The following is a 144,179-nucleotide window of genomic DNA, read 5'->3' as shown; positions in this document are numbered from 1 at the left end:
CTAAGAAGCAGCCCAGGAATGTGATTTGGACTGACACCTGTCAGAAGGCTTTTGACACCCTGAAGACTGCCATGTGCACGGCACCCGTGCTCCTGGCTCCTGATTTCTCCAAGGAATTCATAGTGCAAACAGACGCTTCAGAGCATGGTGTAGGGGCTGTTCTCTCACAGATGACTGAGGAGGGCTGGGACCAACCCGTAGCCTTCATCAGTAGGAGGTTACTTCCACGGGAAAGTAGGTGGAGTGCAATAGAGCGAGAAGCATTTGCTGTGGTCTGGGCGCTGAAGAAGCTAAGACCCTACTTGTTTGGGTCTCACTTCCGAGTTCAGACAGACCACAGGCCCCTCAGATGGTTGATGCAAATGAGGGGTGAGAACCAAAAACTGTTGAGGTGGTCCATCTCCCTACAGGGTATGGACTTCACGGTGGAACACCGCCCTGGCACAGATCACGCCAATGCTGATGGTCTGTCCAGATTTTTCCGCCTTAGTGATGTGGAACTCCCTGGGGAAGGGTAGTTCCCCCCACATTTCAGCTGGAGGGGACACGTGTTAGACCTGGCACCTTGGCATGAGTTTCCCTTCCACTTTTTGCTGTTGTGCCTCAAATGTTTTGCTGGTGTCTGCTACTCAGGGCACTGCGCCACGGCCAACCCGTGCCGCAGTGCAAGTGCTCCCTACTGTAAAGTGTACCTGTGATTGATGTCCATGATTGGTTCATTGGATTTACTGTTAGTCCCTAGTAAAGTGCACCAGGAGTGCCAGGGCTTGTGAATGCCAACACTGCTAGTGGGTCTGCAGCGCTGGTTGCGCCACCCACAGAAGCAGCCTTAAAATGTGTCTAGGGTCTGCCACTGCAGAACCTGCGTGCAGTCTGGTACTGTCACCCTGGCTGGGCAAGTGCACACACTTGCCAGCCCCTAAAACCTTCCCTTAACTTCATATTAGTCACCCCTATGGTAGGCCTGAGGGCAGGGTGCATTGTAAGTGTAAGGTAGAACATGCCCTGATGTGTGTGGCATATTCTAATAGTGAATTACTGCCAAATTCGTTTTTCACTATTGTAAGGCTACCTGTTCCCTTCTAGGCCAGATGGGCTGCTGGAATTATTACACTCTATAATCCCAGCAGGCTCAGGGAACATGGTAGAAATTCATGTTTAGTATGCCTGAACTCAGAATAATAAAATACTTCTTTTAGTAAAGTTTATTTTAATATCCTGTGTTTGCAAATGCTACTTTTAGAAAGTTAGCATTTGCTTGCCTAACCATTTCAGCCCGCCTCTGCTTGGATGTGGATCTGACTGTCTGGTGTGTGTGAGTGACAGGGCTGGGAGTTGACAGGTAGTGAATAGCCAGATGACACCTTAGTGGGTGGTGGGAGTTTCCCCTGAATGATGCATCAGGCTGTGCTCTGCCCCCACAAAGCTGGCTCCGCCCTCCTGGGGAGCGACTGATGACTCAGCCTGCACCTGGCCCAGGAAGGACCGAAGCTTGTCAACAAAGTGCTCAGGCTACTCCTGTCCTCACAATGCCTGCTCCGCCCCCCTGGGGAGCGGCTGATGTGCCTGCCCTCACACTGCATGCAGAAGCCAGAAGTACCCACAACAAGTGCTCAGAGACTGGAGCAGTTATGCAGAGGCCCCCCTGGCTTGCTAGAACAAAAGAAACTGGGTATAAAAGAAGGAGCCCTGCTCCTTGTAAATTAGATCCTGTTTGTGCTACAGAAGAAACTCTGCCCGAAGAGAAGGACCTGGAAGGACTACAAGGAGGAGTGCTGTCTCTGGCCTGTGTCTGGTGCCTTGCTGCCAAAGGAGAGGAAAGAAAAGACTACAAGAGACTTTTGCTTTATTGAAACTTTGTGCCAAACTCTGCTGAAAGATCTCCAAGGGCTTGCCTGTGAACTTGCCCCCTGACCAGCGCCCCAGGAACAGTGGGCGCTACCCCTCTGAAGAAAAGCTGCTACTGACGGGTGCTGTGTGTCTCTACAGCGCCAAGGGAAAGAGAATTGAGAGCGCTGTGCCTTCCGCCACGCTCTCTGACAATTTGGGCAGCTGTGCCCCTCCCCCGACCACCGTGACTGTGGCCTGTTCGTGTGCCAGCCGCAAAGTAAGGACCAGCCCCGCGCTGGTTTGAGCGCCGTGACTGTCCGCGCCGAGCCGCCCTTGCAAAGGAAAGGGAGGACCTGTCCGGTCCGAGCATCGCCGCCTGTGTGACCCCCGAGGTACAGGCTGCTCCGCAAAGACCGGCACTGCCAAGATTGTGCCCCTCGTGACTTGGGCGCTGAGACCCCCTGGCCCCCGCAGCTGGAAGTGACTCGCTGCTGAGCCGTGCCTGAATTGTGCCCCGCGCTCCGTGGAGTGCACCCCCCTCAGCCCCGCCTGCCTGCAGCTTCCCCCTTCAGTGTGAGCGAACCGGACCCCGGAGAATCCTGCCCCGCATCTGCACCGTCATCCCGGGTGCCCTGTGACCTGAGCTGAGACTCGCAGGCCGCCGCACCCTCCAGGAAGACAACGCGACGTGGGACAGCTCCACGGACAGCCGTCCGCTCCAAGATCTGCGAGAAATCCAAGGTACTGTGTTCTTTGTCCTCACGGTGCGAGCGTCCTACGACCTGAGCTCGCACCGCGCTGCCTGCTTCACAGCGCGAGCCGCCTCTGAAACCGAGGCTCGCACGGCTCCTGGTCCGCGAGGCCCACGCGGGAAGCGTGAGCTTTGGCCGGCCGGGCCCGTTCTCCTCTCTGAAGCGAGCGGAGACAGCGGAGCGCGCATTGAGGCGCTACAAGACCCTGAACCTTGCTGAAACCTGGGCAGAAAGCCCAAAAGATTGCTTATTACTAAGAAAGAACTGTGGCAACGTGAAACTAAGTAGACTGGAACCGCTATTGAAAGTTTGAAGACTGTATTTACAAGCCTGCTTGAAATTTATATAAAGAACATATATTTTTACAAATACAGTTTGGTGTCATTGTGTGGTGGGTTGGTTGTGATGGTGTAATATTGCAGATGTTTAACCCTAGATGCCCCAGAGATTAGCCTAAGACTGCTTAAGCCACACTACCTAGAGGGTAAGCAGAGGTTGTCTTGAAGGTAACCCTCAGCCCTGACGGGGAAGAGAGAGTCCCTGCTTGTCGCCAGTGCTGCACTGCCCGAACTAGAGACTCCCCCTTCCTACATTGGACGCAGCGGTGAGGATTCGCGAATTTACATTTGCAGTGTTTTACCTTAGCTACTGACCATTGCATAGTGATTACAGTCCAGTAACCTAGCCACCGACTTTTTTTTGGTTCTCAATTTTGCTACAAGAAGAAGATCCCTAGTGTTGAAATCATGCCTGGCACAAACAGCATTGATGGAGGAGAATCCATAGCCTCTGGTGCGCAGGAGCTAGAATGGGATGCATCAAAGCTGGATGACTACACAAAGAAGCAGTTGAGTTATTTTTGCAGGAAACTCAAGGTTCCACACGCAGGATGCAGAAACAAACCTGAGTTCTACAAGGCCATGAGAGCCTGGTTGAATCTAGGAAGGCACCTGAGGATCAGGGTGCACCTGTGGATCCTGTGAGTCTGGAAAAACCAGACAGCGTTCTTAGCTTTGGCAGAGGCCTGTCGCCAGAGGAGCTGGCAGACAGACAGGCAACCAGGGATCATGAGATAAAACTGGCAGAATTGAATTTAAAGGGCCAAATGGAGCTTGAAAGCAAAAGAATGGCTCTAGAAGAGCGAAAACTCCAATTGGAGTATGATGTGAAAATGAGGGAGATGAGTCTAAAAGAGAAAACCTTGGATCATCCTCCCTCTGGTGGCAGCGCAGCGCCGGTGCAGGTAGAGTCAAGAGTGCACATCCCCAAAGATGTAGTTAAAGAGTTCTTTAAGGGGGATGACATAGGACAGTGGTTTAGGGCATATGAGGTAGCCATGTTTTCCCACCGGGTCCCTGAGAAGGATTGGGGAGCGGGGTTATGGGGAAGGTTCCTTAGCGAAGGGCGGGACACCCTGCTAGATTTGCCCACTGAAGACCAGAGATCCTATCCCCATATGAAAGAAGCTTTAATGACCAGGTATGGGCTTACCCCTGAAATGTATAGACAGAAGTTTAGGGGGTGTAATAAGCGGCCTGGGAATACATATGTGGAGTTTGTGACTTTTTTTTGCAGAGCACTGGATGGTTGGGTGAAGGGTAACAAAGTGAATGATTTTCAAGGTCTCTTTGATTTAATTGCATGGGAGCACTTGTCTGAACAATGTTTTCCTGAGTTACGCCAGCACCTGATTGATAGCAAGCTGTCCAACCCGAGCAAGCTTGCTGAGGAGTCGGACCGCTGGCTCAGCACCAGGGTCCACAAGGGTCCAATGGGAGACTCCGCCAAGGGTGGGCAGGGTCCCCAGCAGAAGAGTGGGGGGGACAAGGGAAAACAGAAAGGGTTCCAAAAAGGCCCCCAAAGTAATCCCCAAGGGGACCAGCAGAAAGGTTCTCAGCCTCCCCCACCCCCAAAGCAGAATGGGGCCCCGACAGGTAGACCTGTTCCAAAGGGGCCCTTCAATTGTTTCAAATGTGGTGACCCGGGGCACATAGCCAGTGACCCCAAGTGTCGCCTGTTTGGAAAACCAGCACCCACTGGTGCTCCGCCCCGACAAGTGACCAGTGTTCACTTAGGAGAAGAAGTGATGGTCCCGGGGGGTGGAGATCCTGTTCAGATGACCCTAGTCTCACTAGGAGACAGTGAGATGCTCCCTACAAACTACCTGCCCTCTAACACTAAAAAATATGGGCAGGTGGTTACCATCAATGGTAGGAAAGCTGAGGCTCTTAGAGACACAGGAGCCAGTGTGACTGCAGTGAGGCATCACCTGGTGTCTCAAGAGCAGGTTGTACCCCATGCCTATTGTAGGGTTGTCAATGCTGACAACTCTGAGAGCCAATGTCCAATGGCTCAAGTTCCCTTCGAGTGGGGGGGGGTCTCTGGTACTCTGCAGGTCTGTGTGAGGAAAGCCATGCCTGTTGACTGTTTGCTAGGGAACGACTTGGAGGACTCCCCTTGGGAAAAGGTGGAGAAGACGACTCACCTGAAGATGGTGGGTCTACCTGACTGGGCGTGCGTGACCACCCGGTCAATGGCAGCCAGTAGGGGTGATCAAGAGGTCCTGGGGCCTGAAGGAGAGGCCCAGGAACCGGCCTTAGGGAGAAGGCGCAGGGTGCGCGGGAAACCGGCCCCTGAAGTTCCCACGGTCCAGGAGGAAGCAGACCTTGAGGGGGATGCCCTGGAGCCTACTGGGGAACAGATTGCCGAACTGGGGGACCTGCCTGAGCTGACCCATTGGCAGCAAGAAGGAGGCCCCTCCAGGGAGGAATTCTGCAGGGAGCAGAAAGAATGCCCTTCTCTCGTGGGTATGCGGCAGCAGGCTGCAGACCAGGCCAATGGTGTTCAGGCCAAAACGCATTATGTGTACTGGGAGAATGACCTCCTGTATTCAGAGCCTAAGGCTGCTGAACCTGGGTCAGCCCATGTGCTGGTGGTACCCCAGAAGTTCAGAGCCTTCCTACTGGGACTGGCTCATGATGTGCCTTTAGCAGGACATTTGGGGATGGACAAGACCTATGACAGGCTTGTCGCCCACTTTTACTGGCCCCAAATGCACAAGAGCTCAGATGCTCATTGTAGGACCTGTCCAACTTGCCAGGCAAGTGGGAAGAGCGGAGGGAAGATCAAGGCTCCCCTCCAACCCTTCCCTGTGGTCAGTACCCCATTCCAACGAGTGGGTATTGACATTGTTGGGCCTCTGGACCCCAAGACAGCCATGGGCAACAGGTTCATCCTGGTCTTGGTGGATCATGCCACCCGGTACCCTGAAGCCATCCCTCTGAGGACAGTGACGGCCCCCGTGGTGGGGCGTGCACTGATGGGAATTTTCTCCAGAGTGGGGTTCCCTCTAGAGGTGGTGAGCGACAGGGGGACCAACTTTATATCCAAGTATATGAAGTCCCTTTGGCAAGAGGGTGGGGTAACCTACAAGTTCACCACACCTTACCATCCCCAAGGAAATGGGTTGGTTGAAAGATTCAACCGAACCCTGAAGGGCATGATCATGGGCCTAGAAGGTCCAATGAGGCGTAAGTGGGACGTCCTCTTACCATGCCTGCTCTTTGCATACCGCGAGGTGCCACAGAAGTCTCTAGGGTTCAGCCCCTTTGAGCTGCTGTATGGTCACCCCGTGAGAGGACCACTGAGTTTGGTAAAGGAAGGCTGGGAGCAATCTCCCAGGAAACCTCCCCAGAATGTATATAGCTACATGCTGGCCTTCAGAAACCAAACCAGGCGCTTCAGACAACTTGCTGAGGCAAATCTGGAAGCTAGCCAGGAGGAGATGAAGCGGTGGTACGACCAGAATGCCACTCTGGTAGAGCTTCAGCCTGGACAAGAGGTGTATGTCTTGGCCCCAGTGGAACCCTGTGCACTTCAGGATAAGTGGACAGGCCCATTTGAGGTTGTGGAGCGCAAGAGCTCAGTGACATACTTGGTGGACATGAAGACGCCCAGGAATCCTTTACGGGTCCTACATGTCAACCGCCTCAAGCCCCACTTGAAACGGTCCGAAGTGGGCATGCTGTTGGCCACTGATGATGGAATGGAAGAGGAGTCTGAGCCTCTTCCTGACCTCTTAGTGGCCTGTGAGAAAGATGGGTCAGTGGATGGAGTTAACCTCTCACCCACCCTGACCCCTGGGCAACAGGAAGACTGCCGCCAATTGCTGGGGCAGTTTCCAGATCTGTTCTCCCTGGTTCCTAGTGTCACAGATTGGTGCGTCCATGATGTGGACACAGGAGACAGCTTACCTGTGAAGCATAAAGCTTACAGAGTGACTGACAGGGTCAGGGCCTGCATCAAGGAGGAGGTCTCCAAGATGCTTGCTCTTAGGGTGGTTGAGTCTTCCAGCAGTCCTTGGTCCAGCCCCGTGGTCTTGGTCCCAAAGGCTGCTGCGCCGGGACCCACACCTGAACTCCGGTTCTGTGTGGACTACAGAGGACTCAATTCAGTCACCAAGACTGACGCGCACCCTATCCCCAGAGCTGATGAGCTCATTGATCGGCTAGGGGCTGCCCGGTTCCTCAGCACGTTTGATTTAACGTCTGGGTACTGGCAGATCGCCTTGACCGATGGGGCAAAGGAGAGGTCCGCATTCTCCACACCAGATGGGCATTTCCAGTTCCGGGTGATGCCATTTGGGATGAAGAATGCCCCTGCCACCTTTCAGAGGTTGGTCAACCAGGTGTTGGTTGGGCTGGATGAGTTCAGTGCCGCCTACCTGGATGACATCGCAGTGTTCAGTGGCACCTGGCCAGAACACCTGCGGCACCTCTGGGAAGTGTTGATGGCGCTGCGCAAGGCAGGCCTCACAATCAAGGCAAGCAAGTGCCAGATTGGGCAGGGTTCAGTGGTGTACTTGGGACACCAAGTGGGGAGTGGCAAGGTGGCACCCTTGCAACCCAAAATTGAAACCATCCTGGCTTGGGAACCCCCCAAGACCCAGACTGCAGTGAGAGCCTTCCTGGGGCTCACTGGGTATTACAGGAGGTTTGTCAAGGGCTATGGCACTATTGTGACCCCCTTGACAGAGCTGACTTCTAAGAAGCAGCCCAGGAATGTGATTTGGACTGACACCTGTCAGAAGGCTTTTGACACCCTGAAGACTGCCATGTGCACGGCACCCGTGCTCCTGGCTCCTGATTTCTCCAAGGAATTCATAGTGCAAACAGACGCTTCAGAGCATGGTGTAGGGGCTGTTCTCTCACAGATGACTGAGGAGGGCTGGGACCAACCCGTAGCCTTCATCAGTAGGAGGTTACTTCCACGGGAAAGTAGGTGGAGTGCAATAGAGCGAGAAGCATTTGCTGTGGTCTGGGCGCTGAAGAAGCTAAGACCCTACTTGTTTGGGTCTCACTTCCGAGTTCAGACAGACCACAGGCCCCTCAGATGGTTGATGCAAATGAGGGGTGAGAACCAAAAACTGTTGAGGTGGTCCATCTCCCTACAGGGTATGGACTTCACGGTGGAACACCGCCCTGGCACAGATCACGCCAATGCTGATGGTCTGTCCAGATTTTTCCGCCTTAGTGATGTGGAACTCCCTGGGGAAGGGTAGTTCCCCCCACATTTCAGCTGGAGGGGACACGTGTTAGACCTGGCACCTTGGCATGAGTTTCCCTTCCACTTTTTGCTGTTGTGCCTCAAATGTTTTGCTGGTGTCTGCTACTCAGGGCACTGCGCCACGGCCAACCCGTGCCGCAGTGCAAGTGCTCCCTACTGTAAAGTGTACCTGTGATTGATGTCCATGATTGGTTCATTGGATTTACTGTTAGTCCCTAGTAAAGTGCACCAGGAGTGCCAGGGCTTGTGAATGCCAACACTGCTAGTGGGTCTGCAGCGCTGGTTGCGCCACCCACAGAAGCAGCCTTAAAATGTGTCTAGGGTCTGCCACTGCAGAACCTGCGTGCAGTCTGGTACTGTCACCCTGGCTGGGCAAGTGCACACACTTGCCAGCCCCTAAAACCTTCCCTTAACTTCATATTAGTCACCCCTATGGTAGGCCTGAGGGCAGGGTGCATTGTAAGTGTAAGGTAGAACATGCCCTGATGTGTGTGGCATATTCTAATAGTGAATTACTGCCAAATTCGTTTTTCACTATTGTAAGGCTACCTGTTCCCTTCTAGGCCAGATGGGCTGCTGGAATTATTACACTCTATAATCCCAGCAGGCTCAGGGAACATGGTAGAAATTCATGTTTAGTATGCCTGAACTCAGAATAATAAAATACTTCTTTTAGTAAAGTTTATTTTAATATCCTGTGTTTGCAAATGCTACTTTTAGAAAGTTAGCATTTGCTTGCCTAACCATTTCAGCCCGCCTCTGCTTGGATGTGGATCTGACTGTCTGGTGTGTGTGAGTGACAGGGCTGGGAGTTGACAGGTAGTGAATAGCCAGATGACACCTTAGTGGGTGGTGGGAGTTTCCCCTGAATGATGCATCAGGCTGTGCTCTGCCCCCACAAAGCTGGCTCCGCCCTCCTGGGGAGCGACTGATGACTCAGCCTGCACCTGGCCCAGGAAGGACCGAAGCTTGTCAACAAAGTGCTCAGGCTACTCCTGTCCTCACAATGCCGGCTCCGCCCCCCTGGGGAGCGGCTGATGTGCCTGCCCTCACACTGCATGCAGAAGCCAGAAGTACCCACAACAAGTGCTCAGAGACTGGAGCAGTTATGCAGAGGCCCCCCTGGCTTGCTAGAACAAAAGAAACTGGGTATAAAAGAAGGAGCCCTGCTCCTTGTAAATTAGATCCTGTTTGTGCTACAGAAGAAACTCTGCCCGAAGAGAAGGACCTGGAAGGACTACAAGGAGGAGTGCTGTCTCTGGCCTGTGTCTGGTGCCTTGCTGCCAAAGGAGAGGAAAGAAAAGACTACAAGAGACTTTTGCTTTATTGAAACTTTGTGCCAAACTCTGCTGAAAGATCTCCAAGGGCTTGCCTGTGAACTTGCCCCCTGACCAGCGCCCCAGGAACAGTGGGCGCTACCCCTCTGAAGAAAAGCTGCTGCTGACGGGTGCTGTGTGTCTCTACAGCGCCAAGGGAAAGAGAATTGAGAGCGCTGTGCCTTCCGCCACGCTCTCTGACAATTTGGGCAGCTGTGCCCCTCCCCCGACCACCGTGACTGTGGCCTGTTCGTGTGCCAGCCGCAAAGTAAGGACCAGCCCCGCGCTGGTTTGAGCGCCGTGACTGTCCGCGCCGAGCCGCCCTTGCAAAGGAAAGGGAGGACCTGTCCGGTCCGAGCATCGCCGCCTGTGTGACCCCCGAGGTACAGGCTGCTCCGCAAAGACCGGCACTGCCAAGATTGTGCCCCTCGTGACTTGGGCGCTGAGACCCCCTGGCCCCCGCAGCTGGAAGTGACTCGCTGCTGAGCCGTGCCTGAATTGTGCCCCGCACTCCGTGGAGTGCACCCCCCTCAGCCCCGCCTGCCTGCAGCTTCCCCCTTCAGTGTGAGCGAACCGGACCCCGGAGAATCCTGCCCCGCATCTGCACCGTCATCCCGGGTGCCCTGTGACCTGCGCTGAGACTCGCAGGCCGCCGCACCCTCCAGGAAGACAACGCGACGTGGGACAGCTCCACGGACAGCCGTCCGCTCCAAGATCTGCGAGAAATCCAAGGTACTGTGTTCTTTGTCCTCACGGTGCGAGCGTCCTACGACCTGAGCTCGCACCGCGCTGCCTGCTTCACAGCGCGAGCCGCCTTTGAAACCGAGGCTCGCACGGCTCCTGGTCCGCGAGGCCCACGCGGGAAGCGTGAGCTTTGGCCGGCCGGGCCCGTTCTCCTCTCTGAAGCGAGCGGAGACAGCGGAGCGCGCATTGAGGCGCTACAAGACCCTGAACCTTGCTGAAACCTGGGCAGAAGGCCCAAAAGATTGCTTATTACTAAGAAAGAACTGTGGCAACGTGAAACTAAGTAGACTGGAACCGCTATTGAAAGTTTGAAGACTGTATTTACAAGCCTGCTTGAAATTTATATAAAGAACATATATTTTTACAAATACAGTTTGGTGTCATTGTGTGGTGGGTTGGTTGTGATGGTGTAATATTGCAGATGTTTAACCCTAGATGCCCCAGAGATTAGCCTAAGACTGCTTAAGCCACACTACCTAGAGGGTAAGCAGAGGTTGTCTTGAAGGTAACCCTCAGCCCTGACGGGGAAGAGAGAGTCCCTGCTTGTCGCCAGTGCTGCACTGCCCGAACTAGAGACTCCCCCTTCCTACATGTAGTGCATGGGTGAGGGTGATGTTGATGAGGGGAGTTCATCTGTGGGAATGTTGTTAAAGAAGTGTACTGCAATTATGAGTGTGTTCTTGAAAAGGGGTATTGCACTTATGAGTATGACATTGACCAGGGATAGTGCACCTATGATAGTACATCTGTGAGTGTGATCCTGAAGAGGGGCATTGCACTTGTGAATGTGATGTTGACCTGGGTATGGCAAGTGTAAATAAGCAGTAATGCTCTTGTAACTGTGATGTTGAAGACGAGTGTGAGCTTCAAAGGGGATAGTACACTTATGAGTGTTGAATTGATAAGGGGTCATGCACCGGTGAATGTGATGTTGAAATGACGTGTACATAAGAGCGTGCACTTGAAGAGGGAAAGACACTAATGACTGACGTTGACAAGGGGTAGTGCACCGGCGACTGTGATGTTGAAATGGAGTGCACTTGTGAGTGTGATCTTGAGAAGAAGGGTGGTGAACATATATGGTTGATGTTAAATTGTAGTAGTACATCTATATGTGTGATATGGAGGGTAGCAGTCCACTTGTATGCTTGATATTTGTTTAATTTAGATGCATTCACATCGCAACAACTGTGCTACTGCTTTTCAACATCACTCTTACAGGTGCACGTCTGCTCTTCAGTATCACGCTTACAGGTGCACGTCTGCTCTTCAGTATCACGCTTACGGGTGCACGTCTGCTCTTCAGTATCACGCTTACAGGTGCACGTCTGCTCTTCAGTATCACACTTACAGGTGCACTACTGCTCTTCAACATCACTGTGACGGGGGGCGGCGCCCACCGCCCCTCTTACCTCAAACTCCTCTTTGTCATCCTTACAGCAGCCTATCTCCGGGGCCGGACTAACACCCTGGCAGGCAGTCGACTCCAGAGACGAGGGTGAGAGCTGTTACTTTTATTGGGCGGAGTTGGAGAGAGACCACGCCCCCAGGTCAGCGGAGAAACCGGAAACAAAAGACGACGACACAGAACAGTCGGTGTGTTCATCACCCGGAGGAGTCAAGGCGTTGAGAGGTCGAGAAAGCGGAATCGAGGACGAGAAAGAGCCGGAGGACGGAGAGACGGAGGAAGAGAGCCCAGCGGGTACAGAGCCAGGAGGCCAACGACAAGGCGCTTCGCCCAGCCACACTTCAAGGGAAGTGTGGCTAAGCCAGGTACGGGATCGTATCGTGGGCTGGGCGGGGAGGAGAGGTCTTAAACCTCCTTAGAGCACCCGCTATCGTTTCCCTTCACGAATCCCTCCCCTTTTCACTCTCGACACGGCGTTGTAATCTGTATGCACGTGTGTAGCTCCCTTCCCTTGAACACGCAGAGAAAGCAGAACACCCTGCTGAGACCGTTTTCTTTTCATTACATGCATCCCTCGACCGGCGGACACCACGGACGCGCCTACATCTCCCAGAAGCCAGCTGGAGGGAGGAAAAGCGGGAGGAGATCATCGGAAAGATCGGAGCTCCCCGGCACGACGAGGAGCAGAACCGCCCCTTCCATATTACAGAAATCCACCTCAAAGAAAGCGTGTATTGAGAAAAACAATAAAACCTGCTTTACCCAGACCGTCTGAGTTTGCGTTTCCGTTGATCCCGCCACAATCACGCTTACAGGTTGTTAGAAAGGCTACCCCTGGGGAGGCAGAAGATGTCTGACTGACCACCCCTAGGTCCACCTCTCCGTCGAGACGCAGCCGAGCGTTACCGAGAGGCCTCCTGGATGAGGGCCCTCCCCTAGGATCGTACAGCAGAGTAATCACAACACTACAAACGGACACCACACAGGAGGTCAAGTTCTCAAGCTTTTATAAGTAATAAAGGTTGCGGATTCTTGGCAGTATATACAGGTGGATCGAGGGATCCGTAAAGTCTCGAAAAGGAGGGCGAGGTAGCGGGACAGTCTAGCTTCTGGGTGGCAGAAGGGATACCCTGCGCACAGCTCTCAATCCTCGAGCTGGGGGGTTCCGAGAGGTTCGAGTCGCGGCCGTGCCAGCAGGCTTACAGGGTGGTTCAGCAAGGTAGGCCGCGGCAGCGCCAGCAGGCTCTCAGATGGTTCAGCAAGGTAGGCCGCGGCAGCGCCAGCAGGCTCTCGGATGGTTCAGCAAGGTAGGCCGCGGCAGCGCCAGCAGGCTCTCGGATGGTTCAGCAAGGTAGGCCGCGGCAGCGCCAGCAGGCTCTCGGATGGTTCAGCAAGGTAGGCCGCGGCAGCGCCAGCAGGCTCTCGGATGGTTCAGCAAGGTAGGCCGCGGCAGCGCCAGCAGGCTCTCGGATGGTTCAGCAAGGTAGGCCGCGGCAGCGCCAGCAGGCTCTCAGAAGGACGTCGGGTTACAGGACGGGTGAGTTCGTCTGGTGTCAGCCGTGACAGCGTCAGTAGGGCTTCCAGTCCAGGATACAACTGACGTCCTACTCCGGGGCTGGCCCAGATATAGGACGGAGGTCCTTTGATGTCCGGACCCTCTCGCCTGGGGGTTTAGAGGGGCCGGGATGATGGTGTCCAGACACCCAGCAGGGGGGTGGAGCCAGCGCCCAGGGAGGCCGGAGGGCGATCGATACCAGGCGTCCGGGGATGGCTGGAGGGCCATCGAAACTCCCCTCCCTCCGGGATCTGTCGAGTGGCCACTCGACCACCTGGGAGGATCTTGGTGCCTCGATGTCGGGGCTTCGCTGGGGCCTGGGCCTGGGCCGAGGCCACGTGGTCGTGACGTGGGGGACCCAAGATGGAGTCGGGCACGGCCTCGTGCTTAGGTCGTGATAGGCCTACGCAGGAGCCCGGCTGGTGATGGGGAGCCGGGATGGCAGCTGGATCGGTGGTGTTGGGGCATGTGGGGTCGGGCCGAAGGGGCCGCCCGAGGCCCGGAGGAGGGCTGGTGTCGTCCGGGGCCCGCCAAGCGGGAGGGGTAGGACCACGCCATGAGGCCGGGTCCAACACGCGTCCCCCACAGCTGAAGGCAGGGGAGAGTCACCCATCTTCTTGGGGAGTCTCCTCGCCGAGGCGGAAGAATCTGGACAGGCCGTCAGCATTGGCGTGGTCGTTGCCGGGGCGATGCTCCACAGTGAAGTCCATCCCCTGCAGAGAAATGGACCAGCGCAGCAGTTTCGGGTTCTCTCCCCGCATCTGCATTAACCACCGCAGGGGCTGGTGGTCGGTCTGGACTCGGAAGTGGGTGCCGAAGAGGTAGGGCCGGAGCTTCTTGAGTGCCCACACCACGGCAAAGGCTTCCCTCTCGATGGTGCTCCATCGCTGTTCTCTTGCCAGTAGGCGTCGGCTGATGAAGGCCACAGGCCGGTCGATTCCTTCGGGGTTAACTTGGGACAGGACCGCCCCGATGCCATGCTCCGAGGCGTCGGTTTGGACTACAAACTATCTGCTGTAGTCGGGGGCCTGGAGCACAGGGGCGGTGCACATGGCAGTCTTTAAAGTCTCAAAGGCTGTTTGGCACGCAGGGGTCCAATGCACCTTCTGGGGTAATTTCTTGGAGGTCAGTTCTGTAAGGGGCCCCACAAGGCTCCCGTAGTCTTTTATAAATCGCCAATAGTATCCGGCGAGCCCCAGGAAGGCTCGGACGGCGGTTTGGGTGACCGGGGGCTCCCAGGCCCGGATGGCGTCTATCTTTGGTTGGAGGGGAGCTACTTGGCCGCTCCTCACTTGGTGTCCCAGATAGGTGACGGACCCTTGGCCTATCTGGCATTTGCTGGCTTTGATGGTTAGTCCGGCCCGCCGGAGGGCCGTCAGGACCTTCCAGAGGTGGGTCAGATGCTCATCCCACTGAAGGCTGTACACCGCAATGTCATCTAGATAAGCGGCGCTGTATTCCTCTAGTCCGGCCAGCACCTGGTTCACTAGTCTCTGGAAGGTGGGCGGCGCATTTTTCATGCCGAAGGGCATCACTTTGAAGTGATAGTGGCCATCAGGGGTCGAGAAGGCCGATCGCTCTTGGGCACCAGGAGTAAGGCCGATCTGCCAATACCCCGCCGTGAGATCGAAGGTGCTGAGGTATTTGGCGGCCCCTAGGCGATCGATCAGTTCATCCGCCCTGGGGATGGGATGGGCGTCGGTCCTGGTGACTGCATTCAGTCCCCGGTAGTCAACACAGAACCGGAGCTCTGGAGCTGTTCCGGGGAGGCGGCTTTAGGGACCAGGACAACGGGGCTGGCCCAGGGACTGTTGGAGGGTTCGACTACCCCCAGGGCCAACATCTTGGCCACTTCTGATTGGATGCAGGCCCGAACCCGGTCGGGCACTCGAAAAGCTCGGTGTTTTACAGGTGGGCTGTCTCCGGTGTCCACATCGTGGACACACCACCGGGTGACCCCCGGCGTGAGGGAAAACAGATCCGCAAACTGCCCCAGCATCTTCCGGCAGTCTTGTTGCTGCTCTGGGGTCAGGTTAGAGGAGAGCCGGACCCCTTCGAAGGAGCCGTCTTTCTCGGTGGTGCTGAGGAGATCCGGTAGTGGCTCGGAGTCGTCTTCAGCTCCGTCATCGGTCGCCAGCAGCAGACTCAGTTCAGTGCGGGCAAAGTGCGGCTTGAGCCGGTTAGCGTGTAGAACCCGGAGGGGGTTCCTGGGAGACTCCATGTCCACCAGATAGGTGACGGGGCTCTTGCGCTCCACCACTTTGAAGGGCCCCGTCCATTTGTCCTGGAGGGCACACGGTTCAACCGGGGACATGACCCAGACTTGCTGGCCCGGCTCGAACTCGATGGAGGAGGCGTTCTGGTCATACCAGCGTTTCATCTCCTCCTGGCTGGCCTCTAGGTTGGCCTCAGCAAGTTCCCGGAACTTCCGAGTCTGATTGCAGAGGGTCAGGAGGTACCGGTAGACATCCGGCGGGGCATCTCGAACTGCTGTCTCCCAGCCTTCCTTGACCAGGCTGAGGGGGCCTCGAACCGGGTGTCCGTACAAGAGTTCAAAAGGGCTGAACCCCAGAGATTTCTGGGGTACCTCTCGGTAGGCGAACAGGAGGCAGGGCAGCAGGACATCGCATTTGCTCCGGAGGGGCTCTTCGAGGCCCTTGATCATCCCCTTCAGTGTTCTGTTAAATCGTTCCACTAGTCCATTTCCTTGGGGATGATACGGGGTGGTGAACTTATAGGCGACCCCGCACTGTTGCCATAGGGATCGCATATGCTTCGAGATAAAGTTGGAGCCCCGATCACTCACGACTTCTCGGGGGAAGCCGACTCGGGAGAAGATGCTCATGAGGGCTCGGCCCACCACGGGGGCCGTGATGGTTCGGAGGGGGATGGCCTCAGGATAGCGGGTGGCATGGTCCACCAGGACTAGGATGAAGCGGTGTCCCTGCGAGGTGCGAGGGTCCAGGGGCCCTACGATGTCTATTCCTACTCGCTCGAACGGGGTGGTCACCACGGGGAACGGCTGGAGCGGGGCTTTGACTTTCCCCCCGCTCTTCCCGCTGGCTTGACAGGTCGGGCAGGTTCGGCAGTGGTTATGCACATCGGTGCGCATCCTTGGCCAGTAGAAATGGGTCACCAGGCGGCTGTAGGTTTTGTCCTGCCCCAGGTGCCCGGCGAGGGGCACATCATGTGCTAAGTTCAGGAGGAAGTCTCTGAATCGGAGGGGTACGACCAGCACCCGGCCGGCCCCTAGCTCAGCAATCTTCTGCTCACTGTAGAGGAGGTCGTTGTCCCAATAGACCCAGTGGGACCCCGCGGGGTCTCCAGCGGCTTGAGTAGCGGCTTGCTGTCGAATCCCCTCGAGGGAGGGGCAGGTTTTCTGTTCCTGCCGGAACTGTTCGCGGGTGGGGCCACCTTCTTTGCGCCATTGAGCGAGTTCTGGGAGGTGGTCGAGCTCGGTGAGGTCTTCTTGGTCGGGCCCTTGGGGGCCGTGTTCGGGGTCGGCGTCCTCGGGGACGATGGGTGGTGGAGGTGCGGGCCACTCTGGTTCCTCGGTCGGAGCTCCCCCCGCGGGGGTGGAGGCTCAGGCGGACATGGAGCGGGTGGTCGCACAGACCCACTCGGGAAGGCCTAGCATCCCCAGGTGCTCTCTTCGTTCGACGGCAGCCCATGGGGAACTTTCCAGGTCGTTCCCAAGGAGGCAGTCCACGGGGGCATCGTCGCGGACAGTCACTTTCAGCATGCCCGACACTCCTCCCCACTCGAAGGGGATGCGGGCCATCTGGCACAAAGTCTCTGAGTTATCTGCAGACCGGACTGGGCACAGGACGTTAGGAAGGATCTGTTCTGGGGTCACCAGATGGCAGCGGACCGCTGTCACGCTGGCTCCGGTGTCACGGAGGGCTTCGGTCCGGCGACCATTGATGGTGACCCACTGGCGGTATTTCTGGGTATTGCCGGGGATCGGACCTCGAGGGATCAGGTCGTGGGTACCCAGGCATGCCAAGGTCATGGCGGCGGGCTCCCACTCGTCCTGTTCGTGGTCGTCGTCCTCTTCCTCACTTCTTTCTGCACCCAGGGCAGCCGCCGCGATCTGGCGGGCTGGGGGCCCGGTGGTGCCGGGTCGCTGGTTCATCGGGCAGAGGGGGTCATTCGCATAATGACCTTGTCGCTGGCACCTATGACACGTAACGTTTGGGCGGGGCCCTGGTCTGGCTGGGGGGGCCCCTCTCCGGCCCAGGGAGGGTGACGTGGAGGTAGGGGAGGACCCCTGGGGGACGTCTCGACCCCGGCTCTGGCCTACTCCACCGCCTCGTGGTCGGTGGTTCCCCGGGGATCCCCGGCCGTAGTCTCCCATCGTGCTCCGGGGCACTCGGGTGCTCGCCCATCGATCTGCCTCGACAGCGAGTTTTCGTGGCTCCGTCAATTTGCTGTCGAGGAGGTGCTGCCGAAGTTCAACGAAACAGTTATTGGACAGATGTTCCCATAGAATGAGGTCGACCAACTGCTGGTAGGTGGTGACCTGGCAGCCCCGAGTCCACCCCTCGAAGGCTCTACTGTAATAGTTCACGTATTCCACCCACGTGGTACCGGGGATTTTTTTGCAGTCTCGGAATCGCTGCCAGTACATCTCGGGGGTGAGTCCGTAGCGAGTGAGGAGGGCGGTCTTCATGTGCTCGTACGAGGTCCTCTCGGTATCAGGGAGCTCCAGCAAGGCGTCTCTCCCTTCGTTGATAAACTTCCCCCACAGGCCGGCGCCCCAGTCCTTGAGGGGTACTCGATGGGCGGCCATGGCGACCTCGTAGGCTTTGAACCACTGTTGGATGTCGTCGTTCTTATAGTACTCTTTGACGACATCCTTGGGTATGTGCACCTTCGTGTCCCCCGGCGGGGGTGAGGTCTTACTCCCGGCGAGGGCAGACTCGTTTGCCTTGGCTTTGAGTTCTATTTCTTTGAGGACGCGCTCGTGCTCGAGCATGAGTTTTTTTTCCTCGAGGGCTAGCTTCCTTTCTGCCAGTTGGATTTCTCCTTCTTGTCGGAGTCGAGCCAGATCCAACTCGTGGAGCCGGTTCCTCTCTCGTTCTCGGGCGTCTTCGGGGGAGAGGCCCGTTTTTGTGGTTGCGGGTCCCCCTCCCGCTGGGTTCACCTCAGCCTCCGGGCGTCCGTTCGGGCCCGGGTTATCTTCACTCGGAGGTGGCGCCTCGCCGGCGTCCACCCAGGCCTGTAGGGCCGATTTAAAGTCTTCTTTGGTGCTTAAGCCAGAGGTAGCGATGCCTAGGTCTTTGCAGAATTGCTTTAGCTCCTTGTGACTGTAGTCTTCCATTTTCTCTTTCTGGAATTCTGTGCTCATGGTCGCAGTGGGTTTCTCTTGGTAGCGAGTGAATCACTCTCTGTACGATCTGCGTGGGCTCGGATCCCGGCGCTTGCCACCAATGTTAGAAAGGGGACCCCTGGGGAGGCAGAAGATGTCTGACTGACCACCCCTAGGTCCACCTCTCCGTCGAGACGTAGCCGAGCGTTACGGAGAGGCCTCCCTGATGAGGGCCCTCTCCTAGGATCGTACAGCAGAGTAATCACAACACTACAAACGGACACCACACAGGAGGTCAAGTTCTCAAGCTTTTATAAGTAATAAAGGTTGCGGATTCTTGGCAGTATATACAGGCGGATCGAGGGATCCGTAAAGTCTCGAAAAGGGGGGCGAGGTAGCAGGACAGTCTAGCTTCTGGGTGGCAGAAGGGATACCCTGCGCACAGCTCTCAATCCTCGAGCTGGGGGGTTCCGAGAGGTTCGAGCCGCGGCCGTGCCAGCAGGCTTACAGGATGGTTCAGCAAGGTAGGCCGCGGCAGCGCCAGCAGGCTCTCAGATGGTTCAGCAAGGTAGGCCGCGGCAGCGCCAGCAGGCTCTCGGATGGTTCAGCAAGGTAGGCCGCGGCAGCGCCAGCAGGCTCTCGGATGGTTCAGCAAGGTAGGCCGCGGCAGCGCCAGCAGGCTCTCGGATGGTTCAGCAAGGTAGGCCGCGGCAGCGCCAGCAGGCTCTCGGATGGTTCAGCAAGGTAGGCCGCGGCAGCGCCAGCAGGCTCTCAGAAGGACGTCGGGTTACAGGACGGGTGAGTTCGTCTGGTGTCGGCCGTGACAGCGTCAGTAGGGCTTCCAGTCCAGGATACAACTGACGTCCTACTCCGGGGCTGGCCCAGATATAGGACGGAGGTCCTTTGATGTCCGGACCCTCTCGCCTGGGGGTTTAGAGGGGCCGGGATGATGGTGTCCAGACACCTAGCAGGGGGGTGGAGCCAGCACCCAGGGAGGCCGGAGGGCGGTCGATACCAGGCGTCCGGGGACGGCTGGAGGGCCATCGAAACTCCTCTCCCTCCGGGATCTGTCGAGTGGCCACTCGACCACCTGGGAGGATCTTGGTGCCTCGATGTCGGGGCTTCGCTGGGGCCTGGGCCTGGGCCGAGGCCACGTGGTCGTGACGTGGGGGACCCAAGATGGAGTCGGGCACGGCCTCGTGCTTAGGTCGTGATAGGCCTACGCAGGAGCCCGGCTGGTGATGGGGAGCCGGGATGGCAGCCGGATCGGTGGTGTTGGGGCGTGTGGGGTCGGGCCGAAGGGGCCGCCCGAGGCCCGGAGGAGGGCTGGTGTCGTCCGGGGCCCGCCAAGCGGGAGGGGTAGGACCACGCCATGAGGCCGGGTCCAACACAGGTGCACATCTGCTCTTCAGTATCACACTTACAGGTGCACGTCTGCTCTTCAGTATCACACTTACAGGTGCACTACTGCTCTTCAACATCACTCTTACAGGTGCACGTCTGCTCTTCAGTATCACACTTACAGGTGCACGTCTGCTCTTCAGTATCACACTTACATGTGCACTACTGCTCTTCAACATCACTCTTACAGGTGCACGTCTGCTCTTCAGTATCACACTTACAGGTGCACGTCTGCTCTTCAGTATCACGCTTACAGGTGCACGTCTTCTCCTCAGTATCACGCTTACAGATGCACTACTGCTCTTCAACATCACTCTTACAGGTGCATGTCTGCTCTTCAGTATCACACTTACAGGTGCACTACTGCTCTTCAACATCACTCTTACAGGTGCACGTCGGCTCTTCAGTATCACACTTACAGGTGCACGTCTGCTCTTCAGTATCACGCTTACAGGTGCACGTCTTCTCTTCAGTATCACGCTTACAGATGCACTACTGCTCTTCAACATCACTCTTACAGGTGCATGTCTGCTCTTCAGTATCACACTTACAGGTGCACGTCTGCTCTTCAGTATCACACTTACAGGTGCACGTCTGCTCTTCAGTATCACACTTACAGGTGCACGTCTGCTCTTCAGTATCACGCTTACAGGTGCACGTCTGCTTTTCAGCATCACTGTTACAGGTGCACGTCTGCTCTTCAGTATCACGCTTACAGGTGCACGTCTGCTCTTCAGTATCACACTTACAGGTGCACTACTGCTCTTCAACATCACTCTTACAGGTGCACGTCTGCTCTTCAGTATCACACTTACAGGTGCACGTCTGCTCTTCAGTATCACACTTAGAGGTGCACGTCTGCTCTTCAGTATCACACTTACAGGTGCACTACTGCTCTTCAGTATCACTTACAGGTGCACAACTGCTCTTCAACATCACTCTTACAGGTGCACTTCTGCTCTTCAGTATCACGCTTACAGGTGCACGTCTGCTCTTCAGTATCACGCTTACAGGTGCACGTCTGCTCTTCAGTATCACACTTACAGGTGCACTACTGCTCTTCAACATCACTCTTACAGGTGCACGTCTGCTCTTCAGTATCACACTTACAGGTGCACGTCTGCTCCTCAGTATCACGCTTACAGGTGCACGTCTGCTTTTCAACATCACTCTTACAGGTGCACGTCTGCTCTTCAGTATCACGCTTACAGGTGCACGTCTGCTCTTCAGTATCACACTTACAGGTGCACGTCTGCTCCTCAGTATCACACTTACAGGTGCACTACTGCTCTTCAGTATCACACTTACAGGTGCACAACTGCTTTTCAACATCACTCTTACAGGTGCACGTCTGCTCTTCAGTATCACGCTTACAGGTGATGTCTGCTCTTCAGTATCACGCTTACAGGTGCACTACTGCTCTTCAACATCACTCTTACAGGTGCACATCTGCTCTTCAGTATGACGCTTACAGGTGCATGTCTGCTCTTCAGTATCACGCTTACAGGTGCACTACTGCTCTTCAACATTACCCTTACAGGTGCACGTCTGCTCTTCAGTATCATGCTTACAGGTGCATGTCTGCTCTTCAACATCACGCTTACAGGTGCACGTCTGCTCTTCAACATCACTCTTACAGGTGCACGTCTGCTCTTCAGTATCACGCTTACAGGTGCACGTCTGCTCTTCAGTATTACACTTACAGGTGCACGTCTGCTCTTCAGTATCACACTTACAGGTGCACGTCTGCTCTTCAGTATCACATTCACAGGTGCACGTCTGCTCTTCAGTATCACACTTACAGGTGCACGTCTGCTCTTCAGTATCACACTTCATCTGTGGGAATGTTGTTAAAGAAGTGTACTGCAATTATGAGTGTGTTCTTGAAAAGGGGTATTGCACTTATGAGTATGACATTGACCAGGGATAGTGCACCTATGATAGTACATCTGTGAGTGTGATCCTGAAGAGGGGCATTGCACTTGTGAATGTGATGTTGACCTGGGTATGGCAAGTGTAAATAAGCAGTACTGCTCTTGTAACTGTGATGTTGAAGACGAGTGTGAGCTTCAAAGGGGATAGTACACTTATGAGTGTTGAATTGATAAGGGGTCATGCACCGGTGAATGTGATGTTGAAATGACGTGTACATAAGAGCGTGCACTTGAAGAGGGAAAGACACTAATGACTGACGTTGACAAGGGGTAGTGCACCGGCGACTGTGATGTTGAAATGGAGTGCACTTGTGAGTGTGATCTTGAGAAGAAGGGTGGTGAACATATATGGTTGATGTTAAATTGTAGTAGTACATTTATATGTTGTGATATGGAGGGTAGCAGTCCACTTGTATGCTTGATATTTGTTTAATTTAGATGCATTCACATCGCAACAACTGTGCTACTGCTTTCAACATCACTCTTACAGGTGCACGTCTGCTCTTCAGTATCACGCTTACAGGTGCACGTCTGCTCTTCAGTATCACGCTTACAGGTGCACGTCTGCTCTTCAGTATCACACTTACAGGTGCACTACTGCTCAACATCACGCTTACAGGTGCACATCTGCTCTTCAGTATCACACTTACAGGTGCACGTCTGCTCTTCAGTATCACACTTACAGGTGCACTACTGCTCTTCAACATCACTCTTACAGGTTCACGTCTGCTCTTCAGTATCACACTTACAGGTGCACGTCTGCTCTTCAGTATCACACTTACAGGTGCACTACTGCTCTTCAACATCACTCTTACAGGTGCACGTCTGCTCTTCAGTATCACACTTACAGGTGCACGTCTGCTCTTCAGTATCACGCTTACAGGTGCACGTCTTCTCCTCAGTATCACGCTTACAGATGCACTACTGCTCTTCAACATCACTCTTACAGGTGCATGTCTGCTCTTCAGTATCACACTTACAGGTGCACGTCTGCTCTTCAGTATCACACTTACAGGTGCACGTCTGCTCTTCAGTATCACACTTACAGGTGCACGTCTGCTCTTCAGTATCACGCTTACAGGTGCACGTCTGCTTTTCAGCATCACTCTTACAGGTGCACGTCTGCTCTTCAGTATCACGCTTACAGGTGCACGTCTGCTCTTCAGTATCACACTTAGAGGTGCACGTCTGCTCTTCAGTATCACACTTACAGGTGCACTACTGCTCTTCAGTATCACTTACAGGTGCACAACTGCTCTTCAACATCACTCTTACAGGTGCACTTCTGCTCTTCAGTATCACGCTTACAGGTGCTCGTCTGCTCTTCAGTATCACGCTTACAGGTGCACGTCTGCTCTTCAGTATCACACTTACAGATGCACTACTGCTCTTCAACATCACTCTTACAGGTGCATGTCTGCTCTTCAGTATCACACTTACAGGTGCACGTCTGCTCCTCAGTATCACGCTTACAGGTGCACGTCTGCTTTTCAACATCACTCTTACAGGTGCACGTCTGCTCTTCAGTATCACGCTTACAGGTGCACGTCTGCTCTTCAGTATCACACTTACAGGTGCACGTCTGCTCCTCAGTATCACACTTACAGGTGCACTACTGCTCTTCAGTATCACACTTACAGGTGCACAACTGCTTTTCAACATCACTCTTACAGGTGCACGTCTGCTCTTCAGTATCACGCTTACAGGTGATGTCTGCTCTTCAGTATCACGCTTACAGGTGCACTACTGCTCTTCAACATCACTCTTACAGGTGCACATCTGCTCTTCAGTATGACGCTTACAGGTGCATGTCTGCTCTTCAGTATCACGCTTACAGGTGCACTACTGCTCTTCAACATTACCCTTACAGGTGCACGTCTGCTCTTCAGTATCATGCTTACAGGTGCATGTCTGCTCTTCAACATCACGCTTACAGGTGCACGTCTGCTCTTCAACATCACTCTTACAGGTGCACGTCTGCTCTTCAGTATCACGCTTACAGGTGCACGTCTGCTCTTCAGTATCACACTTGCAGGTGCACGTCTGCTCTTCAGTATCACACTTACAGGTGCACGTCTGCTCTTCAGTATCACACTTACAGGTGCACTACTGCTCTTCAGTATCACACTTACAGGTGCACGTCTGCTCTTCAGTATCACACTTACAGGTGCACGTCTGCTCTTCAGTATCACACTTACAGGTGCACGTCTGCTCTTCAGTATCACACTTACAGGTGCACTACTGCTCTTCAGTATTACACTTACAGGTGCACAACTGCTCTTCAGTATCACGCTTACAGGTGCACTACTGCTCTTCAACACCACTCTTACAGGTGCACGTCTGCTCTTCAGTATCACACTTACAGGTGCATGTCTGCTCTTCAGTATCACGCTTACAAGTGCACTACTGCTCTTCAACATTACTCTTACAGGTGCACGTCTGCTCTTCAGTATCATGCTTACAGGTACATGTCTGCTCTTCAGTATCACGCTTACAGGTGCACTACTGCTCTTCAACATCACTCTTACAGGTGCACGTCTGCTCTTCAGTATCACACTTACAGGTGCACGTCTGCTCTTCAGTATCACACTTACAGGTGCACGTCTGCTCTTCAGTATCACACTTACAGGTGCACTACTGCTCTTCAGTATCACACTTACAGGTGCACAACTGCTCTTCAGCATCACACTTACAGGTGCACTACTGTTCTTCAACATCACGGTTACAGGTACACTACTGCTCTTCAGCATCACGCGTACAGGTGCACTACTGCTCTTCAGCATCATGCATACATGTGCACTACTGATCTTCAACATCACGCTTACAGGTGCACTACTGCTCTTCAACATCACGTTTACAGGTGCACTACTGCTCTTCAACATCACGCTTACAGGTGCACTACAGCTCTTCAGTATCACGCTTACAGGTGTACAACTGCTCTTAAACCTCACGCTTACAGGTGCACTACTGCTCTTCAGTATCACACTTACAGGTGCACTTACCACTCTTCACACACTCCTAAGAGCACTACCCAAGTGAATATCATACTCACAGGTGCACTTCCCACTCATCACACACTCTCAAGGTCACCACCCCATTGATTAACACGCTCACAAGTGCACTATCACTACGTCAAATTAAATTCTGAAACGAGGTTTGCTGTAACTAAGTACTTAAACCTTCCAGAGTGCCCCTCTTTCTCTCAGTTTCCTTCCTTCCTCCACCCTCCTCTTTCCTCCCTTCCTATGGTACACTTCATGAGTAGAATCTTGGAGTGAAGCTCACCTTAGCTTCACTCCTCAGCTGGTGCTGGAGTATCCAGTCAAAAAACGCCTTCTCTCCTTTCATCTTCGTGTTGGCGTCACCTTTAACATTTTGGCGACGATTGCTGTGCTGGGGACAACATCGGATCCTTTCCCCAGTTTCCTCCACCAGCTGTCGGTGTATCTCCCAGCTCGAGTCCGGTCTCCTAGTGGACCTCGGGGTGTGGAGAGCACTGTTGCTGTGCTGCACTGCCTGCTCCATCGGCTGTGCGTCTATTCTGCGCTCTGGGGTGCATGCGTTGCGCTTTCTGAGCAGGCCCCAGCCTGCCAGCATTGCCCATCACTGACCCTGCCTTGCGCCCTGTTTCTCACACTGCATTGCGGTCTGCTGTGCGTTGTTTCCTCATCACCAGAGGGTGTGGCGCCTTTGATGGGGGAGGCCTTCCCTGCGGTGTCCTGCCAGTGTCCTCCTCGGTTTTCCAGTCTACATTTTCAGAGGTTGTCCACGCCAAGAACACTTTCCGATATATGGCTGATATTATCCCAGGTCAGACTTTACCCAAAATTTAGAGCCACGGTAATACTTCTATAGACCTGGAACCTTCTTCCCCGACATAAAGCATGAAAGCTACTTCTCATTGGGACACGTCATGGGGAGAGTATGGCAGGAGGGCGACAATGTTTATTTTGCCTGCTGACGGTCATTCCCCCATCATGTGATTAAGGTTCCCCACCCAGTAAAGTGTATCAAAATGTTAGAGGGAGCCAGTTCACTTTCAGCAGAGTCAATAGAGAGTTAGACAAACTAATGTCCAAGGAACAATCAAGTGTTTAACTCGGTTGAACGGTAGTGAGGTCCGAAAGCTGTCTAGCTGTAGCTCAAGAACAGTCATTTTGAGAATTTAAGATTTTTCTCCTTACATTTTAAAACCTGGGATGCATCGATAACGCTTTAGGTAATTGTTAGATCTGGGGGTCTCTAGTTGGCAATGGTATTCACCTTTGTCCAAATAGGGACCCTTACTTCTAAGTCAGGATAAGGGGATTATACTCCCTAATAACCCCTGCTCACCCCCTTGGTAGCTTGGCACGAGCAGACAGGCTTATCTCAGAGGCAGTGCGTTAAGCATTTGTGAATATACACAGTAACACAGTGATAACACTACAGATGGACACAATACAGATTTTTATAAAAATAAGTATTCTTTATATAGACTGAAACACAAGACAGCAAACAACAAAAATCCACAATACTACACTTAAGATTACTTAAAAGATGATTAAAGTCTCTTAGTTCAAGTTGTTGGTAAATGCGACAAAGGTCTCAACAAAGTACCTGGATGCGTAACACAAAGTAAATGTAAATGTATGTATACTTGTAAAGCGCACTATCACATTTCAGGCTTCCTGGCGCTGTATACCGCTGTGGAACCCTTCCTGGCTTTCCCTGTGAGATGCCCACTACTGGGCACCCCCAAGGTGAAGCCAGGCATACTAGCGCTTTTGGGGCCGTTGTGGAGATTAAGCACGCTATTGCCCAGAGTTGCAGAGTGGGACCCATGATTAGAGTAGGCACCGAGGTGAGAATTATCGAGTCCGTGGACATTGAGCCCAACACCCTGCCGTGTCGGGAATTGAACCCTGGTCCCGGGCCAGACCTCAGCCTCAGGGTCTGCCGCTCTAATCGGTGAGCCACACTTCTCCACAAAATGAACAAAAGGCTCACAAAAGGGGAGATGCGTTGGTTCCGTGACCCGGAGGAACGGTTGCGTCCTTCCTCAATGCTTGCGCAGAGTAGGGGACTCGTCGTGAGCCTTACCGGTGCGGAGGTGATGCGTAGATTCTCGGCTTGCGTGCCCGTTGCGGTGTGCAAGATGGCGCCTGAATGCGATGCGACGATCCGGTTGCGATGTGAGAAGATGACGCCCTTGATGCGGTGATGACGATGCGATGACGCCCTGGCAGCCTTGCGACGACTTTGTACTTTGGAGCCGCGACAGGCCCTGCGACACGCTTCTCCAGTGATGCGATGGCACAGTGGCAAATATCTTTCCCAAGCAACTTTATGAACACAATTGCAAAGGTGACTGTAAACAAAGTGAATGAGTTCAAAGAGATTAAAATATGTAACAATCTTTAATAAAATTCATTATAATAAACACAAACATTTCATTAATACAAACATTTCATTTGTTAAAAATACATAGGTGGCAAGGATTAATTCTTCTCGATGGCGTCACGCTTCTCCGATGATGCGACAGCAGACAGCTTCGATGAACACACGCTTCCAGGGAGATGCTACGAAGACTCGCTTCTCTGGCGTTGCGATGATTTCAGCTGTGGCGGCGACACGCTTCTTCTCGATGCGTCGCGCTTACTCCTCCCAGCGGCACGCAAGTGTCTGGAGTCAGAATTCCCAGCAAGGAAATTCAGGAGGGAGCTGGAGGTGAAGACTTTTGTCCCTGAGACTTCAGGAGGAGGCAAGCACAGATCAAGCCCTTGGAGAATATTCTGTTGATGAAAGTCCTTTACAAAGTTCCTTCTCCTTTCCCTTGGCAATGAAGCAACCACTGCAAGCCAACCTAGCAAACAGCACACTGGCAGAGGGGCAGTCCAAACTCCTGCAGCTTCCTTGGTTCTTCTCCTTGGCAGAAAGGTTTCTTGTTCCAGAAGTGATCTAATTTCTTGGGATCAGGTTCCCAATATTTATACCCCAGAATCCTTTGTTCTCTGGAGGCAGAGAGGCCTCTGCCTAGTCCAAACTAGTTCCTGAGCACTTTGTTTACATGACTCTCTTCTTCCTTTCACTGTGCAGGGCAGAGACATCAGCCGCCCCACAGGAGGTGGAGCCAGCACAGGGGAGGGAAATTACAGATCTGGAGCACTCTGTTGACATGATTCCCCCTCTCCTTTCACAGTGCAGGGCAGAGACATCAGACAAGCCACAGGGGGTGGAGCCTGCATTGTAGAGGGAAGGCCAAGCCGTATTCAGGTCCCAGGTGCGACTCCTCCCTCCCATCTAGATGCAGATCTCTCTATTCACCACTGGGCTGTCCCAGCCTGTCTCCTGGAATCCCCCAGCCCTGTCACTCACAAACCTAGACAAGGAATACACAACTCAGCAGAGGCAGGCTCAATGGTTAGGCAAGCAAATGCCTGCTTTCTAAAAGTGGTATTTGCAAACACAGAATATTAAAATGACCTTTACTAAAAGATGTATTTTATTATTCTGAGTTCAGGCATACTAAACTGGAATCTCTACCATCTTCTCTGAGTCAGTTAGGATTATAAGAATGTAATAATCTAACTGCCCATTCTGGCCTATGAAAACAGGTAGCCTTCAATAGTAAATGGCTGTCATTCACTATTAGAACATGCTACACACATTAGAGCATGTCCTACCTTATACTTACAATGCACCCTGCCCTTGGGCCTACCATAGGGGTGTCTAATATGAAGCAAAGGGAAGGTTTAGGGACTGGCAAGTGGGTGCACCTGGCCAAGTTGACATGGCAGTGCTAGACTACACATAGGCCTTGCAATGGCAGACCGTAGACACACTTTACAAGCTGCTTCTGTGGGTGGCACAACCATTGCTGCAAGCCCACCAGCAGCATTTGGATTACCAGCCCTGGGCACTCCTGGTGCTAGGGTGTGACAAGTAAATCAAATAGCCAATCATGGAGTCACTAATTAGTACATCAATTTAACATAGGGAACACTTGCACTGTGGCACTGATTAGCAGTGACACAGTGCCCAAAGCATAAAACCAGCAAAAACATATCAAAACAGAGGAGGCAATCCGTCAAAAATTGAAGGGAGACTCACGGCAATGATGCCAGGTCTAACAGTAATCAAATAGGCACATTCAAGAAAATACAATAGTTGGTCCGAGTCAACAGCATTCAACTGTGAACTGGCTAGTATTATGTTGTATGTTGCCCTAAGGCTCGACCTACAAAGTGTCACTGTAAGTGCTGGGATCAGTTTCTAATGACTTTTTCTCTCAAAAGTGTAACCTTAGTGGATTCTGACCCGGGGCATATTTACTAATAGTCGATGCAACACAGCGCAGCGAGGGAAGTTGCTGGGCAGCTTTGCATGGATGGACGAGAGCTGAACAGCGCCATATTTACTAAGATATAACAGCATTAAATATATTGTAGAAATTCAACAATATTTCCCTGACCATCAGGTTATGAGTTTTGGAAATACACACATTTCAACCAAGCAGAAGCTTCTAGTAGGCTGGAGAGCTACTTAGAGGCGGCTGTGAGCTGAGACCCACTCGCAGCTCGCGAGATGCTCGCTGTGAGGCCGCTGTACGCACTGGTGTCCAACTGAGCAGTAGATAAGAGACCTTTCCACAGCACAAACAGATATGTAATGAACACATTAGTACAATAATAGAAGAAACACAGAATGAAATGAATAATTTCACATCTGCTGCCCCTCATGGGCTGCCCAGGTATGAGTCAGACTCCTCCCTCTGTCGATAGAGTCACCACCCCCCGCGGGCCCTCATGTGTCTCATGGGTCTGCACAGGTCACTAGGTTGGGGGTCTCCCAATGAAGAGACTTTGACACGTGATGCACAGTACGGGTCGCTGGGGTCTGGTTTCTAGCACATATGTAGAGACTCCGCACAGTTATATTTTGTTGTTGTGCACCTACCCAAGCAGGGATGGCGCTGCACAGACCGCCCTCCACATGGCCATCCCTTCCTCAATCTTCCCACTCGCGTCATAACGCGGTGGAGGTCTCTGCTTTGAGGGTCTGTGGCAGGGGTGGAACAGAGAGTCCATCTAGGGTTCCCTCGGGGCTGCCATGAGGCTGGTGGAGCTCAGTGGGATGTAACTGAAGGGGCTGCCTGTCCCATCCCAGGGGCGGCTTCACCTGAGGGACTGCGCTCAGCCGCGGCCACTAACGCCTTCCACCATCGCCTGGGGACATTAGCAGAGTGAACACTTCTCTGACTGAAGCAGCTATGATCACTCTCCTTCTCAGAAAAACCCAGGAGAAAAAGAAAAGACCTTTCAAATGATCCAGCTCTATCTAACCTCCATTTCCCAGGAGTATCACAGCTAGGGAAGGGACCACGCAACTCACACCGTCCATGGAAGATATTCACCCCGCCCTGACCACTGATCACAGATCAGATGCAACAGATGAAGAGAATCATCTATACTCATCATCATCATCATGAGAGGTGTGTGCCAAGCACTTCCGAGAGGCCCTTCAGCCTTCAGCCGCACTTGAACCGGTGCCTTGCATCACCCGCTGCCGCACAAGAACCCAGAACTCTAGGGAGATATTTGCTGAATATTATTTTCATAATTTACCAGACTCCCTGGGACCTTGGAGCTGGTGTAGAAAACGTGTATGAGTCGCAAACAATTATTTGTGACTGAAATTAGTCAGGTTTGAAATTAAAGGTTTCAAAAATAAGATTTGAAAACTTCGCACAGTGCAGTCAACATTAGGGATTCTTAATTTGCAACTCATATTAGCAATTTAGATTCAGATTACCAATTTGAAGATGACTTGTACTAAACATACACAAGTTGGTAATAAGTGCAAAAAAGGTAATGACATGTGTCAATCACCATCAAGTGGAGGCTGGTGATAACCAGGTGCACAGCATAGATGCTCAACCCTCTCAGAATTTATTTTTTATTTAATGCGATTTTCTATAGCGCGAACTTTACCCGAAGGTGTCAGAGCGCTTTACATAAGAACCAGTTGCAAAACATAAGGACCAAGGATTACATGCGTTACATAAAAGATACAAACAGAAAAAAAATTGCAAATGTACAAGATGTAAAGTCACACACGGAAGAGATACGAATGGATATACTCTACGAGTCACATAGGAATGGTAGAGAGTACAAAGGTCTACTGCATATACTAGTGATTAGAGTTATCTCTATATAAATATATATACACATAGTAGATTTTCCCAGGTCAAGACCCAAAAAAACCCCCATAAAATAGAAAATCGGAGGTCCATTAAGTGGGGTCGGAGGGGTGACGCAGTCACAGCACCAAGGGAGGGTGGGAGGGATACCAGGGTCTGGAGAAAAAAAAGGCAAATCAGAAAGGGGAAGAAACATTTGCGGATCGTCAAGGGGGAAATGAGGGAAAAGGGTAAAGAAAGAGGGAACGGACAAGATGAGCCCCTGATGCTGCCGCGAGGGGCTGTGGACTTCAGGAGCAGTAGAAGAGGGAGGGGAGAGAGGAGAGAGGGGAGAGAGAGGGAGGGGAGAGAGGGTGAGAGAGAGGGGGAGAGAGAGAGATGGAGAGAGAGAGAGATGGAGAGGGGGAGAGAGGGAGGAGAGAGAGAGAGAGAGAGGGAGGATGCTCAGGGAGAGCAGGATCCTTCATGAACATCTGTGGAGGTTTGTTCAGATGTAGTAGGGGAGTGATTTGAGCTCAGACAGAGCTGCAGCCTGTTCTTGGCAGCACACTGAAGGCAGGCAGGCAACCCCCACAAACATCCATGTTTTGTGTGTCTGACACCTCCTGGCGTCTGGTAGTTATCAGCCCACGGTTGCATCTGTGGGGGCAGGAGACAGGGGGCCCTGTCGAGGGTTTTCAGGAACTGCCTTGATGCTAGGGTGGAAATCTTAACCTCACATGGGAGAGGAGTTGGCCTAACGGCTAGGGCGGTCAACCTCATATCTGGGGAACCGGGATCGAGTTTCGGCAATGACGCTGAACATCCTGTGATTCTGGGCGAATCACTTAATGAAAATAACTGTGCTTAACAAAAATGAACGTGTCCTCATGTAATGCAACTGGTGCTCATGTAAAGCGCTCTGATACCTGATTCGGGTCAAGTTCGCGCTATATAAAACTGTAAAAAAAAAAAATATATATATATCCAAGCACCCCTGCTGAATTCCAGGCTACTGAGGTCATTTCATCATACTGCACAATGACCACACGTCATTGGATGTGTGGATGGAACCCACCTCCTCCTAAGCCCTTCTCAAGGACCTTCTTTATGGGCGGTGCAGAATGTCCCCAGACTCACCACTGACCGCGCTGCACAACAACACGACTCCGACATCTGTCATCACAGCAGAGGCATCCCCCACATGGTCGCACCACCCGTATCCCAATAACTTCAGACCACACAAGTTTCTGTTTTATGGAAGAATTGAGGCCGCAGTTTATTAGGCATTTCCAACTTACAAGCGATCCTTTACACACCATTATTTTTGTCTGACGAGCCTGTGTCCTTACCCCATCAAGTCTGCACTGTGCCCTACATCCAGTGAAGCTATATTCGCTACGGTAAACCCATCACCGTCCTTAACACCGTCAGCTCTGCACTGTGCCCTATATTCAGTGAAGCTATCTTCGCCAAGGTGACCTATCACCGTCCTTACCCCATCCGCTCTGCACTGTGCCCTACATCCAGTGAAGCTATCTTCGCCAAGGTGACCTATGACCGTCCTCAACCCCATTTTCTCTGCACTGTGCCCTACATCCGTGCAGCGATCTTCACCAAGGTGACCTATCACTGTCCTTAACCCCCATTTGCTCTGCACTGTGCCCTACATTCAGTGCAGCTATCTTTGCCCAGGTAACCCATCATCTGTGGACGCACCCTTTCCTTTCACTCCGGGCAAGCTTCTGCTTCCAGCCCGACCGGGTAATCTTTTACCTCGGGTTGCCACGCACTACTTGGGTAAGCGTCTGCTTCAACCCAACCGGATGGCCCTTTTGCTTCCGGTGCCCACTCACTCCCGGGTAACCGTCGGGTTCCTACCCGGCCGGGTGACCTTTCACTTTCGGTGTCCACACATTTCCTTCTGGGTAAGCGTTTGTTCCCACCCCCGCCCGGTTCCTCTTCACTTTCGGTGTGTACCCTCTTTGTTACCTGGGCAAGCCAATGTGCTTCCCGCCCGCCAAACTTGATTTCCTGTTCCCCCACCCATCTCTGCGAAGTGACCCGGTAACCGGTATCCCAACTTCCTCCATGCCACAGGCTCTGCCCTCTGTTGCGTAATTAATTGTTTACTTCTAGTTCACCTGAACACAGAGGGCTCGGGGAGCTTGCCAGGGAACCCCTGGGTCCTGACTGCCCCGTTTGCGGTCGGTGCCCGCTTCACAACCTGCTTTTGTATTCCTCTTGAATCCCTTTGTTATACGTACCGCCTGCTGTTCCTTCCTCCGACCAAAGGACCTCTTGCAAGACCACTATGCCTCGGCGACAAATCTAACCACCTTGCCCAGCCCCCCCCCCCACACCCCTGAAATCTTGTTCCTCCGCGGGTGGGTGGGCGGGTCTTCTCCTGACACAATTCCCCGGAGAAAGAGGGCCTTGTGCCCGGTGCCCACCTTTAAATACCTGGGGAGTGGGGGGCTGAACAAAGGGGCAGTGTGCGCTGGACGCTAGAGCTGCAAGAAAAGCATCCGGAGTCCGGTGGCGGCTGGTAACACACTGTTCTGATCGGGCCAAGAGGCGGGCAGACCAGCTTACTTACTGGCTCTTGAGCTATCACTGGTGTGACTTAAAATCATGTGCACTGTCCCGGCTGCTCATAATAACAAACACAGAATCCAAAAAGGCTCATTCAAGTAGAGACTTAGAAATGACTTCGTCGGAGTATCCCATCTCTATGGTCGTTGCATGTCCTCGGGTGCAGAAAAGGGCCAAATATCTGAAAAGCACTAGTCACAAAAAATGGTTGCAGATCAATATTAAATGTTAGCAACCCGCTTTTAGTTCTTTGCACCCCATGCACCAATAGGTTGCAAATCAAAACGTCGTCATAGGCCGGTGGGGTTGCGGAGCGACCACAATAAATGATATGAAATAGGCCCGTCGCTGTGTGTTCTGTACAGAAACCAGAGCAGCTTTAATAAACAATCCCACCTGGTAACACCTCAGCGGGATGGTGCAAGGGTTCTCCAGATCCCTGGCGGCTCCCCCACAGGGAACCCACACGGTTCCCAGGGAGAGGTTTCCATTGGAACGGCGTTCCCTCTGCAAGTCTGTTAGCAGCCCTTAGAACCATCAGTGCCTTTCCAATGGTTGCATCGCACACACCTGATCCATGCATGTCATACTGCAGTCAGGAAGAGGGGCGTCCTGTCCATTCCCCTTCCTAAGTGTGCTTCACAAAGGGGCGGGAAACACAGTGTGAGTTAGAAATGCTTTTCAACTAACTTACAAAACGACTTTAGTACATGCAAAGAGACATCTCGCTGTTGGAAGCCCTGCGATTTATGCCCCGCAGCGCTGCAGATTGCAGAGTTTGCGGCTGCACTTGGCCTAAAGTCTCAAGACTTATCAATACCAGAGCTGTTGTTAAATGGAACCTCAGACACCTTCATTTCCAAAATGACTTATTTCATAAGCTGTGCCAAAGGTTCCAAATGTACATTAGAGTCCAAGTTATTATAAATCTATTTCTTAGATTTTATTAGCTAATCTGATCCTTTCAAATTGTGAGGTTACTAATTGACGAGAGCTGGTCATAAATACCACATATACAGACAAAATCCGAAACATTCCCCCCATCATTGTCTTTATTTTCTGCACAGATGAACTTTACATCAACATGATCTCAACTCCAACCTCCATCAACAAGGACACAACGACAATGAACCCTCCCTCTGCCCCTCCGCGGAGGTTCCTCCTTTTCTGCTCTGCATGGCTCGCTGTTGGTGTGATAGATGTGACGTGGATTCAATCTTCAGATGGGATTAATGACGTATATATTTAAAGTATATCAACTGTTAGGGGATTTATACCATGAAACATGTAGGAAATTAAAAATGGAAAAGGTAACTGGCATAGTGTACACATAAAGAAATTGCTGGGCTACTTTCAATATAAAATTATGAACAAAGTAAGTAGTTTTATGATTCGATAAATAGATTTATTGTTTTATGCTATTACTCTCCTGATAAACTAAATATGTATAATTGTGAAAAACATATTGGCGGATTGTCGGTATGTGCAACTTTTGTTTTGCAATGAAATTAAAATACAAATAAAATAATATACAAATACAAATAAATGATATAATAAAATAATGTAAAATGATACTGAGCAGGCGTTCTCAACCAGGGATGCCCACGCCCCCAGGGGTGCGAGATGGCATTTTAGGTTGTGCGACAAAGAGGAAAAGTATACACTATATGCATAATAGGAATCTGTAGAGAATGATGTAGGGTGTGCGAACATTATTCAGACATTTCCTAGGGGTGCGGGCATAGAAAAGGTTGGGAATCACCAATATAGAGCTTGTTGGTTGTATATAATTAAGATTATATAAAGAAAATGGCCTCGCGTGTGAAATTCATGCTTTTCATAGACTTAAAGGACTGAGAGATGCCTTTGAAGGCTGATGCAGGTCAGAGTCAACATTAAGGGGCTTAATATGCGTTTGGCGGTCTGAATGACCACCAAATTCACAATGGCAGTGTGCCTACCGCCGCACCGATGGGTCAGACCACCATGGGACGGGTGTTGCCACCAGGAATCCTGGTGGTCTTGCAGCGGCCTTCAGGCAGCAATATTCTCGGTGGGCCACTGTGGCTCAGCCAAGCATATTGCGGGTTTCTCATCACCTCACTTTTCACAGCAGTGAGCCTGCCGTGAAAGGTTTCGTTGTGAGGTAATAAAGAGGGCCCTACAGGGCCCCCTTGTGCCTCTGGATCCATGCAGGGGGAACATAGTGTGCTTGCACCCCTAGTTCCTGTAGGGCATGGACTTGACAGTATGATGTTAAACTGTGTAGTGCATCTGTGAGCATCACGTCATGGAGGGGTAAAGCACATGTAAGTGTGATGTTTAAGAGCAAAAGTGTGGGCACAATTTTGACAAGATGTGGTGCACTTGCACTAAATGTACTGTACTGTTGTGGAAGGAGGTAGAGCATATGTGAGTGTGTGAAGTGAAGTAGTGATTCTGTTGTAAGTATAATGTTGAAGAGTTGAGTGAAGACGGGGTTGTGCACCTCTGAGTGTGATGTTGAAGAGGGGGGGGGTAATGCACCTGTGAGCATTCAAAGAGGTATCAGGGCACTTAACATGCGAACCAGTTGCGTTATAGACGGACACATTCATTTGTTTTAGGTACGGTGAAATTAAGTGATCTGCCCAGAGTCACAGGATGTTTGAGCCTCCAGCCAGAGTCGAACCTGGTTCCCCTGCTTTAAAGTCAGCCGCATAAGCCGTTAAACCACATTAAACAGAGCACTGGCCCGGGCCTTGTTAGCAGTGCCTAGGGCATAATCAGCGTCAGTAACCACCAGTATCAGTCAAACATGGGGTGATCAGGGCAAAAAGGATGAGTTTCTCACTAGGAGGACTATATTGAGCGATTGTGGATACAATACAATTTCTCGGGTATTTAGTCGACCAAGGAAGGTGCAATTTTAGGATTTCGGGTATTAGCCGGATAACAGTTTTATTTGTGGTGCTCATGATTCAAGTGGCTATCGGTCACAAAGATTTACAATTGAGATATCAACTGATGGTATAGTTTTAATTTCTCTGGTGCGTATAGTCCTAGAGCCCTCACGGTACTGTCTGATTATGTTTATTCAGCACAGAGTGCACAAGCGCAACAGTAACTTTTACTGTCACCATCTCAACCACTCATGAGATAGTAAAAGTGAAAAACGTACTTCAAAATTACTTACAAATGATTAGCATGTCAACTGTGAGTGTCAACAGCACCGTAGTGCATCTCTCGTTATGCATTACTTTTGCCCTGAGGTGTAGGATGTGTATAGGAGTGTGCAAGTGGGGCCAGGCGAGGAGTTTAATGGTTTTAAAATATGTCTCAAAAGAATTGAGGAACACATACATACAGTAGTACTTTGAAGGCACTATTTTAGAATGTGGAAACAAGGGAGTGTAGAAACTGTAGATAATTACATTACAACCCTCAGAAAATGAGTGGAAGGCAATGGAAAAAAGAGAGACAGGAAGTAATGCTTTATTGAGAAGGTACTTAAAACTATACAGTAAAATTTGTACCAATGGATTGCACTGGTCTAAAAATTACAGAAGCAATAAAGGTTAATTAATCACAGCTACAAAACCATATTGAAAAATGTATTATCAGTTAAAAGTTCATACAAAGTTTAAAAAACGTGTAACAGTTTCTGAACAGAGTTGATTCCTTGGAGCTTCTAGATGCAGTCAAGCTGCCCTTTAACATGATCCCATGGCATACTCTATAAAACAAGAAACATTCCCTTCTGATGTGGTTGGACCCAGACACAGACAAAAAGATGGCGAAGATCTTTATCTCTTCATCAGCGTGGTCTACCACACAGACACATTGAGACAAGCAAATTCCAGTAATATCAAAATTCCACATTGTGAATTTCAAGAAATGTAAATCATATAAAATGAAATTTCACTTTTTGAATCAGTGGGGAGATCAGCTCGGAGTCCTGAGATCGACATGGGAGGATATCATAAGAAGTGTTGTTTTTATGATTCTAATGCAACGCTGTCTCCAACGACAGAAGTTACATTCCAGACAGTTTTCTGCACAAGCCGAGTCCAGGGGAACCGAAGTTCAGATAGATCCAGGTCCATGAAAGAATCCGCTAGAGAGGATCTGCAATCATTGGGCGGGGGGTGATATTTCTGCCCAAATCAAGGAGCCCAATAGTTTTGATTTTATGTGGTGAAGCTTAAATCCTTTATTTGTTTTTTCATAACCATAATGCGCAATAAATAAAATATGCTTTTTGTCACTTTATAAAATGCTCAATATATAAAAGTTAAAAGTAATAATATTTGCCATAAAATTGTTTGCGCTTGTATCTACAATATTTAACTTAAATATTAACATACATTTCTGGTAAATACATTTCATTAACATTTTTAAAACTGTCCCTTTGTGAGGCACTTTGACTGTTATGGGTCCACTTTTCAGAGGAGGTTACTTATATGTATGAGAAATTTTACCTCTCGGCAAGTCAATATGTGGGATATGCCTCCATCCAACCATATCTCTACTGTAGCGCCACAAGGAAGCAAAGGGACATTGTCACTAACAACTTGAACAATGGCTGAGCAGAGGGGCGACACAACTTGGATTATAGTTTCATTTCACCATAACTTGCAGAAATGTCTCTTTAGCTAAGCAGTTCTTTTGTTTACACAATGGTAGGGAATCTAAAATGTGTAGGCCAACACCATCATAGTGGTCAACCACAAGCAGAAGACCCCACTTATGTTTTCAGTCGTTCGATCCAAAAGCAATGATCTTATGGTTATATGTAATAACTTTCATGTAGGAGTTCGCCTGCTTGTGGAGTGGTGTGGCTCACTGGTTAGAGGCGGCAGACCCGGAAGCAGGAGTCGGCCCGGGACCAGGGTTCAATTCCCGACATGGCAGGGTCGTGGACCAGGGTCAGCGGACTCGATAATTCTCGCCTCGGTGCCTACTCTAATCAGGGGTCCCACTCGGCAACTCTGGGCATTAGCTTGCCTAATCTCCACAACGGCCCCATCAACACCAGGGAATGCCTGGCTTCACCTTGGGGACTCCCAGTAGGGACCATCCCACAGGGAAAGCCAGGACGGGTTCCCCAGCGGTATACCGCGCCAGGATACTCCGGTAGTAATTGAGCGCGTAACAAAACAGCTTATAACAAGGCGGATTTGCACTTTAGGCCATTTTTGTGTTTAGTAAACAGACTCTATATGATACAATGTGCTACTTGATTTCAGTGGAAAACTTTAATAAATACACCTTTTCCTCTTCCAAATATTGATTAGTATGCTGCATTACATGTTATAGGTTTCAACTACATTACAAAGTGGCTTCAGCAAGCCAGTGTGGTTCTTATCCAGGAGTGTAGAGCCACCAGCAGCCACAAGCTAAGAAAGGCTGACTCCTCCCAGGGTTTGTGGGTTGGCATTTACTGCTCTCAAAACCTGCCCAGGGCACCAATAGGAATGGAAAATAACAATGTTGGGGGTAATAAAGGAGAGGGGAGCTCCAGGAGGTGTTACTGTGTGGTGGTATTTTTTACACCAAGTTTAAAGGATGTTGTGCGATCAAAGTCCTTTGTAATAAGTCAGATAAAATGCAACGAGACGTTATATTGTAGTATTCAAACATATTACTATATCTTTGGGATGCAAATACTACTATGCACATTCTTGCACCATATTTGTTTGAAGTTTGGGGTAGCTTTTCACCTGTTTATCCACAAATGCTCAGTTCCATCTCTTCAATTTTAGGTAGTTTTTATGTTGTTACATCAGGCACACATATGCCCTGGGTGGCATCCCAGCACTGTCGTTTCCTGGACCGATCTGAAGCTCAAGCCTGCTCACAAGGTTGGAACACTCTGTAGATGGACGCTGTCTGTTTGGAAGAATTGGGAGCAGCTTGTGAGGACCACAGATGTTCTCCAGCTGACCTGTGGTGGAGCTGTCTGTGGGGCTGTCTCTGAAGCTAGGTGTGATTGTGCTGTTTTGTTGCACACTCACTTGTAGCCTCCCTGCAGCTGCCATGACTGTGTGTTATGGATGATAACCATTACCTAGGAGCACCGTCTTTCGATGCTGAGACCTTGCGTCTTCTCATGTTATAGGTCTTTATTTTTTTCTCGTTCTATTACATCTGTGCCATTGTCTGGAGGATCCTATGTTCTCAAATGTTGCTTCGCCATTCATAGTTATCATTGTGCATTGTCAAAATAATATATTTCTTTTAAAATATTTCACAGAAACAGAGTCTGCAGTTTTGTGACGTAGCATGCTTAAGACGGTTTGTCTTCATAAGAACCAAAGAAAGATACTCATGCACGTCTTCTTTTTCCCTGTTTGTTTAGTGTGATACTTTTTTTTTTTTGCAGAGTTTTATATAGCGTGAACTTGACTTGAATCGGGTATCAGAGCGCTTTACATAGCACCAGTTACGTTACATGAGTGCACACATTCATTTTTGTTAGGCCCGGGGAGATTAAGTGTCAAAGTCAAAGGTTTTATTTGCATAATTAGTTAAAATTGTTACAAAATTCACATGATAAAATAACAGTGCAAAATGTATTAAAAAATACTAAAGATTATGTGATTTACCCAGAACCACTGGATGTTCAGCGTCATTGCCAAAACTCGAACCCCTTTCCCCTGATTCGAGGTCGACCGCCCTAGCAGTTAGACCAACTTCTCTTCCTTTACTTACCTTTACTATTCACTGTTTCTTCCTGAATATTTGTACTGCCCTCTGCTGCTCTTTTGTGATTGAGACGACTGTACCACATATTGCTTACACATTGGCACCGTGCTCCTCGTGGTCCCACTCCAAACCTCATCTATTGGGGGTCGACTGGGCTAGAATGAAACTAAATTATGCCCCCTGGCTCCCAGCTCTACAGAATGTATTCCCCTCCTTACCCACAAAATAAGCCACAATTTAACATTGATCATCTATAGAGGGATCTGTTTTCTGAACTTACTTTTTGGGAAGGTGCTAAATGAACCACAGTGTTTCTATTGGTACTTTTCCTTTAATATGTATGGTTTTAGCATATTGGCAACCAGGCGCAAATTTCCAAGCTGAAAATACGTGTATGCTTCACCCCACACTCCCAAACACACCACAACTCCAACCAATGAGCCATCCACCAGTGCCTGCCTGATGGAGAAACTGGGGATGCTGAAACCTTTTGGCAAATTCAGCACTGCCCCAAAACCTGCATATATGTAGCACCATGAAGACAACACCTTAAGTGCCCTCAGTCTGGGCTCAGATGGGCAAAGGAGCTCATCGTTGACGTGTAGCGGTCTGCGAAAGCTGTGGGCCAGCAGTTGAAGTCGTGGGGTCCAGCTGGCGCGGCCTCCCTGGCCTGTGGGACCGTCTCTCCTCCAGCAGACACTGGTGGAAGCGGGAGCAGGTCACTGAGCGGGGAGTCCTCCGTGATGTTGTGGTTTCTCCGCAGGTGCATTGCGAGGCATGATGTCCCAAGAGAGGACTTTTCTTTGGGGATCCCCCTCTTTACCGGCTTGCAGCACAACCTGCAGTTCACTATGTGGGCATTCCTCAACGCTTGTCCCTCTGGCATTACAAAGTACCTCCAGGTCCACGAGCGGAGGCTGCCGCCGGGCGTGGGGCCAGGCCTGAGGGCTTTCTTCTTGGGAGGCCTGTATTCCTCCGCACTGCCGGCTGGGTCCTCCTCCGGGGCGGTGGCGCTCTCCGGCTCCTCCTCCTTGGGCATGGCCACGCTGGAGGCTCCAGCCTCGGGCGCCTGGGGGTGGTATCGATGGAGCTGGAGGTGGTCGATGTGCTTCCGGAGCGGCTGCTGTTTCTCGCAGTAATGGCTGCTGAATCCATTGTCTAATAGTAAATGACAGTGAATAAAAATACATTATTTAAAAATACCAGAACAGAAACAAGGAGGGACTGCAATTTACAAAAAGGGCATGAAGCTAAAATAAAAGTAAATTGAAGAAACATGCAAATAAATGGAGGATGAATTGAGCTTAAAATGTTATTACACAGGGGGAATTCCGAGAGAAAAAGAACACGTTTTATAAAAAGACAAGGAAGAGATGGGAATAGTTGAAGAAATAAAGCCCAAATAAAAAGCGGACGGTAGAGAAAAAGAAGAAAACTGAGAGCAAATAAAGATAATAAAACACTGCTTCGCCTCAGGCTCCTGAGGACCCCAATTGTCTCCTCTCGCTCCAGAGCTTTAGCCTTCGCAGGATATTAATAATATTACGGAAATTAGTGTAATCACAGATTGTTTCTGTATTCCCCTTGGACCCAACTGCGGGATATGGTGGACATGCGCTACTTTACAAATGACAAGGTTTAAGGAAACATCATAGCCAGAATGGTTTGGTCAGTTCTTATTTATTGGTCCTCAATAATTCCGATCAACCAACCACTGCAGGGAATTTTTAAAATGCTTTTAGACAAACTATTTGAGGATTATAATTGGGTCTCATTGTGGAGACACTTACTCCAGTTTCAGTGATTGGGGGGTAACAGCCAGAGGCATCGCACAGATCCTTATAGGTGAGGCTTTTCGATCTTTTCAGGCATAGCAGCAACCTGAGCAGATCTGCAGGCATAGCAACAACCTGAGCAGATCTGATGAGACATCCCGCGTAACGAACACATCTCTGGTCACCTGAAAAACCTCCACTGGCTACCCGTCAATAAGAGGATCACTTTCCGACTTCTGACCCACGCACACAAGGCACTCTACGAAATCGGACCAGAATGCCTCAACTCACGACTGTCCTTCTACACCCCCCCCGCCAACTACGATCCTCCAACCAAGCCCTCGCCACTGTACCTCGCATCAACAAGACCACCATGGGAGGTAGATCCTTCTCATACCTGCCGGCTAAAACATGGAACTCACTTCCCACTTACCTTCGCCTTACCCAGAACCACCTAGCATTCAGAAAGCAACTTAAAACGTGGATATTTGACAAGTAATCCTCCTCCCCTCCCTAAGCGCCTTGAGACCCTCTGGGTATGTAGTGCGCTATATAAATTTTATGACTTATGACTTATCTGCAGGCATAGCTGCAGCCTGAGCAGATCTGCAGGCATAGCAGCAACCTGAGCAGATCTGCAGGCATAGCACCAACCTGAGCAGATCTGCAGGCATAGCACCAACCTGAGCAGATCTGCAGGCATAGCAGCACCCTGAGCAGATCTGCAGGCATAGCAGCAACCTGAGCAGATCTGCAGGCATAGCACCAACCTGAGCAGATCTGCAGGCATTGCAGCAACCTGAGCAGATCTGCAGGCATAGCAGCAACCTGAGCAGATCTGCAGGCATAGCACCAACCTGAGCAGATCTGCAGGCATAGCAGCAACCTGAGCAGATCTGCAGGCATAGCAGCAACCTGAGCAGATCTGCAGGCATAGCAGCAACCTGAGCAGATCTGCAGGCATAGCAGCAACCTGAGTAGATCTGCAGGCATAGCAGCAACCTGAGCAGATCTGCAGGCATAGCAGCAACCTGAGCAGACCAGCAGGCATAGCACCAACCTACGTATACCAGCAGGCATAGCAGCAACCTGAGCAGATCTGCAGGCATAGCGCCAACCTGACCAGACCAGCAGGCATAGCAGCAACCTGAGCAGAGCGGCTGGCACAGCAGCCACCTGAGCAGATCTGCAGGCATAGCAGCAACCTGAGCAGATCTGCAGGCATAGCAGCAACCTAAGCAGAACGGCTGGCACAGCAGGAAGCTGGGAATATCTACAGGGTAGACACTTGGATGGAGTGCATACAAAGCAGGGCCTCTGACAGATCTGCAGACATTCTTCTCCTGCACATCTTCCACACCACAAGGCTTGCGGATGCCACATAAATACTCAGCGCCTTGTACTTTAGGATACAGGATACCCATAGTTGGAGGACATTCACTGAAGAGCCCTAGCAGAGGCCACAACCCCTGCGCAGCGGCACAGACGGTACTGGGCAGAGACGGTACTGGGCACGGGCGGAACCCAGCGAGGCGAAGGACCCCAGCAAAGGTCAGCTATTGGCTGTCATTGCGCCTGTCACATTATCAATTCTCTTGTAACCAACACCAGACTCCCACAGCTGCTCACCTGAGCTTCTTCTCACAAGTTCCACCTCCTCCTGGAAATGCATCCCTTCTTCTTGTTTTATCTTAAGTGAACACACAGATGAAATGACGGGATGATCTGAAGTAAAAACAAAATACAAGTGAGAATGCGTAAGCTGATCACGCCTGTGCATATGTGAGTAAGTAATGGTATTGATGCAAATATAGACAACACGGACAGAAGATAAAACGCATCTTTATTCACCGTCTCACGGCTCTGCTTACCTTACAGGAGCCATGTGTTAAACTGACATCAGGGTAAAACCAAAGTGTAAAGAAGAGGGGTGGTGGAATATACAAGGAGAGGAAGGTGTAAGAAGTAATGTGGACGATATAACTAATGACAACATAAACACAACAATGCTAATGACAGAATATAACACATCTTCAAATAACAAAAAAATCAACGTCAAGAGTAAGAAAGGTAAAGGACAAAAAGCCACAATTGACCTCTGGTGCGATCACCCTACCCTCTGCGTGTACGTCTGCACCTCCTGGTGATGATATTGTTCTCTTTCTTTGTTTTGTTCAAAGACACAGTAACATTTTTTATCATAATCGCCAGAAAAGCGCTTCAACACCCCAGCAGGGGTTACAAGCGCTATCTAAATACAAACCTTTTTTCCTCTCAATCCTTCTGCTATCCTTCCGAATCCTTAAATTTATTTCATATTTCACTATACTAATTCAACACTAATCCTTTATGGGTCCCAGAGTAGCATGCTACTCCCCAAAAAAGCGTTTTGACGCCTCGTCAGGGGTAGTAAGCGCTATATGAATGCAATTACAATAAAATACAATGGCCATCAGAAGACTCGTGTGAACTTGGCAAGCCTGTCCATTCTCAAGATTTGCCCACTGTCCACCTTTACTATATTGTGTTTAGCTTCAATGATGGATATAGGTTTGGAAAATGTGCTCACATTTTCACTCTGAGCACCTGGTATTTTCACAAAAACCCAATCACCTACACTCATCTGCGGTTCTTACAGGTAGATTCATCAAGCATTTTTGCAAGCGCAAACGGTGCGAATCGCAAAATTCGGCCGTTTGCGCCCGCAAAAATGGCATTTGAGATTCATCAATGGGTCATGTACTCGCAATTTGAAAAATTGCAAATAATTGCGATTTTTCAAATTGCGATCGCATTTAAGGAATCTCAATTAGAGATTCCTTAAATGCTATTCATGATCAATTTCTGAATTGCGAATTCGCTATTTTTGGCCGCTATTTACCGCGAAGTCTGACTTGGTGGTAAATAGCGAAAACTTAGAAAAATGCATTTTAGTGCATTTTTCTAAGTTGGATGTTACACACACACACATGTCCTTTGGACATGTGTGCGCGCAACATCAGTCTAAATTTACATTTCAGGGGTGCTACAGGGTGTCCTTTGGACACCCCTGGCACCCTTGAAATCGCATCCTTATTTGCGATTAGCAAATTGCTAATCGCAAATAAGGAATAACTCCTCATTCATTCCTATGGGCCATTCCTATGGGCCATTCGGCCCATAGGAATGAATGGGGAGTTATTCCTTATTTGCGATTAGCAATTTGCGATTAGCAATTTGCTAATCGCAAATAAGGAACATGTAGAAATCGCAAAAATGAATCCCGTTTTGCGAGTCTTTATTAGCGATTCCTTAATAATCGCTATTAAGGACTCGCAAAACGGGACATTGATGAATCTAGGTGTTAGCTCCTTGTTCAGAATCGTATCATTTTTTGTACTTTGGTAGTTTTCTAGGTTCTCTTTGAATATTTCAATGTCTATCGATTCTCGTCCTCCTGCAGCAAGCCAACCAGGACATAGTTTGGTGCTAGGGTTCCTGCCTCTCAGGGGAGTGACAGGGGAAGACACCCCTGTGAAATGGTTGGGTGTGGTGTGATATGACCATAGTAAATCCTGTTCAACTCTTCCACTGGATGCCCCTTGAGACATGCCAATTGGATACAATCTTTTAACATTCGATTAGCTCTTTCTACTGTACTGCTAGCTTTTGGGCAGTAAAATTCTGCTTTCAAAGTTTAATACATAATTTTGAAGAGAATTGTTTGATTTTGTAGGAGGTAAATTGAACTCCATAATCAGTAATGAGTGTTGATGGAATACCTACTACACAAAATCTGTCTTTTAAGAAGCTAATCAAGGTACAAGTGGTGGTTTGGTTCACTATTTTTGAAACAATCTAATATGAATTATAGTCAATTAAAACAAACATGAATCTTTTATGTACACCTAGGTGGTTAGTGGAACCGATGATGTCTAAGCAAGTTTGTCCCACAGCTTATGTGGAATAGAAACACTGGATACTGTTTTTATAAATGTTGCCAAAGCCATCAAATCAAAGTAGAGCTCATCTTGATGGTTTGTTGTGCAGACGTTGACAACACTGAACCACACGCCTCACCCATGGTAATTAATATTGAATTAATACAGGGTAATGGGTCTCTTTCAACCCACTTGTTATTAAGAGTGCGTAGATCGACATAACGGTGTCTAACCATATGGATCAGTCCATGGGTTGGATGAGTTCAAGATCAGAAAGTTTTTTAACTCTTGTTCCAACAGTTCGTTCATCATGTAGGGTACATGGCGTTGTTTGTGTACAATGGGTTTCACCCTGGATTTCAATTTTCATTTAGGTTGAAAACTCCGTTCTGAGCTAGTTTTAGTCAACTAAATGTGATTCCCATTTCTCATGGCATTGTGGGTGATGCACCTGGTCTTGAAGTCAATAAAACCACACCGTGGAGCAAACGTAACTCCTTCTGCGATGCTGCCTACCATATGTTCAGTGAGTGCCCTTGTTTTCTACACCAGCAAACAGGCTCCTCCTTTCTCCAGCCAGTGGTGATAAGTAACATACATTTATGTACTGCACGCCTGTGCACTTCTAAACATCTACTCTTCCACACCTCCATGCTGAAGTTTGGCTATCGGGTGCCAACGGATGCGGAATATGATTCAGTTTGTACTTTTTTTCAATACCAATTCTCTGATTCATGCACAAAACGAATTTTCGCTTAAAAAGTCCTACTTACCTATGCGCAGGCCAGAGCTGCTCTCTCCTCCTTCTGAGCTGTAATGATCCATCGAACCAGGGAGTAACTCTTCGTCCATCCTCAAGATATTGTCGGAATTAAGAGTGTGATATTCTACTAGAAAAACACAAGTAGATCATTTAAAATCCTCATTATGGGTTTCTGGATTTAAATGCTTTATCAATGTATTTCATTTTCTTTTTGACATGAGGTTGCGCAGAATCAATAAATACATTTTCATGACGGGGCAGATTATGAACTGGACTTTTACCAAGGCTTCAGAGTGAGTCAGTGGGAGCCGCTACAAGACGTTTCTTCCTCTAAACAATGAACGTTGAGGTTCAATTACTGTCCTGAGTAACAAGTGAACTTGCGCTGCAGATCCAACTACTACCTGGACATCATCACCTCTCGTCTCTGAGCTGGTACCAACCTGACTAAAAGTCACTCAATCCTTCCTGTGAATAAAGAGTTTTTCTCTCACCTGGGGTGAATCACTGACGCGCCTTTTGTCATGATAAAAAATATTATTAAACTTTTTCACTTTTAAAAATAAATGTAACTTTTATTTTTAACAAACACATAATACGATTAATTTAAATTCATTTAATGCATACCTTTTTGTAAATTTTAATGCATAATAAATATAAATAATTTAGTTTAGACGGGTTTTATATTTTAATAACTCTTTGAAAGAAACAATGTAAATTACATTACATATATTTAAATTAATTATTTATTTCAAATTTGAATTAATACTGGATTTTCGATCAAATTAATTATTTAACATATCTATATCAAATTAAATGACATTAATATTTAACATAAAAATAATTTTGCTATATTTTTTTAAAGTGTAATAAACTTTTTACATTCTCCCTTTACTTTACCATAAGAACATCTCCCACCATTTCTACCTATTTTAATGAAAAGGGAAATGAAAAAAGGTTAAACTTGAAAGAACAAATAAAACTCTGTTACGTTAAATATTAAAGTAAACACATTTTATTTATTTTAAGTCTAGAATAAAATTTAAAATGCCACAGGATGATTAACGCAATTTTAAATTTACATTCAATTAAATAAGAAAACTTCTGAAGTTTAAAATAGAATAAAGATCCCCTAAAGTAATTTATATATATATATATATTTTTTTTTATGTATTAATAATTATTAAAACTGATGTATAGAATTAAAAGCCATTTAATAGCTTGATAAAAATTAATGTTACATTAATTTTTTAACTAATAAAAGTTATTAGAACATTTTACAATAAAATAATAAATATGGTTTATTTTAGATAGTTTTAAAAAGCTCAAGTAAATTAAAATAGTTTAACATTATTTCCTATGGGGTTTTATTTTAATCCCCTACTGCCATTATTTTTTATGGGAGAGCGTTGCATTGCCAGTGGATGGCCATATGTGTTACTGGACTTACAGCTCTGAGATGGAGTATATTTATTACTCTTCTTGCTGTAGTATCTTTAGAAGTGCAGTTTGTGAATAGCAATTGGCTTACTCTTGTGGATGGGCGCATGTCCCCCCTTAAGCACCTCCTTACTCCTCCCTGAACCAGTCCCATTTAGTAGTACTTATGCCTCTTTTCCCATCCACTCTCACAGGTCCCTTCCACATTTAGGGCCCAATTACTAAGTCAGGAGGAGTTTGCTCTGCCCAACATCGTCTCGGTCAAGGGAACGACAAACAGCAGGTCAGCGGTCCCGACCGACTAATTAGTAAGCGACAGAACACTCCTTCACTTTACAATGGGAGCGTGCATTGCATGCATTCGGACTGGAATGCATGCTCTCATTGTAAAAAAAAAAGGCGCAGTTCATCCCTGCACCCTGTAGCAGGCACCTCAAGGTGCATTTTTGATACTGCCAAAGACAATGATTCTTTGGACTCCACGAGCACTGCGAGAGAATTTATCATGAAAATGAAGCAAACTTCATCATAGCTTTCACTTCGTTTGGATTATTGTCCTTTTTTTAAATTATAAAACATAAAACAAACGTTTTCGCTATTCTAATAAATTGAGGTTTTGGCTATTGCAATTGGTGAATTTGGTGAGTGTGTACGTTTTACTTCTGTGGGTAAAGGAAAATAATCAAAAAATATTGGAACTTAGTAGGACCACAAATTGGGATCCAAGATACACCTATGTGTACTTTCAAAAGGGCTAAAAACATTAAGGATCATGTGGTCTCTTCTTACCTAGATACCCCTAAGCATAGTAACATCAGGAGCCAACTGGGACTGCCACCCGTCACAGGACACCAAAGGTGTGGGAACTGCAAAGTATGCAGGCACACTAAGACTGGAAATTCCTTTACCCACAGAAGTAAAACGTACACACTCACCAAATTCACCAATTGCAATAGTCAAAACCTCATCTATGCTATTAAATGCCCTTGCTAGATGCTGTATGTAGGACAAACCACCCAACGAGTAAAGAATAGGATTCTGCAACATCAAAGTAGAATCAGGTGTAAAGTTCAAGGGGCACCATTTGTGGAGCACTACAATACTTTTAACCACTCACAAGACCAACTTGAATGGTGGGTACTAGAAGAAAATTGAATTGCACCGGAGAGGGGATAACATGGCCACCACGTTGAACTACAAAGAGTGTCTTTGGATCCACATCCTAGACTCTGTAATGCAGGGATTGAATGGACATGAGGAAACTTGCATACAAATGAGTAGGCTCTAGTAACCTTTTGTATAAACTGTATACACTTCATGACATGTGAATTCTAGTTCTATACACTTTGTTATTATGTCAGATGTACATGCTTGATTGATACCTATGTAGAACTGTCTGTATCATATACATATATGCCGCACAATGTAAGAACAACCCGCTAGTGACTGGCATGATATATACACCTTTTATAATCAGAAGGGGGAAAGGATCACTTGTCCTGCTTAAACCTTGGGTTCACAAGTCGAGGAACTGGTATCTCCCAACAAATATGACCCTCATACACGTGTATTTAGGTGATTTCTCTTCAGCGGTATATACTGGGTACCCGCTTTTCTACACGTGCGTGCGTAATCATTGAGTCATTTTTTGTATTGTGCACCCTCCACCAGGAGGTTTTGCCTTAGGTTTAAGGCAGTAGTGATCGTGGAAAGTGGGGGGTCTAGTGGTGGTGTCGTTATTAAAAATCCGGACATCCAGACAGAGGCAATTTTAATAAGTCTGGATTCGGACTATAAGTAAAAAGTTAGGTGCACTTTCTGAATTGGTTAGGGATTCAAGTGCATTTAGTATATAGGGTTTAAAAAGAGGTCAACATGTTTCAGCCTTTGGTAGTCAGAGGATCTTAGGCTTTCGTCAGGACCAATGGGGGTGAATAAATAGTGAAAAAAATCGTTGTGAGAAGAAAAAAGGGTTATTGACCTGATTCTTCGTGGGTTAAGGTTTCATTGTACCTGAAAAAGAAAACATACACACAAACAGCAACAAACAGGGAGATGGGGTACGGGAAAACACATAATTATGTACAATAGTACCTTTTTGTTTTTAAGGAACTAGAAAATGGCAATACTTTTCATCATACTCATTTCAGGCGTCAACTCTTCCTTTGTCATACTCCGGTGGGCAGAAAAGACTAATACTGTATTGAGGTGCCCATAGTCTTAACATTGTACTTTCTCAGTGCGTGTTCTATAGTGAGAACCGTTGTAAATTGTGGCCGCTTTGTGGATGCATTCACACTGCAGACATACCATGCTTACTTTCACAAATCATTCAAGTGTGTGATTATTACGTGCTAAAATAAATTCTTCACATGCTCTTTTGACCAGAAGTTGTCCGTGGGTCATTATTTCGTGAGTGCGTGATGCGTGACTCGAATGGTGCCCAGTGCGCTGTGTGCGCTTTTACTTCTAATGCGTACCTTATTATGTTAGAAGAATTGCTTCCTCGGGGATTTAGGCTGATCGAGAGAGGCCTTACTAGAGGGATATTAAAGGAAAGACATTACAGGGCGCGGTCTTTTACTTGCGGTTTGTTCTTGTGCTCGGCGCGCTCGGGTGTCAGCATTACCTTAGTGCCTTCTTACTCGGTCTTGGCAGCATGTGCTGGCTCTGCCTGTCATCACCCGGAACTACAGGGCGGTGTAGTTCCGGGTGGATTTGTACCTAGTGATGGTAGAGATGGAAGAAATACTTCCCGCTCGCTCTTTTTGACCATTGTTACTTTCCAGTTAGCTTCACAGTTAGAAAACAATAAAGATAAATTAATGATAATTGGTAGCAAACTGGAATTATAAGATTTGTTTGCAAAGAAATTGTAAATGCACCAAATTCAGAAGAAATACTTCACAATCGGTCTATGACGGTAATTAACACTATTATTAATTATATTCAATAGCAAAATTGAATGCTTTTGTCAATTGGCTCATAGGGGGATTACCAGGTAATAATTCAATCTATTGTAATTATGTTGCAAAGGTATATGCACCGCTGGGTGCAGCCGTTTTATGCCGAGTTGGTGGCCTAAGGTACACGTATTGGGGAAATGCAATTTTTAATTTAGTTTTTAATTTAGTATTTTTAATTTGTATGTTGAGGTTGGCATGGAAATTACCAAGCCTTATATGAGGGCGCAAAGGTTCTATTGTTGCTCTCATAAAGCACTGTCAAAAGTCACTGGTATGCAATGTGAGCAGGATTATCAGGCCACTTGTGTTCTGCACTGGAGGTAAAGTGTTATAGACGGGCTTAGAGTATTGTTTATCTGTTGAGGGACAGCCACGGAACAGAATCGTTAAGGCCCTGGGTGTCTGTTTTGAGCCTGTGGACCCAACGTTGTTCCTTTTCGAACAGTATATTGGCTGCGTTTCTGTCTACTGTATCTAGGCTTTCTAGGATTACCCAGTGCAGGTCATTGGCTGTATGTTGTTTCTCTTTGTAATGCGATGACATCTTTGTCGTGCTTTTCTTACAGTTGACATTGCTCCTGTGTTCACAGAGTCTCTGTTTTGCTTTTCAGCACGTCATCCCAATATATCGCATGTCACAAGGGCATGTGATCATATATACAACGTGGCTAGTGTTGCAGTTGGTGTGTTTTTTCAGTTTCCATGAAAAGTCTGGAAGTAACTGCAGTTCTTTTGTTGGTTCTGTGGTTGCACAAACTACGCAGGTCCCGCAGGGGTAGTGTCCAGTGATTGGAGGGTTATTCCATAGGCCTGGTTGTTGTTTTTTCTTTTTCGGAGGTGGTCTTGTGTGGACCAAAAGGTCTTTTATATTGCTGCTCCTTTTGTTTGCAAATCTTGGTTTTGACCAGGTCAGGGTGTTGGATGTTATAATCCTCCAGTTGCGGTTGATTATTTTTTTCACGTGATTTGTTATTGGGCTATAGGTTGTGACACATGTAGTCCTGTCATCGGTCTGTTTTGGGTGACTTTCAAGTAGAGATTCTCTGGGTTGATTTCTAGCTCGTTTAGCACAGGAGTTGATTATTCTTTTAGGGTAATCTCTAGCCGTTAGTTTTTCACAGAGATCAGTTGCTTGGGATTTGTAGTCTTTTATGGAGCTACAGTTTCTCCTCAGTCGTAAGAACTGACTGTAAGGAAGGTTTTCTCTCAAAGGGCGGGGGTGGAAACTGTTAAAGGATAGCAGACTGTTTTTGGCAGTAGGCTTGAAGAATGTTCTTGTTTGTAAGGTGTTTCCTTCGGCAAAAATGGTTATGTCCAGGAAGTCAAGACTCTGCGCATTGGATGTATATGTAAAGTTCAGGCATTCATCCTGATTGTTCAACCACCTATGGAAATCTGTTAGTGATTCATTGTCTCCTTTCCAGATTAAAAAGATATCGTCGATATATCTCTTCCAGAAGAGTATATGACGAGAGAAGGGGTTGTTTACATTATGGATGTAAGTCTGTTCAAAAGTGCTTACGTAGAGACCCGCCACGCTGGGAGCAAAGGTACTCCCCATAGATGTACCATGCTGCTGGAGATAGAGGGTGTCTTTATATTGGAAAAAGTTTTCCATGAGGGCCAGTCTGCAGCATTCCAGTACAAAGTGTCTTGGAGTTCGATGGTGCCATTCGATGTTAAACAATATTGATTCGAGAGTCTCTAAAGTTTTCTGTTGTGGAAGGCTTGTGTAGAGGCTCTCGATGTCTAAACCTACTAAGAGCATGCTGCTTTCTGAGTACTCGAAGTTCTGTAACTTATTGATCAAGTCTCTTGTGTCTTTAAGGTAGGTAGGCGTGGTTTGGACCAGTGGTCTCAGGTACTGGTCCGCAAATTGTGACAATGGCTCTAGAATAGAGTTGATCCCCGAGACAATTGGTCTTCCTGGTGGGGGCATCTTATCTTTATGTGTCTTGGGTAGAGAGTAAAAATATGGCGTAACTGGTGCTTTCGTTACCAGATAGTCCGCCTCTTTTTTAGATAACCAGTTGTTACACTCTGCTTCCTCAATCATAAGGGCTATTGTCCTTTGTAAACGTGCTGTTGGGTCAGTTGTAATCACTTGGTAGAATTTGGTGTCTGCTAATAGATTCATACATTGCTTGTCATATCCTTCTGCTGATAGTAGGACTACACCTCCGCCTTTGTCCGCAGGCTTGATGACAATGTCATGGTTATCTTTCAATTCTGTCAGAGCGATTTTTTCTGCTTTTGTTAGGTTCTGGAAAGGTCTCGGAGGATGTTGATTTAGTTCTTCAACTTCCTTCATGATGGCCTGTTCAAATGTACTAATCTCAATGGGTACTTGCGAGTTAAGTGGGCAAAAGGTGGACTTATTTCTTAAAGTGGTATCTCCTTCTTGAGGTTGTTGTTCTCCTTTGAAAAACGCTTTCAGTTTTAGCGTGCGGCAAAAGTTTGCAAGTTCGCACTTTGTTTTGAAAATGTCTGTTTTTGGGGTTGGCACGTAGCCTAACCCTTTATTCAGGACGCTTGTCTGGTTCTCTGTCAATTCTAGTCCTGTTAAGTTGACTATTAGATTGTCGGACCTTGTCCTGTGTTGGCTTTGGTGACGCTTCTGGTTTGAACCTGTCGCGTCTGGTCGGACCATGTTATTCCTTTTTGCCTGGACCTCCGGTTGTTCTGGCCATTCCCTAAAAAAGGACGGCCTTGCTGGTAATTTTGGGCACCTTGTGGGGGCATTTGGTGGTTCATGGGTATCGGGAAATATGGGTTTGGCCATCCTTGAAACTGGGGGTTGAATGGATGGAATGGTATTCCTTGTCCATTGTTTTGAAAAAAAGGGGGGCGCCAGTAGTTGCTACGGCCTCTTTGTTGTCCTCTTTTGTTCCTGAAGTTCCCACGACCTCGTGTTGTGGTATCATCTCCGCTCTGATCTGAGCTGTTGTCTGAAGACATGCTGTTTGTATCTGAGTTGTCGTTCAGTTTGTAGTCTTTGCTACTATAAGGATGAATGCGTTCCAAGGAGAACCTCTTCAATTCTTTTGCAAGTTTCTGCAATTTCGTCTGTGTTAGATATTCTTGACTGTCTTTCATTTCTTTGTTTATCTCGTCAAGACGAGTTTTGTAGATGGTTATGTTGATTGTGTTGTTCAGTTTTGTTTCCAAAATCTCAATCTTGATCGCGAGTTCGTCCGTGAGTCTTGTTGCAGTTTTTATTATCAGCACTAGGTAGTCTCTGGTGCACTTCCATGATATGGAAGACCAATCTTTTCTAAACGCTAGATCCTTCAAGAAAATGCGTGGTGCATTCGTCACCCAAAGGCCTTTGGGTGCAGCGTTGACTCGGAGATACTCGGTCATGATTATGCCATGTACTGCTGTTCGTACTTGTTCTTTCTTTACTTCACTTAACTCGTCCCATTCTGCTGTCGAAGACAGAGTCTGGTTGAGGTCACCTTCCATAAGTAGAGGCGGTCTTGCCAAAATTTCGTCGATGTCCTCAGTTGTGTAACTGAGTCCAAAGCTTCCTGCCATGATGACAACGTTCTGTTAGGCAGTATGATATCACAGGCTCTTATGGGTGCCTATGAGATTTTCTCCCACAGCTGTTCGCTGCTTGACATGTATAATCATGGGGATGGGGGAGGTAGAGTGAAAATCCTTTCAGTCTCCGTAGTTAACTTTTATAATCAGAAGGGGGAAAGGATCACTTGTCCTGCTTAAACCTTGGGTTCACAAGTCGAGGAACTGGTATCTCCCAACAAATATGACCCTCATACACGTGTATTTAGGTGATTTCTCTTCAGCGGTATATACTGGGTACCCGCTTTTCTACACGTGCGTGCGTAATCATTGAGTCATTTTTTGTATTGTGCACCCTCCACCAGGAGGTTTTGCCTTAGGTTTAAGGCAGTAGTGATCGTGGAAAGTGGGGGGTCTAGTGGTGGTGTCGTTATTAAAAATCCGGACATCCAGACAGAGGCAATTTTAATAAGTCTGGATTCGGACTATAAGTAAAAAGTTAGGTGCACTTTCTGATTTGGTTAGGGATTCAAGTGCATTTAGTATATAGGGTTTAAAAAGAGGTCAACATGTTTCAGCCTTTGGTAGTCAGAGGATCTTAGGCTTTCGTCAGGACCAATGGGGGTGAATAAATAGTGAAAAAAATCGTTGTGAGAAGAAAAAAGGGTTATTGACCTGATTCTTCGTGGGTTAAGGTTTCATTGTACCTGAAAAAGAAAACATACACACAAACAGCAACAAACAGGGAGATGGGGTACGGGAAACACATAATTATGTACAATAGTACCTTTTTGTTTTTAAGGAACTAGAAAATGGCAATACTTTTCATCATACTCATTTCAGGCGTCAACTCTTCCTTTGTCATACTCCGGTGGGCAGAAAAGACTAATACTGTATTGAGGTGCCCATAGTCTTAACATTGTACTTTCTCAGTGCGTGTTCTATAGTGAGAACCGTTGTAAATTGTGGCCGCTTTGTGGTTGCATTCACACTGCAGACATACCATGCTTACTTTCACAAATCATTCAAGTGTGTGATTATTACGTGCTAAAATAAATTCTTCACATGCTCTTTTGACCAGAAGTTGTCCGTGGGTCATTATTTCGTGAGTGCGTGATGTGTGACTCGAATGGTGCCCAGTGCGCTGTGTGCGCCTTTACTTCTAATGCGTACCTTATTATGTTAGAAGAATTGCTTCCTCGGGATTTAGGCTGATCGAGAGAGGCCTTACTAGAGGGATATTAAAGGAAAGACATTACAGGGCGCGGTCTTTTACTTGCGGTTTGTTCTTGTGCTCGGCGCGCTCGGGTGTCAGCATTACCTTAGTGCTTGTCATATCCTTCTGCTGATAGTAGGACTACACCTCCGCCTTTGTCCGCAGGCTTGATGACAATGTCATGGTTATCTTTCAATTCTGTCAGAGCGATTTTTTCTGCTTTTGTTAGGTTCTGGAAAGGTCTCGGAGGATGTTGATTTAGTTCTTCAACTTCCTTCATGATGGCCTGTTCAAATGTACTAATCTCAATGGGTACTTGCGAGTTAAGTGGGCAAAAGGTGGACTTATTTCTTAAAGTGGTATCTCCTTCTTGAGGTTGTTGTTCTCCTTTGAAAAACGCTTTCAGTTTTAGCGTGCGGCAAAAGTTTGCAAGTTCGCACTTTGTTTTGAAAATGTCTGTTTTTGGGGTTGGCACGTAGCCTAACCCTTTATTCAGGACGCTTGTCTGGTTCTCTGTCAATTCTAGTCCTGTTAAGTTGACTATTAGATTGTCGGACCTTGTCCTGTGTTGGCTTTGGTGACGCTTCTGGTTTGAACCTGTCGCGTCTGGTCGGACCATGTTATTCCTTTTTGCCTGGACCTCCGGTTGTTCTGGCCATTCCCTAAAAAAGGACGGCCTTGCTGGTAATTTTGGGCACCTTGTGGGGGCATTTGGTGGTTCATGGGTATCGGGAAATATGGGTTTGGCCATCCTTGAAACTGGGGGTTGAATGGATGGAATGGTATTCCTTGTCCATTGTTTTGAAAAAAAGGGGGGCGCCAGTAGTTGCTACGGCCTCTTTGTTGTCCTCTTTTGTTCCTGAAGTTCCCACGACCTCGTGTTGTGGTATCATCTCCGCTCTGATCTGAGCTGTTGTCTGAAGACATACTGTTTGTATCTGAGTTGTCGTTCAGTTTGTAGTCTTTGCTACTATAAGGATGAATGCGTTCCAAGGAGAACCTCTTCAATTCTTTTGCAAGTTTCTGCAATTTCGTCTGTGTTAGATATTCTTGACTGTCTTTCATTTCTTTGTTTATCTCGTCAAGACGAGTTTTGTAGATGGTTATGTTGATTGTGTTGTTCAGTTTTGTTTCCAAAATCTCAATCTTGATCGCGAGTTCGTCCGTGAGTCTTGTTGCAGTTTTTATTATCAGCACTAGGTAGTCTCTGGTGCACTTCCATGATATGGAAGACCAATCTTTTCTAAACGCTAGATGTTGATTTAGTTTCTTTGCAAACAAATCTTATAATTCCAGTTTGCTACCAATTATCATTAATTTATCTTTATTGTTTTCTAACTGTGAAGCTAACTGGAAAGTATCAATGGTCAAAAAGAGCGAGCGGGAAGTATTTCTTCCATCTCTACCATCACTAGGTACAAATCCACCCGGAACTACACCGCCCTGTAGTTCCGGGTGATGACAGGCAGAGCCAGCACATGCTGCCAAGACCGAGTAAGAAGGCACTAAGGTAATGCTGACACCCGAGCGCGCCGAGCACAAGAACAAACCGCAAGTAAAAGACCGCGCCCTGTAATGTCTTTCCTTTAATATCCCTCTAGTAAGGCCTCTCTCGATCAGCCTAAATCCCGAGGAAGCAATTCTTCTAACATAATAAGGTACGCATTAGAAGTAAAAGCGCACACAGCGCACTGGGCACCATTCGAGTCACGCATCACGCACTCACGAAATAATGACCCACGGACAACTTCTGGTCAAAAGAGCATGTGAAGAATTTATTTTAGCACGTAATAATCACACACTTGAATGATTTGTGAAAGTAAGCATGGTATGTCTGAAGTGTGAATGCAACCACAAAGCGGCCACAATTTACAACGGTTCTCACTATAGAACACGCACTGAGAAAGTACAATGTTAAGACTATGGGCACCTCAATACAGTATTAGTCTTTTCTGCCCACCGGAGTATGACAAAGGAAGAGTTGACGCCTGAAATGAGTATGATGAAAAGTATTGCCATTTTCTAGTTCCTTAAAAACAAAAAGGTACTATTGTACATAATTATGTGTTTTCCCGTACCCCATCTACCTGTTTGTTGCTGTTTGTATGTATGTTTTCTTTTTCAGGTACAATGAAACCTTAACCCACGAAGAATCAGGTCAATAACCCTTTTTTCTTCTCACAACGATTTTTTTCACTATTTATTCACCCCCATTGGTCCTGACGAAAGCCTAAGATCCTCTGACTACCAAAGGCTGAAACATGTTGACCTCTTTTTAAACCCTATATACTAAATGCACTTGAATCCCTAACCAAATCAGAAAGTGCACCTAACTTTTTACTTATAGTCCGAATCCAGACTTATTAAAATTGCCTCTGTCTGGATGTCCGGATTTTTAATAACGACACCACCACTAGACCCCCCACTTTCCACGATCACTACTGCCTTAAACCTAAGGCAAAACCTCCTGGTGGAGGGTGCACAATACAAAAAATGACTCAATGATTACGCACGCACGTGTAGAAAAGCGGGTATCCAGTATATACCGCTGAAGAGAAATCACCTAAATACACGTGTATGAGGGTCATATTTGTTGGGAGATACCTGTTCCTCGACTTGTGAACCCAAGGTTTAAGCAGGACAAGTGATCCTTTCCCCCTTCTGATTATAAAAGTTAACTACGGAGACTGAAAGGATTTTCACTCTACCTCCCCCATCCCCATGATTATACATGATATATACACCATCAGAACCGCGGTCTGCCGAATACCTTCACATGACCAGGTTTTCCACGAGGTCCGGCGAAGAAACAAGTTACTTACCTGTAACTTTAGTTCTCCAGTATTGGTAAATTTCATAGATTCCCATAGCTTGTATCATTCCCCGTCGTCGGAATGGGAGCCTCGGTAATAAATATATATATATATATATATATATATTCAAGCTCCAAAAATCCACAGGATATTAAATCCAAAAGAATGCAGCACACGCAGGGGTGGTTCCAACCAAGATGTTTAATGTTGGAACGCTCACAGCAACAAGACGCGTTTCGCCATCGGGCTTCGTCAAATTGTGCAGAGAGCCGAGGCGCCCATCAACTTTAAAAAGCGTCATTTGCAAAGTAACAAACAAAGAAGGACTAACATACAACAGTCTACTATGGCCGCCATCTTAAGATGGTCAAAGTATCGTTAGAATGATGGCAAAAATGGTTAAAAACACAGATTCTGTGAATATAAATACAAAAACCATACGTTTAAATGAACATAAATTAACCATCATTTCTGAACCACTGTAAGTCCCTCAAATCTAGCCCTGAATGGGCACAAATGTAGTGAAAATAGTGCGCGAGCACGATATAGTGCCAGAGCCCAGCTCTAGTGATCAGAACTACATAAATTGCCTAGTCATGAATATAACTATAAGCAAATGCGCGCATACATCATAATTTGATCTTACTAAAAGATGCGCAATACATAATTGAACCCTGGATGGCCATAATCATAGGCTATACTACAAATGATGTCTTACTTTGCTAAACTGACAATAATATTAAAATGAGAAATATCAAGAGATGCAAATTTCAGAAATTTCAGTAATATATACATTCAACGACTCTCCAAAATAACAATGAAAAAGAAACACCATCATTACATGAATAATCAACCCAAGTGTACTGATAACTCCTCATGCATATTCAATCCATGAGGAGTTTTGCATTGCAAGTCAATTATGTACCTGGATTCCAAGCGTCTTAATTTCAGAAGGCGATCCCCCCCTCTGATGTTAGCAGGTACACTATCGAGACAGGTATACACCAACAGATCCCTGTTGCTTTTGTGCAACTTCTCGAAGTGCCTGGCTACTGGGTAGGAAGCATCCTTATTTGCAATTGCACGCATATGCTCTAAAATTCTAAGTTTCACAGCATTGGTTGTACTGCCTATGTATTTCAGGCCGCACGGACACCTGAGACAATAGATAACATAAGGTGTCGAACAGGTGAGAAACTTAGTTATGCGTTTGGGGATGGCCAGACCAGGTACTTGATATGTAAGCGTCCGCTTACTGTGCTTGCATGCCTTGCACTTGCCACAAGGATAAAAACCATTGAGAACCGCCATTTTTGGAGGTATAACTTGGGACTGAAAGTGACTAGAAACAAGATGGTCCCTGAGAGATCGAGCCTTCCTGTAGGTGACTAAAGGATTGCTTGGCAAATCAGCCTTGATAGTGTTATCTGTCAATAAGATATTCCAGTTCTTTCTGAGTATCTTTTTGATTTGCCCAGCATTCTCAGAGTAGGTAGTGATAAGGCGAAAAGAGCCATCACTGGCTTTCTTTGATTTTTTTGGCAGTAAAAGCTCTTGTCGCCTCAACTTTTTAACCCTATCATATGCACTATTTAAGACACTTTCACTATAGCCCCTTATTCTAAATCTCTGAAGACTAGAATACGCTGATCTCTCATAATCCTCCTCATTGGAGTTGTTCCTTCTCAATCTGAGTAGCTCTCCATAAGGAATGCTTTCAATAAGTGGTCGTGGATGACTACTCGTGGCAAATAGGGTGGAATTACCAGCTGTCTCCTTCCTGTAAAGCTTGGTCTGTATACTGCCGTTCTCATCAATGTAAATAGTAAGATCTAAATAATTCACAGATGTCTGGCTAATCTGTCCTGAAAATCTAAGATTCACATTGTTGTTGTTGAGGGCATCAACAAAGTCATATGCGGTTTCTATAGGGTTCTCTAGAATAATAAAAAGATCGTCTATATAACGATAGTACCCGATAATCCTATTATGCCATTCGCAATTGTCATTACTCCAGGCCACTTGCTCCTCCCACCATCCTACGAAAAGGTTCGCAAAACTAGGGGCGGAGCAAGCTCCCATGGCAACACCTGACATCTGTTTATATAGCTGTTTGCCAAATAGGAATATGTTGTTATTTAGACTGAATGTCATAAATTCAAGTAACATTTTGTTGTGCTCATAGAATCTAAGTGGACGTTTATCCAAAAAACTAGCCATAGCCTTAAGACCATCCCCATGTGCAATGCACGTATATAAGCTGGCGATGTCAAGGACCAGCATACAGTAAGTGTCCTTCCAGGAGATTTTGTTAATGCAATTCAAAAAATGTTTGGTGTCTCTTACATAAGAGTCTAGGGACATCACCATGGGAGAGAGAAATGAGTCAACATAAATGGATACATTTTCTGTAAGACCTCCATTGGAGGCCACAATTGGCCTTCCTGGGGGATTAACAAGATCTTTATGTACCTTGGGGAGGTAATAAAAGGTAGGAATAACAGGGCTCAGGCATCGTAGGAACAAGTATTCATCTGTGTTCAACATGTTCAAGTTATACCACTTTAAAATCATGTCATGATATTCTTTCACACTGTGATTATATACTTTATCATTTACAGTCATATAAGTTGCTGTATCTCCCAACAAACGCATGGCTTCTGTTTCATATTGTGTCTTAGTAAGAAGGACAATATTGCCCCCCTTATCCGAAGGTTTGCAAACTAGGCCTGAATCCTCACACAAAGATTTTAGTGCCTTCTGTTGTTGTTGTGTGAAATTGTCTTTCGAAGGCAAATATTTCTTGGTGTGTCTAAGCCTTGTGAGATCCCTCACAACGGCCTCTGAAAATGTATCAATAGCATCAGGACACATCATAGGCATAAAGGTTGAGACCGGTTTGAAAGCACTGGCCCCCCCCTTCTGCGGTATATCAGCAATCCCTAACATTTGAGTGTTGGTTACATCACCAACATCCCCGATGTTAATTTCCTGATGCAAACCCTCAATCGCTCTTAATCCTCCCAGATCACTGCACCTCAGGGTGGTGCTTTGTTGCTCATTAACATTGCTCTCCGTGATCGAAGTACTGGCACTGTCAATATTGTCAGAATGTGGTTTGAGTTTGAAAAACTTATGAAGTTTTAATTTTCTGGCAAATTTGAAAACGTCGATCCTGGTTTGAGCAAATTCAAAATTCCTTCGTGGGCAGAAGGATAAGCCCAATGTTAGTACGGAATTTTCTTCCTTGGTTAAAATTTTATCCGTGAGATTGATGATCGTCAGATTGTCATGGCTAGGGCTCAATTCTTCTTCCTGTAGAAGTTTCTCTTGCTGCTGCGGGTTACAGGTGGGGACCCTGCTACGTTTCTTGCCGCAGCCCCCCCGCCGCGTTTTCCTTTTGCTGTTTGGTTGTCTGGGGGTTTGCCCCTGCCTCCCTCCAGCTGTTGTTTTCTCATTACATTGAACTCCACATGAAAAGAAGAAGAGCCGGTGTCATTGCCTTCCTCACTCTCTGCCTCGTCTGCAGTGACCTCTGACTCTGATGTCACGAGTTCGACAGTAGCCGGTTTATTTATCTTGGTCTTCAATTGCTTTCTGGTATTTTCATATTTCTTAGCAAATGTCAAGACCCTGCCCATTAGGTAATCTTTTTCATCCCTCTCGAATTTTTCTTCCTTACGTTGTTTAATTTTCTGCTCATACTTCTTCAACCATTTTTTAATTTGTTCACGTTTATCTGCCAACAGCACCTGATCCTCTTCCTTTGATAAATCATTTTCCAGATCTTTGATTTGTGCCAGAGCCTTATCTCTGTCACTCCAGGCAAAGCGCACCAATATGACAAGGCTCCCCTTGCATGATGCCGCCGTGTGTTCTGCCCATGCATCTAGTAACAGAGGATCAGGGTTCTCATACGCCGGGATAGTATAAATCCTCAAACCTCTGGGGACCCGGTCTACATCCATATAGTTCTGTAGTGATGTGGCTTCCCACCACTTTCTGATCTCCCGTTCGTACAAACGTTCCAGGGAGACCAGTTTGGTATTAAGCGATGTACAGCCCCCATTCATTTGGCTAGTGCCTGCCTTAGAAGTCCCATCCGTTTTTTTCTTATTTTTGAACATCTCTTGTTCCGCTTCTCTTCTCTCTGCCTCGCAAAACATTTAAATGGCACCGCAGCCGCGGAAACCAAATCAACAATGCTGTTTACCCCTTCGCTCAGAGTTCAATGCCCAATTGCAGAGGCTAAAATAAAAGTCACTTCTGCGCTCACCGCGCCTTACCCGGATGATGAAGAGGCTAGTCCAACCAGACGGCTGTGTCTGCCAACAATCCGGGCTCCGGCCAGGCGGTTCTCAATCCAGGGCTAACTCGGTGCAGCCGGTAATAAATACAACAGCTCCCAAACACCAGCCAACTGCACTCTCGAGCGGGTGCACACAAAGCGGGGGTGTGCCCGCGAACGTATTCAAGCTCCAAAAATCCACAGGATATTAAATCCAAAAGAATGCAGCACACGCAGGGGTGGTTCCAACCAAGATGTTTAATGTTGGAACGCTCACAGCAACAAGACGCGTTTCGCCATCGGGCTTCGTCAAATTGTGCAGAGAGCCGAGGCGCCCATCAACTTTAAAAAGCGTCATTTGCAAAGTAACAAACAAAGAAGGACTAACATACAACAGTCTACTATGGCCGCCATCTTAAGATGGTCAAAGTATCGTTAGAATGATGGCAAAAATGGTTAAAAACACAGATTCTGTGAATATAAATACAAAAACCATACGTTTAAATGAACATAAATTAACCATCATTTCTCAACCACTGTAAGTCCCTCAAATCTAGCCCTGAATGGGCACAAATGTAGTGAAAATAGTGCGCGAGCACGATATAGTGCCAGAGCCCAGCTCTAGTGATCAGAACTACATAAATTGCCTAGTCATGAATATAACTATAAGCAAATGCGCGCATACATCATAATTTGATCTTACTAAAAGATGCGCAATACATAATTGAACCCTGTACTTCGATCACGGAGAGCAATGTTAATGAGCAACAAAGCACCACCCTGAGGTGCAGTGATCTGGGAGGATTAAGAGCGATTGAGGGTTTGCATCAGGAAATTAACATCGGGGATGTTGGTGATGTAACCAACACTCAAATGTTAGGGATTGCTGATATACCGCAGAAGGGGGGGGCCAGTGCTTTCAAACCGGTCTCAACCTTTATGCCTATGATGTGTCCTGATGCTATTGATACATTTTCAGAGGCCGTTGTGAGGGATCTCACAAGGCTTAGACACACCAAGAAATATTTGCCTTCGAAAGACAATTTCACACAACAACAACAGAAGGCACTAAAATCTTTGTGTGAGGATTCAGGCCTAGTTTGCAAACCTTCGGATAAGGGGGGCAATATTGTCCTTCTTACTAAGACACAATATGAAACAGAAGCCATGCGTTTGTTGGGAGATACAGCAACTTATATGACTGTAAATGATAAAGTATATAATCACAGTGTGAAAGAATATCATGACATGATTTTAAAGTGGTATAACTTGAACATGTTGAACACAGATGAATACTTGTTCCTACGATGCCTGAGCCCTGTTATTCCTACCTTTTATTACCTCCCCAAGGTACATAAAGATCTTGTTAATCCCCCAGGAAGGCCAATTGTGGCCTCCAATGGAGGTCTTACAGAAAATGTATCCATTTATGTTGACTCATTTCTCTCTCCCATGGTGATGTCCCTAGACTCTTATGTAAGAGACACCAAACATTTTTTGAATTGCATTAACAAAATCTCCTGGAAGGACACTTACTGTATGCTGGTCCTTGACATCGCCAGCTTATATACGTGCATTGCACATGGGGATGGTCTTAAGGCTATGGCTAGTTTTTTGGATAAACGTCCACTTAGATTCTATGAGCACAACAAAATGTTACTTGAATTTATGACATTCAGTCTAAATAACAACATATTCCTATTTGGCAAACAGCTGTATAAACAGATGTCAGGTGTTGCCATGGGAGCTTGCTCCGCCCCTAGTTTTGCGAACCTTTTCGTAGGATGGTGGGAGGAGCAAGTGGCCTGGAGTAATGACAATTGCGAATGGCATAATAGGATTATCGGGTACTATCGTTATATAGACGATCTTTTTATTATTCTAGAGAACCCTATAGAAACCGCATATGACTTTGTTGATGCCCTCAACAACAACAATGTGAATCTTAGATTTTCAGGACAGATTAGCCAGACATCTGTGAATTATTTAGATCTTACTATTTACATTGATGAGAACGGCAGTATACAGACCAAGCTTTACAGGAAGGAGACAGCTGGTAATTCCACCCTATTTGCCACGAGTAGTCATCCACGACCACTTATTGAAAGCATTCCTTATGGAGAGCTACTCAGATTGAGAAGGAACAACTCCAATGAGGAGGATTATGAGAGATCAGCGTATTCTAGTCTTCAGAGATTTAGAATAAGGGGCTATAGTGAAAGTGTCTTAAATAGTGCATATGATAGGGTTAAAAAGTTGAGGCGACAAGAGCTTTTACTGCCCAAAAAATCAAAGAAAGCCAGTGATGGCTCTTTTCGCCTTATCACTACCTACTCTGAGAATGCTGGGCAAATCAAAAAGATACTCAGAAAGAACTGGAATATCTTATTGACAGATAACACTATCAAGGCTGATTTGCCAAGCAATCCTTTAGTCACCTACAGGAAGGCTCGATCTCTCAGGGACCATCTTGTTTCTAGTCACTTTCAGTCCCAAGTTATACCTCCAAAAATGCCGGTTCTCAATGGTTTTTATCCTTGTGGCAAGTGCAAGGCATGCAAGCACAGTAAGCGGACGCTTACATATCAAGTACCTGGTCTGGCCATCCCCAAACGCATAACTAAGTTTCTCACCTGTTCGACACCTTATGTTATCTATTGTCTCAGGTGTCCGTGTGGCCTGAAATACATAGGCAGTACAACCAATGCTGTGAAACTTAGAATTTTAGAGCATATGCGTGCAATTGCAAATAAGGATGCTTCCTACCCAGTAGCCAGGCACTTCGAGAAGTTGCACAAAAGCAACAGGGATCTGTTGGTGTATACCTGTCTCGATAGTGTACCTGCTAACATCAGAGGGGGGGATCGCCTTCTGAAATTAAGACGCTTGGAATCCAGGTACATAATTGACTTGCAATGCAAAACTCCTCATGGATTGAATATGCATGAGGAGTTATCAGTACACTTGGGTTGATTATTCATGTAATGATGGTGTTTCTTTTTCATTGTTATTTTGGAGAGTCGTTGAATGTATATATTACTGAAATTTCTGAAATTTGCATCTCTTGATATTTCTCATTTTAATATTATTGTCAGTTTAGCAAAGTAAGACATCATTTGTAGTATAGCCTATGATTATGCCCATCCAGGGTTCAATTATGTATTGCGCATCTTTTAGTAAGATCAAATTATGATGTATGCGCGCATTTGCTTATAGTTATATTCATGACTAGGCAATTTATGTAGTTCTGATCACTAGAGCTGGGCTCTGGCACTATATCGTGGTCGCGCACTATTTTCACTACATTTGTGCCCATTCAGGGCTAGATTTGAGGGACTTACAGTGGTTGAGAAATGATGGTTAATTTATGTTCATTTAAACGTATGGTTTTTGTATTTATATTCACAGAATCTGTGTTTTTAACCATTTTTGCCATCATGCTAACGATACTTTGACCATCTTAAGATGGCGGCCATAGTAGACTGTTGTATGTTAGTCCTTCTTTGTTTGTTACTTTGCAAATGACGCTTTTTAAAGTTGATGGGCGCCTCGGCTCTCTGCACAATTTGACGAAGCCCGATGGCGAAACGCGTCTTGTTGCTGTGAGCGTTCCAACATTAAACATCTTGGTTGGAACCACCCCTGCGTGTGCTGCATTCTTTTGGATTTAATATCCTGTGGATTTTTGGAGCTTGAATACGTTCGCGGGCACCCCCCCGCTTTGTGTGCACCCGCTCGAGAGTGCAGTTGGCTGGTGTTTGGGAGCTGTTTTATATATATATATATATATATATATATATATATATATAGGTAGATAAACCAAAAGAGGTACAAAAGAGGAAAAATTAGGCCTAGGCCTTATACTATTTTGTAGCCTATAGGTGTCCTTTTGTAAAAAAGACCCAAATGTAGAGCACCAACCAATCAGAACAGCCTCACCCTGTGGAACCTTCCTGAGAAAGCTCAGAGCCTCAGATTTTCGTAGCCGTTGTATAGCCCGAATGACATATGCCAAAAGGGGTGAGCTTTCCCAGGGGAGGTGGGTGGGCGCATGGGAATCTATAAAAGTTACCAATACTGGAGAACTAAAGTTACAGGTAAGTAACTTGTTTCTTACTCCAGTATTGGAACTTTCATAGATTCACATAGCTTGTATCAGAATAGATAGCAGTAGTATACTTAGCACATTTCGTGTATAACGTCCCAATAACCTTACATAATATGTCATGAACTCACCATAATATCACAATACAGTTAAACAACAGTATAAATAACGAAATGTGAAAGAAAGGAAGGAGGGTAGAAAGGAAAGCTCACCGCTCACTGGAAGAGATTTCTCAGGACCGCTTGACCAACAGCCACATCCCCTTTAGCAGAGGAGTCCAAGCAGTAGTGCCTTGTGAAGGAATGAGTACTGCTCCAGGTGGCCGCTCTGCAGATGTCCTTAATCGATACTCCTGCAAACAGCGCCGTTGAAGATGAGATAGACCTCGTGGAGTGCGCTTTAACCTGTCCTTCCAGGGGCTTCCCCGCCGCCTGGTGGCAGAAACGGATCGCACTAGATATCCATCTGGAGATCCCTTGTTTTGATAACGGAAACCCCTTACGAGGGGCCCCAAAAGCCACAAACAGCTGAGGTGATTTCCTAAACCCAGCCGTGCGTTGAAGATAGAATTTTAGACATCTCTGGACGTCTAGAGAATGAAGTGCCCTTTCGGCCGGAGTGGAAGGCCGAGGGAAAAAAGAATTCAGAACAATTGGTTCATTCAGGTGAAAGTCCGTAGGAACCTTAGGAATAAACTTTGGGTTCATTCTAAGGATCAAGGTGTCATTTTTTAATTGGTTCAAACGGGGGCCTCATTAGTTGGGCCAGGACCACATTTAGATGCCATACAGGAGGTGGCGGCCGGATTGGTGGAAACACTATAAACAGTCCTTTTAAGAATTGCTTTATGACTCTTGTTGATAAAAGAGAAGGACCTGATCTTGTTCTTCTGTATCTGGAGATTGCCGCCAAGTGGACCGTGATGGAAGAATGGGCAAGACCTGCATGAGCTAATGACAGGATATATGGCAAGAGTTGATGTGGAGCAGATGAAAAAGGGTGCACTCCTTCTCGCTGGCACCATATGTAGAAACGCTTCCACTTTGCTCTATACGTCCTATTCGTGCTAGGCGCCCACGCCTGAGCCAAGATGTTTCTGCATTCGTCAGAAATGTCTAGATCTCTGAACTCTCTGTGCTCAGGAGCCATGCTGCCAATTGAAGCGAGTTCGGGTTCGGGTGGAGAACTTGCCTATTGGACATTGACAGAAGAGACTGGCTAGGTCGTAGATGTATGGGATTGTCTTGAGACAGAAGGAGAAGCTCCGTGAACCAAAACTGGCGAGCCCAGGTGGGAGCAATCAGAATCACCTTGCATTGGTCCATCTTGAGTTTCCTGAGGACTCGAGGAATTAGGGGAAACGGAGGAAAGGCGTAAACAAATGCACCGGACAAGGACATCAAAAGCGCATTCCCCAGCGATCCCCGATGGTGTTCCCTGCTTGCATAATATCGGCATTTCTTGTTTGCCGGCGTGGCGAACAGGTCGATCGCTGGTGTCCCCCATTGGGCGAAGATCTCCTTGATCATTGAATCGTCCAATTCCCACTCGTGAGAAATCGCTCTTAGGCGACTTAGAGTATCCGCCTTTGTGTTGTCTACGCCTGGCAGATGCTCTGCCACCAGCGAGATGTCCTGCGAAATCGCCCATTCCCACAGTAGTTGAGCTTCCTTGGACAGTTGTGACGATCTTGTGCCTCCCTGCTTGTTGACATAGTGCATGGCCGTGGTGTTGTCCGTACGCACTAGGATGGATGAGTTCCTTATCCTTGGGAGGAAAGCTAACAGAGCCAACCGAATGGCTCTCAGCTCCAGAACATTTATATGCAGACGACCCTCCACCGGCGTCCAATGCCCACTGACTTGGAGGTCTTGCATGACCGCTCCCCATCCCTGAAGGGAGGCATCTGTTGTAATGATGTGTGTGGCCAGAGGCATTCTGAAACTGAGACCCACCGAAAGGTGAGAACCTTCTATCCACCAGGCCGCCGCCTGCTTCATCTGTAGGGTGCCCTTGACTTTGTCGTTGAAAGAAACGTCCACTTGCCTCCACTGAAGGTCTAGTTGCTCTTGCAAGGGACGCATCCGCAGCCTGCAGTGCGGAATCAATTAAATACAGGAGGAAATCAAACCTAGAAGAGACTTGTACATCCTGGCTGACACTGACTGCCTCTTTCACAGTCGACTGGCCAAAGAAATGAGTTTTGCTTTTCTTTCTTCCGATGGGTAAGCTTTGCAAGCCTGCGCATCGATAAGAGCGCCCAGGAATTTCACCGAATTGGACGGCCGAAGGACAAATTTCTCTCGGTTGAGCTGAAAGCTGTGCTGATCGAAGAGACGCAAACATGTCCCTAGTGCTCCTGCAGCCACTTGATAACTTGGTGCCTTTAGCAGCCAGTCGTCCAAGTACGGGAAAACCTCTAGCGACTGCCTTCTCAGAAAAGCTGCCACCGGGGCCAGCACCTTTGTGAATATCCGCGGCGCTGATCTCAACCCGAATGGGAGCACCATGAACTGGAAGTGACTCTTGTCCACTGTGAAGCGAAGGAAACGTCTGTGAGCTGGGTGGATCGGGATATGGAAATAGGCATCTTCCAGGTCTAACGTAGCCATAAAGTCGCCTGGATTCAGGAGGCGCAAAATATCCTGGAGTGAGATCATCCGAAATGAGAGTTTCACGAGATAGGTGTTGAGCTCCCTTAAGTCCAGGATCGGACGCCACTTGTCTTTGGTCTTCTGAATCAGGAAAAACCTGGAATAGAAGCCTTCGCCTCTTTGCGATAGAGGGACACGCTGGATCGCCCCTTTCTGAAGCATTTGTAGAACTTCTAACTGCAGAAGGCGTAAGTGTCTCGTATTTGTGGCGTGGGGAGCTCTGTAAGGTGGAAAATCCTGGAACTCCAATGTGTGTCCCTGACGGATGATGTTCAATACCCATTGATCCGATGTTATCTGTTCCCAGCTGCTCAGATGTTGAGAGATCCTGCCGCCCACCGGTGATACATGGGGCGGAGGAACAGTCGGCAGAGTCAGGATGCCGCTATTGACGCTTGGAGGCGTCCCTGCTCTGACGACCCTGTCGTCCACGTGAGCTTTGGCGAGAGAAAGATTGCGTTTGCGATTGACGCTGATAGTACTGATTACCGTACTGAGGCCTGTACGATTGTGATTGTTGAGTATAACGTTGTTGTTGGTAACCACCTCTTGTCGATGTGAAGCCTCTTCCTCTTGCTCCACGGAAAGTTGTCTTCCTATATTGCAATGTGCCCAAGGACCGAGCCGTCTCCGTGTCCTTCTTTATCCCCTGTAGAGTATCATCAACATGTTTCCCAAACAACATGTCACCGTCAAAGGGTAAGTCCAAGATTTTATTCTTGACTTCTGGATGAAACCAGGTCGCCCGCAACCAACCCTGACGACTAAGAACAGCTGCTCCACCAAGAGCACGGAAAGCAGTGGTAGCGATGTCCATCGCGCAATCTATTATTTCCGATGAGGAACGTTGTCCCTCCCCCAGGAGTTTCTGGGCCTCAGCCTTAGGATCGTCAGGGAGCTGGTTTAAGAATGGCGAGACGTCACTCCACATCTGACGGTCGTATCGTGCCAAGATCGCTAGGGCATTGGAAGCCCTGACCAGCAAACTAGCAATAGACGAAAAACGTCTACCTTCTCTGTCCGGTGGAGCTGTTAGAGGAGCCGATGGATTGCGTGACTTTCGCTGAGCTGCTTGCGATATCACCGAATCCGGTCTCGGTTGGCCAACAAAGCAAGCTGGACTGTCATCCGGCGCCTTATATTTCTTTTCCAAGCGCGGAAGGACTGGAATGACCGTAGCCGGCGCCTGCATCACCTTCTTTCCCTCTTCCCATATATGTTCCACAATGGGAATGGAGCGTACAGCCTTGCGATATGACTCCTTGAAATCATATAAAAAACAATCCGTGGAAGTTGACGGCATGGTGAGCTTAAAACGTGCTGTGGCTCTATCCATTAAGTTATGAAAACCTCCCACGTCCGCCGGAGGCGAGTCAATTGGGTCCGGTATTGGGGATGCAGGATCTGGAATAACATATTGATTCCATTCCACATCAGGATCTTGAGCTTGATTATCTACTTCATCGTCCTCTGAAGTGTCAACCTGGGTAAGCTCTACCCGCTGAGGAACTTCTACAGCCTCCTCTACATGCTGGGGCCGTGAAGAACAAGCAGCCGACAATTGAGATTGCTCCTGCGCCTGATCCTGCACTGGACGCGGCGCTTGCCTGCTACGATATTCCTCCAACATAGCTCGTAAGTCCGTAAGCAGAGTCAACGGCATTGAGACCAAACCCTGCTGGTTCGGGACATCCTGATATTGTACGCGATCCTGCTGCTGTTGTTGTTGTTGATTATAAAAATATTCATTCTCTGGCTCAGAGTCATGAAACTTTAGGTGCAATTGTGATGGACTATATGCATCCCCAAATTCACCATCCTCCTCATCCGAATATTCTTCCTCGTCAAACAATAAGGCCGGAGGTAATGGATCTACCTTCCTCGGCGAAGTCACATCCGGCGTAATACGTCTTTTTCTAGGGTGCTCAGCCCTCACTAACGTCGACCCTTCCCTCGTCGACGGTGGCGTCGTCGACGACAGAATTGGCTTTGTCGTCGTCGAAGTCATCGTCGACGGGATAGTCGCCGTCGACGAGATTGTCATCGTCAACGGAATTGCCGTCGTCGGCGTGGTCGTCGTTGACGCTTTCGGCGACGCTGTCGCCGTCGCCGTCGCCTTCGTCGACGGTGTAGTTCTCGTTGTCGCCGTCGACGGAAGCTTCTTCTTCGTCGACGGTAAAGAAGATGTCGTCGGCGGTGGTAAACTCGACGACGATGTCGTCGACGAAGTCTTTGCTTCTTTAACTTTAGCCACTGAGGAAACCTCTACAGCTGTCTTCCTCAAAGTTTTAGATCCATCAGCCTGATGGGATGGCCCAGCCGAGCCATCATCTTTCTTTGATCTTGGTACCTCAGGTACCGGCCTCTCCCTCTCCTTTTCACTTCCGTGAGGAGATTCGCCAGGCCCAGGGACCTGTCAGAGGTCCCACGCACAGCCTTCGAGGGGGGTTCCAAAGAAACTGAAGCAGATGACCTACCCCTCTTCAGTGACCTCTTCGAAGACGTAGTTGAAGCAGCATCCTCTTCATCACTGGAAATAATATTATCTCTCGACTTCATCTTCTGTAACCATGTCAGCAGACGCCCCTCACGGTCATGTAGGGTCTTGGTTGAAAAAGTTCTGCAGATCTTACAGTCTGCCACCTTATGATCTGGGTATAAGCAGTATATACAATCCTTGTGCTTATCCTCAGCAAAAAGTCGTTTTTTAGAACATGTGGCACAAGGCCTGAACAGGCTTTTCTTCTCCTTGTCCGCCATTATCTAAAGATGTTAAGAAATCCTGTAAAGATTAAGTAGAAAACAGTACCTCAAAAGAAAACTAGAGCAGAGCTCTATGGAGACTCCCTATCACCAACGTGCGGTAGAAAATCTGAGGCTCTGAGCTTTCTCAGGTAGGTTCCACAGGGTGAGGCTGTTCTGATTGGTTGGTGCTCTACATTTGGGTCTTTTTTTACAAAAGGACCCCTATAGGCTACAAAATAGTATAAGGCCTAGGCCTAATTTTTCCTCTTTTGTACCTCTTTTGGTTTATCTACATATATATATATATATATATATATATATATATATATATATATTCACTGAAAAAACCATAGGTTATAGACCATATATAGTTAGGAATTAGCATTTACAAAACCTTGAAAATTCACTGAAAAAACCATAGGTTATAGACCATATATAGTTAGGAATTAGCATTTAAAAAACCTTATTTTACTCACACAAAACCATTGAAATTCCATATATAGTTAGTTGCACTAACTATATATCGCGCACCCGCAATCCACTGCTGATGATGTCACATATTACATCATTCATGACATGGTCAGTGACATCACTGATGACATCACTGATGACATCTCAAATGACATCACTGATGACATCACTGATGACATCTCAAATGACATCACTGATGACAACATCCAGTGATTATGTGTTTCTGTAAAGTTTAAATATGTTTTACATATTGAAGAATGAGTGGATGTATAAGTGTCTGAATGAAGGTTTTAGTAGGTGCGTGATTGACTGTATGAGTGAGTGATTAAATGCGTCTTACTAAATGCACGGGTTAGTGACTAAACTGTCTGAAAGTGTGCATCAGCATGTCTGTTGTTGTGCAAGCTGCTGCATGTGTTGATCAGTAGCTATATAAGTAGCTATATGGGTTATTGATTGGTTGCACAAGTATTTGTATGGGAGACTGAGTGTGTGTATGGCTGGCTGGGAGGTGTGTGACTCTGTGCAGATCAATGTGTACTTGTATCAGTGATTCTATAAGAGAGTAAGTATGTGTTAGTATATGTTTTAAAATGTAAGGTACTCTATGTTTAACTGTGTAGATTAGAAAATGGAACTGTGATTGATTCTTTACAGGACTGACTAGGTGTGTGAGTAACTCCATGGATGAGTGGCAGAGTGTGAGTGTCTGTATAGGTGTATGAGTGCATATGATAGTGTTGTAAAGATGAGTGATTGTATGTATGAATGATTGTATGGGTGAATGAGTGAATGTGTGTGTAGACGTAGGAATCAGTGAGTGCGTATGTAGTAACTAGTATTGGTGTGTCAATGGTTTCAAAAATTATACTCTGTATTTAACACTGGGTGTAACAGAGGTTATATTAAAGTGTGAGGAGATGCATTGTATTGTCACATTAATGATATCATCATTGATGTGACCATTGATGTCAAATGAGATATCATCAGTGATGTCATTTGAGATGTCATCAGTGATGTCATCAGTGATGTCACTGACCATGTCATGAATGATGTAATATGTGACATCATCAGCAGTGGATTGCGGGTGCGCGATATATAGTTAGTGCAACTAACTATATATGGAATTTCAATGGTTTTGTGTGAGTAAAATAAGGTTTTTTAAATGCTAATTCCTAACTATATATGGTCTATAACCTATGGTTTTTTCAGTGAATTTTCAAGGTTTTGTAAATGCTAATTCCTAACTATATATGGTCTATAACCTATGGTTTTTTCAGTGAATTTCAATGGTTTTTTAATAGCAAATATCATAAGCTGTCGAATGTCAAGTACGTGGTAAGTAAAAACATTTTCGTGTTTATGCACACTGATCTGCTTTGAATGCTACCCCCCACCCCTCATTTCTATTAGGAGTACTCTCTCTTTGCAGATAGTGAAGGGTAGTTAACGCAGCCCTTTGCCCCCTTTGTAATCCGTCGTGCCTGCTTCTCTCTCCATTTGATTGATTGTTCTCTTTGGTTCATTCTCTATTTACAAACAAGCACAGAGTCAAAATACTCTGTTTAGTCTTTGCAGATAGCGAAAAACCGTGTAAAAAAACAAAAGGAATCGAGCAAAATCAGTAGGCCACTAATGGGATCTCTTTTTGACCCCGCTAAAATAGAAACATTAGGAACAACCTGTTGAAAATAGCAATGCGTATGTACATAAGCGGCGTTCATTTGTGTTCACAGTACCCCTTGTTGATTGTTTGAATCGAGCATTGAATTGTTCGAAGTTGGTTCTCTTAAGGATCTTCTCTGCCTGCAAACGAGGAAGAATAGGAATATTCTCTCTCCCTTTGCAGATAGTGAAGGGTAGGTAACGCAAGCCTTTAACACGTCGTACCTATTTCATTCCTCATTGATTGATTGATTGTCCGAACATTGACTGTTTGGGAATTAGTTCTTTTTGGAGGTATTCCCTGTTTGCAAATAAACGTAGGAAAATCTTTGCAAGTAGTGAAAGGGTACGTAATGCGGACCTTTCTCCCCCGTTGTAATCTGTCATGCCTATCTACTCCCCACTGATTGATGCACCTGTTTCACCCGGACCATTTACTAGACATACGTCATCTGGCCCGACCAGAGAGCACCCCTAGTGAAAAAGACATATGCAATAATAACGAAGTGATCACTGTATCCTGTTAACAGAAACTTTAGCATGAAACAACCTGGAAAGAAAAGAATAGGAAATCGAAAATCAGTAGGCCACTGATGAACATGAACTTTTATTAAACAACGAACAAAGAAACGATAACATAACGTAATGATAAAACCTATTAATGTCCTAGAAACAAGAAAACGTTAGAAATATGCCAGTGGTGAGAGACCAGAAAAACAGTAAGAGAAACCAAATCACCCCTCGCTGTCCCACCGCCTGCCACGCCCAAAAAATCGATAGACTAGGGAAAATGCAAGTCAGTAGAACATCCGCCCCCACTCTGGAAACTTCCAAGGTGGGGCAGGGTTCCGGCTACGCCCAGCCGGGAGCAGCCCATATAAAGCAGGTCCTGCTGCCACGCCTCGGCCAGGAGATCCTAACGTAGGGTGTAGCCGGAGGAGAGGCCGAGACCAGCGGGACCCGGCCAGGGGATTGCCTTTACAACGCTGAAGAGTTACAGGGGGGGAATGTCTCCTCGACCCTCCCCTCTCTCTCCCAGTCCGGCCGCGGTGGCCCTTGAGAGTTGCAGGTAGTCCCGCCACATGCTCTTCCGGTCCGGCCACCAACGGTCGGGGGGCCGAGGCCGACGGGATCCGGCTGCAGCCAATAAACCAAGAAACCCGTTAATGGGGCCAGAGCCAGGGGCGTCCGGCCGACATCTACCGGAAGCCCGGCCCGAAGACGGACGGGACACTTCTTCTTTCTTGAAAAATGGCTGCGACAACACTGGGGGGGGGGTGTCTTGCACATGCCTCCGACCCCCCCCCCCCCTCGTCCTCATCGCCTGGTCCGGCCATAACAAATCTCAAGCGAGACGCCGTGGGGTGCACTGGGAGGGAGAGACGGTGCGAACAGGCCTCTCCCGCCTCCCCAGGTGGAGGCTTCCCAGCTGCACCCACTCACGCACGCACGCACCTACTAAAACCTTCATTCAGACACTTATACATCCACTCATTCTTCAATATGTAAAACATATTTAAACTTTACAGAAACACATAATCACTGGATGTTGTCATCAGTGATGTCATTTGAGATGTCATCAGTGATGTCATCAGTGATGTCATTTGAGATGTCATCAGTGATGTCATCAGTGATGTCACTGACCATGTCATGAATGATGTAATATGTGACATCATCAGCAGTGGATTGCGGGTGCGCGATATATAGTTAGTGCAACTAACTATATATGGAATTTCAATGGTTTTGTGTGAGTAAAATAAGGTTTTTTAAATGCTAATTCCTAACTATATATGGTCTATAACCTATGGTTTTTTCAGTGAATTTTCAAGGTTTTGTAAATGCTAATTCCTAACTATATATGGTCTATAACCTATGGTTTTTTCAGTGAATTTCAATGGTTTTTTAATAGCAAATATCATAAGCTGTCGAATGTCAAGTACGTGGTAAGTAAAAACATTTTCGTGTTTATGCACACTGATCTGCTTTGAATGCTACCCCCCACCCCTCATTTCTATTAGGAGTACTCTCTCTTTGCAGATAGTGAAGGGTAGTTAACGCAGCCCTTTGCCCCCTTTGTAATCCGTCGTGCCTGCTTCTCTCTCCATTTGATTGATTGTTCTCTTTGGTTCATTCTCTATTTACAAACAAGCACAGAGTCAAAATACTCTGTTTAGTCTTTGCAGATAGCGAAAAACCGTGTAAAAAAACAAAAGGAATCGAGCAAAATCAGTAGGCCACTAATGGGATCTCTTTTTGACCTCGCTAAAATAGAAACATTAGGAACAACCTGTTGAAAATAGCAATGCGTATGTACATAAGCGGCGTTCATTTGTGTTCACAGTACCCCTTGTTGATTGTTTGAATCGAGCATTGAATTGTTCGAAGTTGGTTCTCTTAAGGATCTTCTCTGCCTGCAAACGAGGAAGAATAGGAATATTCTCTCTCCCTTTGCAGATAGTGAAGGGTAGGTAACGCAAGCCTTTAACACGTCGTACCTATTTCATTCCTCATTGATTGATTGATTGTCCGAACATTGACTGTTTGGGAATTAGTTCTTTTTGGAGGTATTCCCTGTTTGCAAATAAACGTAGGAAAATCTTTGCAAGTAGTGAAAGGGTACGTAATGCGGACCTTTCTCCCCCGTTGTAATCTGTCATGCCTATCTACTCCCCACTGATTGATGCACCTGTTTCACCCGGACCATTTACTAGACATACGTCATCTGGCCCGACCAGAGAGCACCCCTAGTGAAAAAGACATATGCAATAATAACGAAGTGATCACTGTATCCTGTTAACAGAAACTTTAGCATGAAACAACCTGGAAAGAAAAGAATAGGAAATCGAAAATCAGTAGGCCACTGATGAACATGAACTTTTATTAAACAACGAACAAAGAAACGATAACATAACGTAATGATAAAACCTATTAATGTCCTAGAAACAAGAAAACGTTAGAAATATGCCAGTGGTGAGAGACCAGAAAAACAGTAAGAGAAACCAAATCACCCCTCGCTGTCCCACCGCCTGCCACGCCCAAAAAATCGATAGACTAGGGAAAATGCAAGTCAGTAGAACATCCGCCCCCACTCTGGAAACTTCCAAGGTGGGGCAGGGTTCCGGCTACGCCCAGCCGGGAGCAGCCCATATAAAGCAGGTCCTGCTGCCACGCCTCGGCCAGGAGATCCTAACGTAGGGTGTAGCCGGAGGAGAGGCCGAGACCAGCGGGACCCGGCCAGGGGATTGCCTTTACAACGCTGAACAGTTGCAGGGGGGGGGGAATGTCTCCTCGACCCTCCCCTCTCTCTCCCAGTCCGGCCGCGGTGGCCCTTGAGAGTTGCAGGTAGTCCCGCCACATGCTCTTCCGGTCCGGCCACCAACGGTCGGGGGGCCGAGGCCGACGGGATCCGGCTGCAGCCAATAAACCAAGAAACCCGTTAATGGGGCCAGAGCCAGGGGCGTCCGGCCGACATCTACCGGAAGCCCGGCCCGAAGACGGACGGGACACTTCTTCTTTCTTGAAAAATGGCTGCGACAACACTGGGGGGGGGGATGTCTTGCACATGCCTCCGACCCCCCCCCCCCTCGTCCTCATCGCCTGGTCCGGCCATAACAAATCTCAAGCGAGACGCCGTGGGGTGCACTGGGAGGGAGAGACGGTGCGAACAGGCCTCTCCCGCCTCCCCAGGTGGAGGCTTCCCAGCTGCACCCTCAGCGCTCCAGGCGCCCGGAAAAGGGTTCTTCCACTGTGGCTATGCTGCAACGTCTCGCCCGGCAGGGTGGAGCCCGTCCGCTCATTTGACCCCGCGATCGCCAGTAGCTACCGAACTCTCAAAATGGCGGTCGACCTGGCAAGAGCGGGCCCAGCATAAAGAAATGGCCCGGTCACTGGTTGACTCCACCACCGTAGTCCTCCACGACCTTGAAGATTCTAGAGGAGCCGCGGGAGTCTCCGACTCCCGATGGGGAATGACTGCCATGATCACCCGTGGAGTGACGAAACTGTATCCGCGGGACGTCGGCGCCAGCCTCACTTTGAATTACTAGAATCCTGCAGACCTCACTTCCGGTGAAAGCACAGTGTGACCCGGTAGGAAAAATTGTTGCACCCCCTCCCCTTTTTGACTGATAGTTCAAACCACCGATCCTTTCCTTTGCCCTTTTAACGGAACTTTGGACTGCCTCCCCCTCTTTTACATTTTCTAGAGAAAACAAAACATTAACCACTACAATAGCATAGCAGTTGACACCAGAACTGTTTTCAAATTGAAAACCAACAACATCTTCAACAGAATCCTTTTTGTTTCTGCTGTGACCCTGCTACAGCACAGGCATTGTCCCCAGCAGTAATTCTGCAATGCCGCTAAGAATAGCTGTGGTGCCTACTGGACTCACTCACCCCCGCGGCGCCCCACGCCGTTATTTGCTGGGCGGCAACTTGCTAGACATCACTTTCGTGCCATCTAGATTTCAGCGCGTTCTGCTGCCTTGGAACTATTCGCACAACAGACCGCTACTGACAACAATATTTCATTATTGGTGCTGTCAATTTCAATAAATCTATTGGATAATTCAAAAGAAATTGCCACGGTCTCTTCGTTGTTTAAATGTTTTTACTGTTTTTGTTTTGTTGTATATATTTATATGTTATTAAAGTTTTATATTCCTACTACTTTGTTGGAGTGCTATATATTTTTAATGTGACACATAATTGTAAAAACTTTGATGTACAAAGAGTCATTCCTGGAATCTTCCGCTTCAGGCTCTGTCCCCTCCCCAATCACAATACAGGATAGTTTTCAGATAGTAGGAACACGTGTGGTGTGACGGATCTCATCGGGTGTGGGCCTTGATCTACTATAACTCCTTTGAAGAGGGGTGATTCTTTACAGCTGGGGCCATAAACTACATCTGCAGGGCTAGCTGATAGCCTGGACAATCGGACACAGAGGAAGAGGAGTGTCAGAGGGTGCGGTAGTGAATAGGGCGAAAGGGAGGTGTCGGGCGGGCACAGTGTGATTCTCAGGGAAGAGCAGCGCAGATGGGGGGAGGTTTATTGCCCATGCATAAGACAGAGAGCGGGGGTGACCAGTGCCTGGGGAAGATGCTTGCGAGGGTGAGGAGCCATGCTACGAATCGACAGCGTGCAGAGAGTGGGTCTGGTCAAGACATCTAAAATGGCTGCCGTGCACGACAAAAGTGTGGCATTTCAAAAAAGGCAAGATGGCGCAGACAATGTTTTTCAACACTTCCTCATTTCCTTCGAATCGAACGTTAACAGACGTTGGGGCATATTACCAAAGTTAAGCGATATTTATCGCTAACGATGCTTACCAACGAATTTTTTACCGCTAAGCATCATCAGAAATTATCGAAGATAAACCTTGCTATTATCAAGGTTTATCACAAATGCGATAATAAACGGCCGCAATGCATGAATATCGCTAAAAACTCAGCGATATTCATACATTACCGAGCTAATGCTCTTAGCCATGTTATCCACCTCCCATTGGTTAACATGGCTAAGAACTGCTCAGGGCAGGTGTTACTTTTTGGAGATATTCGCGCTTAGCGCGAATATCTCCAAAAGTTGGTAATAGGAGATAGATATCTTGCATGTTGTAATGCAAGTTATTGTGGTATATGGAACTCATACCATAATCTCTCAGGAAAGCAGAAACTGATCCTTTTGGGACCGCCTAAAAAGGCCTAGGGGGTGAGGAGTACTCTACTTTGCCCCCTTTTCACGTTCCGAACTATTTTATTTTACTCTCTTCTGTAATTACACAAAATTGCAGCGATAAGATGCATCGGAGACACACAGTGAGAGAAAGGAGGCCGGAGATGAAGAAGAGATGTCAAATACACATTGGAGATAATATAGTGGCAGAAGGGAAGTAAATATGAGTAAACTTACCATGTAACATAAAAATGTTGCACTCTATACTATAAGTCTCATTTTATACTACAATCACTTCGCTACAACCTCATAAATTAAAAATAAAAATGAATAATGTCTCAAACAATTTTTGATTTCTAAATATACATTTATTCTTCAGAATTTTCTAAATTTGAAAGAACTAGTAACATGTCCTCATCAGCAATGTCCTCATGAAAAGTCTCCAATAATGATTCTTGTAACTCTATGGTCTCCAAACACTCGATAAATTCGCCATCAAGAGATTGATCAAAAAAATCATTCAAGTCATCTCCTCCTTCTGACAATATTTCATTATTGGTGCTGTCAATTTCAATCAATGTAGTGGAATCATTCAAGTCATCTCCTCGTGACAATATTTCATTATTGGTGCTCTCAATTTCAATCAATGTAGTGGAATCATTCAAGTCATCTCCTCCTTGTGACAATATTTCATTATTGGTGCTGTCCATTTCAATCAATCTAATGGAATCATACAAGTCATCTCCTCCTTGTGACAATATTTCATTATTGCTGCTCTCAATTTCAATCAACGTAGTGGAATCATTCAAGTCATCTCCTTGTGACAATATTTCATTCTTGGTGCTGTCCATTTCAATCAATCTAATGGAATCATACAAGTCATGTCCTCCTTGTGACAATATTTCATTATTGGTGCTCTCAATTTCAATCAATGTAGTGGACAATTCAAAAGAAATTGCCACGGTCTCTTCATTGTGAGCCATTTTATTTTGAAATTGCTTGCTGTAAATTGCAGAAAAAAATAATCACTTTCATTTATCGTTTTTAGTAATACATAATATAAAACTAACGTTATCAAGTATTTAGTATAACAGAAGGACTGCAAATAAATAACAGAAAACATTTTTCAAATTATCTTCAAGTGTACAACATAGTTCCCCTTACAAATTAACAACTCACCTTTTTAAAAGTAGGAAAAGTGTTAGTACTGTGTAAATCAAACACCAGAAATTCACCACCAAAAATTCCTCACAAATGTACCTCAGACAGTAGTATCACAAAATGGCTGTGGTTTCCTCTCATTTGACATATATACATAACCAATTAACTTTCATCACACACAAATACAAACCAAAGTAACATTTTAATTGGTTCTAAATTTCAACACTTTCAAATGTGTTTTCCCCATGCAATTTTCCATAGGACATTTACATACGTCTACAGCCTGAATGGCTGAACGGAATTACACCAAACTTGGCAAAATGGTACATCAAACCTAAGAGGTCAGGAAGGATCTACTATGCCCCCTTATGGTCATTTCCCCCTTCGCTTTGACCTCCTCTTGTCTCTCAATCCTACCGAGAGACAAGATGGCGGCCGCTACGGACTGTTTGGAATGTTGACAGACGCCGGAGAACCAATCAGCTTCGCAAAGCTCCGTAACGCGAAAAGTACGCGAAGCGGAGCGCTGTTACAGATATATATCTTTTTTTGAACGTTAATTTCTCAAAATCCACTGGAGCACATATATTGAGACCTAGCAAAGGCACATCGGGCTACCAGTCCCTAATATTTTACCAAGTTTCGTGCAAATCCATTCAGCCGTTCGATTATTATTATTATTTTTTTTTTTTGCCCCGCGGGGCCCTTTTAAAACCTCCACATCAAACCTAGGGGGTCAGCGAGGATCTACTATGCCCCCTTATGGTCATTTGCCCCTTCGCTTTGGCCTCCTCTTGTCTCTCGATCCTACCGAGAGACAAGATGGCGGCCGCTACGGACTGTTTGGAATGTTGACAGACGCCAGAGAACCAATCAGCTTCGCTTCACAAAGCTCTGTTGCGCGAAAAGTACGCGTCCTGGGCCGCTGCCCGGTCCGCTGTTACAGATATATATCTTTTTTTAAACGTTAATTTCTCAAAATCCACTGGAGCACATATATTGAAACCTACAAAAGGCACATCGGGCTACCAGTCCCTACAATTTTGCCAAGTTTCGTGCAAATCCATTCAGCCGTTCGGGCTAAAAGTGAGGCCAACCGCCCTATGGAAAACTCAATGTTAAAAACACGTTTTGGGACCCCCCTTTTTTCTCGGCCCCCCCTTGACGAACCCCCCCCAAATTTTCAAGGGCTGCTCAGAAACAAAATGTGCCATTTTCCTGAAAATTTCAGCCAATTCCGTCCACAAACGCCAAAGTTATTAGACATAGAATTTTCAAAAAACCCATAGAGAAAAAATCCTAACTATATATACCTACTGGCGACCGCCAGTAGGTAATATATATATATATATATATATATATATATATATATATATTTTATTACCGAGGCTCCCATTCCGACGACGGGGAATGATACAAGCTATGGGAATCTATGAAAGTTCCAATACTGGAGTAAACGACCTGTTTTTCCGGGTTTTCTATCTTGCCCCACACGTCTTGACTGACGTGTTGACAGACGTGCCGTTCAGCACGTAGACCACACGCGAACTGGATTTAACAGGAAACCGGTCGCGACCCTTTTGCATTCATTGACGAACCGGACTTAGAAACAGACGGCTGCTGTAATGCTCCTCAAGTAAGTCTGACTTCACCCAGAGACCTAATCACGGATGCCCTCACAACATGTAGGGATCTGTCCTTTTTAAATGTACCAGTCTAGAGTTATCCTGGACGCAGTGCTACCGCCATAAGCGGTTGGGTTACCACGTTGGTACCCCAAGCACATCTATGGATATTCTTCCATTTTAACGTTAAAGGGTAATGTAGCTTTTTTAACTTCCCCACTTTGGGCAGAGTCAGTGAATATATGGTTTCACCACTGACCGAGGCTTTTTACCACTTTAGGTGATCACGGCTGCGGCACTTTACACCCTATTTCTCCACCGGCTGGTGAGAAATTCTCGTTGAATAAGAAGGTACGTGTTACTATGACCCATTTATGTTCACATCGACCCGTAAATGCATGGTACTGAATATCACAATTAACCTACAGATACCACGCGTGAAAAAGGAGAGGGTAAATTCCACCCCCCGGAGGCTACGATAAGACGCCTCGAATCCTTCCATTAATTCAAGGTGAGCAGGCCCGGCTGGGCTTTTTACTCATGTTTTATAACAGTACACACACCCAGTACTAAAACAGGCCCCCTCTATTCAATTTCAGGTTGTCCCTATCTTATGTCCTGATGAAGACCCGAAACAGTTGCTAACAAATCTGCACCAAACCGCAGGGTCGAAACGTCGACGTTATTTCGCCAATTGGTCCATACCTTGTCTCAACAGAAAAATATGAATAATTGTACTGTTTGAGAGTATTGATGTTAATTTTTTGGACCTATGCTTTTGTTTGTATTCCCATGAAGCTATATCACAACACAGTCACTTTTAATCACTGATCACGTTCACTCACTTCAGCATTGCTATCTCGTTCTCAGCCTTTGTGGACAACCGATCTTTTATGTTTGAATAAGATTTGCAAAGTGACTGGATAATAACAACTTTGCGAAAAGTATAACTTGTGGTGTGTGTCCTTTTTACGAAAATGTTTCCATGATTAACAATGTGAAATATATAAAGAACACTAAGTATAATTTAAACTGAGAAATTGGTTTGAATCAGACAGAACCATTTTTTGCACATATTGTAATCCCTCTGGCGGAAAGAGACGCCCTTGGGATTACCAGCGGCGGATGGGCTCTCTCAGCCGGTTGGAAGTCAGTCGGAATCACCGGTTGCATTCCTTTCTGACTGACTCCATCATAATGGGTCGGTCAGAAAGGAATCCGTCCGGCTGATTACAATGTGGTCGGAACGGCTCCGACCGGATCATAATTAGGCCCTTTGTACTAAGCAGTAAAGTTACATGTGTGAGGGTCGCCCCACACAAAATATAGGAGAGGCAGAGGTGGAGATTTACACTTCGGTTTGTGAATAGCATTTGTAGGGCTTGACTAGTACTATTGTTATTGTACTAAACATACTACACAGGAAGTTTGTGAACAGGGCCCAAGATTCTAAACATTTGAGCTTCCTCGTATCCCTATACCTCCCAGATATAGCTGTATTTTGATGCTTTGCCCAAATATTAGAGAACAGACATAGACATATGCCCAAATACTGGAGGAGAAGATAGTTTACTATGCAACATAAATCTTGAATATTTGGGATGTTTAATTTTGAGTGATCTTGGCAAAGTTTTAGCAAGTGGGCAGAGTAAAAATAAACACATTAATACGCGCAATGACGCTGCATACTCAGGTATATTGAAAGAGCATTAAAAGACTGGCAGCTTTAACATACAGAGCAATAGAGGCAAGCGGAGTAATTCCCTATGAGAAACGCTGCTCCGTCAGCCGCTCCACCCTCCCTGCTGGACCAGCGCCCAGACTGCAAGGTTACTCACAAAGACTCATTCCTGTGGGTTATATTGGTGCTACCCAGTCAGGTCTGCATGCCAGGCCTCATCTACTCTGCTTTTTGAAGTTATTTTTTCAAAAATGTAATTTCTTTTATATTTTATCTTTCCATTCTTTGTTTTGTAGGCTATGTTTTCGTATTTTATGGTCATTATTTTTCATTATTTATTTTAACTTTAAGCCATGTGATTATTTGATTTAAAAAAACAATCCCTGCTGCTTTGATCTTACCTGCGTTGGCATCTTCAGTGCGTTCCTTCTCCTCTGTGTTCTCACGATGCTTCAAATAATGCGTGGTGGTCTCCAAATGCTTCAAATGATTCCTTGCGCTGAATGTGGTGTCAGAACTGTCTCCTGTTCAAAAAAGATAAAATTCAAAGATCAACTGTAAAAACGCGAACTTCAAGAGGGTTTCTTCGGGTGTTTCAACAACTTAAATTGGGCTGTAAAACCCTTGAAGCACTATGATTAACAGCTGTGCATAGGAAGTGTGTAAGTGTACACACACACTAACATGCGCACACACGCACACACACACACACACACACTCACATACACATGCACACACACTCACATGCGCACACACACACACACTCACATGCACACACACACACACTCACATGCGCACACACACACACTCACATGCTCGCACACATACACACTCACATGCACACACACACACATACCTGTAGCATGTGGAGTGAGCACACCTTAATACCTGGAGAAAGCATCCTCATATATAAGGAGATACGTCTTCAAGACCACTCCTTGTAGATGGCCAGCTCACATAATATTACAGACAAAACCTCCTTGCACCAGGATGCACCGCCTATGCAGAAACAACCTCTTATCCTTGGCGGGAGTTCCACTTCCACTTAGATAAAGCCCCTATTACACCTGGAGAACCAAATCTTATACATGATTAAAGCAGATTTTCTACCTGGACACAATACCCCTCCTTATACCTGGAAATAATACCCTGTATAACTGCTCCTACCCAGAGAGATCCCCCTCTTATACCTAAGGGTACCACACCCTGATACCCTAAGGGACCCTCCCTTATACCTTATATTATACTTTGAGGGAAAAAACTAGTTACTTACCTGTACACTGTGGTTCTCCAGTATTATCTTTCATAGATTCACATGCTTGTATCTTCCCCGTCGTCATGGTGGTAGTTTCCGACTCCCACCATGACGACGGGAAGATACAAGCATGTGAATCTATGAAAGATACAATACTGGAGAAAAAACTAGTTACTTACCTGTACACTATGGTTCTCCAGTATTACCTTTCATAGATTCACATGCTTGTATCATCCCCGTCGTCATGGTGGTAGTTTCCGACTCCCACCATGACGACGGGAAGATACAAGCATGTGAATCTATGAAAGATACAATACTGGAGAAAAAAAACGAGTTACTTACCTGTACACTATTGTTCTCCAGTATTATCTTTCATAGATTCACATGCTTGTATCTTCCCCGTCGTCATGGTGGGAGTCTCCGACTCCCACCATGACGACGGGGAAGATACAAGCATGTGAATCTATGAAAGATACAATACTGGAGAAGATAACTTACACTTGGTGGAAGCAACTTTATATACAAAAAAGCCACCTCCTTCAGCCCAGTGAGACCATCCCATTTTATTTAGAGGGTTCACCGCCTAAGAGAATTTAGCTAAGAAACCCAGTGACAACTCCTCATGTACTTAGAGAGACCACACTATTATAGTCAGCCTCATCAGTGCCCCTACAAAGATGCGATTAGCAGAACTAAGATGAGAGGATGGAGCATTAGGAGACACCACAGGAGATGGGAACGGTCTCAGACCTGGACCAGCAAGGCTCTGTCCCTCTGGTAGGATGTGATCTCGCAGAAGATGGCGCTCTTAAAGTGCATCCGGACAGCGAGGGGGCCATGTAGGGCAACAGTGGTCAAAACAGTGTCAAAGGTTTAAAAATAGTTGTATATTTGGATGGTAAGGTCCGAGGGAATCTCATGAGAATCCCTTGAACACAATTTCTAAAAAGATGAGCATTCTGATTGGCCCTTGGAGCTATTTTTCCTTTGGGCCAGTTTGCTCTTACGAGAGTCGGACTTCCACAGGAGCAAGCACTCTGATTAGCTGCCAGCAACATGAAAAAGATTTTGCAGTTAGCCATTACAGGACTCAAGTACTTACTCCTCTGTCCTGAAGTTTAAAAATAAATAAATACGGGGCAGGGAAAACAACTGGTCTTTTTAGCTGTCATCCAAAAGCAGCCCGCCTTTATTTAACAAACTATATAATGGGAGGGGGTCGTCAGTGGGGCCACCTCCCAAGCCCATTTAGGGACCCAGGGAGCATTCCCTAATTACGGGGGAACAACCCCCCTTCCCCACACCAGTATTGGCTCCAGGGAGCCCATCCCCCTGAGCCGCACTCCATAAGGGAGGAGGCTATGCTGCCCCTCTACAAACCATTAAAGGCCCCGTGTAGCTCATCTCCCGGGTTGGAAATGTGCAGTAAAGGCGAGGAGGACCTTATGGCCCCCTCACGAGCCTTCAAAGGCACCCCGCAGTCCCCAACGTGGAGGGTGGTTGGTGCTCCGAGTGTGAACCCGGGCACCAACCGACATTTTGGACATTCCAGGGGGGATGGGTTACACAGGGCCAAAATAGGCATGGGGAGGGGGGCAACGTGGCCCTCCTTCCATTTTTCATTATATTTGGCCCCTGTAGATGGGGTCTCCGGGGCCGAAGACAGTTTAAGGAGGGGGGGGGGCGGAGGGAGGCCCTGTTTCATTGCATTTGACCCAAGGTGATGTGGTCCCTGTGGACTAATAAGCCTCGGGGAGGGTTGCAGCATGCACTACACCTCTTTTTTAATTATTGTATCGGGCCCTTGGGGGTGAGGTCTCAGAAACCCAATAAAGCTCGGTGAGGGAGGGCCATACCACGCTGCACAGGACTAAAGGTCGTGGGCAACGTGGGGTTGGCTGCCTGCAGGTGCAGCCAGGGTCTGTGGACAACCAGGTGCTGTGCATGCGTGGGGCCAACCTTACAGCATGGAGTTGGCAGCCTGTGGGGGGTTGAAGCAGAGCTTTGCTGCAGGCAAATCCCTGCGGCCAACATCCCCGCCACGCAAGGCCAAAGACCATGCACAGGGGGTTTGCCTCAACGTATGGTAACAAAATATTACTTTATGTAAAAAAAAACCAACTAGAAATTCACTGAAATATTCAAAGGTTAAAGTAACGCTATAGTAACTTGAAATGCTCAGTAAAAATGTAACGCTTTAAACTCAGAAAAACACCTAAATTAACCTGTAATCTCAAGTAACTATAACTTGTGCCCTCGCCAGGTGTTGGTAGTTATCCCACATATTACATCATTCATGACATCATTGATAATACTAATGCAACATTTGCAACTAAATTGTTGATGTGAAAACGGTGAATGGCGGAGCGCAAGTTTAAGTTACCTTAGTGTACAAATTATAATAACTGTAACTGGTTAATTTCTGTATTTTTTTATGTTCCAGATGTTTATGTTGCTACTGAACATTTCACTTAAGTATAAGATTACTTACACCTCTGGATTGCTCAGTGAACATTAATTTATTGTGATAGTAAAACACATTTCATATATTTAAATGAATATGTAAAATGTATTTAATAGTAAGTAATTTATTGAAACAAACTAATAAATAGTAATGTATAATTACTTTGACATTAAATTTAAATAATTATTAAGCACATTAATTTTATCATTAGTCATTTAATGTACAAACGGAATAAATAATACGTAATTAATAGTATCCAGGGGTACTGTACAGGGGTATGGGGAGTTTTTAGGCCTCAGGAATGGGATGTGTACATGGCTAGTACAGAGTCTTCTGGCCTAGGGGGTGGGTTGTGTAGAAGGCTAGTTTGGTCGTTCTAGGCCTCAGGGATTGGTTCTGTAAATGGGGAGGAGGAGTTTTTAAGTCCCAGAGATGGTCTGTCTCCTGAGGTAGTATAGAGTTTTTAGGCCTCAGAGATGGGTGCTGTATAGGATGGTAAGGAGTTATGGGATGAGTTGTGAATAGGCTTTTAAGGGAATTTAAATATATAGGTACATGTAATTTAAAGTTAATATATAGTATTAATTTAAGAAAAATGCACTATTTTATAAAGCAAAAATATAAAATTAAGTTAATTAAATTGTGTCAATTAAAATTATACTTATTAAAATTAAATATAATTAAAAAAATATGTTAGTGTTTATAAGTGTATATATCCATATATAGATATATACACAGAGAAATATATGCATAGTAAAATATATACATTAATTAAGCAATATATATTAACAAATATTATTCCCAAAGAGAAATTAAAGTATAAGAGGTAAAAAATAATAACTACTTACTTACCTGGCCAATAAAGGGCTAAAGATATAAAGTCATGCCATGTAATGGCACTTCCGCAGCAAAAACCACAGGGTAATCCCCTCCCCCCCACTATGTATTGGTCTCTGATATCAAAACTGACATTCTTAGAAACGTCATTACCTTCAAGCTCCAGAAGACGATCAGAACCAATGCCCTAACACAAAAGTACCTGTCCGGGCCCAGACCACAATGCATTATGGAGGCACGCACCACCGAAGGGGTTGATGGTGTTCCTAGTCTGCGACAAGGGAAGATTCTCACCATTCCCAACCTGTCTGCAGCCCTCCCCATCACTGGCTATCAAACCCTACTCAATAGCCGGTCATCTCAATGGGACTTTGATGGAATCTTCAGACACAGTTTGCTATCTGCTTCAAAAGCAGAGCTCAGAATCCAAACCCTGTACAATCTGCTGGGAATACCCCATGGTTTCATTCTCTCCTCAGTACTCTGCACCTTTTCTGTGAAGCGCTTCAGGATCCCGCTAGCAGGCAGGAGCGTCAATATCCACCAATAAGCAGGTGTCACCCATTGCATCTGCGAATCTCATCGAGCCGTGACATCCGTCCATTTAAGGGCTGCGCGACTCAGTCGAAGCTCGGTTATCTAAATTCTTCCTCAAACTGTACCTCAAAAAGTCAGATTTTTTTTCTCATCATCAACGTTAGCAAACTACAAATAATATAAGAGTGGCTTTCAAAACTGAACGACGTTCCAACGGTGCAGCCGCTGGGCCTCCACACCGACACAAACCTTTGATTCAATATTCACACCAAGCACCTCCCTGGCACCAGCTGGGCTCTGCATGGTGAGACTATTCCACCCATGATCTGACTTCAGGACTGCCATGCAGGTGTCGGTCCCATTCCAGATCGAGGTTGGCCAATACTCCAGAGAGGGACCTGCCACCACTGAAAAGTCATTTTCTTGGTACTTCTCGCCTCATTCAATGTCTTCACAAATATGATTGCGTTTCTCAGATACTCCGAAGGCTTCACTGGCTCCCCCTGCAAGCAAGATCACATGTGAAACAGAACACAACATCTACAAGGCTGTCACCGCCAACAACCAGCCATGCTTTGCAACTAAGACCAAGATCTGTGGTCGGGCAGCGACAATACCAGCGGTAGCAGACCGGATTAGAAATAGACAACTGGAAGATGGAAAAGAATGAGACACGAACCCTTTTTCCTGCCATGTGCTGATCAATGATATGGAAGAACATCACAGTTCAAACCCTCAGGCCACGATCTCTTCAAGCAAAACATCGTCACTTTATAACCCTCGCTCCTGCTGTCCTCTCTCTGAAGAGCACCCTCTCCTCCTGTCTGCACCCTTTGAAGCTTGGGGAGCAATGCCTTTCACTGTCTGCATCTCACTGAGCACATCTGGCTAGATTGTCATTTTATAAAGGCAACACATGCATAAACGCATACATACATCCTATCAAAAATGAGATGGCATCATCTTAATGTGATGTGGCAACCGAGGAATAAGGGTGGCTGCAGCAGAGAGAGCAACCAGTGAGAGGGGTAGCTGTTGATTTTGTCCATGAAGAGTTGGATGACTTTTAAAGAAGGAGCCGAGAACCACCGGGAATAACCTTATGATGGAGGAGGTGCAAGAGGTTAGCTGTGGGACGAGTGTGACTGGAGGCCTCCTGACTGCACAGGAGGGAAGCAACAGAATACACAATGCAGACATGGAGAGGACTCAAACATTTTCCTGTAAAACAGATGTGTGTTGTGCAAGGGGGATAGGAGTGACACATTGCACAGGATGAGGTTAATACTAGTTGTAAAGACAGATTTGCTCAGTGGGTGAGCAGATGGACAGCACACACTAGAGTGGAGAAGGAAGGGTGCATGGAATTAAAGCCCTCATATAGTGGCACAGAAGCGAGCATGCAATAAACATAAGCAAATTCTTGCAAAGCTACTGAATATACTGGTGCCATAATCCATTGTTGACAACTAACTACATTGTGCACATCAGGTGTTCCACTGACCTATGTCCCACATGTTTAGCCATTTTGTCATTTCTATGAGCTGTTTGCTCACATCCCCTTTCCTTTGCTGATCACGAGAAACACAAGTCTGTGCTCCAGGTCTTTAAACCCACATGCTGTTTTCCCAGCTACAAATAGCCTTGTGCAAGTCTAGAAGTAAACAGACAATTAGTCATTTGCTCGTGATTATGTACTCAGTTCTCCTCCTGCAGTATCCAATATGTGCCTTGTGATAAGAGACAAATGTGACTAATGGTAAGCTCATAGTAATGTTCCCTGCTTACATGTAATTTTGCAAACACGTCTTGCCCTTTTTACCTACTATTAGATGTATAAATATCTGTGTGACACTGGGCCAGGCAGAGAACTCTGAGCATAGCCAAGCTGTCGCATTATCTCACTCAAGTGCATTTGTCTCCACTTGAGTGTGTTCACAATAAATGCTGTTGTAATTCATCGCTCTGCGGTGGAGTCTTATCTGCTTTTAGAAATCCTGTATCAGACGGTGGATGTAACCTAGCAATAAGAATATTTTCTCTCTAACACCATATGTTCAGAATAATTTCTATTTCTAAAAGTGTCACATGGCCGATAGGGACATTGTCGACATTACTAAGTTAGCATGAGCCCAGCAGCCATGATGCAGCTTTTGCACATGTTACTACATGGCTTAATTTTTGCAAGACTCAGTTTATGCCTTTCACATGTGAAGCGTCTGCTTTGTTCGTTCTCTGCCTGTTCCTGGAGTTTAGTCTAAACACGTTGTACAAGGTCGATAAACAATGCCCCTTGTTATTCTGTTCTGGTCAGTCCCTAGCACTTAGACAATTCACACTAATGAAGCTGTTGCTGGAAGCTCGTACTTGGATATTATGGGGATGCATGTTTAGGTAACACACACTTGGAGAGAGGGAGCTTTCCAGGGAGAAGAGCAATGAGGTTCCTTTGATTTAGATATACCATCTAGGCACTAAGGTATGGGGTCGGCTGACAAAGTCCAGAAATCTTCTATTACATAATAATACTTCTTCTTACAAAGGGGAGGGTTGTGAGGCTTTATAGTCCTTTCTCCACTGACTTTATATGATGACATGTCCTTTAATGATATATGGTCGGGCTGCAAATCTAACTGTATTAATTGTATGCATTTTTCTGCTGGTTTGGCTTGTATACTGCATTTTAGAGCACAATAGTTAAAATAAACATTTAAAATGATATTCATGTCACCGTCAGGTCTTATTGTGGACAGGTACGAGAGTGTTAGTGAAAAGGTGTGTCTTGTTACTGGGATTCCTGAGCGATCCGGGAGTGTTGTGTTTTGCGGTGTCTAATCATTTACTTCTTTATGAGTGTGTAGGAGAGCGAGTGAGACACTATAGCTACTCGGTGCTGGGCTCCTGGGCACTAAGGTGGTGGGAAGGCTTAGCCCCTATACACCAAGATCCCATAACACTGTGCATAGTTCTGTGTATTTGCAGAATCCCTGAAACATGGCGCCACCACCGTTTGGTCTGGCACTTATACACGAGACCCCTGAGTAGTGCTTGTGCTTGCCAGGGATTAACCTCCTATATTTGAGATTTATAGGTTTTTCAAGCTTGAATTTTAAAAGGTTTCGTTTTCCTTGTTCTTCATCCAGTGTTGCACTACCGTGTTTCTTGTTTAATTTCCAGTGTATGCAATGGCACAACCAATTAACATTGCAGCGCCTAACCGCGCCACAGTTACTGCTCATTTGGAGCTCCAGTTGCGGGTGCAGATTTTATATTTGTAGTAGAGGTGGGGGCAGCTTTCTGCTTCAAAGTGTTTTACTCTTGGGTTAAATTTCCGGATGTTGATGGAAACACTCACTTCTTTCATAAATATGAACGTGGTGCGGTTCCACAAATTTACTGTATGTATTGTTTACTTGAAGTTCTGTTGTCAGCTTGGGAGCATAACATATTGTTGAATGGCACCCTTCCTCACCCTGTTTAAGTGGTCCATCTCGGCCCCTTTCAGTCGAGGGGGCCACATGGCCAGTTTTGGAGGGATTTACATCACATTAAAATTATCTTGGTGCTTCACACGCATAGCTACGCGCTTTACACTTACCTAATTCATATACATAGAAGCGTCATTCAGTATTTGTCACGTAATGTACTGTCGGCTCCGGCTGGTGCCGCTCAGCCACCAGGGCTTGGTGGAGACGTGGTTATTAGTCCCATCCTTGTATTGTATTGTAATTGCATTTATATAGCGCTTACTACCCCTGACGAGGCGTCAAAGCGCTTATTCGGCGGGTAGCACGCTACTCCAGGACCCATAGAGGATTAGTGTTGAATTAGTATAGTGAAACATGCAAGTGCATTTTAAGTGGTGGATAGGTTAGTCAGTTATTTGGATTTGGAATGATAGCAGAAGGACAGAGGAGGACAAAGGTTTGTATTTATTTAATCGCTCGCTTGTCTACGCACGCTATCCAGGAAGCCTATGAAGGATTAGTGGTGAATTAATATGGTGAAATATGAGGTAATTTCAGTGGTGGATATTAGTCTGTTACTTGGAGTGAGAAGGATAGCGGATGGATAAAAGGGGAAGAAAGATTTGCAGTCATATAGCACTTGTTACCCCTGATGGGTGCTGAAGCGCTTTTCTGGCGCGTAGCACGCCACTCCGGAACCCATAAAGGATTAGTGTTGAAAATTAGTATAGTATAAATATGAAGTAATTTGAGTAGTAGATATGTTATTCAGTTATTTGGGCAGTATATTAGTATGGTTGAATATGGCATATGGAATTTGAGAAGTGAACATGTTAGTCTGTTAATTTTGATTGAAAAAGGATAGTGGAGGGATAAAAGAGTGAAGGATTATTTTTTTGTCCCGACCAGTCTCAAACAGGCTGAAACAGGCAACTATCCTTGTCCTCTCCGCCCTTAGCCCAGACGCCCGGGCCAAGACGCCCCAAGCCTGGCCCCTTCCGTAGCACTAGCAATCAGGTGACCCCCCTCAGCCAATGGGAACCCCAGGCCCAACACCATCCAATCACAACACTAGCCCCAACATCTAGAACCAATAGGAGACCAGGACGCCGCAGCCAATCTCAGCCCCAGTCCAAGCACCCAATCAGTTCAAAAACCCCGATCTTCACGTCCAATAAAGGCCCTAGCCCCACCGCTAGTCCCAACCCAAGTCCAAGCAGCCAATGGCACAGGTAGCCCTAGTCCCTACCTCCAATAGAAAGCCCAACCCCACTCCTAGTCCCACAACCGGTCCAACAACCAATCACACCAGAAGCCCCAAATAGCTACTTCCAATTAAAGGTCTAACCCTAGCCCTAGTCCCACCCTACTCCCAACAACCAACAACATAGGAAGCCCCAGTCCCTACTTCCAACAGAAATCCTACCCCTAGCCCTAGTCCCAACCCTACAACGATTGAATCACAGACTGAGAAACCAATCAGAACCCTCAAATACCCAACCAATGAGGACATCAACTCTAACCCAATAGAAACACCAGATACAACCACCAATCAGTGTACACATGCGCCAAACACTAGCAGACCATACAAGGTCTAGCAACCTCAGACAAGGCTTGCTCGCCAGGGAGCTGGAAGCTGCTTCTCCTGTCCAGAATCTCCTAGGAGACAGACAGGCTCATTCCACAACTTTGGACTTCTGCAGGTAAAGGACTCACCAACTCGAAATCCAACAATACTGTTTGAACAAAGCTTAACTCCCCCCGCTGGCCAAAAAACAAAGTGCACAGGCCCCAGTAAATACAGTTTAAACAGCTCTCAGAAGCACCCTCTGATGTAGAAAATCCCTGTTGCTGGGGGGGAGGAGGCAGGGGGACTGGCCTCACTGGCTTGTGAACACAAAATGGCGGCTGGGGGTGCACTGTTCCAGCACACAGGTCTAAGCACAGAGCAAAGGAGAAATTTGGAGGGAAAACAGATTTGTCACCAAGGAATGAGAGGGACAAACTACAGAGGTTGGACTGCAAATCCCACAATTCAACACACTAAATGGAGGCATTCATGGGCAGGGAAAACCACAAATTTAAAACACAACACAGGTGATAATATATGCAATCACAGGCTGGGCAAAACTAAACTTTTTAACTGTAACAACCACAGGCATAGACAGTAAACAGAGAAAGTGAACATCGTTTTTTAAACAACTTTTTGTCTTGGGAAGAGACAGCACTAGTCTGTCTCCTTACCACTTGGACTCTGCTCACTGCAATCTGGGGCACATGTAGGCTGCAACTCACAAGATGGAGGAGAATGATTTTGGGTGCACCCAGCAAGGCCCCAAGGGGTCTGGGCAGGTGTGAGAGGAGGGCTCAGACTGGTAGCTGAATAGCCAATGGTCTGCTGGCCTGGGGGTGGGGTCTGGGCAGATGCTTGCTCCTGTTCAGAATCTCCTAGGAGACAGACAGGCTCAATCCACAACTTTGGACTTCTGCAGGTAAAGGCTTCACTAACTCGAAATCTAACAATACTGTTTGAATAAAGCTTTCCTCCCCCTGCTGGCCAAAAAACGAAGTGCACAGGTCCCAGTAAATACAGTTTAAACAGCTCCCAGAAGCACCCTCTGATGTAGAAAATCCCTGTTGGTGGAAGGAGGGGGGAGGCAGGGGGGCTGGCCTCACTGGCTTGTGAACACAAAATGGAGTTGGGGGTGAGATTAGTGGGAGTCTTCCCTATTGTGTCCGACATAATCCTTGCTAACGTCAAGAAGGAAGCGGTTAGCTTACAGGTGAGCCAGTGCCTAGAGGCGGTTGCTGACGTGGATAAACAGCGTGAATTGCCAAAGATTATTTCAAACGTATATAAATCCTTGGGGTGCAATAATCTGGGAATTAGACCTTTTACTCAAACACAAAATAAGCCCCCACCTGAAAAGGAGGGGTGTCCAGCCTTTCCTAAAAAAGGCTTCAAATAGAAATGAGCAGCAGCAACAGCAGAAGCAAAGTTTGCGTGCGGGTTCACCGACACCTGATGCTTCTGAACGTAGATGTGATTTGTGTGACCGCTCTAAAATTAAGACATCAGAGAGGTTTCAAGTTCCTGATCCACGCTCTCCTTGTTCCTTTCAGGAATCATTGGATCCATAGACAGGATCGCAGACAAGGCCACTCAACTACGACGTGATCCGCCACAGGAGTTTGATGTAAAAGCCAAACCGTAGGGACAACCTCCTTATCGTGCACAGTTTCAGAAGATGGAAGTTGCCGCTTTAACAGGGAAGCATGCCTCAGATGGTGAGAACCCTGCTCCTTGATTGGAGATGGGCGGTGACACTCCTTGACAACACTGCGGAAGTTACCATAGTGCAGGAGGCACTCTATCCTTGTCTGGAGGCAAGAGCTAACGATACTTTCATTACAGTGGAAACAGCAGATACACGGGTTGCACCCCCTGATAGATGTCTTTTGGGACAACCTTACCTCCTCCTATGACATTTTGTTGGCAGAGGCAGATTGGCCACCTCCATTCATTTTGGCTTCTTCATGAAGGGGCTAAACAAGCTTACGTGTGGGAATGGGCATTAGCCTTAGCGCCAGCTGTATATCGTACTATGCAAACGAATGATGGACAGAATGCCGAATGAATCATACATTCACCCCAGTCACGAGATCTGGGTTAAATCCATTGTTCTTTTGTTCACCATGCCACATCAGTTTAGACCCAGCCATATGCAAATCAGTCTTGACCCTGTGCCTCATGGGAACAGTCCAGACCAAACTGCCAAGCCAGGCCCTCCCTGGACCAGAAACAAGCATCCTGGGACCGGTTTCAGGGTATGTCACCTTTCATCAGCCAGGCTAGCTTGAATCCAGTGGCACAGTGAGCAAGGGACCCGCATCTGGGCATACCCATCCCACATAGAGCGAAAAGAGCTACCCAAACAATATGTATATCATAATCAGGGGGGCTGGGATAGAGATTCAGCGGCACATGAAATTTCTTTACTATCTATGCCACAGCCACACACACAATAGCTGATCAAGCGTGAAGCAAAAGCATCCGTAAGTGAAATTTTGACCCAGTTGGAATATCAGGGTGTCATTGAACCCTGTGTGTCACCCATGAGTAATCCTCCTTTTCCGATATTGAAACCGGATGGTTCGTATTGTATCATTGTGGATTACAGACATTCAAAACAGTTACATTTGTACATTTGAGGTAACAAACACACACAGCTGTGCGTTAGTGAATAATATTGTTTGCAAAAAATACAAAACAACACTGGATATTTCCAATAGATTTTATAGTCACAATGTGGTTCCTGGTAGCCGTGACTTGACTGCATTTACCGCGGTCGACAATAAGAAGTGATTTACGTGTTTGCCTGTGGGCTATAAGAACAGTCCTGGGGCTTTGCTGCAAATGTTGTGTCTCTTGTGCATGTCATAGACCCTGATGCTTTCTCATACGTCGATGACATCTATTTGACAGATGACGAGTTAATACCACATCTTGTACCTGTGGATCGCATCATACTCTCTTTTGCCGACTTGGGTAACGAATTTAATTTTGCTAAGTCACACATTGCCTATTTGGCGGTATTTTTCTTGGGATACAAGCTCAATACCAAAGGTAGGGGTTTGGTCACCCAGTTTCTGGAGAAATGTGCACAATTGCAAACTCCGTCCACATTGAAAAACTGCAATCCTTCCTGGGATTTTTATACTTTGGGAGGACATACATTTCTGATTATGCCCAGCGTATCAAACCGCTTTACGTGTTAATGCAACCCTCTTTTTCACCTTCCAGCTGGCTTCCGGAACATACTACTATTCTTCGGTCTTTGCAGTCTGATCTGCTTGCGACCAACTTCTTGCTAATACGTGACAATTCTACGAACTAGGTCATAAAAATTGTGCCAGGGACTGTAGGTTTCACATATTTGACGTTCAATGAAGGTGACACAGTACGAATTAATTGCTTATAAATCGCATTTGTACACATCAACGGAAATGCAATTTTCCACAGTTGCATTTTTTTTACAGCGGTCCAGATGGCGATTCTGGAGGAACGCTCTCTGGCGCAGGGAAAATGCATTCTCGTGGTTTCACCTGTACCTGCTTTAGAAGCAGTGACGAAGGCGAGTGTTCCAAATTCTAAAGCTTTACATCCACATTGGATACAATGGGCAAGTTCTTTGACATTGGCTGATGTCACTTTTATCTTTGATCCCTCTTTGCAGACACAGGAGCATTTACAATATGAACATGGTCATCCTCCTCCTGTCTTTGCTTCCTCTAGATCAGTACAAATGTATCATCTATACCGACGGATCTGCTCAGCCAACCGTCAGGCCAAAGCATGCTTATTCGGTGGCTTGCGCTATAGTGGCTAGCTCAATTGTAAATGGTGAATTTAAGTCGTCCATAGTCCATAAACAGGCGCTTGGGGACTGTACAGCTCAATTGGCGGAGTTCCGTGCTTTGATTTCAGCTCTAGAATTCACTGATCCTGATGTGACCACTCTTGTTATGTGCGATTCCTACTACTGTGTGAAGGTTTTTGCTGACAACTTGTTCTTTTTGTCTCAGAATGAATATAGAGAACCTAAAGGTAGCAAAATAAAGCATAAAACGCTTTGGGTCAAAGTGGCGGAACTTAAGGAAAGTTTGCCACTCACACGTTATTCATACTCTTCGCCATCAGCGGGTGGGAGCACATGCTGTAGGGAACTCTTTGGCTGATGAGGCAGCCAAATCTGCAGTAGCCACGTGTTCAGAGGCAGCAGTAACTAAGTCCATGACTAAAATTGATAATGATATTCTTGCGGAGATTGCTGCTACAAAGGGTGGGACAGAATTCCCACAAAAGGTTTCCTTTCTAAGTATTCTTATCATTCTTCACCTGAGCAAGTCACATTTGCTACGAAACCGTTCATTGGTGATTGGCTGATTTTCGAACGAGAACCACAGACTTCCTTTAATCATAGCCGCACATGAAGGCCTGGCTTCTGCAAATGCCGGAGTTTCTGCGACTGTTTCTATTTTACAGCAATGTTATTGGTGGCGTGGTTAATACAAACAAATCCGTAATTATGTACTGTCTTGTAACATTTGTCAACAGGTTAAACCCTCTATAGTTGTGCGTTCACCACATACACAGCTATACATTTTTTATCAGCCGTTTGGTTGTATTTATCTTGATCACTGCAGTCCTTTGAAATCTGACACTGCACATAAACATATTTTATTTGCAGTTGATTTGTGAACTCGATTCGTTTGGGTTTTTCCACAATGCAGTGCTGACACTCGAAATGTCATTAGAGATTTGCATGTCTTTGTCTGGACTTTTGCCTGTGGCACCTTCCATTCTGACCACGGTCCTGCATTTTCCACCAAGACTTACAAGGATGCAATGCTGTCTCTGGGGGTGGTGGTGCAGTTTTTGTCTCCATTCTGGCCAGAGGGCAGTTCTATAGTGGAGCGAATGAACCGAGACTAAAGCAATCTTTGACAGCTAGAGTCTTAGGTACTGGCAGGGGTTGGCTGAATCATTTGTATGGGGTACAACGTGTACTAAATAATCTCCCAAGAAGATCTCTAGGTGGGTGGACCCCATACAAATGTTAAAATGTTTGTTCCAGACATTGATGGTCTAGACGTTGAGGCGGCTGCCGCAACATTTGTCATAGATAATCATTCTACTATGTTATAGGAACTACAAAAGACCGTGCCACACGGGCTAAAGCTCATTTGCCCTCGTCCACTGAAGCAGCTGTGCTGATTCCTGTTCTGGGCTGGCTTCCTAAAGTTGGTGATCTGGTACGAGAATTGCTGGAGAACAAAAAAGAATTTGGTCCCTCTTATCATGCACCTGTCCCAGTTCTTGGATTGAAGGGTACTCGTACAGTGATTTTGCCTCCTTTGTCTGGCCGCCTGGAAAATAGATTTATTTCTATTGAGAATGTCAATCTACACCGTATGGCCGATACTGAATAGTATGACTCCAAGTATTCCAAGCCGAGATCTTTCAATGAATCCGATGGCTTCACCTTCCTTGACTACTCCCCGAGTAATGGAGGGGGAGCTGGAGACTTCTATTGATTTCTTGCCCGTTGTAACTTCTACATCCACTAATGCAGACATTGAGTATGAGTCTTCTCCAATTGAGTTCATCATTGATATTCTTGATAGTACCATACAAAATACATCTGATGCTGCACAGCCTCCATTGCTTTGTTTGGGAGCAAGTGGATATTATATGGATCGTAACAGTTTTTCGTCTGACTCATCTTCTTCTTCCTCATTAGTGCCGACCTCTCTGACTCGTACATGTCTTTTCCTTGCCTGGTTCAAGAAGACTTACCTGGTCCCACCCTGAACACTCTGGACATACATCTGGATGGTGCTCACACGTATATTCCTTTTCATGTGGATTGGGTTTTTGACACTGTTCTTCTTGCTCATCAATGGTCATTATTTGCCTGAACGCTCTGCTGTGAAATTTGTTGATGGAGTTCTAGCATCCCATACATCATCCCAAATAATGAACAGATATCAAGCCCTTGCGAACATTTAGGCCTTCCCTGTTGCTGATGGCATTGTTTAGGGTAAAGTTGCATTCGATATTCATGGTCCGACAGAGGTCCCGAACATTCCATACGTGTTACGCATTTCATTAGGAGAAGTGGTATCACCGGACATACACTCAGACAACTAGGATTTTCAGACCGTTCAATCATTGTTTTCTGATTTAAAATATCATGCTGCTTTTGAAGATTTGTATTTGAGTTCGGCCAATTATGCGGATTTATTCGGTTACCAACATTATGGCCATCATTTCTTGCAATCCCAATCTAAATTCATATTGACTCACACCAAATTGATTTATTCTCATTCCTTGTACTGATTTGGCCTTACACGGTTACGATCATTGGAAATACACCATCCATTTGGGGTACTAAACACTTGTAGGTGCGAGGGACTGAAGCTCTGCATTGTGCATGTTTAATTACAAATCAAATTTTGTTTCTAAATGACACGGTGCAACAGACTACTTGTTTTGGTTTGGCTACGGCCAAAAATGTTAATGTTCCGTCTAGTCCCTCGTTAGCTGAGTATGATACGTGGCGTTTACACACCAATCATACGATTGCTGTATTGCTGGCCCTGTTCAAGAATGGTAGTATATATGTTTCTGATGTCGACCCCTTGGGGTAGTTGCTGTGGCCAACAGGTTCCAATGCACGTTAACTGCATTTTCTTAATGCAACGTCTGGTTTCATGCAAAGCAGACCAGATCCACGTTTCCCAGCGGGAGGGGAACCCAGGGACCACCTGCAGTGACCTGCTGAGGAATCCTGTCAGCAGCCTTCAACTTAACCCCCCCCCTTCCAAGAAACCAAGAATCTGTTATCTACCAAGGGCGCAGGAACCATCAAGCGCCAAGAAGAAACTTAACTGCCACAGGACTACTGGGGATCAACCAGGTACCGGGCTGTGCCATCTCTGCCCCCTCTGCCTTCACCTGTGCCCCTGCGCTGTCCTGCCTAACCCACGGCTGAACTGTCTGCCCTACCTATCCAGCGCTGTAGACTGCCAGAATTGTTGTGGCTTAACAGCGCTGTACTTGTCTCCACGAGCGCTAGCTTAACCAGAACTGCTGTAAATGCCCCACCTCCCAGAAGCGCAACGAAGTGCCTGGGCGCTATTCGTGTCCTGCTAGCGCTGGGCTACCCGAAGCGCCGCTGCCCATGCGAGCGCTGTGACTCCCAAGGCGCTAGAAGTACCAAGCGCCCTTCTGCTCCCTTGCGCTGTGCCCAGAGAGAGGGAGCGCCGACCTGCCTCGTGGCGTCCCCCGCCCTGAAGCGCTGAGGTGGAGAAGCACTATCACAGGCTACACTCACCGCCACGGCCCCAGCACCACTTGTGGAGACCTCTGCGGCCATCGACATCCTCCCGGCGGCCCTCGGCGCCAGGAGAGGGTCGCCGCTGCTCCGTGTTAGGCCGCATTAGGCCCGACGAGGCCTGAAGGCTCAACCCACCATCACGCGACAGGGGCGTCGGCCGCGTCACGGGCCCGCCCCCGCCAACGCCGCGCAGTGATTGGCCACGTGGCCGTGCCCGGGGAGGCGAGCCTCAGATTGGCTCTGGGGCTCGGCAAACGCCATTGCTGCCCCGCCATTGGGGGAAATAGCTGCGCCCACTCCCTGACTTCCCTGGGCTGGTCCCGAGGCCAGAGGAGACAACGGGAGGCCCGGGACCGGTCTCCCAGCAACGCGCCTTCTTTCCCCCCCCCCCATACCAGACATCACCGCAAGGGGCCCGGGGAGGCCCGAAGAAAGTGGTAAACCCCCGGGAGGAGGGCGGCGGGCCGGCGGAGGCCCCGAGTTCGCCCCTCCCCTGGGGAACACTGTTGTTGGGCCCCATTGGCCCTAATTAGCCAAAGAAGGCCCCTGAACTGGGCCCGAGCCCTGTAAGACCCATTTGGGGCCTGGAGTTAGTGAAGTTAACCCGGCGTTGGGGGACTGTTGGCTCACACCTGCCCCTAGGCAGGTCCCAGGGATAAGACTGCTGTTGGGATGTGTTACTGGGCCCTAGGCCCAAAGGTTTACCTGCTAAATGTGGTGAATGAAACGTTCACCCCTGGTGCTTCCTGACTAAGGTGAAGTTGTGACCTTTTGATTCTCACTTGATGAAATGCCTATTCTTACCTGAGGAAACGTTTAACTTTACCAGATGAAAGGTTTTATTCTTACCTAATGAAATGGTTATTGATGCATGCTAGGGTGATTATTGAATTGCCCCCTTTACTCCCCTGATGAACTGCCTTAATGAGTTATTGCGACTGTGAATATTGATTTGCTACAAAACGTGATCTTGATCTAGATAAAAGCTTATTGATTTGAATCAAACTTACTGCTGTGGTCTCAGTCATTATGTGCGTTTCCTGTCTCAGTGGATGTGTGTGTATGTTCACTTTACACCTAAGCTTTCGGGTGCCTACCTGCTCGTGCCAGGCTACCCCCGCGGAACTGGTGACCCCAGTTCCTAAATTGGTGGCGAGTGGTGGGACCAGGACCTGTGACTATGCAGCACCCTCCAGTGAGACAGAGTGCGCCGCAATTGGACTAGACACCTGTTGTGCACGCAAGCCTACTCAATTGACCCCCCATTGTCTAACCTGAGTGTGTAGAATCCTGTCTTGACCCAATCCTGTTACCTAGGTCCTAGTATCTTTCCATTGATTTATCTGGGTCCCCACCTGTCAAAATGGAGTTCCAGCTAGCCGACCTGGAGGAGTATACAGTGGTGCAGCTAAGGGAATTTTGCCAGGGAATGGGGGTGCCGGTTGGGCGGAGAGCCGCAAAGGAGGAGCTCCATACAGCCCTGAGGGCATGGGTAAGGGCCCACCCAGAGGGGAGCGGGGAAGGGGAACAGGAGGGGCAGGATACTCAACAGGAGGCGGGTGCTTCAGGAGAACTAGACCTACTCAATATTGATGTTACTGAAAATGTGTTGCCAGGAAGACGTTCCAGGGCAAGTAGTAGTGGGTCTAGAAGGAGTACATCGTCGCAGGAATATGAGGACAGGAGGGAGGAGAGGCAATTGAAATGGTAGCTTGCTAAGCTAGAACACGAGAGGGAGAGAGAAAGGGAAGATAAAAAGTTGGCAATGGAAGAAAAGAAGCTGGCGCATGAGCTTCAGCTTAAGGAGTTGGAGCTGGGAGCATTGCAGTTAAGTGCGCTAGGAAGTCCTAATGGTGGCAGCGTACCAGGGGCTCAACATGAGCCTAAGGTTTGGTTACCCAAAGAGGTGATAGCGCGTTACACACAGGGGGATGACATCGCCAAGTGGTTGGAGGCGTATGAGGTGGCCTTGACAGCCCATGGGGGGCCTGAGAGCTACTGGGGAGGTGGCCTGTACTGATACATACCCCCAAAGTCAGGGACACCCTTCTGTACCTAGATAAGGCGGACCAATTCAGGTATCCATCCCCCCATGAAGGAGGCGCTACTTAAAAAGTTTGTCCCCAACCCCGAAAGGTATCGCCAGAAGTTCCGTGTCAGCCATAAGCTGTCCACACAGAATTGGGTGGACTTTTTCTATTATGCCCGTAAGGCTCTGGATGGTTGGGTGCGTGGCAGCGAGGTGCATGATTATGAGGGCCTGTACAACCTATTTTTGAGAGAGAACCTCTTGGATAAAGGTTTTCCGGAGCTGCGCCAACATCTGGTGGACCGCAAGCTGACTGATCTCCTTGAGCTTGCGGAGGAGGCGGATACTTGGGTTAGCACCCGGGTGTCTCACAAGTGCCCCGGGGGAGATGGCCCGAAAGGCGGACAGGGCGTCCCCCAGAAGAAAGAAGGGGGAGATAAAAAGAAGGAGTTCTCACGAGGCCCACAAAACAGACAGTTTGGGAAAGGAGTAGATACCCCACCTCTGTCCAGTTCCCCAAAGCCCACTTACCCTGACAAGAGTCAGCAGCCAAGAATTGTCTGTTGCTACGAATGCGGGGAGGTTGGACACTACAAGGGGGATCCCCAGTGTCGCAAGAGACCCCCAGCCCCCACTGGAGGCAAGAGTCCCGGGTGGCTAGTGTAGCGCTTGGGATGGAGCTGCCCCTAGATAGGGAAGGGGAGTGGAAAGGCCTGACCCTGGTTTCACTCGGGGACAGAGAGATGGTCCCAGTGACACCCTTACCATCTAACAGTGCTAAGTATCAGCAAAGTGTGAAGGTTAACGGGGAGGAGGTGGAGGCTCTGAGGGACACAGGTGCCAGCAAGACCACCGTAGTGAGGCGGCTGGTATCCCCTGAGCAAGTGATCCCTGATGTGTTCCATCCGGCCGTGTTAGCTGACGGCAGTCTGAGTTACTATCCCGTGGCTCAGGTTCCCTTTGAGTGGGGAGGAGTGAAAGGCCCGTTGAGAGTTGCTATAAGCCCTGCCTTGCCTATGGACTGTCTGCTATGAAACGACTTGGAACATACCGCCTGGAAGGAAGTGGAGTTTAAGGCCCACACTGAGATGCTGGGGTTACCAGGATGGACTTGCGTGGTCACGAGGTCCATGGCTGCCCGGCAAGGAACTTAACCCGGGTTGGAGCTTGAAACTAGGGCCCAACCCAATGCGGGTCCAGAGGAGAATGGTGTGGAGGACACGCCCCGTGTGATGGATGGGAAGCCCGCGGAGGTACCCTCGGAGTCCGCGGAGGTAGAGGTTGTTCCCGTGGGGGACTTGCAGACCCTTGCCGAGTGGCATGTGGAAGGAGGGCCTACCAGGGAGGAATTCTGTCGGGCGCTGAGAGAGTGCCCCACGCTTGAAGGCATGCGGCAGCAGGCCGAAGCCCAAGCGACCAACCAAGAGACTGGCAGTTATCACGTGTACTGGGAGGATGGCCTACTCTACAGTGAGCCTAAGGTTCCGGTGCATGGATCCTCGAGGGCCTTAGTGGTCCCCCAATGCTACCGGGCCTTCCTATTGGAATTGGTGCATGAAATACCTGTGGCTGGACACCTGGGCTAGGACAAGACCTTTGCGCGGCTACTCCCACATTTTTATTGGCCCAGGATGAGAGTTGCCTCTGACAACTACTGCAAGACCTGCAAGACTTGCCAGGCAAGTGGCAAGACTGGGACTAAGGTGAAGGTCCTGTTGGAACCGCTCCCGGTTGTCGGGACCCCTTTTGAGCGGGTCGGAATTGACATTGTTGGGCCATTGGATCCTCCGAACTCTTCGGGACACCGGTTCATTTTGGTGTTAGTGGACCATGCCACCCGGTACCCAGAGGCCTATCCCTCTGAGGACCATCACTGCACCTGTGGTGGTGCGGTCCCTGATGGGGATTTTTACCCGAGTGGGATTCCCCAAGGTCGTGGTGTCAGATAGGGGCACGAACTTCATGTCGGCCTACATGCAGGCCATGTGTAAGAAGTGTAGAGTGACCTATCGGTTCTCCACTCCTTAACACCCCCACACTAACGGGCTCGTAGAGCGCTTTAACAAGACTCTGAAGGGGATGATCCGGAGCCTGCCAGAGGACTTGAGGTGGAAGTGGGACGTCCTCCTCCCTTGCCTGCTGTTTTCATACCGCGAGGTACCCCAGAAGGGAGTCGAGTTCAGCCCCTTTGAGCTGCTTTATGGCCATTCCGTTAGGGGGCTCCTCAGCCTTGTCAAGGAGGGGTGGGAGAAGACTTCGAAGAAGCTTCCCTGTGATGTCGTCAGCTACATGCTGGCATTCCACAGCCAGATGGCCAAGCTGTGGAAGGAAGCCTCAGACAATCTGGAGGCTAGCCAAGCCGTCATGAAGGAGTGGTATGACCGCAACGCTCGGACGGTGGAGTTGGACGCTGGACAGAAGGTGTGGGTCATGGAGCCTGGGAAGCTTAGTGCCCTCCAGGACCGGTGGACTGGTCCGTACGAAATTGTGGAGTGTCGAGGCCAGACCACCTATGTCGTGGATTTGAAGACCCCCCGAAAGCCCCATCGGGTGCTCAACGTCAACCGCCTGAAGCCGCACCATGAGCGATCGGAGCTTGCTCTCCTCATGGTGACGGATGGGAGCGAGGAGGAGGAGAGTGAGCCTCTTCCCGACCTTCTGGCTTCCCAGGAGAAGGATGGATCGGTGGAGGGAGTGGTCCTCTCCCCATCCTTGACCCCAGAGCAACAGAGGGACTGCCGCCAGGTGTTGGAGCAGCACGCCTCGTTGTTCTCCCTCACGCCTGGAATCACACATCTGTGTACCCATGATGTGGACACAGGGGACAGTCCGCCTGTAAAAACCAAGTCTTACCGGCTGTCCGATAAAGTTAAGAACAGCATCCAGGGCGAGGTGGCCAAAATGCTGGAGCTGGGGGTGATCGAACCTTCCAGCAGCCCTTGGGCTAGTCCGGTCGTGTTGGTGCCGAAAGCGGCCCCACCGGGCACCACATCAGAACTTCGGTTCTGTGTGGACTATCGGGGATTGAACTCTGTCACCAAGACAGACGCTCACCCGATCCCACGAGCAGATGATCTGATTGACCGGCTGGGAGCAGCCCGGTAACTCAGCACCATCGACTTAACATCAGGGTACTGGCAGATTGCCATGTCCGATGGAGCAAAGGAGAAGACAGCGTTCTCCACCCCGAGGGCCACTTCCAATTTAGAGTGATGCCCTTCGGGCTCAAGAATGCTCCGGCCACTTTCCAGCGGTTGGTGAACCAGGTGCTGTCTGGCCTGGAGTCCTTCTCAGCGGCGTACCTGGATGACATAGCTGTCTTCAGTAGCACCTGGGAGGACCATCTGCAGCATCTCCAGGAGGAGCTGCAGGCTTTGCAACGGGCTGGCTTGACCATCAAAGCTAGCAAGTGCCAGATTGGACAGGGATCTGTCGTCTACCTGGGACATCTGGTGGGCGGGGGTAAGGTGCAACCCCTCTAGGCCAATGTCAATGTCAATGTCATAGGTTTTTATAGAGCGCCATTTGTCACCGCAAGGTCTCAAGGCGCTTGCAGCATAAGAACCGGCTAGGAGAAGACAAAAACAGAGCGGGCATCAAAGCGAAGAACAGGGGCCCCTACTAAGGAAAAAGCCATGTTTTCAAGGCTTTACGAAATTGCTGATGCTCATTAATAGAGAGAAGGTGAGGAGGTAGCTTATTCCAGAGAGCAGGTGCGAGAAATGAAAAGGAGCGCTGCCCATACCCAGAGGTTCGCACGCGGGGTTGCGTTAGTAAAGACTTGTGGCTAGATCTTAGGGACCTCTTGGGGACATACCATTTCAGTTTTTTTTGGAGATACCGGGGCTCCTTGTTATACAATGAATTGTGGGTCAGACATAAGATCCTAAATTGACTTCTTTGCCGTATGGGGAGCCAGTGTAGTTTTTTCAAACATGGAGAGGAAGCCGTTCTAGGCGGCAGATCCAGCACTAATCTAGCCGCCGTATTCTGCAAAGTTTGTAGTTTTGTCAACAGATCCTCATTCATGGCATTACCATAATCAAGATGGCTAATGATCAGGCCCTGAACCAACGGCTTCCTGGCTTCAAGCGGAAGCCATTTGAAGATCTTTCTGAGGCCACGCATTATACCATAGCAGGTGCCCGTCACCTTGGCTACATGATTTTTCCAAGGACAGAGCGCTGTCCATTATAATTCCAAGGTTCCGGACTACCGACTTGGGGGCCGGGCAAGCTCCCAATTCGGATGGCCACCACTCTGGCATCCAACATCTGTCTGCTTTTCCGTACAAAATAATTTCAGTCTTGCCCGCATTGAGTTGGAGTTTATTCGCCCGCATCCAGCTGCTGATCTCAACATACATTTTTTTAAACGTACGCGAGTGTCGGCAAGATATACGCCGCATGTGATCAGCAGCTGCGTATCATCTGCATATGACACCGTTCCAAAGCCAAAAGATTTGATTATTTTAGCCAGAGGTGTCAAGTACAGATTAAAAAGCAGCGGGCTCAAAATCGAGCCTTGAGGCACGCCCACCGTGATCGGGCGACTACGGGCAGCCAGGGAGTCGACTCGAACGGTGGTGAGGCGGCCAGTGAGATAATCCTCAATCCAACCCAGTGCCCCTCCTCGGACACCAATCTCCTACAGCCGATGTTTCAAAATACCGTGGGAGATGGTGTCAAATGCTGCGGAGAGGTCTAGGAGGATGAGTACAGCTGAGTCGCCCCTGTCCACCGCGAGTCTGATGTTATCTACATTCTCCACTACAGCCGTCTCTGTGCTGTGCGCGGCCCGAAAGCCAGACTGGAAGGGGTCAAGAGTTCCACTGGCTTCTATGTAGGCCGTCAGCCGGTTGTTCACAAGAAGTTCCAACACCTTACCAAAAAAAGGCAGCAGTGATATTGGCCGATAATGGGAAGGTAAAGCAGGATCATCAGATGGCTTCTTCAGGATAGGCTTTACTTGGGCCTGCTTCCACTTAGAAGGGACCTCAGCTTGCTCAAGAGAGGTGTTAAAGATGGCTGTAAGGGACTCGGCTAGCAGAGGCATGATTTTCGTGCAATGTCGTGGCGGGAAAGGGTCCATATGGGAGCCTGACTTTATTCTGCTAAGACCTTCAAGAGTCTCCTTGACCGTGATCGGCGTGAATTTCGTCAGGTAGAGATCTTGATTATCGATCATCGCAGATGGCGGCGTCACCAAGCTGCCATCTGGGATCGGTTGGTCAGAGTCTGAAGTAGGAAAAGCAGAATATATTAACTTGATTTTATCCTCAAAAAATTCTGCCATTGACTCAACCCATTTTTGGGAGGGGCTAAACAGGGATTGTTCAGCGCGCGGGGACGTAAATTCCTTCAATATTTTAAATAGTTCTCTGTTTGAATTTGCTGAGATTTTTATCCGCTGAGTTAAATACTCCTTCTTTGCCAATTTTATATTTTTCATGTAGCCTGGATGAAGTAACTTGTATTGAGACCATCATGGCCTGCGAGCCCCCAAAACCCTAACTGAGGTCCATTATTTCCTCGGCCTCACTGGATACTACCGCAGGTTTGTCAAGGGGTATGGTACCATCGTAGCCCCCTTGATGGAGTTAACGTCCAAGAAGCAGCCACGAAAAGTGATCTGGACGGCTGCTTGCCAAGAGGTATTCGAGACACTGAAGCGCGCGATGTGCACCGCTCCGGTGCTTGCAACACCTGACTTCACGAAAGAGTTCATCGTGCAGACGGACGCCTCTGAGCACGGCATAGGCGCTGTGCTTTCACAACTCAACAACGATGGCCAAGACCAACCTGTGGCCTTTATCTCCAGAAGACTCCTCCCTCGGGAACAACGATGGAGTACCATCGAGCGAGAAGCCTTCACTGTGGTCTGGGCCTTGAAGAAGTTGAGGCCATACCTTTTTGGCTCTCACTTCCTGATTCAAACCGACCACCGACCCCTTCACTGGCTCATGCAGAGAGGCGAAAATCCCAAGTTACTAAGGTGGTCCATTTCCCTACAGGGGATGGACTTCAGGGTGGAACATCGGCCCGGAGTTGACCACGCCAATGCTGACGGTCTATCCCGGTTTTTCAGCCTTAGTGACGAGAACTCCCTAGAGGTTGGGTAGCTCTCACCACTTTCGGCTGGGGGACGCATGTTAGACCGGTCTTACCTAGGGTGGTCTTTTCCTATTTTTTTAGCCCTTGCCTCATTTTTCCCACCTTCTTTTTTGTTGACCTTAGGTCTCCGAGCGCCTTCCCATTGCTAACCAATGCTAAGGTGCAGGTGCTCTCTACTTCAAACATGGCTGCCATAGGCTCCTTCTACTGCAGCGTGGTCTTTTTGTGTAGCACCCTAATTGCCAGGAGCTGGCTGGAACCCTTAAACAGTGTTGCAATACCAGCCTGCCTTGCCTGCCCATAGCTAGAGTAGGGAAGCTCCTAGAACCTTCCAGAATAGGGGAGGGTCTACTTTTGCCGCCTTAGAGTGGTCACCTGACCTGGGCATATATAAAGAAAGGAGGGAACGTTTTTAGTCAGTTGCGGCTTCACTGACCTGGGGGAACCTACGCAGGAGACTTAGGCGGTAGAGTCTAGTCAAAAACCTATACCACTGGGGGTGACAGGGTTTAGGCGCTGCCCACCAAGCTGTGTTAGGAACACTGAACTAGCCCACTGATCTGGCCCGGCGGGAGGGGAACCCAGGGACCACCTGCAGTGACCTGCTGAGGAATCCTGTCAGCAGCCTTCAACTCAATCCCCCCCCTTCCAAGAAACCAAGAATCTGTTATCTACCAAGGGCGCAGGAACCATCAAGTGCCAAGAAGAAACCTAACTGCCACAGGACTACTGGGGATCAACCAGGTACCGGGCTGTGCCATCTCAGCCCCCTCTGCCTTCACCTGTGCCCCTGCGCTGTCCTGCCTAACCGACAGCTGAACTGTCTGCCCTACCTATCCAGCGCTGTAGACTGCCAGAATTGTTGTACCTTAACAGCGCTGTACTTGTCTCCACGAGCGCTAGCTTGACCAGAACTGCTGTAACTGCCCCCCCCCTCGAAGCGCCACGAAGAGCCTGGGCGCTATTCCTGTCCTGCTAGCGCTAGGCTGCCCGAAGCACCGCTGCCCATGCGAGCGCTATGATTTCCAAGGCGCTAGAAGTACCAAGCGCCCTTCTGCTCCCTCACGCTGTGCCCTGAGAGAGGGAGCGCCGACCTGCCTCGTGGCGTCCCCCGCACTGAAGCGCTGAGGCGGAGAAGCACTATCGCAGGCTACACTCACCGCCGCGGCCCCAGCGCCACTTGTGGAGACCTCTGCGGCCATCGACATCCTCCCGGCGGCCCTCGGCGCCAGGAGAGGGCCGCCGCTGCTCCGCGCTTGGCCGCACTAGGCCCGACGAGGCCTGAAGCCTCAACCCACCATCACGTAACGGGGGCGTCAGCCGAGTCACGGGGCCGCCCCCGCCAATGCTGCGCAGTGATTGGCCGCGTGGCCGTGCCCCGGCAGGCGAGCCTCGGATTTGCCCACTCCATGACGTGCCCGGACTGGTCCCGAGGCTGGAGGAGACAACGGGAGCCCGGGACCTGGCTCCCAGCAGCGCGGGCCCCCTCCCCTGACCAGACATCACCGCAAGGGGCCCGGGGAGGCCCGAAGAAATAGGTATGGGTTTTGGGGTACAGGGGTATTTTTAGGGTTCAGGGCTAGGTTTGGGTTTTGGGGTACAGGGTTATTTTTAGGGTTCAGGGCTAGGTTTGGGTTTTGGGGTACAAGGATATTTTTAGGGTTCAGGGGTAGGTTTGGGTTTTGGGGTACAGGGGTATTTTAAGGGTTCAGGGCTAGGTTTGGGTTTTGGGGTACAGGGATATTTTTAGGGTTCAGGGGTAGGTTTGGGTTTTGGGGTACAGGGGTATTTTAAGGGTTCAGGGCTAGGTTTGGGTTTTGGGGTACAGGGGTATTTTAGGGTTCAGGGCTAGGTTTGGGTTTTGGGGTACAGTGGTATTTTTAGGGTTCAGGGCTAGGTTTGGGTTTTGGGGTACAGGGGTATTTTTAGGGTTTAGGGCTAGGTTTGGGTTTTGGGGTACAGGGATATTTTTGGGGTTCAGGGGTAGGTTTGGGTTTTGGGGTGCAGGGTTATTTTTAGGGTTCAGGGCTAGGTTTGGGTTTTGGGGTACAAGGATATTTTTAGGGTTCAGGGGTAGGTTTGGGTTTTGGGGTACAGGGGTATTTTAAGGGTTCAGGGCTAGGTTTGGGTTACAGGAGTATTTTGGGGTTCAGGGCTAGGTTTGGGTTTTGGGATACAGTGGTATTTTTAGGGTTCAGGGCTAGGTTTGGGTTTTGGGGTACAGGGGTATTTTTAGGGTTCAGGGGTAGGTTTGGGTTTTGAGGTACAGGGGTATTTATAGGGTTCAGGGCTAGGTTTGGGTTTGGGGGTACAGGGGTATTTTTAGGATTTAGGGATAGGTTTGGGTTTTGGGGTACAGGGTATATTTATAGGGTTAAGATCGGTTAGTGTTTAAGGGTGTTGGGGTATTTTAAGGAGTAAGGGTGGGTTATGATTATGGGGTTCAGGGGTATTTAAAGGGAGCAGGGTGGGATTAGCACACTGTATGAGACATGGCATGAAGGGCTTAACGTACCACACGCCCCCAGCGTTTGTCACGCCCACAGCACAACGCAGACACGCCCACAAGGGACTACTTAGCTGGCATGGTTCTTTTACCTTTTAAATGTATATGGTGGGCATCTGCATAGCCTATGTCCTTCTGCTGCAACTGCCCTTTCCAACACTGTATTGGGTGTTGTGATTGGTGCTTTGGTTTCTGAGATTACCCGCCTCAAATGTTTGGGCTCTCTCTTTATTATATTAGTATGGAAGGCCTAGCTGCAATGCTAATTGTATTAGTTTTAGGCATGTTTCTGCTGGTTGTGGCTCGTATACTGCATTTTAGAGCAGAATAGTTAAAATAAACATTTTAATCTACATTTGTGTCACCGTCAGTTCTTAGTGTGGACAGGTATGGGAGTGTGAGCAAAAAGGTGCGTCTTGTTACCACGATTCCAGAGAGATCCGGGACTGCTGTGTTCTGGGATGTCTCATCATTTGCTTCTTCGTGAGTGTGTAGGAGAGCGAGTGAGACACTATAGCTAGTTGGTCCTAGGCTCTTGGGCACTAAGGTAGTGGGAAGGCTTAACCCATATACACCGAGGTCCCATAATCCTGCATATAGTTCAGTGTGTGTGCAGAATCCCTGCAACAGAAGTTTTCAACACATCACTTATGAAGTTTGTACTCACTCGATGAAGGGGTAATATGTGCTCTTTTCTCCAAACGCTGAATTTCCATGGAGCACACATTTTTCTTTTGTTTTGGTCTTAATGAAAAGATAGAGGTAGCAATGAGAGGACCTAATGTGAAAGAAAACCGTCATTAATACAAATTATTGAACAATCACAATATTTATTATTCCCAAGCATAAAATGTGAAATTTGACAGCAGAATATTGAAGCCATAGGCTTTGATTGCAAGTGGGCCAAAGTGCTGGATTTCACCCAGTAGATTTAGGAGGGCTTGACATTAAGTTTGCCACAGAAAGTTGTGGATAATTAGCACAACTCTTAAAATCTCAGAACTCTGTGCAAGCAGGGTTCTGCGCAGAGATCAGCATTTACTGGCCCACTTTAAATCAGAGTGTGTCTAACTGTCCACTTAGAATATGATGTGCCGGGTGTGGAAAGGAAAGGACAAGCAATCTGATCTCCTGTCATTATATTGGCTACATTAAACTAACAGCTTACCTGTTCCATTCATCTTCACAAGACTTTTATAACTTTACATCAGTGTCTTGTAGGTGGATTAACCTTAATTAAGGAGGCTTCTGAAACCTGGACCTGCGTGGACATGGACTACATAAACCATATGTTTCCACCGAACCACCCAACCCGCACGTTGAAGGGTGGAACAATAGACAGGGGTTGGTGGGCAACAACTGTAAATATTACACAACCCTTGCTGATGGGCTAGTGGTACTACTGGATTTGTTACACTAAGAGAGAGTTGCAGAGTTAGTTGTCAATACAACCTCTGTCATCCTGCCCTACAGGCATGGAGTTGCTCCCATTACCTCTAGGGCACAGGAATGTCTGTTTGGGTTCCAAGACAAAACATAGAGTACAAACACATCATCACAGAAAAATATCGCCTAAAAACATTGTTAGCATAAATATTGTCATCTTATACTTATAATAGGAATGACAAAAACATTGCTCCAAAAAGTTTGTGGAATAAAATATTGTCAAAAACAAGCAAAGATATCGATATTTTTAAAATAAATTAAAACTGAAAAGCAATATTTTTAAAACATTATCATAGTTGATTAAATTGCACAAAGTATTTAGGTGAAATTGTATTTTGTTTAAATGCCAGGATGTTTTAAATATATACATTTCCAATTCTTTTTTTAAAGATAATGATATTCTTACCTTGTTTTTGATGCTTTTTCCTTCTATAATATTTTTGCCATAGACATATAAAAATAAAATAAAATAACAGTAAATAAACAGCTTTACCAAAATAATGAAATTAAAATAGTAAAAGAAAAATTAAATTAAAAAAATGTATATAACAAAATGTACCACTAATTTTAAATGTTAATATAAACATACAAAATGGTTGTATTTAACTCTTTGCATAAAATATACAAAATAAACTATAGTGTATGTATATGTACGTGTGTGTGTGCAAATTTAAAAATTAACAACATATTTTGAAAGAAAATCCAAAAATAATAACTGTAAAAACAAGTATCAAAACATATATAACAAAATATAACAATTGTTAGACCTGGCATCACTTGGTGACTTTCCCCAGTCTTTTTGCTTTCTACCCTCCTGTTTTTGCTGGTATGCTGGACTTCATTCTTGCTGGTTTAGTGTCTCTGCGCATCTTTTCACTGCTATTCAGTGCTAGAGGGCAAGTTCTTCTACTGTAAATTGTGTTACGATTGGTTTTCCATGATTGCCATATTTAATTTAGTAAGTCTCTAGTACCATGCCCAGGGCCTGGAAATCAAAAGCTACTAGTGGGCTTGCACACTGTTTGTGACACCCACACAAGTAGCCTTTCAAAGGTGTCTCAGACCAGCCACTGCAGTGTCTGCGCGTAGATTTAACTGCCATGTCGGCCTGACAAGTACACCCACGTGACAGGTCCTAACCTTCCATTTTCATATGCGTAAATCACCCCTAAGGTAGCCCCAAGGTACCACTGTGGGTAGGGTGCAGTGTATGTGAACGGTAGGACATGTGTTGGTGTGTTTTACATGTCCTGATAGTGAAATACAGCCTTCATTTTTCCACTTTTGAAAGGCTGTCTTTCCCAGAGGTGATCATTGGAGCTGCCTTGTGACATTTTAAAAGTGTAACTTCTAATTGGGAAAGATAGTGAAATGAAGTTTAGGTTCCCTGAGCTCAGTATTTAATAACACGTCTTTTAGTAAAGATGGTTTTTAATTTGAATGATTGAAAATGCCACTTTTAGAAAGTGGGCATTTTCTTGCTTAACCATCCTGTGTTCCTCTACCTATTTGTGTATTCGTCCTCTGCTTTTGGAGTGTTAGGAGCTGGGGATGTACATTGACTCTAGACAGTCACAAGGAGGGGGGGGATGAGGTGTGTCCTGCCTTTCCCGGGTGACTGATAGCCAGTTGAATAGACCTTTCTGCATTTAGGGCATTGGGAGGGGTTTTCACTAGCACCTGAATAGGCTGAGTCTACTCTGCACAACGCTGTATCCGCCTCCTGTAGTGAGCTGGACTAGGACGTACAGAACTGGGTTCTCCTGTGCAAGAGAGACTTGCTACCTAAACCTTCAAAGGGACAAGTAGTATACATATTGGGGCCCTGACCCCAGAACTTTAGAACTCTTTTTGACTAAGGACCTGCCAAGAAGAAGAGCTGGAACAGCTGCCAAGAGGAGTACTGCCCCTTTGCTGTGTGTTGCTTTTTTGGGTTGGCCTTCAGTTTCTGCGTCTGTCTTGGGCAATGAAAGGACTGGACTGAACTTTCTGCAACTTATTTCCTGAGTTACTCCAAGGGCTTCAGGTAGAACTTGCCCCTGTTCAAGAAGTCCCAGGAACACCAAAGACTTCAGGTTTATCTGCCAACAGCACTGGGAGCTGTCTGTTTTGTGTTGAAACAGAAGAAAAACCACTCCAACAGCACCAACGATGCTGCTACGGTCTCTGTGACCTGAAGGTACCTCTGAAGGCATTGCCCCACTTTACACCACAACCATGGTCTCACCAATGATGCTGCTACTGAGCATTTGCTTGCACAGTGACCTGAGGTCACCACACTTCGCTTCGCCTCGCTTCACATCGCCGCCCTGGTAACTCCGATGACTGACGCCGCTGGACGGCATCACCGAGCCACTGCCTGCACTGCATCCTGAGGGTACCACACGCAACACCTCTCCGCTTTGCACCCCAGCCCCAAGGCCAGCTTTCCTGATTTCAACCTCATGGAGTTTGTTCTGCAACAAGTATGACTTCAAGGGCCCGATGACTCCTGCCACGATTTCCGGAACCTGCGCATGCTGATGCCTGGCGACGTTTACGACGCAGTTTCTTTGGAGCTCATTGCTAGATCCACGAAACCCTGCATTTCCAGGGTACTGTTTGCTGGTCTTCTCAACACCATAGCTGGCCTGTGACCTCACGGTTGGGTTGAAATGTTGGATTTGTTTGTTCGCTACACCGTGATAGCCCCGACCAATTTCAAGGAACTGTATTTTATGTCTATTCTTGCACTATTCATGTCTTTATTACTGTATGTTGGATTTTGATCGTGTTGGTTTTGTTTTACACAGATAAATATTGGCTATTTTTCTAAAGCTGGCGTGGAGTCCTTCTGTAGTGTTTTCACTATATTACTGTGTGCTACGTGCAAATACTTTACACATTGTCTCTGAGATGAGCCTGATTGCTCATGCCAAGCTACCATGGGGATGAGCAGGGGCTATTTTAGAAGTCTAATCATCTTACCCTGAGTAGAAGGAAGAGTCCCTACTTGGACAGGGTACGACGCTGCCAACTAGAGACCCCATTTCTAATACTAGTTGTCAGCAGTGAGGCTAGGACTTGGTTTGCACTTCACCTACAGTGAATGATGTACACGACTACCATATAACAGACCTACGCATCACATACTGTATTAGATTTTTTTGAGTGTATTTTTGATCTTCCATTTTTTTAACGTAAACTTCCGACTGCATCATGTCTCAGCCAAGAGCATCGTCAGTTACATCCCTTGAATTGTTTTTTGAGGAGGATAGGTTGGAATCCTACACCGATAACTTTAATGTTAGTGGGACTTATAAAGCGCTCGATTGCCCAAAGGCATTGACAATGTCCAGAAGGACCGAAAAGGGAAAGTGAGACTCATTCTGCATTAAACATCCTGGTTTTCAGAGCCTTCTTAAAGATAAAAAAAATTGTGCATGGCTCTAATCTGCCTGGGGAGAGAATTCCCAACCTCCGCTGCTCCTGTAGCAACACTTCTTCTACCCCAGGAAGATCTTTTAAGCCTGGGGACAGCCGCACGTTTAGCTGTTGCTGACTGTAGTGTTCTACCTGGGAAATACCAATTGATGCAGTTTTAAAAAAACATTAGACCTTGATTGTGAAATGCTTTGTAGATGGTATATAAAGCCTTAAAAGTAATTCTCTGTCATACTCACAACCAGTGTAACTTCCTGATCGAATTTGACACGGACTGATATTTTGGGATCTTTAATAATAGTCGTGCTGCTGCATTTTGGGGCATTGGCAGCTAATTCGGTGAGTACTGAAACAAATTTAAATACAGTCCATCACAGTAGTCTATCTTAGTAAGTACTAACAAGTTGACTTCTGCGTTTTAAAGATATGGAGGAATAAACTGTCAAATCTTTTTTATGATCCTTACAGTATAAAATGAGGAGGATGTCACTGCATTGGCTTGATCAAGAAAAGTGAATTTAGTATCAATTACTACCCCTAAATTCGTGGCCTTCCTAACCGGAGACAGCAGAGTTCCTAACTCTTGTGGCCATCAACGAGGGGTCCAAAAGGAAGTTGAAGAACCAAACAACATTTAAGACAATTCCTATTCATCCAGGAAGCTCACTGCCACCGTGCAATCATGAATCCTAGATCTTATATAATTTCCGTCCCTGTCCAAAGAGACAACGATTTTGATTGTCAGGAAGAGGTGTGGCGCCGCGGCCAGGGCGACTGACGCTGGAATCTGGGGATCACGGTTCGATCCCCAGCGCCGGTGGCAGGTTAGCTCAGCACCATGTGACTCTGGGCAATAGCTTGCTTAATCTTCCCGACGGCCCCCAGCACCTAGAGACCCTTGCGGGTGATTGTGCGCTTTACAAATGTGGATTTATTATTATTATATTGTCGTCAGTCTAGTATGGAAGAGAGAAGCCATTGCCCACATGCATCATTGTCAATAGCATTCGCAAACGGTGCGAATCGCAATTTTCGGCCGTTTGCGAATGCAATTGACAAAATTGGGATGCATCATGTTTTTCGCAATTTTAGGAATCGCAATCATGTTGCGATTTCTAAAATTGCGATTGCATTTAAGAAATCACAATTTTAGATTTCTTAAATGCAATGCATGAACATTTTTAATTTGTGAATTCGCAAATAGGGAGAGGTAAATTACCATGAAGTTGACCTTCATGGTAATTTGCGAAAACTTTAAAAAATGCACAAAAGTGCATTTTTGAAAGTTTCATTTTACACACACACATCACCTTGGGGCAGGTGTGTGTGAAAAATGCACTTGAAAAATGCAGGGACGGGATTCCGTAAATGCTTTGAATGTGAGCAGGTGGGCCACATCAAGGGTGAATCCCAAATGCCCCAAGTGGGCACAGCCACCCAATGGTGGCCAGTCGAAGGTGTTGGCTAGTGTAGAGCTTGGGGAGGAGTTGGTCCCAGGTGAGTGTGGGGACCCGGAAGAATTGACACTTGTCTCACTAGGGGACAGTGAGATGGTTCAGGGAAGCTGTAGGAAAGTAGGATCTGCTTCCTATGGTTACCCCCACATTTTGCTTGATGTGATGCTGTTTTAGACTAGTCTGATTGGGATCCTGCTAATCAGGACCCCAGTCTATCTACTTTCTCACTAAACTGCTGTGTTCAGTACCTAGGTACATCCCAGATAGGATACTGGGGAACCCTAGAACATGGTACCCATGTGCCCAGGGCATAGGTACCTCAGAGGCCCTGCGCGACCAAGGACACACCGCAGCCCTGATCCTACTTGACCTCACTGCACCATTTGACACCATTTCCTACTGCCCACTAAACACCAGACTCCACGATGATGGCATACAAGGAACAGCCCTCGACTGGATCCGCTCGTTCCTCACCAACAGAACTCACTGACAGAACCCAAAGAGTCAGACTACCACCCTTCCTCTGTGAAACCACAACAATCAACTGAGGTCTTGTCAAACTTGCCAGGCAAGTGGTAAGAGTGGGAGGAAGTGTAAGGCTCCTCCCTAACATTTTCCAGCTGTATGCACCCCTTTTGAGTGGGTGGGGGATGTAACACCGTTGGGCGTCTAAACCCCAAGACAGCCATGGGCAATACGTACGTCCTGGTCTTGGTGGACCATGCCACCCGGTACCCAGAGGCTATCCCTCTCAGGACGTCAGCGCCCGTGGTGGGCCGGGCATTAATGGGGATCTTTTCCCACATGGGGTTCCCCCTGAGAGGTGGCATTTGACCGGAGTACCAATTTCATATCCAAGTATATGACATCCCTGTGGGAGAAGTGTGGAGTAACCTAGAAGTTCACCACTCCTTAACGCCCCTAAGGTAGTGGTTTGGTGGAGAGATTCAACCAAACACTGAAGGGCATGATAAAGGGTCTGAACGACCCCATGAGGCGTAAGTGGAAAATCCTCCTGCCATGCCTTCTCTTTGCTCAAAGGGTGGTACAGCAGAAGTCACTAGGGTTCAGTCCCTTTTAATTACTCCATGGGCACCCTGTGAGCGGACATCTTAGCCTGATGAAAAAAAGCTGGGAGACCGCTCCCAGAAACCCGCCAACCCCGGAATGTATTTAGCTACTTGCTGGTCTTCAGACACCAGACCGAGGTGAATCCTTGAAGCCACCCAGGAAGAGATGAAACACTAGTACGACAGGAATGCCACTCTGGTAGAGTTTCAACCTGGCCACAAAGTGTGGGTCATGGCCCCATTACAGGCTTGCGCCCTTCACAACAAGTGGAGTGGGTTTTCTGAGGAGGTGGAGCGCAAAAGTAACATCACCTACTTGGTGAACTTGCAGGCTCCAAGGAACCCTTTGAGGGTCCTTCATGTGAACCACCTCAAACCGGACTTTGAGAGGACTGAAGTAAGCATGCTCTTGGCAACAGATGATGGGGGTGGAAGAGGAGAGTGAACCTCTCCATGACCTCCCGTCTGACAAAGAGCAAGATGGGTCAGTGGAAGGTGTGACCCTCCCCCCTACACTGACCCCAGAGCAGCAGAGTAACTGTCGCCAGCTGTTGGGGCAGTTTGCCATGCTGTTCTTCCTGACCCCAGGTGTCAGCCAATGGTGTACCCATGATGTGGACAGTGAGGACAGTCCTCTTGTAAAGCACAAAATGTACAGATTGAATGAAAGGGTCAGAACCTGCATCAAAGACGAGGTTTCTAAGAAGTTGGCATTAAGGGTGATAGAGCCCTCCAACAGTCCTTGGGCCAGCCCAGTGGTCTTGCTCCCAAAGACTGGTGTACCAGGAGCCACTTCTGAACTTCAGTTCTGTGTGGACTACTGTGGGCTCAATGCTGTCACCCGGACTAATGCACACCCCATCCCCAGAGCTGATGAGCTCATAGATCGGTTGGGAGCTGCCAAAATTCCTCAGTACATTTGATTTAATATCTGGTTACAGGCAGATTGCCTTGACTGATAGGACCAAGGAGAGGTCTGTATTCTCAATACCAGAGGGGAACTACTAGTTCTGGGTGATGCCCTTTGGGTTGAAGAATGCCCCAGCCACCTTCAGAGGTCGGTCAACCAGGTGTTGGCTGGACTTGAGGATTTTTGTACCGCCTCCCTGGATGAAATTGCAGTGTTCAGTTCCAGCAGGGAAGATCACTTTCACCACCTCTGGGAAGTGTGAAAGGCTCTGTAGAAGGCGAGCCTCACTATCAAGGCCAGTATGTGCCAGATAGGGCAGGGGTCTGTGGTATACTTAGGGCACTATGTAGGAAGCGGCCAGGTGGTGCCCCTCCAACCTAGGATTGACACCATCCTGGCTTGAGAGTCCCCAAGACCCAGGCAGAGGTGAGAGCCTTTTTTGGTCTCGTAGAGTGACTCATAGCCAGGCTGAATAGACCTTTCTGCATTTAGAATAGTGGGAGGTGTTTTCACCAGCACCTGAATAGGTTGTGTCTGCTCTGCACAGTGCTGTCTCCATCTCCTGTAGTGAAGCTGGACTAAAGAGGACAGAACTAATTTCTACTGAGCAAGAGGGACTTGCTTCCTAAACCTTCAAAGGGAAAAGTAGTATAAATATTGGGGTCCTGACCATAGAATATTAGAACAGTTTTGCACTAAGGACCTTTCAAGAAGAAGGGCTAGAAGACCTGCCAAGAGGAGTACTGTCCCTTTGCTTTGTGTTGCTTTGTTGGATTGGCCATCACTTGCTGCTTCTGTCTTGGGCAGTGAAAGGGCTGGACTGAACTTTCGACAACTTATTTCTAGAGTTTCTCCAAGGACTTGAGGTAGAGCTTGGCCCGTGTTCAAGAAGTTCCAAAAACATCAAAGACTTCAGATTCATCTGCCAACAGAAGAGGGAACTGTGTGTTTTGTGCGGAAAACCACTCTGACGCCGTCACCGATGCTGCTGCCAGCTCTATGACCTGTAGGCACAGCCGAGGGCCTCGCCCTGCTTTGCACTGCAACCCTGGTGTCACCGACGTCGCTACCAAGCCGCTGCAGTCACCGTGGCCTGGGGTCACCGCTAGTAAGTTTCACTACACACTGTCCCGTACCACACAGTAGTCTTAGGACACCGACGCCGACGACAGTGCTTCAGCAACGAAGCAGCCGCTGCTTGTACGGTGATGTGTCATTAACACTAAACAATAAAAATAATTTTAATATATATAAACATACAATATTAAGTAGCAATAAAAGGTACCATAAATACAGAGTGCGAAGCATTATATAAAATATTTAGTTTAAAAAAATATATTTTAGTATTCAAACTCCATCATATGGAGTTGTAAGTTAAGTGTTGGTGTTCCGAGGTGTTATATTTGCTATTCCCACTTCAGTATTAACAACATTAGGGGAGTCTTAGCCTCCGAAGGCCTTAGAATTAATATTCTCACTCAGTGTAATCAACAATGAGGAAAGTGTTGGACGTTGGAGAGGTTAGATTTATGATATTCACTCCAATCCACATAACAGAAGATACGTGTTGGATTCCAGAGGGGTTAGATCTACTATTCACACTCCAATGTAACCAACAGTACAGAAAATGTACTTTGAAGTATTTTGGAGGGACTACAAAAAACAACTTACTTCCTAATCATTTTCAACAAAATATGTAAATAGCTACAAACAAATAAAATGAAATTGATATTTAAAAAAAAGAAATTACATACTGCCAAAAGTAGATAAATACATAATACAAATGAAAACAAAATATGTAAATACTTACCTACTTTTGAAAAAGGGAAACGCCACAAAACAATATCTCACATAATAAACAATTTAAACAAATATTACTTTACCAAAAACTTTTGCACTGCACTACACATTATTATTTAAAACACCTAAAACTCGATTTTTAATGTAAAACAAATAAAGTAGATAGTTTTTTCAACATCAAAATGAATAGTTATCAATTAACCAATTAATAATTCGTTTTCTTTCTACCCTGTTACCTTGCAAATACAACTTTCAACTAAAATATACCTTACTAACAAAAATATGAACATTACAATTTTACTGGACATTTAAAAAAATAGTAAACTAATTGAAAATGTACAAAATAAAACAATTTAAAACATTGATTGCATAATTAACAATTAAAAAATAATTAGCATTTAAATTAAATTATTTATACTTTGACATCCCACTCTATTCTGAAAAAACTACAAACACCAACACCATGGCATTAAGATATACATTACAAACAAAAGAAAACAGTTGAATATACATTAAAATGTAAACAAAACTCCAACAATAAATTAATTTACCCAAGCAACAATAGTATTTACAGATATATTTATGTAAAGCAATATTATTTGAAACAATAATTTAAAAAAAATGTTTTGACAAAGATATTTTGTAACACAAAACTTCTGCGCTAATGATATTTTTGACACAATATTAAAAACTCAACATTTTGTCCATACACTCTTCTTTTCACAGATATGAAAACTTTGTCCTACCTTGGAATGGCAATCTCTGTTCCAAAAGCATGGCTTTGAAGAAAGGAACACTGTCAACTAAACAGTGCTTCGAGTTGCACAAACTAGGGTCCAGATTTACTAAACTTTCAGACTACACAGCGTGGCATGAGAGGGCGAGAGCCGGAGAGCGCCATTGCTACTAAGATATTGCTCAAGCCTGCTCTTTCTAGCACTGACACACTATCAGCTTTCTTAGTGCAAAGGGGTTCTGCATGGGTCTAGTAGAGGCAACCCTTCCAGTGCAAACTTCTATGCTAAGACTAACTTTAAAACGTTCCCTATTTCAAATGTGCGCTGTACGGTGGAGCATACCAGCTAAGAGAAAAAGTTAGGATAAATAAAAACATTTTTCCATTTTAACACCTGCTTCAAAGTGGAGTTAATTTTTGGTGTAAAATCTAGTCTAGAATTGCTAAAAGATGGGGTTTTGCACCAAAACCCAAGAGTGGTTGAATGGGAATGCCCATGTACTACCCATAGAACAGCTAATTTGCACAGAGAAATGCAAACCAGGGCTGTGCGCTACATTGTGTTACTTCCGGGCAACTTTTCAGCACCAAAATAAATCAACAAAAACACGTTGTGCAGGTTTGTGCCACTTTTTTGTCGCAAATCCAGTGGGAAAGGTTTGTAAATCTGACCCAAAGAGTCAGAAAAATTACAACATTCTCAAAATAGTTGTAAAATGTTTCTTCGCAGTAATTTTGGAATCGTGAATAAGCAGCCCCATAACTTGCACTTCTGGCTAATGAGTTCACAGAGTTTTACCTTCCTAAGATTTTTATACCAACACCGAAAATATTTTTGTGAAGATAGTGTGTGTTCTGTACGTAATACTAAGATCATACATGAAACACTACATAGATACCATCTCTCAGGCCTTAAAAAGGCAGAAAAAATTAGCTAAACATGTTCTGGCTGGTGCAAAACCTAACTAATAATAAAGAAATGGCCTCCATGACACATGTAAATAAACACTTAAGTGCAATGGTTTATTTCTTGAACAAATCTGAATAAAACTTTTGTTTTTCTTTGGGTATGAAATTGATGGCATAGGCTCCCTGCTACTCATTTGCTATATTTAAAAAGTTAATCAGAAGAGTACCCGATGTAGGTAGACTGTAGCAGCGCAGCGTATAATCACCACTGAAACGCCCACTCAGTAGCTTAAGTTTATATAAGGAGATTCTGTGTGTTTAGGTATCCCCGGGGTGTCTAAGTATCCCCGGGGCGTCTAAGTATCCCCGGGGCGTCTAAGTATCCCCGGGGCGTCTAAGTATCCCCGGGGCGTCTAAGTATCCGTGGGGCGTCTAAGTATCCCTGGGGTGTCTAAGCATCCCCGGGGCGTCTAAGTATCCCTGGGGCGTCTACATATCCCTGGGGTGTCTAAGCATCCCTGGGGAGTCTACGTATCCCTGGGGAGTCTACGTATCCCTGGGGCGTCTACGTACACTGCTGTACTCAGGGGCAAGTGTGAATGCAATCGGGTCCTTGGGATATCCAGAGTCATATCCCAGAGCTTGTGTAACTTGGAGCCAGGCAGCCTGCGCTGGAGACGTGGAGCACTGAAACAGGTCCGGGCTTGTAGATGACTCCAGTACAATCCTATGAACTGTCATAGGGGACTGCACTACTCCACTCACAGCAGCACACAGACTGCTAGACTCACACCCACCGTACCCTGCAACAGTGTGAGGAAGCACAGCAGGCAACGGTGTCCTGATTTCTCCCTTCCGGTACATATTTTTCACTTTACTCTCTAAGTAGGTCAGTAGAAAATATTATAGGGTAGTAGAAAGACAGGGAAATACTAAACTACATCTTACACTGTTGTCAAATCATCAACAATGTCAAGCCTATGTAATGTCCAGAAACCCAGGAGAGAGACAAAGATAAACAATTCAAAGATAATGTAGCCATGATGAAAGAAGCGAGAACAAGCTCACCCAGGGAAGAGAAGGCCTGCTGGATTTCCTTCATCACAGTTTTGTAAAGTTCCTTCTGCCAGATATGCAAGAGCTTCCACTCCTCTTCAGAGAAACAGGCAGCGACATCGCAGAATGTAATCGAAACCTGAAACAGCAAGATTGACATAAATGAATCACCGACTCCACAAACGTCAGGTGATACACACTGAGGAAGACACTCATGTAAAGGAGGACATTGCAGCTAGACTTAGGCATAGCCAATCTCCATAAGATGTGGTAGCAGTGAAGGGATGTTCAATTATTTAAAATCATAAAATCTCAACAGAAAAACAAATAATAAAATACAATAAGGCATACTAAAAACAATATTTAGTGAAAGAGTAAACGTCACGTTTTTGATCCGCTTAGGCTCCCTATACCTAGTTTGCCAACATCGCACATATGCTTTCTTCTAGCATGACCTAAGTCATCGGAGCTGCAGGGCTTCACACAATACCTTAGGGGGTCATTACGATGGCGGAAGGTCCGCCACACCCAGCCGTGTGGTGGAGATCCGACCGCCATTGACCGACGATTCATCGCCCGCCAGATTAGGATGGCGGGCGGATCCAGACTGTGACCGCGGCAGACGCAAAGACCGTCCGCCACGGAACTGCCACAGGCAATCATACCGATTGCCTGGCAGAGAGGTCTGCATCTCTAAAATGGTGGGGTTGCCTGCCTAGCAGGCACCGTCCGCCAAATTAGGATGCTGGCTTCAGTTAGCATTTTCATGGCGGCAAAACCACCATGGAAAAGCTGGCGGGGATTGGTTTCGGGGACCCGTTGCGGGCCCCCTTTGTATTGGGTGTAGGCGTTTGTGCACTGGGGGGGTACCCATGGTAGCCCCCTACATTTCACTGCACCAAGTGGCAGGCACTGTGTGGTGCCTGCCACGTAGTGCAGTGAAATGCACAACATGCATTTTCGGCATCGCTGCGGGTGCTGCAGTCAGCAGCACCCGGTGCAATGTTAAGTTGCAAAATGCCACCGCCATGGTGGCGGTCGCAATCTAGTTCGGTATGCGGGACCGGGACCGCCGCATGCATGGCGGGAGTTCCTGTCCTCCACTAAGATGGCGGGTGGACTCCAGTCCGTCCGCCATCGTAATCGGCCCCTTCGTTTTTACCTCACTCAGGCCCCGACTGCCAATCATGAAATCCACATGGCAATGTACAGTTCTAAGGTGCTTGAGGCTAAATGTGCTTCACTTGTCCGTACAGTTTAAGTGTGGCCGAGTAAGATGCAGCCACATAGCAATGTGCAGGTCTAAAGTGTTTGCGGCTGAAAGTGCTTCAGCAGTCCATGCAGTTAAAGTGCGGCCCAGTAAAGTGCAATAGAGATATCAAAAAGTTTTTCGTGCTTACAAGTATAAGGCCCTCATAGACATTTTGGAGGTTGCCCTTTGCAAGCTTCATCAACTTTAGCAGGCGTCCGGATACAGCTTCTTATACACGGATTGGCAAGCTGCTCCGAGTGTCCTCAAGTTTAAGATGCAAAGGAAGAAAAGGCCTGCCCATGGTACTAAAGAGCTTAAAGCCGAGAGTGCTTCATTGTTCATTCATATGAAATATAGGCTGGAGCCAGTAGCACCTCATGGGTTCAAGAGCTTCACAGATGCAGATCGCGTGTATTTGGGACTCTTCTGCAGTGCCACACCATCTGCTTCATACACCAACTTCACCTTCCTTGTGACTGTGCCAATAACCCCTTTGGGGAGTTAGACCAAAGCACGTTGTTTTTATACCAACACAACATTCTTTTATCTAACAACAATGAACAACTATCATCACCTAAATTAAATCCTCAATATACATCTGTGTGATTTAGCAAGCACTAGAAAAAAGTGCTTTACAATGTATTTCATTTTACTTTTAGAATTTGAAAAGTATAGGAAGAAAACATGTGGTATCCTTAGGAGCCCAAGGGTAATCATTGCAAAGTCAATACACTTGCGCACCACAGTTAGGCCAGTGTTGACTGAGTCAGACATTCTGGCTCATAAAGACAGTGCACCTGCACACAACATCTATGCCAGGGCTGATTGAGTGCCTCAGCCCGCTCATAAAGCGTGTGCCAACTCAGCTATGCCAGTATCAGACAATATGGCTCACAACACAGTGTGCCTGCACACCACAGCTATGATAGTGCTGCTGGAGTCACACAGCCTGCCTCATATTTGATCTTACCACCAAGACCACCTTCTGCCCAAACTGAAGATATTCACTGGCTTCAACCGAAGGCCAAACTGTGTGACTCTAGATACTTAAATCTGTTCACGCTATTATCCTGACACGCATTTGAGATCATTTAGTCTACAATCTGCCACGTTCACCCTCTTCACCACACAGGTAAAGGGAAGTACTCTAGAGGTGCAACCAGTGAAACATCCCAGCACATCAGGTAGAATTCGCAGATTTCCTACGATTCTAATAAGGAGCAAAGAGTCACTCCTTGCACACCACAGACAAGTACCCTGTTCCTCTGGCACAAAGGGTCCCTTCTTTTACACCACAGACACGTTCACTGTCCCTCTGCACAAAGCCTTCCAGTCTGGGTCATACCTTTGCTCAACCCAGCAGGTGCTCAAACTCCTCTGACGGTTCCAACTTCTTTCCCCTGCACCCACTGTGGTATTTCTTTTACCTGTTTGTCCTGCAACAACAGGTGCAAATCCATGACCTCACCCCCAGGTGCAAATAACACTTGTGGTGGGTATTAAGTGTGAGAGAGAATGTGAGTTAGAAGGTCTTCTAGTAAAACGCTCCTTGAGGGATTCTAAACATTTCTCCTCCTTGGTGGCATACATGCATCGCTTCAGTGTCAGCTGAGCTGCACACAGGGGTCAAGCTGCCTCCTGGGAGTGAGTATGAGAGGCGCCTCACCTCACATGCACAGCTTCAGTGCACCCCAGGCCTCTCCATGCACCGAAGCGAAGGAGCTCTTCCAGGGACCCTTCTTCACCTCTGCTGGGGGGAGGCCTGCCCTGTGCCTCCTGGAGGGGGAGGGGGACATGGGGCACTGAATGAAAGCTGTGGCTGGATCCTTGAAACACTGAAGGGAGGGAGAGCCTGGAGTGCACAGGATGACAGATGCCAGGACTTCAGACACACACGAGGCCTGGAGCCTGGGACCGGCTCACATGTCTGGACCCTGGTGGGGCATCTCCCCAGGGCCCCCTGGAGAGGCCCAGGTGGGCGAGTGATCCCTTTGAGGGGTGAGTGCTCACCTCATCTAGAGCCTGCCGGGGCATCTCCCCAGGGCCCCCCCGGTCCTGTCAGGTGTCAGGTGGCTGAGGGGGGTGGGGGGGTACTCACCTCGTCCGGGCCCTGCTGGGTCATCTCTGCAGCGCCCCCTGGTGGTGAGCTCTGCCGCTGGTGAGGGGTGAGCAGGAGAGGCTGAGGGACCCTCAGCTCCTGGTGTGAAGCTCCCCTCACAGGTCAGAGGTCAGAGGTCAGAGGCCGGGGGTACAGACACCTCGCACGCGCCCCCAGCAGTGGAGCTCCAGGGAGGGGCGGCCGCCCAGGGCGAGAGGAGGCAGGGTCAGGCACCGCTGATGAGGAGTCTGGCTGGGGCTCCTGGTGCAGCTTCCGGCAAACAACACTTCTCACTGCGCATGCTCAATGACAGATCACGCCAGACGGCACTCCTGAATGCGCATGCTCAGCTCCACGCAGACAAAGCTCCTCACTGCGCATGCTCAATGTCTGGTTGTCGCTCCCTGGAGATATCACTCCTTGCTGCCCGCGCGCAGCATCAGATCACCAATTTCTTCCTTGGTGCCCATAAACACGATTCCTCAGTGCGCATGCTCAGTGCTGGAGAACAACTCTCTGTGCGCAGTAGCCGAGTACGTCTCTTCCCAGCAGCCACTACTCCACGCGCATGCTCTGTCTCAGAATACTAATATAACGTACTCACAGCCCTTGGTGCGCACGCGCAGTGTCTCAATACTTACCTCCTACGCATGCTCGATGTCGACTGTTGCTCCTTCCTGCGGACAGCACTCAGTGCGCATGCTCAATTTGAGAGTCTTTCCCTCCATGTAGATAGAACTCCTTGAAAACCCCCTCTCCTCCCTACTCATCCTGGGTCTCAGAATTCTATTACAGGACCGGAGACTTCAAATTATGCTTTCTATTTCTTCACTGTTTATGTTACAGCAGCCAATGAAAACCAATTAAACACTTTAAATAACTAAATTTCCCATGTTGCACTGGGGCAGTCCAATAACCGCAGACTATGCCCTATATGTGTTGCGTCATCCATTAGCTCTTCCTCTTTCTTTGCTGCTTGCAGCCGAGTTAAATGCCTTTTTCCTTTATATTTTATTGTGTCAGGGTTTGGAATATTTGTGTATATTTGAATGTTTACATACTTGTGGTATTGGATTGCTTGGCGTGCTTATTCTGTGCCGCTTTCAAGTGGAGACCACATTCTCCCCTTTTTACAGTCGGGTGAAGGCGAGCGCGGTTTACGCGTTCTTCCGCTTCGCCGCTCACCTCCACCGAACCAGTTGACCTGCAATTGTGTTTCCGACACTTTCAGCGTCTACTCAGCAGCGCGGAGCATTCCCCCATCGGGCCCGCGAAAGTTATTTGAGCCACGCGTAGCCCAATTAGGCTTCCTGTGGGCTCCTTTTGGACTACGCGTCGCCCAATTGCCGTTCCTCCTCGCTCTGCGCTAATTTTGAACGGAGCTGTACACGGGAGAGGAAAGTGCTTTACCTGTGTAGACGGACACCCTTTGCCCGGCTGGAAGAACAGGGTGCAGGCTCAATAATTACTGGCTCATTTATGCCCTTTGGGCTGGAATAATTCTGATTACAGCTGGGCTGAGGAGCTTACTTTTACATATATTTGGTGCACAAAGGGTGGCTTCCACTTTATTCAATTCCTCTGGAATTCAGACTTGGCCTCTTACCAATCGCTTAAAGTAAGTCATTGTGCAAAGCATCTCAAGATGCAGGGATGGGCCGCATTTGAGGAGGAGGAGTATGGGTTTTATAGAGAAGAGAAGAGAAGCTCTGAGCTAGCTGGCAAACAAAACTTAAGTCTAATATAGTCAGTAGAGACCTAGTTGAACTCAGTCCTACGTCTACACTGCTGAATATATTATTCCAATGCGCAGAGCCTATTGGGACTATAGGAACTACACTACAGTCCCTTACTTGAGGACACCTTGGTGGATGCCCTGGATGCATCCATTCAACAATCTATGAACAGGGCCACTGAGGCTGCGGTTCCCCAGATGGTGAATCAAGCTCTGGCGGCCGCACTCAAGCTCATTACTGCACAACTGGAAAGTTTTGCTAAAAGGCATGGTTTTCAAGCTGCTGAAGCCTCAGGTCCTTCACAGCGCACTTCTGACGGAGCAACTCAATCTAAAAATTAAGTCTTCTAACTGGCCGCACGCGCAGGCTTTGGCTCACCTTCCTCCAGCTAAATCAGGGGATCACCAGTATTCGACGCCCACAACCCTTCCTTCAGCGCCCATCGTAGTCTCGATACTGACCCTACTACTGACACCGACTCTGCCGACACTACCTCTCCTCCTAAAAAGAACAAAGCGAAAAGGGCGCATCAAGAGCCGCAGGCTGTCTCCCGCCAGGCCTCATCCCCCTTCGATTTTAATCCCCTGAACATTCTTCATCCAAGTTCCTCCAATTGGGCTCCACCCCCAGAGGTGGCTGATTCCTTTCACCAGAATCTTAGGAACCATTTTGATAAGGAGGTGCGCAGCAGGCTCAGGTCAAAACGTCCATGACCAGATATTCCCGTTAGGGTTGCAAAGACCCCGGACATTGACCCCAACATGTTGGCGTTTCTCAAAAAATTCACCAAAGACCCTAAGAAGGGCACCGATCGCCTTGGCGTGGATGCCAAGATATGGTCTTGGACGTCACAGGGCCTTTAACAAAGATTCTCAAGTTGGCCTTGATAGCCAAGGACACTGGATCTCCCATCGATCCAGACATTTTAGTGGGATGGGCGCAGCGCGCTATTTGTTTCGTGGGAAATAAGAACTGCGCCTTCTCCGTAGAGAGGAGGAAATCCTTGCTCATGCAAATGGACAGCAACCTTACAGAGTTAGCATCCGCGGAACCTGGTCCTTTAGCAGCAGGGCTCCTTTTCAATGACAAGTTTGTCAAGGACGTGTCCAAGTACATGGGCACCTTCACTACATAGGACAAGGCTCAGTCAAACATTAAACAAGTCTTTCAGCAAGGCCTTTTTGGACCGGTCGGGCGAGGTCGAGCCACTCGCCAGGCTGCCAGTACTATTAGGGCCCTTCCAGAGGTGGCTACGTTCGCGGTTGAGGGAATTGGCAGGCAGGGGCGGTGGGTGACATTTGAAAGTGGTGGGGCGCAAAGTGATTTGCATACAGCACCGTAGCGAGCGAGCAAAGCGAGTGAGCCTGAACCCCAAAAGGGGGCTTGGGGGGATTACCCCCCCAAGATAATTTTGAAAAAAAAGAAGAAAAATCGTGCATTGTCAAGCAAATTTGAGAAAGCAAGAAGGTTAATAAAGCAATTGTGAAAGTGCAGTTATTACAGTAATAGATGGCATTACATAGGTAGCTGCTTATTCAGTATAACCACAGAGCTTCATACATTCCGTCCTATTACAGACTCCGGTATTGGCATTAAAAGTACTCTCCAGCTTATCAGCTTCAGCAAGGTTTCCAACAGCATAGCACCCACCCCTTTGCTACACACAGATTACAGGTTCAGCCACATGATGAAAATAGCAACTCATTCAGTGTGATAATTAAGGGAGCAGAGCGCATGGAAAAGATATTTAGTGATGGGCCGAGCAAAATACAACAAACAAATTAACTTCTTTCATCTCCTTTATTTCAAATTATTTACACGGCTCAGGTGTTTTAAACCTTGTGAAAACAACAAGCTAATTTGGTTAAAGCATACTTAGAAATCTGTATTTATGTATTGTAATTGTAGACTGGACCAAAAAACGAGTGAAGGGGCTCCACCAAAGCACCTCTCCCTTAATTATTTACATATAAATTTAATGCGGTTCTGACAAGTCTGCCAAAGCTGCAGCAGATGAGCTGGGGCGTTTACTCCTGGCCTGGGTAATGCTGCAGAGCTACAAACTAAGGCGCTACCAGGTAACCAAGACTCAAGTGCCACCACAGCATCAATCTGTGTAACCATTCAACAACTGGTTCAAATATGTTCTCTCAATGTTTCAAGCTATATTACAAATGTCACCAAAAGATGTTAATATTTCACTTCTGTTCTTGGATTTTCCTTTACCTAACCTTAGACATTGCAGTATAGTCAGCACCATAGTCAAAAAGATCAACCACAGTAGATAACACAGGGATGCCCATTTCAAGGCAACACATCCCATAACATAGACCGTGGCACAAAGTTAACGATGTACAGTCAGCAGCCTACTACATTACAGTCCATTCTAGATCAAGTTCTGCATTCTGGCCATATTAGACCCTCGAGGAAAGAAGTTGCACTGCAGGAGGCACATGCAAGCCTTCAATTACTCAGAGATGCTCCAAAAACACGGAGCAACACCTGACATCAGCATTATAGGATGGCAACAACCAGTACACCAAAGAAGCCTGCCATCAAAGACACAGTAGAGGAGAGAAACACTGGCTCTCACTAGACTCCAGGAACATAGAACAAATACACACATTACGAACAAAGACATCCATAGGCCGGGTACAGTTTGACGCAATGGCCTCAGGTGCAGGGAATGAGTCGACCATTTTAGAATGGCATGACGCCAGTATATCAGCAACGGTGTTTAATGAAACGAGGCAGTCTGGAGAGTGGGGGATTGAAATACGGATGACAGACAGACAAGAATTGTGATTCATGATCAACCGGTAGAACTCGGTATCAACTACTAAACTGGAAAACTACCCCACAGAGATCTGAACACGATAACAGAAAATCGCTATTTACAAGTGCATACATGCGGCTCTTTTAAAAATAATGAACTGCAGCTCTCCAGTCACTATTCAGGGCCCATTAAGCAAGTTGCTCGCACGTTATAATCATGCAGCGGCCCTCCAAATTATTAGCGACTGGGGTTGCATTTTTCAATTCAAAATTTTAGTCGCGGAATTTTAATCTCGGGAAACCGACGTGAAACTTTGAATGCCGGAGTGTTTCGGTACTGCGCCCTCAGCCACAACAGCAGAAGGCTGTCCGATATTTAAGCCCACATGGTACATTGTTTTAACGCCATGTCTCACTTTTGCACTGACTTGTGAAACTCGTGTCGAGCCCAGGTCAAGCGCGCTGGACGTTTTTCCTCGCACACCAACTCTTCAGATGACAAATGCATCGCTCAGGTGATTAAATTGGAGATTGTGACAACTGGTCAATAATACAGTTTAGCAATCGGAAACATTTCTGATGCGCACAATTTTCAATCTCAAATTAATTTGGAACAGCATTTCCCTGGCAGCGGACTATCTACGTAAGGGGCTTGCATCCTGCATGTGCTAATACCGAACGAACGATGTGGTGTACACACGTGCACGGTAAATATGCAAATAAAGTGCACAGGGTGCTAAACAGAATAAATAGTACCTCTGGCTTCCCTGTCACATCCTCTTTTCACCCATCTCTTCCTAACCGGAACCGACACTCAATAATATCCCCTACAGAAGTCAACCCATACATCTGAGACGAAGAAAAAATACCCATTCTTTTTACAATTGTCTCTTAAAATCAGCCCCACACACCTCCCATCTTCCAGCAAGTAATTTACAGCACAAGACAGTCACAATCACAAACCTTCAGTCGGTGAGGCGTCTCAGGGCCAGGGGAGTCAGTCACAGTCGGTGACATGGACGGGACACGGTCTCTGCTCACAGCAGCCAGCGCACGCATCCCTGCGATAATGGCCAATCACTGCATGGCTTCACATGAAGTCACACAGTGATTGGCCATAACAGTGAGGCTGAGGCAGTGTGTGTCACCCCCACGCGTGGCATCCAATGATCGATGCTGCGTGGTGGACCAGCCAATCCTGGTGCTGCATGCAGCGCCAGGATTGGCTAGGGGGCATATTTGCTGCACGCCCCGTCGCCCTCTGTAAACCCCGGGGGCTGCGGCCAGGTAAACCAGCACCCTCTTGTCACGCTGTGTAAGGGGAGAGGAGTTGGCCTAACGGCTAGGGCGCTCGACCTCGGACCTGGGGACCTGGGTTCGAGTCTCGGTAACGACGCCAATACCTCCTGTGATTCTGGGCAAATCACTTAATCTCCCCGTGCCTAAAATGAATGTGTGTCGTCCTCATGTAACGTAACTGGTGTGTCCGTCCTCATGTAACGTAACTGGTGCTATGTAAAGCGCTCTGATACCTGATTTGGTTCGGGTCTAGTTCGCGCTATATAAAACGCTGCAAAAAAAAAAAAAAAAAAACATTCAACTGTGCGCATGCTCGGGCAAGTTTTACACCAACTTGCACTTGCGCACTACGGTCTGGACTGGTCTGCTGCAGCCTGAGGGTGTGGTCATGGACTGAGTGACTGTCACTCAAGCTGCAGCAGGCTGAGGCCACCCCCCTGCCATTCCGAAATCGCCGGGTGTGTCCCGGCGGTCAGGCAGATGATTGCAGTTTAAATTATTAGGGGGGATTGCTGCTAAATGAATGCTTAATGCGCAATGCAATGACGCCGACGGTGGGTCCATGTGGCTGGTGGGGCTATGCCCCTATGCCCCAATGGACGCACCGCGGCTGTTGGCAGGACCCTACCAGAGGGGGTACCTTCTACCCGACTAGAAGATTCTCTCAGCGCAGGTCCCAGCCACTGCCAAAACCAACCTCCAGGAAGGAATGAAAGACGTCGCAGAATGGATGAAGCTCAGCCGCCTAAAGCTGAACTCAGACAAGACAGAGGTCCTCATCCTTGGACAATTCCTCTACGCCTGGGACGACACCTGGTGGCCCACAGCGCGGGGCCCCGTGCCGACTCCCACGGACCACGCACGTAATCTAGGATTCATCCTGGACTCCTCCCTCTCGTTGACCAGGCAAGTCAACGCCGTATCCTCATCCTGCTTCAACACCCTGCACATGCTCCGAAAAATCTTCAGGTGGATCCCCACAGAAACCAGCAAGACGGTCACGCAGGCCCTCGTCACCAGCCGACTGGACTACGGAAACGCCCTCTACGCAGGAACCACAGCCAAACTCCAGAAACGGCTTCAGCGCATACAAAACGCCTCCGCCTGACTCATCCTCGACATCCCCCGCCACAGCCACATATCCGCCCACCTAAGAAACCTGCACTGGCTCCCCGTCAACAAGAGGATCACATTCAGGCTCCTCACACACGCACACAAAGCGCTCCACGACAAAGGACCCCTATACCTCAATGACCGCGTCTCGTTCTACACCTCCACCCGCCAGCTCAGCTCAGCCAGCCTCGCCCTCGCCACCGTTCCACGGATCCACAGAACCACCGCTGGAGGAAGGTCTTTCTCCTACCTGTCCGCAAAGACATGGAACTCACTCCCCGTTCACCTTCGACTGACCCAGGACCACCTCACCTTCAGGAAGCACCTCAAGACCTGGCTATTCGAGCAATGACAGCACCCCTCCCTTCCCCCCTTTAGCGCCTTGAGACCCTCACGGGTGAGTAGCGCGCTCTATAAATTCATTGATTGATTGATTGATTGATACCATTGAGGCACCCAAAGAGGAAACTTCTAGCCTCAGGTCCCTTCAGGTAAGATCTCTTGCTCCTCTTTCCTATCCTCTTGGGGGTCGCATCGCTCATTTCATACACAATTGGGCTCAAATTACAAGGAACACCTGGGTCTTACAAACCATCCAAGGGTTTCAAATAGAGTTTGTCCAGTCCCCGAGGCAAGCCTTTATACCACCCCGTTGTTTTTTTCCCAACAAAAGCAAACTTTTATAGAGCACGAAATTACAGAATTGCTGGAGAAGCGCACGGTGGCCTACTGTGACAACAAAACTGAGGGCTTCTGCAGCAATGTTTTCCTGGTACAAAAAAGGGGCGTGGTTACATACCAGTACTAAATCTGAAGGGGTTCAATCACTTTGTCCGCTACAGACATTCCAAAATGGAGGGAATACAGCAATTGACAGATCTTTTACGACAGGGGGATTGGATGGTCCGGTTGGACTTCAAGGACGCCTATCTAACGGTACCAATCTTTCCTCCCCACCGGCATTTCTTACAGTTCCGGTGGTGAGACCGGTGGTTGGAATATTTGGTCCTTCCATTCGGTCTTTCCTCAGCGCCTTGGCACTTCACCAAGTTGATGAAACCTGTGACCGCTCATCTCAGAGAGCAGGGTATTCGCCTCATAATTTATCTGGTCGACATACTCATCATGGCACCATCAGTTACCCAGGCATCACAACACCTTCAGATCACGATGCAGCTTTTGGAAAATCTGGGGTTAGTAATCAACTCGACCAAGTCTGTCCTACTCCCCACTCAATCAATAGAGTTTCTGGGTTTCGTAATCAACTCCCAGACGGATCAGCTTCAGCTCAACCAGTCCAAGTTGATGGATCTGAAGAAGGAGCAGAAGAAGACATTGACCAAGCAGGTGATGACACTTTGAACCATTGCTCGCCCTGTGGGGCTGTTTGCATTAGAAATAATTCTGCATAGTAGGCGTTAGTAACGCAGTAGGCACTTCCATATAGACACCACTTGAAGGCGGCACTATAACAAGTAAAATGTACCAGGTACACTGCACTCGTAAAACTGTAGTGTTAGCTTTATTTATGAAAAGAGAGAGGACCATATTATCAAGCCTTGGTGACAAAATTATCTCCACTTTATCGGCAGCAAACTGCTGCTAAAGTGGCCATAATAGGTTTGATAATATGCTCATGTTAGATGTGAAGGACATCTAACATGAGCTTCGATTCGAATTCCATAGAGCATATTATCAAACCCATTATTGCCACTTTAACGACCCTTTCCTGGCGATAAAGTGGCGATAATTTTGTCGCACAGGCTTTATATTATGGCCCAGAGTGCGTACTGTACAACAGCTTCTCTGCGAAATCTATAATTACCTCTGAGCAGTGACAATAGATAGCTTACAACAGTCTGACAGACAGATCCACAACCTTATTACGCCACTTTTGAGTCACTTTTAACATGGGTAAAGTGATGCAAGGAGCTAGCAAATCTACGTCTGACTTTTCAAGAACAAATCTCAACTCCAGACTCTGCGACACAGTTTTAATGTTGTTTTCTCTCTCTCTCTTTCTCTCTCTCACTCTCTGTGACATCATTTCTCTTTCTCTCTTAAACTTAGACACTGCTGCCTTGGATGTGTAGACGTGTAGAAGAATTGTTCAGAATAAGTTGTGACACCAACTGCCTGAAATGTTTACCCGCAAGGTTTATACAACGGTAAGCACAGAGGCCTAGATCTACAAAGCCTTCATAGGAATGCATTAGAAATATGTCGCCACAACGGGTGTCAGTAACGCAGTAGACACTTCCATATAGACACCACTTGAACGTGGCACTATAACAGAACTGGAATGTACGAGTCACACTGCACACGTAAAACCATAGAGTTACCAAAACTTGTGGGGGCATAGTATCAAGAACGGCGATAAAAATATCGCCGTTTCAGCGGCAGGAAACTGCCGCTAAGGCGGCGATAATGGGCTTGATAATATGCCCTTGTAAATTCCCATAGTAGCCCAGGTTAACACCAGAACCTGGACTGCTATGGGAATTCACAACAGCATATTATCAAGCCCATTATCGCCATTCTTGATAATATGCCCTGTAATGCTTCAGCTCATTTACTCACATCTACATAATTCTAAACTAATTTTCTTTTTTCTTTTGCAGATTACCAATCGGACAGCTTTTGGAATCCATTTCACAATTTGTTTATAACATTGTTTAAGTCATGTTTCCAGTTCTAATATAGTTATAATTGAGTTTTGTTTATATTTATTGTTTAATAAAAAAAAGACATACTTCTTTTATTTTGTGGGGGAGGAGTATGACGGCCCACAATAAAAATAATGTTGAAATACTATAATAAGATATTCAAGACTAGGATTGAAAACTACTGAGTTCTAACTAACAGATATAATAAAAACAACGGTGAGAAACTACTAAAATGGCAATGGACGGAGTACATAATCGACGTTTGGCGCCTCGGCACTACCTTTCAAATAAATATATGAAAAATATGACTATTAATATTGCACAAAAGTACAGTAGCGGATGACACACACGTACCGGGAAAAGAAAGCGACAGATTTACTCGCTGAAATAAAGAAAGGTTTGCTTGTTGAACTTGAAGAAAAAGTAATTGTGGGCTTCGAAACGATGCTGAGCATGCGAAGAGAGTACAACTGCTACACCAAAAAAAAGGAAAGCTTTACATACTATCATAGAAATGAAGGAGCATATTATCAACAAAAGGCGATACATTATCGCTGCTTTTATCGACAGGAAACTGCTGATAAAGCGGTGATAATGTGCTTGATGATAGTGCCCTTGTAACTTCCCATAGCAGCCCAGGTTCTGGTGTTAACTTGGGCTCCTATGGTTATTCACAAGGGCATATTATCAAGCCCATTATCGCCGCTTTCTTGGCAGTTTCCTGCCGATAAAAGCGACGATAATGTATCGCCTTTTGTGGATAATATGGCTCATTGCTCTTTTTTTGACCAGTAAACTTAGGTGCATATTATCAAAGACCAGTGTTATAATTATCGCCATTTTATTGGCAAGAAACTGCCGATAAAACGGCGATAATGACCATGATAATACAGCCTTGTTATTTCCCATAGAAGCTCATGTTAACACCAGAACATAGGCTTCTATAGCAATTAACAAGGACGTAGTATCAAGCCCACCCTCCCAACATTAATAAAAAACCATAGGGCCTTGTAAATTCCCATAGCAGCCCAAGTTCTGATGTTAACCTGGCCTCCTATGGTTATTCACAAGGGCATATTATCAACCCCATTATCGCTGCTTTATCGGCATTTTCCTGCCAATAAAAGCGACGATAATGTATTGCCTTTTGTTGATAATATGGCCCATTGCCCTTTTTTTTGACCAGTAAACTTAGGTGCATATTATCAAGGACCGGTGTTAAAATAATCGCTGTTTTATTGGCAGGAAACTGCCAATAAAACGGTGATAATGAGCTTCATATTACGGCCTTGTTATTTCCCATAGAAGCCCATGTTAACACCAGAACATAGGCTTCTATGGGAATTTACAAGGACTTATTATCAAGCCCACCCTCCCAACATTAATAAAAAACTCCAGACAATGCAGGTACCCGGAGCTGGAAGGTCATTTTGCATATCACTGCCCCAGAAATGTGGCGTTCCCCGCAACGTGTACGGGGAAATAGAGAGAGAGAGCTTAAAACATATATGTTTTTTAAAAAGACCCGAGGGGTGCCGCTCACCGAGACTGCGGGGAGTAGGACCGTAACCCCCCCCGCATACTTCAAAATAAAACCAGAGGAGTGCCGTTCCCCAGTGCTCGGGGCACCTTACAATCCCCCATTATGCAGAAAAATTGCCCCCGTAATTTGCCCCCCGGGACCTAATGAATAAAACGGACTTCTACTTTTTTTTCACCTTTTCCACTGCATACAAGTACTGCACGAGTACCCCACCATTTTATATATTTTTTTAATAAAAATTGAGCCTAAAGATCCATGTACCACCCCCTGACCAAGACTATAGGCTCACAATGTTTCTACCCTGCCCCGTTTCCTTATTTCCCAACTTTGTTTTACTGTTTTCTTGTGACTCTGCTCTTCCGACAAACAACATGGCTGCCAACACTTCCTGGTTCGGAGTATTGACAGCCAATCAGCATGCAGCTCCTGCTCGTAATTGTAGGTATTTCCATACAGGTACGCAGTGATTTTTCTTTAAAAAATAAAAATAAAAAATAGAGCCTAAACATCCATGTACGACCCCCTGAGCAAGCCTAGAGAGTCAGAATGTCTCTACCCTACCCCCTTCACTTATTTCTCAACTTTGTTTTACTGTTTTCTTGTGACTAGGTTCTAGCGAGGCACAAGATGGCCGCCAACACTTCCTGGTTTCGAGTGTTGACAGACAGTTTACAGCTAATCAGCATGCAGCTCGCGCTCGTAATCGAACAGATTTCAGTACGCGTACTGAACTCCGTCTCTCGATATGCTATGATTTTACTTGCAATTTTCTCAGAAACTACTGAACCGATTTACACCATTTAACAAAAAGCACAATCTGCGAACAGAACTCTACCTCTCTGCCAAATTTCGTGTAATTCCGTTCAGCCGTTCGGGCTATAGCCCTGGCTAAAGGTCCCTATGGAAAATTGCATGGGGAAAACACGTTTTGGGACCCCCCTTTTTTCTCAGCCCCCACTTAATGAATCACCCCCAAACTTTCAGGGAAATAGCAGAACCGAGCAGGCCATTTTCTTGGAGAAATTCACAAAGATTCATCCACCGGCGCCAAAGTTATTCCAAATAGAATGTTGTGGATTTCCTATGGAAACTAGTTCCTAACTATAACTACCTACCGGTGACCCCATTATCTGTAATTGATAACACTGTTGTTAACCTTACAGATTTAGATTTAGATGCGGTAGAAACTCAACTTTTGGCTTTAGATTTGTTGTTTTGTCCGAAAAACAATTTCAAATATGTTCAATCACGCATAGATGCGTTTATATTCATATGCAAGTTAAAGTTGATGAAATTCCATAAATTAAATAAAAGTACAAATATGGCAAATACCACCATTGCTGAATCCCTTCCTAGTAAGAGTTTAAGAATCACTGATGCATCTGCATTGAAAGACATGCATGCTTTTGTTGACCCAGACAGAGATGGTTCTACTAGCACCCAAGAAATTTTACAATCGATAGGTGCATCTAGCAATAATCCTACTAGTAGCCCATTCTGTCCTCGATCTACATTCATCCCTATGATGCCTAGGGATGTGATTGATGTTTTTAGTGATCGAATCATAAGTGATTTAAAAGAACTAAATAAGTCCATTGCTTTGAAGCAGAAACACAGAACCTTTACAGAGAAGAGATATTCCACCCTGTTAGAAAGGCGAACCCGGGGGAGGCAGAAGGTGTCTGACTGACCACCCCTAGGTCTACCCCTCCTTCAGAGAAGGGACCGAGCGATGTCGAGAGGCCTCCGACGTGAGGGCCCTCTCCTAGAATCATACAGCAGAGTAACCACACCACTACAAATGTACACCACACGTCGATAGAGTTTTCAATCTTTATCTGGCAATAAGTACCGTTTCAATATATACAGCAGATCCCGAGATCTGGAAAGTCTCGTGACAAGGGGCAAGGTAGCGGGACAGTCTTATAGATGGTCGGTTGCAAGGAGACTCTACGCACAGCTCTCAATCCTCGAGCTGGGGGGTTCCGGAAGGTTGGGCCGCGGCAGCGCCAGCAGGCTCCCAGATGGTTCAGCGAGTGTGGACCGCGGCAGCGCCAGCAGGTTCCAAGATGGTTCAGCGAGTGTGGACCGCGGCAGCGCCAGCAGGCTCCAAGATGATTCAGCGAGTGTGGACCGCGGCAGCGCCAGCAGGTTCCAAGGTGGTTCAGCGAGTGTGGACCGCGGCAGCGCCAGCAGGTTCCAAGATGGTTCAGCGAGGGTGGACCGCGGCAGCGCCAGCAGGTTCCAAGATGGTTCAGCGAGTGTGGACCGCGGCAGCACCAGCAGGTTCCAAGATGGTTCAGCGAGTGTGGACCGCGGCAGCGCCAGCAGGTTCCAAGATGGTTCAGCGAGTGTGCACCGCGGCAGCGCCAGCAGGTTCCAAGATGGTTCAGCGAATGTGGACCGCGGCAGCGCCAGCAGGCTCCAAGATGGTTACAGCAAAGATGGACCGCGGCAGCGCCAGCAGGCTCCAAGGTGGTTACAGCGAAGATGGACCGCGGCAGCCCCAGCAGGTTCCAGGTAACTGCCTGAAACTTAATGCGGAGAAAACTGAGGTCATGACCTTCGGTAAAATTTCTCCAGAATGGTCCCCAATATGGTGGCCCAGTCAGATGGGTCCCCCCCCGGTTCCAGCTGTTAAGGTCAGGAATCTGGGAGTGAAATTTGATAACAGGCTATCTTTTGGATGTCATGTTAACAAGGTGGTCTCAGCTGCATTCTTTGTGCTGAAGAAGATAAAAAAACTCATGCCATACTTACCAGCTTCAGCAGGAAAAACACTGATTACCACCTTAGTGTTTTCAAAACTGGATTACGGAAATGCTCTTTTTCTCAGCGCGCATAATTACATCCTGAATAAACTTCAGTCTGTCCAAAATATGGCAGCACGGATCCTGCTTAACATTCCCAGGCGACACTCCACTTCAGCAGCCATACGCCACCTTCACTGGCTAAGGGTGGAGAGCAGGATCAAATTCAAAGCTCTCTGCATCGCCTATAAGGCCATTCATCAGACTGGACCGAAGTTCTTAAAGGATGCTTTTCAGGTGTACACTCCTAAAAAGAACTTAAGATCAGCAGCAAGTTGTCTATTGTCTGTACCTCGTACAAGAACGGCTACATGGGGAGACAGACGTTTCCTGGTAGCAACTCCCTTACTGTGGAACTCACTCCCCTTGTACATTAAAACTGCACCAACTCTCATTGTCTTTCGCAAGGCCTTGAAGACTTGGCTTTTTAATCAATAAGTTTGTGTCCTGACTTTTCTGTATCCTAGAGTATCTCACTGCGCCTAGACACCTTAGGGTATTAGTTGCGCACTAAAAATCCCATAAATAAATAAATAAAATAAAGAACAGCAAGGGGAGTTCGTCTCAGGGTTAGCCGCGACAGCGTCAGCAGGGCTTCTCGACTCCGGGATACAACTGCCGTCCTACTCCGGGGCTGGCCCAGATATAGGTCTGGAGTCCTTTGATGTCCGGACCCTCTCGCCTGGGGGTCAGAGGGGCCGGGATGATGGTGTCCAGACACCCAGCAGGGGGTGGGGCCAGCGCTCAGGGAGGCCGGAGGCCGATCGAAACCAGGCATCCGGGGACGGTTGGAGAGCCATCGAAACTCCCCTCTCCTTGTCTCTGGTTGAGTGGCCACTCTACCACCCGGAGGGCTCTTGGTGCCTCGATGGCGGGCTCGCTGGGGCCGTGGCCGCGGCTGGGCCGGGACCACGTGTCTGTGACGTGATGGGCCCAAGATGGCGTCGGGCCTGGAATGAGGGTCCGGGGTGGGCACCGGACCGGTAATGCTGGGGCGGCCTGAGTGTGCCGTGTCAGTGGTTGTGGGCCGCCGGGTGGCGGATCTGGTGGTTTGTAGGTCGTGCAGAGGTGTGCCCGAGGCCGACCCGGGCTGGATGGAGGGCCGATGTCGTCCGGGGCCCGCCATGCGGGAGGGTTAGGACCACGCCACGAGGCCGGGTCCAACACACCCTGATGCGTAACATCAATGATCATGGTAATATTGTGGTCAATAAGGCAG

General features: G+C 47.2%; 1 protein-coding gene across 2 annotated transcripts; it reads right to left on the bottom strand.

The window, feature by feature from the left end:
- Nucleotides 1-40,049: 40,049 nt before the first annotated feature.
- LOC144822052 (uncharacterized) lies at nucleotides 40,050-129,449 on the bottom strand. Of its 2 annotated transcripts, none has more exons than XM_078679127.1 (7): nucleotides 129,019-129,449; nucleotides 125,681-125,807; nucleotides 113,529-113,639; nucleotides 85,152-85,274; nucleotides 46,727-46,840; nucleotides 43,663-43,758; nucleotides 40,050-41,416 (listed from the first exon to the last, which is right to left on the bottom strand). In XM_078679127.1, the coding sequence occupies exons 1-7, from the start codon at nucleotides 129,040-129,042 to the stop codon at nucleotides 40,818-40,820; spliced, it is 1,194 nt and encodes a 397-aa protein (XP_078535253.1). In that variant the 5' UTR covers nucleotides 129,043-129,449; the 3' UTR covers nucleotides 40,050-40,817. The 2 variants fall into 2 exon arrangements, with proteins under 2 accessions (XP_078535253.1, XP_078535252.1); XM_078679126.1 differs by having other exon boundaries at nucleotides 46,727-46,843; nucleotides 129,019-129,446.
- Nucleotides 129,450-144,179: the final 14,730 nt, after the last annotated feature.

This window comes from Lissotriton helveticus, chromosome 3_1 (genome assembly GCF_964261635.1).
Source record: "Lissotriton helveticus chromosome 3_1, aLisHel1.1, whole genome shotgun sequence".
NCBI classification, from domain to species: Eukaryota; Metazoa; Chordata; class Amphibia; order Caudata; family Salamandridae; genus Lissotriton; species Lissotriton helveticus.
This window is presented reverse-complemented; position numbering and strand designations above follow the sequence as displayed.

Excerpts from the sequence above, each read along its gene's own strand:
- LOC144822052 (XM_078679126.1), bottom strand. The coding sequence starts at position 129,042 with ATGACCCAGCAGGGCCCGGACGAG. Across the intron at positions 85,275-113,528 it reads ACATATTACCCCTTCATCGA|GAGACAGTTCTGACACCACA; the intron begins GTGAGTACAAAC and ends TTTTTTGAACAG. Across the intron at positions 46,844-85,151 it reads CACTGAAGATGCCAACGCAG|TAGAATATCACACTCTTAAT; the intron begins GTAAGATCAAAG and ends GTGTTTTTCTAG.